Below are 144,179 nucleotides of genomic sequence, written 5' to 3'. Positions count from 1 at the left end.
CTTAGCAAAGATCCCAAGACAACCGCTGTCTTTTCCTCTAAAATATTTATTAGATTTATTGAGGAAAAAGAAAACGGTTGTCTCATATAACCATTTTCTTTTCATTTGCATATAGAACATCTTTTTTACCCGATCTATAAGCTTTACACACCGCTTTGCAGAAGAACGCTTCTGAGGCGTTTTATAAGGCATATTTCAATCGTTCTCTATTCCCTTTTTTGTTGTAGTGCCCCTCCCTAATTTGTTCGGGGTCGGGGTGTTACACTAGTAGTAATTGGCATTAGGTTAGGCCAATTATGAATAGTACATTATTAATACTCCCTCCGTCCCTTAATTAGATGCCTACTTTTTATTATTATGTGAGTAATAAATGCTTGAAATAGGCATCTAACTGTTGGGTTTTGGTAAGTCTAACTCATCGTGGAAATAAAACCCAAGCCCAAGAAATACTCACAACTAATATAACTAAAAGACATAAATAACAAGATAAGGGAAAAGACCAAATTACCCTCGATGTGTGCTTTGCTCACACTACGAAGCTCTTGCTTGAGAATGTCGAGTCTTGCAAGTGCAAAGACCTCCAACGGTATCCACCAGCAACACGACCCGACCGGTCTCTTACTTGGAGTTTAGCCAAGTTGGACCAAAAACAACTACTCGAGTATAAAGTGAACTTAAGGGTTTTCTCTCAAGTGGAGATGCTTTTTTAAGTTCTTACTCAAGTGAACAATCCCAAGGTATGCCTTGGCTATTTATAAAGAGTGCTTCCTTGTGAATTCCTCTTAACTTTCAATGTGGGACTTTTTCTCTGAAATTATTCCACATGGAAAGAATGTTGAATTCAATTCCTAGTTAAATAAACCAAGGAATCACTAAGTAACAAGTGTCACATGGTTAGGTGAGGACCACTTCCCCACTTGCTCCCCAAGGTAACTCACATCCATTGTGAGCTAACCATGTGGCACCCAACCTTGAGCCCCAAGATGGGTTCGGTTGGCCCGCCACCCATTCGACCCGCATCCATGATCACCCGGGTCCGCTGCATATTGTCACATGGCACTACCAACGTGGCGCGCTGCCACTTAGTGGTTGCCAACATGGCGCACTACCACATGGTGTGCTGTCACTTGGTGGCTGCCACATGGCACGCTACCACTTGGTGGTTGCCAACATGGCGCATTGCCACCGTGACGCGCTTCCATTTGGCGCGCTTCCCTAGCCTATCGCGTGGCTAGGCCATTTCGAGGCTAAGGTTTTTACTTATTACTTGAAGCAATTTCCTGTCTCGCCAATTCCCAAATTTTGGCTCGACTTTTGAGATTCATTTTTGACGCTCTAAGCTCGGAATCCGACATCTTTGTTCATAATACTCGAGCGACTCATTAATTCCTTCCGTATTAATTCGTCGTGTCGGATCCTTAGTTGCTTGGGTGTGACTCAAAGGGTTCAGTCAAGATTAAGCTGTATATATTTTATACATTAGTATTACTGATCGGAAGCGGCCTCCAACTAGGCATTCCGATTACTTGACCTCACTGAATAATTAGCTTTCTAATAATTTTGAACCCTTTATCGGAATAATACACTTGTTCTAAGGACACCATTCCTATCAATCTCCCACTTGTCCTCCCGGACAAGTGTGCTTTTAGTGTATAGCCTTTTTCCTATGTCACTTAATGTCTCTTCATGAACTATAAGGTAAGATTATTCATCATCCTTATTAAGTCTAGAAGTGTTTATCGAAATCCGAGTTTGACTGTCAATAAACAGACGATTTCTAAAATCCGCCCGATTACGGCTATACATTTCACAGTCTCGCTCTTTGAGAGGCCTTGTAAACAACAAAGACATGTTCCCTATTGTTAGTAGGGGGACATTCCCAGTCTTGTAATGTCAGCTTCTCTTACTAAGAGGACCTAGCCGCTCGATTGTTGCCGTTATAATCCCCATGTACGGTAGACGTTTGACTAACATCAAAACGAACTAGTACTCAAAGAAGAGAACTCACAATACTCATTGTTGAGGAAAGAGGTTCCGATAGCCATAATGAGAAGTATACTTATGACGATTTTTAAAACTCTTAAAGTATTCTCATAGGTTGGTCCGCTATAATTCTAAACTAATACATGTGCAAATGATTTATGACAAACAAGTCCTTGTAGCAAAAGAAACGGTGCTATAAACTATACTACAAACTAATCTTAAGTGGTCATTGATCGTCCATCATTCAAATGACCTTAATTAGGGATAATTTTCGATTATAATATTCAACGTTCACTTGATAGGTGATTCTTTATCCAAGACATATTCGTTACAATATACACATATATTTGTGAAATAGTAGAGTAATCCGTATCATTTTACAATCGACATAGTAAATCCATATAAAATCGATACGAAAAACATAATAATATTTATTCACCTTTACTCTGCACATTTATCAAATTATGGAAAAGCGTATCGTTTACAATCGCCACTAAAACCCAAAAATCGATACGAAAAGCATTTTTTACACTAGATTTTAAATTTTGTTTGACAAAGAGAACATAAAATATGTCATGGCTTATTAGAAAACCATTTAATATTATAGTTTGAGGTTGCATGTTCGAATCTTGTATAGAGCATATGTAGGGATTTTTTTTTTTTTTTTTTTTTTTTTGTGTAGAAAATGAGTTCAATAACTGTAGGGATTATAATCGCTACAATAATTACCATGATTAAATGTAGTATCTATATCGATTAATGAGGAAAACCCCATTGAAAGCGAAAAACACTTCTAAAGGCTATGGTAATGGCAGATATTGTATCGTATAACCATTCGTTGGGATTTTTTTTATAGCAATTACAATCGATACAAAATGTTAAAATAATCGTAACAAAAAGACATTTTTCTTGTAGTGTGAATATTTTTATTATGACTACCATTATTAATTTTTAGTGTTAAAGATATATTGTGAAATTATACTTATACCCTATAAACATATTTTTCTCCTAGTGCACAAGAGCTGGAACAACCTCTTGAACAAGTGATTGTTTGCCATGGATAAGATGTTCATTGTCTCTCTCTACTTCCTCTAAGCATCGGTGTCCATCCTTTCCTTCTTTCATCTTCTTTACAAACGCCATAAACTTCCTCCAGTTATCATCTTGAAATAAATCTGGATTCATTCTTAAATATGTGAACGCACACATTTCTCTTTCACCTGAATTCTCATCTACTTGTAATGTAGAAGCCTTTAAAATTTGCTCATGTGCTTGCTCATCATATCGTGGTAATGCGTTCTCTCCAGCCAATGGAACTTGAGCTAGTTGAGTAGCTGAAACTACTTGCTTCACTAGCTTCTCTGGAGCACATAAAGCATCTTGTGGCTGCTCATGATCACGCATCTCAATGCACGTAAAGTTAAATATGGTGCCATGGTGTGCAAGCATTTGGGCAATTGGAAGGTAACCATCATGGAATCTTGTGTTGTAATACCCAGCAGTTAGCTCGGGAGCATGGGAGCGTGTCCCATAGTGCCAGTGAATGCCAGCAATTTTAATGGAGATTTTAACACTTGTATATGTAAAGATTTCAGTGGCCAAGGAAAGGATATTCTCTCCATGATCTATGAGCATTTTTGAATACCAAGTAAGGAAAAATTCTCCATAGGGGCTACTCCACCCACCACTTTCCTTGCGAAAAAATTGTGTTTCTTCTGGCCAATTGTTATAATGACCGGCATCTGTTGGACCAGAGTGACCCCATTCTGGTTTACCAACAACTTCTGCAGCATCTCTTAATTTACTACTCATGTACTGTATAAAAGCAAGCTAAGTAATCAATAAAACAATACCAATATATATGAAATTAAAAATATGATTTATCATTAAAAACTTAGAAGAATTAATGAATATAAAACAAGGAGAAAAAGGGCAGAGTATACCTTGTCAAAACATTGGAAGGCTCCGATTCCCGGAAACTTCCAAGTTCCATCTTGCTCTGGGTATGAAGGGTATCGTAGCTCACCGGCTGGACCCATCCCTACTTGTATCTCCTGTTAAGATATTAGTTTTTTCAATTAAATACACAATAATTACCTACATAGTTAGTAGAAGTGGGTGTCATGGAAAAACTTTTTTTGTTAGTGTGATCTAAGTTAATATGGAGAGATGAAATTTTTTGGAGATTATTTGCCAAAAAAAAAATGCACAAAATTAAAGGAATGAGGTTTTGGAGAGTTGTGGTAAGAAGTTTAAAAAAAATTAAAATTAATTTTTTTTTTAAAAAACTTGAGAATTATTATATAGGTATTACTTATATTAGTGAAACAACTAAAATAGTAAGGAATTGTTTAATTCACTTGATTTTCATGTGACCAAGCAAACAAACTAGTTATTTCCATGATACTTTAAAGGAATCTTACCACAATGGTATTTCCAAGGAGGTGTTGAAACTGAATTTTAAAAGCACGCATAAAGTCAGCATAACATTGCAAAGGTGTTCGCCCCTTTAGTACTGGGAGGGTATCACAACCAAGTGATATGTATTCAAAATTTCTCCTACCCCATTGATCCGTATATACAAGATCTAGATCCTTGTGAATTTCTTCAACAACCCATTTTGGCAAAGGAATTCTGTACGAAAAAGGAAAATTGTAGCAACTTATCTATCCTTTGTATCAATTAGTCAAATTTCAAACTTGAAATAATAAGACATACAAGAAATCATGCATCATACTTATAACTTTAGAATAATTCAATCCCTCAATTTTATAAAATTAAGTTCATTAATTTATTATTTCAATGTAGATTTGTGTAAAATAATGCCAGTTAAAGATTTTTGCAATTTACATTTACTTTTTTTAAAGCACTCAAATTGCTATAAAGAAAGAAATCCTTATTTGTTATTATTTATCTTTCAAAACGATTATTAGTAAAATCTTGTACGTCTTCACAACAAATTTTTAAGTTTGTTAAGAGTGAATTAAAAAAATAGTAATAATTGTACAATTTTATACCTAAAATTAAAACTACATCCTAAAATCTAAAGAATCTAATAAGAAATAAAAGAGGTTTTTTTAAGAGAGAAAATGAAGGAATTTAAGGGAGAAAATGTAAATAAGTAACTATTTTAATATTAATCAGATATTTTGTTACAAGTTTTAATACAATTAATGAAAAGATAAATTTAAATCAAGGTATTGAATAATAATTGTGTTTTCAAAAACAAGTTTAGTAATTTTAATTGTCACTCACGAAATATTATCTCCCAAATTCAACCTCTGATAAGTCTTTGTTATTTTGTAATATAGTTGGTAAAACTTATAACATAAGACTTAATATATATTAGCAAAAAATCACTTATGTAGAGCAATTTTCTCATAATAATTACTATGTAGAGATTAGAGAGAATTTAAGAAAAAAAAACTTACGTGATGGAGTCACCAACATTACCACCACATTGATGGAATGACATAACAACCTGAACCTTCAACCCATGATTTTTCGCCATGTCTAACAAATCCATATAACCACCCCAATTATAATCCCCTGGATGTTCTCTCTCTACCAAACCCCACCACACATCCATCATTACTCCTTCTACTCCTGCGCTCTTCAATGCTTGAAAACTTGCATTCATCGCTTTCTTGCGATTTACTGTGTTATCCATCTTAACACTATCCAATGGCATCATCACATAAACTGGAACACCCTTTTCCTTCTTATTATGTGCACTTCCTCCCTCTATTATGTTCTCTTTATGCATTGTTGAATCCGAAACTGGTACTGTCGTAAAAGCCTGGCATGCCGATGTCAAATCAGCCCGGATTGGTGATCGACATGGGCTAATTGGTGGTGACAATGTGTCACTTAAGTCACCGGTTTGGCATGTTGCTTTGCATTTTAGCGACGGTGACGAAGACTTCCACACAGATGATGCATGTATTGTTGTTGCAAAATCTGTAGTGCTGAAGTTTGTTTCTACTAGAAGTGGTGTTCCCGAGAGTGATCTTATATGGTGTGTCTGGCTTAGCGTCATGGTTATAAACTAATTTCTTAATTTGACAATTTAGGATAATTCAAAATTTGAAAGGATATTCACAAAAAAAAATTAGGGAGAATAAAAAAGAAATTTAGAATATTAGTTTAAAAGATATGATTAATGAAGATAAATAATTTGAAATGAGGATAAATAATTGTGTGTAGGTTATAAATAGAATAACAGTATTCTAATCCTTAATAATTCTTAACCAAACTACTTATATTATTCTTAAGGAATAAGATTTGTGAGACAATAATTTAGTTGAAGTTATATCCTAATAAACAAACCCAAGGCAAGAAAAAAATCCCACTAACTTTTTTGTTGAAGAAAATTGTATGAAAAAGAAAGGAAAGTAAAGCAATTAAGTAATGTTCATATGTTTAGTTATAAAAATCATATGAGACTTCATACTATAATAAAAGGAATTAATAGGAAAATAATTTAATAAATTATTATTACCTTATTTTTCCCCAAAACTCAAGGAATTGGAAGGGAAAAAAATCGAAAATTTTCACCCTTTTTTCCCCTTCCCTTCCCTTTTTTTCCTTTCCTTTCTTTTTCTTCTACGAAAAATCTGACAAACAAGTTGTAAGATAAATGGATTAGTACTCATTCCTTTCATCGTTTATAAAAGATAAGAACAACTATTCTTAGTTCGACTTATTCTTAGAATGATAAATGTAGAAAATTTACCTCTAAATATAACAAAAATGTTTAATAAAGGAAATGTAGAAACTAAAATTTATAATTATAACCTTCTTAAAAGATGAATGAATATGTACCTTAGACTATAATGACAAAAATATAAATCCTTAAAATTTTCTACAATCATAACATCTTTTTTTGGGGGAGAGAATTTTAAATATCATGTTTTTGTATCTTTCTAGCCTTTTCTTGTCTTCCTTGATCACCATCATGCACATCTCTTAGATAACATTTTTTATGCGTATGTTTTATTTTCCCATACTTTAATTTTTCATATAACTAGGGGTTCTAATACGAGCAAATTAAAGCGTGTGGTATGGCTAGACCTTCCAAAAAAATTATAGCTACTTGTGGCCTTAATGCCATATGCATGCTTCACCTATATGCAATTATCTGCATATATATAAACGATAAATTTATTGGATATTGTTTGACTAAGCAATGTTTGAAACGTTAGTAGAGCTACTTTGATCTTGTGAGAGTTGTAAGAATATTGGGTTCTAGAAATATAAAAGTCTACTATATTTAAAGGAATAATTGAGACAAATAAATTAAACAAGACATCACCCAATTATATTTTTCCAGTACTCTGTATACACGAAGTAAAAGAAAGTAAGTGAGTATAGGGGTGAGCATAAATATTAGGTACTCGAAACTGGTTAGGAACCAGTGGGTCCTCACCCGGAATTGGACCCGTCGAAACCAATTCCAAATCCAAAAATTGGGACCCGGTTATAACCAGTACCAATTCCAATTCTTAGAATTTGGACCTGGTACGTAGTGGGTACCCGATACGTTGAAAGTTTAGAATGTATTCTAGCCCACCAAGTACAACTTAATACAAGCCATGAAATATATTTGTATACACTTATCAAACTAACCATAAACCTTATACACTAACAACATATCCCATACGTAGTCATCATTTTCATATTTCATTCTTTGCTAACTTTTATCCATCTTCATCCAATACTACCATTAGAATACTTGAGTACTCTGATCTTTGTTTTTTTTTTTTTAATTCATTTCAACCCTTTGCCTTTTTCTTCTTCTACCAATGTTGAACTTTGTATTTAGTTTTTCATTTTCTTAAACTATTAATTAATTATTTGTAGATCTACAATCTTATAAATTGATTTGAAAATTTGATAAATAAGATTTTTCTCTTTTAAATTAATGATTTATTTATGGTGCTAATAGTTGAGTTTCTTTAAGTAATTGTGGAGGTTAACGACCAGCCTGATGGGGTTGGTGAGTGTGGTGAAGTGACATGGTTTGGAGGAGAGTTTTTTTTTTAATACACGTTGATATTTAACCGGGTATCTGGTTGTGGAACCGGTTTACAGTAGTGAAATCAAGGACTTGGTGTCATTGAATCCGGGTTCAGTTCCAATATTCTAGACTCGGTGTTGACCAGTTCTAATTCCCGGTCTTGTGTATTTGAACGGGTACCTGGTCTTGCTTGCCCCTACTTTTATACTTCAAACTTAGGGTCTGTTATGATTTATTGAAAACAGCTGAATTGAACTAAATAGAGCTTAGATGAATTGTTTATGAGAGAAGGAAATTAGGAACTGAATTAAATTAGTTGGAGCTTAGGTGAATTGAACCAAACTAAATTGAACTAAATTGAAGTGAAATTAAGCTGAACAGAACACGCCCTAAATATTGATCCGATTCCACATAGGAAAATCAATAAGAGATGGAGAGAGCAAAACATATAAAGAAAATCTTTGGATGTATTTGAAATAAACACGACTATTTATTTACAAATAATTTAAAAATTTAGCTTAATCGAAGCTATAAGTTTTTTTTAACATGATAATTAAATTTAAAACCTAGACACCACTCTTCCTATCTCCTCGAAAGAAACCTTCTTTTAGGATTGACATGCTCAAGTCGTATTACCTAATCAAAAGTAATTCCTAAAACCACTAACTAATAATAGATAGGGAATTAGGGTCGAATCCACAGGGAAACGAGTCTTTCTATTCATAATTTATTAACATGGTCTAGATTATCAAGTAACCAATTTTGTTGTTGTCAAAGGAATTAATCTAAGGAGAATAAAATAGGGAAGAATAGAATTAGGGAGAAGTCAATTAATAAAAACCTAGGGTATAAGTTCACCAATAAATAATATTCTTGGGTAAAAACACAATAATCAATGATCAATATGTAACACCCTAAAAATTCCTTTCCTTTAAAAATATCTATTTTACTCTTTAAAATACGATTTAGGAATATCTAAGATATTACCGCCACTGTGAGAACAACTAAGACAATTATTAAAGACACACAGCGGAAGACTTAAATCAAAACCATTCAAGACGAGTGAACTAAAAAGTCAACCAAATGGAAGTAAAGTTAAAACCAAAGTCAAATGAAGTCAAATAAAATCAACCTACAACTTGGAACCATTAAAGGCCCTTAATAAAAACCAAACAAATCCAAAACTTTGCGTTAGTCCATATATAAATAATACCATAAATACTCAAAGCATAAAAACACATCATAAACTAATGGAAACTAGCATGAATCACTCTTCACTCATACCCCGTCATGAATATGCTTCAATACCTAAAAAGCTTATATCTACTTGTTTCCACTACTCTCCATTAAAAATGGGTCATCATAGGGCCAAGGTAAAGACAAGGCCAACAAACATACAAGCACACAATCAGCAAAGCTGAGTACATAGGCGTAATTAATACACTAACATGCTTTCACATATCAACACACACTTACCTTAATGCACCTGTTTACAAGCATACAACTGATGGGAGACGAAACGGTAGGTCGTTGGGCTACCTTCCCCACCCAATCAAACAAAATTTGTAAACTCAACTAACCCCTATATGAGTATAGTAGTAAGTCAAGGTCGAACCCAAGGGAATGGTAATTGAAAGTCTATTTCCTAATGCTAAGCTATTCCGAAGTCAAAAGCGGGGTTATAGCTAAAACTAAAGCTAATAATGCAAATGAACTTGTATGAGATCAAAGGTAATAAGCACTAGGGCTAGGATCCACTGCACATGTATTTGTAATAGAGAAGGATAATTGGGGAGGTCAAACTAACCAAGTCAATCGATGTGAGGGAAGATCAAACATGCATCCAAAAGAGCATATCAAGCTATTCTCCTAGAGGTCTAACTAGCGTCAACTACGATAAACTCTAACTAGGAAACATCACAAGATACCTCAATCGTGAAAATGCAAGTCACAAATCAATGGTCCGTATCAATGTGAGCTTACAATGCAATCTAGTGCAACAATCAAAGATGGCCAAACTTCAATCAATCACACACATGCACATGAATCATCAACAAAGTATAATCACATCATCAACTCCATTAATTATCCCCAATTACTCTAATCCATTACTCATACATGCTTCACCATTACCCTAGCAAGTAAACTACTCACTAGCCATAGAAATTAAGATCAAAACAACACTAATCAACAATTTCATCATCAACATATTAGAAATCTAAAGATCAATACAAAAATCAATTAAACTTCAATCAAACTTCAATTAAACATCAAACAATCAACAATCATATGAAAAACAAATGAAATCAACTAAAATCAAACTTATATTGAAATCAAAGATGAGTAATCCTTACAAAACTTGATCAAAGATCAATTACAATGAAGAAATCTTGAATCATCAACAATACACCATGAATTTCTCTCTCTTCAAGCTTGAGTTTCTCTCTCTAAAAATCTAATCAAAAACTAAGCAAATGAAATCTAATGTCAAACTTATCCAAAAATAGAAGGAAATAACTATATATACAAGGGAGAAGTCGGTTATGACGTCCAAAAATAGACCCACGCCGGTGCGGTCGCACGTAGGAGAGAGAAGGGGTGCACGGGCACAAAACCCATGTGGGTACGCCCGCACGCGCCACTTGTGCGGCCGCACATCAGCCCTGTGCGCCCGCACCTATATGGGTATAATCCCCCCTTCTTCATCCTATCTCATCCGGTGTACACGACCTTTGGTGATGGTGATGAACAACGAAGTAGGCAGCAAGTTTATTGCCATTTTGGTGGGCACAAGGCATAAATGGTGTCCACACCGCTTGCGTGCACCGGTCTTGAAACTTGCTCTTCGAGTTCCTCTTGACTTGAAGCTCAATACACTAGCATAAGGCATTTAAAGCAATGATAACCATTGAAGGGAAACTCAGGAATCTTTGAATGATCGATCATAACCTACAAACAAAAGAAAAGAAGCAAGTATTAGAGAAAAACAACAAATAAACGAGAAAATGCACAAAATAAAGAAACTAACTACGAAAAGCACAAAATGAAGAATTAAAGAGCAAAACTAAAGAAAACTAAAGAAAAGAGCTATAAAATGATCAAATGAGTGCCATAAATGTCACTCATCAACAACATACAACAAAATTTCTCAACTAAATAATTTATTTAGTATTGATTACGCATTGAACGGGATTCCAACTTTACCTCCCCCAAATAATTGAGGTTACTGACACGAGAGCTAACCGTGCCAACATCAAAACCACACATAGGTGGCGGAATTCTTGTGCATAATAATAAATAAACGGAATGTACAGCGTCCTGTACTCCAGTAGAAGTTATGGTTAAATATTAAACCCCATAGCACCCCCATGTTCATACTCGAGGTATATACATTCCAAGAGTTTTGATGCGTAATCTCTTTCACTTTACATTATTTACATGTTATTAAACTTGGTGATGACTCTCAAAGCATAATAATTCAATCAACAATAATTATTCAATCAATCAAATACACCAAATTTAGTTCTTAATAATTAGTGACCACATCATATTTAATGTTAAACTCTTTTTAAATCTATCTCAATGTCGAAGACACCTTAAACGCATAAAGCGCCACAAATCCTATCCCTTGGTGTTAAAAACACCTTAAGTGCTCTAAGGCACCAACATACAATTTATTCCTCGTGTACATAGACACTTATATAGCTCTTTTCTCATGCTTAAAGCATAAATAAAAATTATATGAACCATGATTAAATTCCTTTTCAATATTACAAACCAAATTAAACATATAATTTAATTAAACATGTATTCCAACATGTCATAAATAAAAGTATAGTCTACATACAACATGCCAAGCAATAATTTTTCAACCATTAATCCATCATAAATAAATCTTGCTTCCCAATTTAATCACCAATATCAATAATTCACAATTTCCAATCAAAATCTTAGCATGATACTACTTGGGATTAATTTAAAGCAAGTCTAGCATGATACTACATCACCAAAATATGCTAAGTCGCGTACCTACCTTGAATATGATCTTGAAATCACCACGACTAATAAAAATCGCTCACTTCAAAGTCTCCTACAATTTAAAATCATAGAAGTGTAATAAAATCCACTCTACACAAATTTTCAGCAATATATATACTATTATAAAACCCCTCATAATTTAATTAAAATAAGCTGAAATTATATTTAAAACATCATACTTTCACTAGGCGAAAAAAGAAGATAGGCACCGCCTTAAGGCCACCGGTTTTTAAAAACCGGTGGGGAAAAAAGGGGGGAAAATGGGCGGGATTTTGAGGGGAGAGTATTGCCACCGGTTCAAACTGAACCGGTGGGAAAAACATTAATCCCACCGGTTCAAACCGGTGGCCTTCTTAAAAAAAAAAAAAAAACCGGCCTAAACTTTGTTCCTTAGCTCTCTCCTTTATATACCCTAACCCTAAATAATTTACACTCAACTTCTCTCTTAGGCGCCTCTCTCCTCCTTCTCTCTCCTCCTCTCCTCCTTCCCTCTCTTCTCTGCTCTGTCCGACCACTCTCTCCTCTTCTTTCCCCTCTCTTCTTCTTTCCCCTTTCTTCTCCGACCCCTCTTCTCTCTTCTGTATCTGCCCGCCACCGCCACTAACCAGCGCCGCCACCAATCTCTTCTTCTTTCCCCTTTCTTCTCCGACCCCTCTGCTCTCTTCTGTCTTCTGCCCGCCACCGCCACTAACCAGCGCCGCCACCAAGTCCAAGGTTAGTGCATGTTATTGAATTGGGTTCAATTATTCAAGGTTAGGATTTATGGGTTAATTGATTTTCAAATTTTTTTTTTGGGTTTTTTCGAATTGATTTTGGGGTTTTTCGAATTGATTATAGGGTAATTGATTTTGGTTATGTTTCAAATTGATTTTGGGGTTTTCGAATTGATTTTCGAAATCCTTTTGGGGTTTTTTCCGAAATGATTTTGGGTTAATTGATATTGTGGTTGTTGTATTGGTGGGTTTGGCGTCGGGTTGGGTTTAGGTTTGGTTGTGGGTTCGGTCAGGGGTCGTGGTGGGGTTCGGTGATGGGTCCTGGTGGGTTGGATGCGGTTTGGGTGGGTCTGGGTGAGGGTTGGATTGGGGTTTGAGCTGGTGGCCGGTCGTTTGTTTTGGTGGGTTGTGGGTGGTCATGGGTTTGGTTGGTTGTTTTATTTTATTTTTTTGTTAAAAAAAAATATTAGTTTTAGAAATTAGGCCAATTAGCCTAATCCCATACTCATGACATCTTTTATTTTTCAGGAAATGCTGCTAGTAATGCTCAGAGAATCAAGTTTTTTCTGATCTAATGGTATTTACAGAGATTAATGCTCCAAAGAACTAATCCTTGAAGACTAAGCTGATGTTTTAAACATTTGTTTTGTGTAATTTGATAAATTTTGTTCTTGTAAATTGGAATTGTTGTATCATTAATTTATTTGCAGTTATAAATTTAGTTTTTTCACTCTTAAAAAGTGTACAATTACTGGTTATTAATGAATATATATGTGTTTTATGTATATTATGTATGTATATATGTATCCTGTACATTTTAAGTGAAAAAAAAACCAAAATTTTTTTTTTTTTTTTGTTTTTTTAGGGGATTATTGCCACCGGTTAACCGGTGGCAATACTTTTTAATACCCAAAAAAAAAAGCGGGACAGATTATAGCCACCGGTTAGCAATACTTGTTTTTGCCACCGGTTTTGAACCGATGGCTTTTTTAAAAGCTTATTGCCACCCCCCAAATGACCACCGGTTCAAAACCGGTGGCATAAGGGGTTTTGAACCGGTGGCCAAATGCTTTTTTCTACTAGTGTTTAGTCCCAATTAATGGGTTATTGAAATTTCTTAAAGAAACTTAATTTTAAATGCTCTACTAAAAATTCCAGCACTATATTTTAATTAAAACTTGCTGTAATTAAGCCTTAAAACACTTTAATCAAAGATCTAAACCATTATACATCACATTCCTTCAGTTTTTTACAAATAAAGAACCTAGGGTTTCAAAAATTAGGGCTTTTTAATTAAGAACATAATCTGAAAATTAATTAACACACTACTCATAATTAAACATCAAGAATCAAATATCAAAACTCATGATTTATATTTAGATCTAGGATTAAAGCAATAATCAAAACAAAAGACAAGATTTTTTTTTCTTCGAAGAGGAGCAAGCAGCGGCAGCCACCACGCCTGCTGCCAGAGACAGTGGCAGCCGGCGGCCACTGTTTCTGGTGGTCGGCGGTGAAGGGGGGTTGGTGCCGAGAAGGGGAAAGGGGAAAAGGGGAAAGAAAAAGAAAAAGAAAATAAGGAGAAAGGGAGAGAAGTTTACTTTGGGTTTTCTCCACTCTAGGCAAAGTCTAATTTGCCTCAAGTGTTGAATATTTATACCCCTTCTCTAAAAACCCTTCTCCCTAAACTTTCCTCTTTTAATTTTCCTAATCACTTCCCTAATAAAACTTATTAAAATCATACTTTCCTAAAATAAACCCCAACTTTTACAAAATAATAATTAAATAAACTTTCCTTTTTATAAAAAATACTTCCAAACTTATATAAAATAAATAATTAAAATGCCATACTTAAAACATTAAAATTATTTAAATACTTTTACAAAATACATATTTTAAATAAAATACATATAAAAATACGAGGTATTATACAATACATCAATTAATCAGATCATAAAGGGATTTCTCTACGTGTTATAATCACAGAATTAATCTACCGGTATTAAATCGCATCTCTCGAATCTTGACTTAACCATTTAATTATAAGTTAACCTGCCTATAGAACTAAGCCTAAACATCAATTCTCATCTCTCGAATCTCGAATCAATATTGCATAACTCATACAATTAAACCTGGCCAAATCTAATTGCATAGTATTAAATCAATCAATAGGAAATTAATCAAGCATTGACAATCAACAATAATAATTACCCCTTCATATTATTTATGGATCCCCACAAACCCTAAAAATTAACTACTCGTGCATAATTATAACTGAACTAATCAAAGCAATTATATAAAGCAAAAAAAAGCAAAAATTAAGAAAAAGAGAATAATTATATTAAAGTAATAAGAAAACAAAATAATAAATCTTGATGTGAAAAGTAGAAAAGAAAAGAAAACTAAACTACAGTAAAAGAAAAGAAAACTAAAAACTACCTAATCTCCAAGCTTTCCCTCTACGTATCACTAAGACTATGCTTACTATCCGACTAAAGAAAAGCATCATATTGGATTTTAATTCAAAACCCAACAAAACCAAAATTATGAATTAAGCGGTCCCAAATTAAACAACAGCCCAATGTGCTTTCACTTTCATTCCACCGCTAGACTCGTGCTCGCCTCATTTGGAGTTGGGCCATCCGATCAAGCCCGACGGTAAGAGTAGTCTTCAAAACTGATATAATCTTTGGGCTCTTATATTAGGGTCTTCATTCTTTCTACTCATTACTTGATCCATGATAGTTATTACTCACTTAATCGAGCCCTTAATTACCAAACTAAATTTCTCTAATCCCGCCTTGGGGTTAAAATATCCAGTCATAAAATACGATCAAACTCCAATATTTTCATAGTGGCTCAATAAGCTCGGGAATCGTCATAATTCTGCAAATTACTACAAAATTCTACCAACTCTACAAAAACACTAGAAAACTTATATTAGTAATAAATATAGCTCCGCAGAGCTCAAATAAGCACAAATATGACCAACAGAGAATAAATATATATATATATAATAGACTCATTAAGGATTACACTACTCTTGATTCCTAGGTTTGAAGAGCCACTAATACTTGAAAATTATGCAAATTAAAGCATACGGAAATAAGAAATATAATTTGTAGTAAATGACTTTTATAAGACTTGTGCGTAGTTACTTTCTATGGAAAGTTTGAGATAATTATTTGCAGTGAGTCGTCTCAAAAGCGTAGTAATAAGCACTAGTTTGAGCCCATTCCAACAGCGCGCGGTTCAAAACAAATGAGAATTGATAAAATAAATGTGTAGTACCCTAAAAAATAAATTAAATGTCTCACTTTTTTATCATCAATCAATAACCTATTTGACAATTGCTGCTCTATGATTCGCTTATCTTATCATTATTATAATAATAAAAATAGTAATAATAATAATAGTTATAATAATAATAATAATAATAGTAATAGTAATAAAAATAATAGTAATAATAATAATAATAATAATAATAATAATAATAATAATAATACTAATAATAATAATAATAATAGTAACAGTAATAGTAACAGTAATAGTAATAGTAATAATAATAATAATAATAATAATAATAGTAATAATAATGATAATAATAATAATAATAATAATAATAATAATAAAATGCCTTCAATCTAGTTGATCGTACGGTCATGTTACGTGAAGTACGTCGTCGTTGTCAGGGCATTTCGCGATGGGTTGTATTTTGCTATCTTAATCTAGGCAGATTGTATTATGGGGACCACACTATGGTCGTCTTAGGGCCGGGTGTAGTAGGGTGATCCCCTTGGTCCTCTTCTTTTTTCTTTGGTTTTACTACCTGTGATATGTAAAATCAGAGATGCTTTTAAAATATGTCTTTAGGCATGGTATTTAGATGATGACATTAATATTGCGGACACTTTAGTGGTGGGGAAGGTGCAGTTGATTATGGAGGAAGGGCCTCGATTTGGGATGCATCTCAACGTGGAAAAAACTAAAGTTTTCTAGCCTTCAGAAGACCCTCAAAGCCGGCTTGTGGGTGCCTCTCTGCGTAATATTGCTCGATCTTCGCGTGGTATTAAATTGCTTGGTGGTCCAGCTAGTTCTGATTCCGGTTTTAGTGGTGAACTTGTGATGTAGAGGGTGACCAAGACCATTATTGCGCTTATGGATAGGGTTGCTAAGCTTGGTGGTCCTTAGTGCGAGCTATTGTTACTTAGGGCATGTACTGGAGTTTCTAAACTCTACTTTGCTTTGCGTACTTGTCCCTTTAATACTTTTGAGGTAGCTCAGCGCACATTCGACGAGGCTCTTTGATCTTCTTTGGAGCATATCGTCACTACTTCAGGGCCTGGGTTTGGCGATTGCCAATAGTGGTTTGCCACCTTACCTTTTGCGTTAGGAGGACTTGGTGTTTATTTCGCAGGTGATGTTCGTCATTACGCTTTTCTTGCCTCTAGATTACAGTCTATTGGGTTATAAACAAAGCTTCTTTAGCATATTGGCGTTGTTGGCCTTGGTCGAGCCTTTGAGGATGTGTTGAGTCTGTTTAATGGAACGGTTGAGTCTGACATTTTAAGTAATCACTCAACTGACATATTCGGAAGTACTGCTCCATGTCGAAGAGGAAGTTGTCAACTTTCTTCGCATCTCTAGCGCCACTATAGTCGCGAGGTTTGGGCGGCTTGATCTTCGCCGCACCAACACCAAGTGCATTTCTGCCCACAGCGCGCGTAGCACATTTCTCAAGTGCTTCGCCGGCTTGTCCTTGAACAAATTGTAATTGTTCGCGGAGAGCATCTCTGTCTGCTATTAATTTCACTATTTGCTCGGCTTGCTCGTGTACAATGACTTAGAGCTCGGACCATTTGTCCGCCTTCTCCTCGAGCCAAGCGATCCTTTCTTCTACAAATTTCATCTTCGTGTAGCCCTCCTTGGTGCCTACACGGGTTGCTTACGACAAGGTTTTAACCTAGCTCTGATACCAACTGTCACGATTCGGGAGTTTGGGCCCTGAAACGTGCAGCGCGCTTTAGCCTTTTGGCGGCAAGAACGCTATCCTCGTGCGGAAGAGAGGCTTGTGAGCACAAAGCAACACAAGCTGACAATAGAATTTAAGAAGAGCATTCGCGTCTATTTAGGCGACGGAGTGCGGGTGGTCGGGGCTTGTGACGGCCAATACTTTAAAGCAGGCACAAGCGGGTCCGAACCACGAGTCCTTAGTGCATCAAGTTGGGTAGGAGGGAGAGCTAATATGAAAGTAAGACACAATATCTATAAAGGTCTAACAACAAACAAGCATAAAAGCAAGGCAACACTTGGTAGAAGGCTTTAAGATTTCATTAATCATTTTCCCTCTAAAGAGCTAGTAGTACAAGCATAGAATCCCTAGTGAACGCTGCACTGGTAGTAACACAATAATGGAACCTATGACCTAGAAGACATAAACGAAACACTAGGAAAGCATCTAAAAGGCATCTATTACATCAAAAAGGAGTTGGAGTCTAACACTAAGACACCACCTTCCTAAAACAACATGTTCACCTTCATTTTATCAAACTGATCCAGATTTTTCATGTAATTTACCAACGACAAAAAATATGCTGCATAACTAGCTAGTAACCAGTTAACCAACAAGAATTTTCAAAGATGCAAGCTTGCCCCATGAAATTGTCATAAGGCAATGAATTCTTCAGAAATGAAGAAAAAAAAAGAGTTTTCAAAATTAAGGGGAGGCTTAATTTGTTAATGCTAGTGATAATTTTTGAGCTAACTAGTAATGATCAACAATGATGGTTGGTGATGGTTGGATGTAAGGTCGTGATAGCAAGAGAGGGGGAGGGAAGGGTCAACATAGAAGTCGAGGAGAGAGGAGGTAGTAAAGGAGGGATGAGAAAAGAGGCAGAAATCAAGGAGTGAGGCCGTGGAAGTTCAACTGGATGGTGGAAGAGTGAAAGAAATAGGTTTTGTAAAAATGAATAAATTATATTATACTTTTTTTTAGAAATTATAATATATTCATTTAAGAATATGATGTCATGTGATGTTGTGTACTAAAAATGTACATGCTTTCAAGTGAGATTTAGCTATCAATTAATTAATTGCGTTTCTCAACTACATATACTAACATAAAAATTAAAAAAGTAATTATATCCCAAGTTTAATTAGAAGTTGCGCTACAAAAGTAGACAAAACTAAGCATAGTAACATCTTGCTTTAAATGTAATGTAGTATGAGATTCTAGTTTAATTTTCTTTTAGTATTAACTTAATTATGGTTAGATGAGATAATGTCTAACGTCATTTTGGATTAGTTTGGACGAAAATATAGGATTGAGTGTCAAATAACAAGTTAGTACTACTTTTGGGTTGTAATTTGCAATTTTGTTTTAAAGGGTTCCAATTAGCAAATAGCTGCAATTGATAATTTTTTCACTAATTTAATACATTCTATGAAAGATATAATATGTAAAAGTTAATGAGAATCAGGGTCATCCGTATAAAATAGGATGGATGGTGCTAAACGTAATAATGAGGCCCTTAATATTAGAAAAACTCATCTTCTAATATACACTACAACAAAATAAAGCAAAGGTAACAGTGCAAAACCATTGCCTAATATAAAAACGTGTTGCCTTGTAGCTAAGGCAACACATATGAGGCGTAGTATATGCCCCTGTTGTCTATTCATAAGGCAATACATTTTTATTCAATGGCAACAATTTTGAAAGCCAAGGTAAAATGATACATAAGGCAACACTTTTACAAAAACAACAAATAAAAATGTTGCCATCTAAGGAGACATTTAAAAAATGTTGCTACTCCCAAGCATTTAGTAGTTGGTGGAGTTGGTGTGTGTAATTATTATTCTTATTATTATTATTATTATTACTACTACTATTATTATTATTATTATTATTATTATTATTATTATTATTATTAAAGGTAAAATGATACATAAGGGCCCCACCCCTCTAGTTATAGCGAACCCGATCCTGCTGAAAATGTGAGCAGTTGTACGAGCACCAATATCCTGAGTCTTAGCGAACGCTTGAACCCAGTTCAGCAACGCAATAGCATCCTTCTCTTAATTCCCCCAATGAAGAAAAGGAGAAAGGAAGAAAACCATAGCCAATAGCCCTACAACACGCCCCATACATGTCCCGCTTTCGCTGAGCCGTCGCCAACACAACACGACCAGGAAGGAAGTCAGACAACCACGATTGTGTCAAAGGTGAAGACTATGTTAAGTCAACACATAAATTAAGGCGTCTATCCCAAGAATAAAGCAACACGTTTGCTGGTTGTAGAGCCCCATCATTCCCTCCAGTCAACCCAACGTTAACCTCCTTTCGAGCAGAAATCCCAAACCGAAAACAAATATCAACAAGGGTGTCATGAACAACGTTGTGCCGATATTTAATACCCACAATCCCAGCACAAGACACTGCATGATCCCCATAAATATCCCCGTCATAAATATCCCCGTCATAAACCCTTGAGCAAGCAAAACACGGTATTGAAACAGAGAACAAAGGAACACCCAACCGGTAGCAAAGAACACTACGGTAAGTCCTACCATTCATAGTCTGACCCAAACCCGATATGGGACTGTCCGCAACCAGGCCGAAGAGTGATCCCCCTGTTGGGACTTCCATAAGGCAACCTGACGCGGAGATAAGGAGAAAGTGGATTCTGCAGATGGAGTGACCTTCGTGAAATATATATCTGCCAATTTTTTCATGAGTGTAGGTGCAGCAATCTCACTAGGGTTACTGTAGGGAATATTTCAAGCATTATGACCCCAAACTTGAACCCCACTGTGATCATACACTAAAGTACGGTGGCGTTCCAAAGGGATAGAAAAGAGAGCAAAAGAGTCGCCAACAAGTTTTAAGAACTTGTAAACCCAAAAGACAATCCAAAAGGATCATCAACTACTCCATAAGGTCTTGAACCAAATAGGGCTCGGGGATGAGGGTACGAATCTAATCTACAAAAGAAAGGACCCGCCCTATAAAATAGGCCTCTACTTTGTTCTGCTCGTATTCATGTGCGCTTTTCGAATAACATACAAACATTATATTAAACCTACCCTGTTTATCTATGTTGGTTGAATATTAATGCACAAATAATACTATTATTGGCGATCACTTGAGTTAAAATCACATTAGCCTAAACCAAATTAATAATTATCTTATTAAGCGTGATTTCAAGTACAAATTCCCTTTAACAATCATAAAAGGTGTGATCAAGCAATAACAATAAATAAATAAAATATCAAGCAACATAATAAATCATTAAATAATAACAATGATGATAATAGCATGATAAGGCATAATAAACCTTAATAATAATAGCAAGATCCTAGGCATGATACTAACAAGATTAATAACAAATCCTAGCATGTCACTAAGCAATAAAGATCAAAGATTTAAACCTAACATGGTACTAACATGATATTAGAAAGAGTAAAGGCATCCTAAACATGATACTAGAAAGCATAAAATAACATCCTAACATGATACTAGGAATATTAACAATAATAAACATGCTTTCTACATTGTTAATAAAATAGGGAGTAAGCTAATCTACTTACTTTGAAGCCTCGTACCTCTTTCTAATAACAAAATACACAAGTTAGTAAACTTCAATGAAAATCAATAAAGAATAATCAAATAATTAAATTGAAATCAAGTTAAATAAAGTTTAGACTAGTTTTGGACCAAACCCTCAGAAATTATCAAACCTTGCACGTCTAGGGCGAAGGCAACTTCGAACTTGGCTAAGAGACTCTAAGTCTTGTGAATGCGGAATATTGTGTTTTGTAACAAGGTTGGTTTAGAAAGAGAGAGAGAGAGAGAGATTAAGAATTAAGTAATTCTTGATGAGAGAATAGAGAGAATTGATAGTAAGAATTGATGAAAGTTGATAAGAATTGATGAGAGTTGATAAGAATTGATGAGAGTTGATGAATGAAAAAGGGGAGATATGACCTCTATTTATAAGAAAAAAGAGAAGGTCGAAGAATAAGAAAAGAAATCCGAATTCAAATCGAAATAAAACTCATAGACAGCAGTTTTTGCGAATTTTGTTTTTATCATATCTTTTGATCCAGAAGTCCAAATAAGTCATATAATATGTCGTTGGAAAGCTCTTGAAGTTTACTTTCTAATGCAATTAGAATCAGATTAAAATCTTTTGTAGATAAAAAAATATGACCGAAATAGTAGGAAGGTGTCAGTTTTGGATAGAGTTTCGTATATCTTTAATATCTTTTTCGTTATAGCTCGGATTTAATATTATAATATATCATTGGAAAGATAATTTCAAGATCTATCCAACCATATAAAATTTGGATAAAAATTATGAGGCACGAAAATAATATCTGACTATCTTTGGACAAGTTTAATAGGATTAAACCTTTGGACCCTCCACATGATCATTGGGTCGTAGGTAAAATCCGGTTTGGGCCCAGTTTAGTATTTTGGACATAACTTCCTCATTATTCATCGGAATTGGGCTTATAATATATCGTTGGAAAGGTCTTTTCAAACCCCATCCAACTACACCATTATTGGACCCTTATCATGGACCAAACTAAATTGGAATGGACGTTTTTATAAAATAGAATTGGTTTTCGAAAACAGAAAGAAGGATAAAAACTAACCGCAACACTTGACTTCTCACACTTTCACCTTATTCGATTATGGTTCGACGCAAATGGTATTCATCACTGGGTTTGGTTTTGGGGAGACACAAATGGGTGTCTACAGTTACTCATAAGGTCAGTCTCCACAGTCTTGTTAAAAAGATTAAGAGCACCATCGGAGGCCGATCTCGGACCAACAATACCAGATTTGCGAAGAAGCGTAGCCTAATGACCAGAAGACTGGAGGCGCGACGCAAGGAAAGCATAATGCCGAACATCACCCACCGAATAGACACCCAAACCACCATAAGAAAAAGGTAAGGTGGAAAGCAGCCATTGCAAATCACCAAAACCAGGCCCCGAAGCAGTTTTAATGCGCTCCAAAGAAGCCCGAAGGGCCACGTCAAAAGAAATCTATGCCATTTTAAAAAGATGAGGAGGACAAGTGCGCATAGCAAAGTAGAGTTTCAAAATCCCAATACATGCACGAAGAAGCAACAACTCGTATTGGGGACGGATCATCGAGCTTAGCAACAGCATACATTAGCACAATGGTATTCGACACTCTCTACGAAACAAGCTCACTACAGAAAGAGGAATCAGCACTGACAGGACCACCCAGCAACTTAACACCATGCACAGGACGACCAATATCTAGAGGAAAGACACCGACAAGACGGCTATGAGGGTCCTCCGAGGGCCAGAATACCTCCGTTTTCTCAACGTTGACATGGAGTCCGAGACGAGGTCCCTCCGCCAAAATCAACTCCAAAACCTTTCCTACCACTAAGGTATCACCAATAATAGTACCGCCATCTAAACACCAAGCTTGCAACATAAGTCAAAAGAATCCCTAATTTGGCACACTAACGGGTGAAGAACCAAAGCAAAAAGCAAAAGAGCTAAAGGATCACCCTGTTGCACTCCCTGACAAGACCATAAGATATTATCCCCGTAAAACAACCTAGCTGGAGTAGAGTAACAGAATTCAACCCATTGCGAGAGAGAGAAGGAAAACGGAGACGAACCTCACGCAATAACGGCGAATGATCTACAAATAATAATGATAATAATGTAATAATGATAATAATAATGATACTGATAATAATGATATTGATACAGGCTACAAAAATTAGTAGGAAGGCGAGATATAATTAGAGCCCCCACTCCTCTAGCTATAGCAAATCCTACCCTAGTGAAGATATGAGCCACAGCATGGGGCCCAATGTCTTGAGTCTTCAAGAACTTCTAGATTTGCTTCAGTAAAGCAACGCCTCTTTCTCTAATTCCCCAAGTGAAGAGAAAGAGAAAGGAAGGAAGCCATATCCAATTTCCCGACAACTGGAATCGTACTTGACCTGCTTCCGATTAGCCGCATCAGCCACAACCCGTCCAGGAACAAAGTCAGATAACCCAGGCTATGTCAAAGGAGAAGACCCTGTTAAGTCAACACATACATCAAGACCATGATCCCAGGAATAAAGTTACACATCTACAAGTCGTCTAAGGGCCCCGTCGTTCCTTCCAGACAACCTAATATCCACCTCCTTTCTAGGTTTAATCCCAGATCAAACAAACATCAACAAGGGTATCTCTAACAACATTATGCCGATGTTTAGTACCTACTGTACCAGCACAGGACACCTCGTGATCACCGAAAATATCCCCAGTGAAAACGTGTGAACAAGCAGAGCACGACGACGGAACAGAGAACAATGGAACACCCAATCGCTAGCACAACAAACATCGGTAAGTCTTTGCATTCATCGTCTGACCATGCCCTGAAATAGGAACCGCCCAAAGCCCAGAAGAGGTGTGATCTCTCTGCTGCGATATCCATAGTGCTGATTGTCGAGCAGATAAAGAGAAGGTTGATTCTGCAGAAGCAGTAACCTTTGTTAAATATAAATCTGCCAATTTCTTCATGAGTTTAGGGGCAGCGACCACACTAAGCTGTGGTGGCACGCCAAGCACGCAGACACCTATGCAGGAAGGATAAATATTGATACATGGACGAAGTTCAAAGAGGAACTCAAAAATTCTACCCTGTCAACATAGTATTTGTTGCTCGGATGAAGTTGCAAGAGTGCCGCCAAAAGGGTTCTATTTGCGACTATGTTATGGAATACTTGGCGATAATGTTGGACATCACATACATGAATGAGAAAGATTGTGTGTTCCACTATGTCAACGGGTTAAAGGAATGGGTGCAGCGAGAAATTTTGAAGCGAAATATTGATACCTTCGCTGCTGCTATGTGTGCTGCTGAGAGATTGATGGACTACTCAGTCGGGAAGGGTCGTCAATCCGAAAATGATTCAAGTGGGACGTCAACACGCTCAACAGCTTGTCTCCAAGCTCTCCAAAGGGTACAAAGAATGGCTCCTGACTATCATCCAACACCATCAATACATTATCATAGAAGAAGTGGAGGAGGTGATTTCTAGAGATCAACATCAACCCCCTCCCACAACTCTGGGAACTCAAAGGCCGGTACATCCTCGGCAAACACCAGAGCAATAAACTGCATACTTTGTCGAGGTCCACACAAATGGTGGGAGTGCGAGCATAAAGAAGAGCTTGAAAAGATCCCAAAGAGATTGTCATCCATGTCCGTTCAGGAGGACCCAAGAGAGACTAGCAGCGATGACGAACCCACATACAAGATGGGTTCCATACGCCCCATGGGTGCTATGAGAATGATAGCACTCATAGCACCTGAGGAAGAACCGAAAGTCCGATTCCTTTAGGCAATGCGAGCGATGGAGCCAGAATAGAAGGCAACATTGAAGAAACAAGCTCGCACCAGAGACCCAGAGAAGCGGGAGATGAAGCCGAATGAGTCGACAACATCCTAGATACACCCCCGCCAAAACCAGATTTAGACACTCGGTTCGAAGCAAAGAGTGACGAGCCCAGAGACACCAAAGGAGAACCTCGCAAGAGAGAGGGAAAACAGTTGCCGAGCAAACAACGCAGATCACGTGAAAGGGATCACAAAGAAAATGGTCACCCAAGAGGCACCAACCACGACGTGAAGCTCTCCACCTCAGTCTCCAAGAAGCAGCTCCCCAACAGATGATCGAGGAAGCAACTCTCCATCAGATACAACAAGATTCAGCTCCCAGGAGGAAACTCAGAGATGAAGCTCTCAACAATTTGTTCAAGCAGAGCCACCCTAGAGACAAGCTCCTCAGCGGCAACGAAGATCCGGCTACAGAGTCATCAAAGATTCAAGAAGTCAGTCGCATCAACGGCGCACCTGAGACTCAATATAGTTAGGATTTTCTAATTTTGGTTGTAACTCTTGTAATTCGACGAGGTCGTCGACAGCTTAAGTGGGGGAGGATGTTAGAATCCAACTCCTTTTGATGTATTAGATGTTTTTCTAGTGTTTAGTTTATGTCTTCTAGGTCATAGGTCCCATTATTGCGTTACTATTAGTGCAGCGTTCATAGGGATTCTATGCTTGTACTACTTTAAGCCCTTTAGAGGAAGAATGATTAATGAAATCTTAAAGCCTTCTACCGAGTGTTGTCTTGCTTTTATGCTTGTTTGTTGTTAAACCTTTATAGATATTGTGTCTTACATGCATATTAGCTCCCCCTCCTACCCAACTTGATGCGCTAAGGACTCGTGGTTCGAACCCGCTTGTGTTCGCTTTGAAGTATCGGCCACAAGCCCCAACCACCCGCACTCTGTTTCCCAAATAGGCACGAGTGCTCCTAAGATTCTAATGTCCGCTTGCGTTGCTTTGTGCTCACAAGCCCCTCTTCCGCACGAGGCTAGCGTTCTTACCGCCAAAAGGCTAGAGCGCGCCGCACATTTTGGGGCCCAAACTCGCGGACCGTGACACTTAGGGGTGAAAGTGAATCAGTGTAAAACCGAACCGAACCGAAAAACCAAACCGAATAAGGAATGTGGTTCGGTTTTTTGGGAGGGTGGTTCGGTTTCGGTGTCAAAAATAAAAAAATTCGGTTTTCGGTTCGGAAAATTGAAAAACCGAACCAAACCGAATTATAAGCCCAATCCTACAAAACCCCTGGCCCAAAACTAAATACCCTAGGTATATAATGAAAAATAAGAAAACCCTAATCACTCTCAGCCTCCCCCTCTCTCTTTCCACCCTTTCTCTCTCCTTTCCTCTTCTCCTCTTTCCCGGATTCCGCCCAATTGCCCATTCTCTCTCCTCTTCTTCGCTTTCATTGTCTCATTCTCCTCTTTTCTTTTCGTTTTTCTTGTCTCTCCTCGCCACCATTAATGAAAACATCGAGGTTTTGATTAATAAAATTCGAATTCGCTTCACCATTAATGAACACCATCAACTAAATTAAAGGTTTTGATTTCGAACACCATCAACTAAAGGTTTTTCATGTCAAATTCGACTATGAAAACTCTAGATATAGAATTTTCATGGTCGAATTTGACCATTAAAAACCCAAATTCGACGTTTTTTTGGTGGAATGTGAGGTTTGTCCTCTTTTTCTTTCTTTTAATTTGGTTTGTGTTTTTTTTTCCTACTAATTTTTGTCTAATTTTTTATGATATTTCAGTGATTTTTATTCCAATTTTTAGTTCAATGAAATTAGGGTTTTTTCTTAATTTTTTCGAAATTATAGCAATTCGATATGATAATAATTATGTCTAGGAATGTTTGCGGATCTGGGTTAAAACTTGTTTAATTATGTTTGTATAAATGGGTTTGGTTTCATTTTGTTTGGTTCGGTTTTAATTGGTGTGTTTTGGTTTGGATTTTTTTGCAAAATTTGATGTTTATGATGTTTGATATGAAAATTCGGTGCGGTTCGGTTTTTTTTAAGAAAACCGAAATTTAGGCGGTTTGGTTTGGTTCGGTTTCAAAGCTAAAGTGGTGCGGTGTGGTTTGCAAAATCAAGAAACCGATTTATGGTGGTTCGGTTTCGGTTTGGGCAAAAACCAAACCGAAAACCGAACTTTCACCCCTAGTGACACTTAGGTAGTTGTTGGTATTGGTTGTGGGTAGTGCCCTTGGTGGAAGGTTGAAGGGTTTTCTTCGTTTGTATTCAGTGTGGGGTTGTAGTGGTTGTTAGTTACGGGTTGAGGTTTTATGAGACTTGGGTGACTTACAATGGTGGTTTTCAGTATTGATGGTAGTGGTGATTGATGTTATAGTGGGGAAATAGGTTAAAAAGGAAAATGTAGGATTGGAATTAATAAAACTATTGAAATAATTGCTCATCAGGTAATTCTTGAATGCTTACATCTTTGCAAATTCTTGTTGGTTAATTGGTTATTAGTTATGCACCATATTTTTTGTCGTTGGTAAAGTACTTGAAAATTCCTGATTTGTTTGATAAAATGAAGATGTGTTTTATGAAGTTGGTGTTGATTGTGGGTAGTGACCTCGGTAGTAGGTTGGGGGGTTGGCTGCATTTGTATTCAGTGTGGGTTGTTGTAGTGGTTGTTAGTGGCGGGTTGAGGTTTGATGGGACTTGAGTAAATTCAAGTGGTGGTTTTCAGTATTGATGGTAGTGGTGATTGATGTTATAGTGGGGGAAAGAGGTTGAAAAGGAAAAGATAGATTAGATTAATAACATTATTAAATTAACATACTCAACAGTCTTCATACTTTTTAAAAACAAATAGGAATTTAGGTTTGGCTTATTCATATATAATCAAAAGAATAACTTATTTCTGGCAAATTCTTTAAGGTTGGATTATTTTAACCATTTCCTACTTTTTATATATTTATTTACTTATATTCAGGAATATATATGCTGAGAATGACAATGTTAAATTGAGCATGATGCCATATTGCACCAACCTAGTTGTTGTTTTCACAATTGTGGTTGAGGAAATAGTTTACAGAGGTTTGTTTGCTCACTTCACTACGAAATGATTAGTGTCATTAAAAATTTCTCTATTCTATTGTATTTCAAGTTTACCAACTTAGGTTTTTTTATTATTATTAACTTGTGCACCAAAAATGTGAGAATGAGCCCACTTTAATTGTCTTTTTTCAACTTTTTTTCATTATTTGGCATTGAATTATTTAATATGAGAATCATAATATACAAATTTATATAATGTATTAATACACATAATTATATGAGTTAACTATGTGCAATATAATATTTACGTATTTATACCTAATTAATTTTATTTTATATTAATTTCACGTAATTTGTTTACGTAGTGGTGTTTTTTCAACGTCTTTTCTTTGGTATATTTTTCAAACTTAGTTTTGATTATTAATATTTCAAATTATTTCTTTTGCATTTTTTTCATTACTAAATGATCTTGATCTGTAGGTTTGTTTTCGAGAGCTGGTTACCTTTATTCAAGGAATCTGTATGCACCAGCTTTGGTGCACATTGTTTACAATTCAGCAATGTTTGTATACTTTCTGGTAATTTATTTCATATATTTTCTACTTTTCTTTATTTCTAGTATTTTTTTAATAGTAATTTAATATTTTTTTTCTGTTTGCAGTTGGTATTCAAACGAGTGTGCCCAAATGGCTTTGATGAACAAGTTAGTTGGGTTTCTTTTTTTAATAAGCTGGTACACTATTTTTTGGTTAATACTCGAATTAGTAGCTTAAGGAAATGACATTTTTAGTAGTTCTAATTTTTGGAAAATGCTGGTAAAACTAAGAACATCTTCTATGAGGAAGTCCAATAACTAAGCACAACTTTCTCTCTGCGATTTAACTTTAAATGATTTCGAAAGATGAAGGTTAAGTTGCTGGACCAAATTAGATTTTTGAGTAATCATTAATAATCAAAATATAAGTTATACATAAGGTTGCTTATATTTTTTTTCAACATGTATTGCTGCATATCTAGTTTCTTAACTCCATTGTCAGTTTTCCTTTAGCATGTTTTATAAGAATCAATGATTTTGTTTTTACTCATTCTTCATAAGATTGTTCGATAGCAAAAGTGTGACTCACAACTCGACAAACTCTTCTTCGGCAGCTGCTACTTCTGCCCCAAAACCTTATTCTTCTTATAAAGGGAAAAACAAAAACCCTTGAAAGCCCATGAAAAAAAAATCCCTAAAAAAGATGTTGAAGATAATGATTTCGACCAAGATGCAGGTGACAATAACACTAGGTGAAAAAAGAAGATAAACACCGCCCTAAGGCCACCGGTTATTAAAAACCGGTGGGGAAAATAGGAGGAAAAATACGCGGAATTTTGAGGGGAGGTTTTTGCCACCGGTTCGGTTTGAACCGGTGGCAAAAATCATTATTGCCACCGGTTTATCAAACCCGTGCCATTTCATTTAAAAAAAAAAAGATCCCCTATGTAAACCCTAACCCTACTTCATGAATACATATGGCCGCCTCCTTCGTTCTCTCTCCTCTCATCACTCTCATTCTCTCTCCTCTCTCTCCTCTCATTCTCATCAGTCATCACTCTCATTGAGAGTTCTAATCACTCTCGTTCTCTCTCCTCTCTCCTCTCCCTCTCTCATCTGCTCCTTCGTCTCACCACCACCACCACCGTCGTCTCACCACCACCACCACCACCACCGTCTTCTTCTCTAACCTCTCCTCTCTCTCGTCTTTGCTTCTCTCTCCTCTCTCTCGTCTCTCCTTCTCTCTCCTCTCCCTCTACCGCTCCTAACCACCCACACGAAAATCACCACCGCTACTAACCACCCCCGCCACCAAGATCGACAACCCCCTTCGACAACACCACTGTCGCCCTCCAAGTCCAAGGTTAGTGCTTGTTATTGGGTTCAATAATTTGAGGTTAGGGGTTCTGATTTAATTAATTTTCGAATTTTTTGGGGTTTTTTCGAATTGATTTTGGGGTTTCTCGAAATGGGCTAATTGATTTTGGGTTTTTGTTGAATTGATTTTGAGTTTTTTCGAATCGATTTTGGGGTTAATTGACCTTCGAATTGATTTTTCTGGGTACATGGCTACATGCATGTGTTTTTTGGGTTTATTTAATTTTTTTTTTTTTTTTTTGAGTTTAATTAATTGAGTTTTGGGTTTAATTGGATTTTATGGGTTTAATTTTTTGGGTTTATTTAATTTTTTTTTTATTTTCGATTTTTCGTGGTTAATTTTCAATTTAAATTATCGTTTTTTTTTTGTTATTTAATCGAGTTCTATGTTAATTAATCGAGTTATGTATTAATTTTCGATTTTTCTTGGTTAATTATGGCTAGCATTTTGATTTTTCTTGGTTAATTTTCGATTAAATTAATTGTTTATTGGGGTTCATGAATGCGTTTTTTTTTCCAATTTTTTGGGGGATTTCTGGGCTCATACGTTTTATTAATTTTTTTTTTTGTTTTAATTGATGCAGGTTTATTTCAAGAAGCAAGATAAATTGAAGAATAAGATGTTGTATAGGGGTTTTTCATTTTGATGTTGTAATTCTTTTTTTTTTTTATTTATATTGTTATTTTTTTTTTTTATTATACCGTTGTAATTGATTGTTTGATTATCAATTTGTATTGTAATTTTTTTTTATTAAATGTTATTTATCTATTATAATGAATGAAATAGTTTGATTTATATTTCGATGTTGAATTTTTTTAGTTCATTGCTTTTAATTATTTTTATAGTCAAAAAAAAAAAAAAAAAATTTATATACATGTTATTGCCGCCGGTTAACCGGTGGCATTTATGCTAAATTTAAAAAAAAAAAAAAAAATTGGGTAGCATTTGGGCCACCGGTTAACCGGTGGCAATTATCAGTTTTGCCACCGGTTTTGAACCGGTGGCCTTTTGTTCTAAGATTTGCCACCCCCCAACTGACCACCGGTTCAAAACCGGTGGCATAGGGGGGTTTTGAACCGGTGGCCAACTAGTTTTTTCGCCTAGTGTAAGAATGCTGATGGATGTAGTTCTTCTTCTGCCAAAGCTACTATCATCATTAAACACTAGTATAATGTAGTTTTGCTCTTTCGCTTAAATTTCGGTTTTTTGGCGTTTTGTAATTTTGTGGGGTTTTTTTTTTCCTTTTCCTGAGTGTTTGTGTTGTTAATGTGAGTGATTTTCTTTTACATTTTGGTGGGTATGATTGTTGAATGTATGACGTTTTACTTTTTTCTTTTATTGATGATAATGTTATTTTTATTCTTGTTATTTTTCTGTTGTTGAATATTACTTGTTTTGCTTCTAATTCCTTGACGAACTCTCTTTCACTTAGTTTTTCATAACATGGAAAGCTGTTGGTTGTGCAAATGGCTTTACTTGATGTGTTTGAATAGTAATAGTATTAGAATTTCGAGAAATTTTTCCTTCAAACTTTAAGAGGCAATACTTTGTCTTCTTCATTTGGTGCTTCTGTTCGAGTGGGTACTATAACTATTGATGTAATGAGATTCATAATTTATCTTGTTTTGTCTTCCTACACCATAAGGATTCTTTTTGTCGGATATTGGCATATATGTAAATCTCAACTAACTTGCTATATTATAGCATCAATTGCTCAATGCTATGGATTTTAGCTTCAAAAGACGATTCTAGTGTACATATTGTTATATGTCAAGGCAACTCCCCTTTCTTCAAAAAGGAAAAAAAAAAATTGTACCATGGCATATAACAAGAAAAAAAAAGTAACTGGGGAGCACTATTGTAATCAATGTTATAGAGAAATGTGTTGAATTTTTCAATATGTTATCGGTTAATGTTAGTCCTGAACCGCAATATATCTGCATTAGATTGTGAGACAACTCAGGGCTTTTGATACGTGACATATAATAATTTTTTATTAGCTACTACGACAAACGCATAATTATAGATGTTTAAATGCGTACGTGACATGTAAGTGCGATTTCGTTGCTTATGACATAATATATAGAGTTAAGTGATGGAAGATGAAATCACAATTATTTTCTTTAATAATAGCAACTAAGTGGACGCCTTCTAGATATTATCTCCTTCAACATTCTCTCTTTTTTCCTTTTCTAGCAATCAATACAAATCATTCAGGCAAAGGGCTAATGAAGCAAAGGCACTATTCGAGAACAGTGTTCCTGGTATCAATGTCCTAATTAATTCTAATAAGGTTAGTTTAGCAATTACATCTTTCAAATTCATTTGAAGTTTATACTAGAATGTAATCATGTATACACCCTCATATATTATAGCATTACATCAACTTGAATGGCGTAGGTTTTCACATTTGATAAATGGTGTTAACATGTGAGTTTTAATCATATGGTTTCTTACTGACCATATGCTATAAATTTGTTTTTCTTTTGGTATTTTGGTACTTGTGTGGATTTATGTACAGTATTTCATTTGCAGGATTTTTGTTTTTAAAGAGGCTATTTCACAAGCATCTTGTAATGTTGAAAGCAACCATATCTGAATGATATAGATGGATTGAGGTGAACTTACAATATTATGTATAGATTTCCCTCCACTCTATACATTATACAAGGATTGCACCCATCATTTTATCTGTAAAAGAAAATGAGACAGTCACTTAGTAAACTGTTGGGAACTTGATTGTATTTATATTGCAAGGATTTTAATCACTATATCTTTCCCTGAGCTAGAAGATCTAAGTTCCATGTTTATATAGCCTACTAGGAATTATTTTATGTTCATCATGGGATATTCCTGATTTTTCCTGTATTCACTGTGAAAACTTAAAGGGCTTGAATGTCATTATTGTCACTCAATAATTTAGGGATCGACCTCCTATATTTGCCTCTATTATTGTGCATTAATTATAAGCGTTAATGGATTTATATACTTTTTTTTTAATTACTAGTCATGTATAGCTAATTCTTTTAATAAACGCTCTCATTTCAGCTAAGAAAAGGATGTTTTAAGATATAGGTGGAGGATGGGAAGGCTAATGTCAATCTTCAGGTAAGCAATAAGTAAAATCATTATACAGAATCTCATTGTTGTGCTCAAGTATGTCAGTCTTCAGTAATATGGTGCAAGAACAATTGATCTGATATTGTTGTGCTTTAGTGCAGGGGTGTATGCTAATCCTATATATGATTTAACTTTGAAAGATTAGAAAGGTGAAGGCTAAGTTGCTTGCCCAAATTAGTATCATCTAGTAATCATTTATAATTGTTTAGACAGGTTATACTTGAGATTACTTAAATTTCAATATAATGTATTTCAGCATATATAGTTTATTGAGTCCAATGCTTAATTTTTCATGTAACACTGTTGGTTCAGTTGCATATTATTGTTGGATAGTAATTAACGATTTTGTTTTACTCATTCTTCATATGATATGAAAATACCATTCAAACTAATGATGGATCTTGATATGGATGAGGTCGTGGCGATCATCGGTAAGGATATTGGTGGAGAATGATATCGATGTGCTTATGGATCAGGCTTCAATGTTAATAAAAAATATATTTTGCTAGATTATTAGTTATTTGGATCTGTATAAGAAATTCCAGATTTGATGTAACAAGTTAAGGTTGGTGGTGAGCTTACATCTGCTAATCCAAGTCATTTCAAAACTGTGCATATGAGCTAGGAAATAGCGTAGTTGAAGACATTCTCTGTGAGTCGATACTAATTAGGATCTGAATCAAAATATTACCAATGACAGCACATTCAAGATATATCTCCAAATTTTTGCACTGAAAATTAGTTGCGGAACTTTATAAATAAACTTTCGTATCCATTGTTTTGCATGGTGACATCCTTTATCGTTTCAGAAAACATACACAACACGTCAGGCACTATGATGGCCAAAAGGGGGAACACTACCATGGTATATGCATGAAGCCATTGAACATGCATCTTGATTTTACAGAATTAAATTACATTTTACATTTCCCTACCCAATGACTGTAGAGGGAATAGACATCCCAAATAATAAATCAAAGCATAAATCAAAGTGAAGTGGAGTGACTTGCATTCTTTTACCACCATCAACATTCAACCTTGCACCACTATTCTCTTATTTGCGATGTTTGGCTTTGGCTAGTGGTGGTTGTTTTGGTAGTCATAATTTTGGGTTAAATTGACGGACGTATTTGGGTGAACGAAATTTTGATTTGATGGTGGTTGATTGGTTTGCAAATGGTAGTTGTTGTGAGGGTTAGCAGCATGTGATAAGGGTTGACAAAAATTAAAAAATAAAACTCTCTCTCTCTTCTCTGTTCCTAACCCTAAAAAAACCTATAAAACCCTAAAAAGGGCTGCCATGGATGAAATATTCCATGGTAAGCCCCAATTTCCCGTTTAATTGTTGTTTAAATTTTTATGCTTTATTTATTCAATAATTGTCAGTTCCCCTATAGCGGGATTTAGGGTTAGTTACCTTTTGTGGGAATTAGGGTTAATGCCCCTGTGGTGGCTGGAATTTCTAACGCAGGAAGTTCTAATTCGATGATGGCAATTTGTGCGGTGTTGAAACAAACATCAGATCAATGATTATAATTAGTTGAATCAAGTACTATTCAATTCAAGAACTATCAGAGATCGCAAGGCCTCTTTGTAAAAGGTTGTGCAGGACATCGATTCAAGAGACGAGGGTATCCTTCAATGTCAGATCATACACGCAATTATTATAGTTCATTTGAATTAAAATAGTTATTTTTTATTAGGTTCAATATTCATTGTAATTTTTGCTTTTGATTTCTGTTGTACATGTCGTATGTCATGTAATTAATGAAATCATTTCTTTTCCTCAAAAAAAAGAGTTTGATGACAATTTTTTTTTTAATGAAGATAACTAAATTTGTAATAACATCTTATGTGTCATACCTTGTTTCTTTACAGTTTACTCAAAATTTTTGTGCTATTTAGTTCAATGGGATTTAAACCATTTCTATCTTGTTCAATATGTTTTAGACTATATTTCAATCTAATAAAAAATGAACAATGCCAAGTTATGTCTATCAAATTTTGTAATTTATGGTCCACCTAACCCAGCTTAGTCTATTTCGAAAATCGTGTTTGCTTTGACAACAAAAAAATTAGGGAAATTAAGCTGAGGTGCCCCTTAGATTTGGCTAATTTCTCAATATATCCTGTGTTTTGGATACTCCTGACTTGAGGTTTGAGTTTTCAACCTAATATGCACAAACAATTTGGGCTACCATAATTTTCGGAGATTTGCATAATTAGTTAACTCCCCTCGATTGTACTTCCATTTCCGTACTTGTCATTCTCTCACCATAATAAATCACGAGTAAAAAAATCAATAATAACGCATATAAGAAAAATTATCAATTTTTTATAAAACATAAAAATGGAATCATAAAAATCATCATTTTTGTTGTTTAACTTTAGTATAAATAGAGTGGAATAAAGAGACAAGTAAGAGAAACATTTAAAATACAGAATTCATGATAAAAATGCACTTTATTCGCTTTAGCATAGGTTAGGGTATATTGGGTAAAACATCAAGGGTAGCTCAGGCATTTATAGGATTATATTGAGAACTTGGCCAAATTTGAGGGGTACCACATGACATTTTCCAAAAAAAAAAAAAAAAAAAAAAAAAAAACTAAAAACTAAGTTCTAAAATTGACCCGCTTTGACTTGCTGAAACGGATACAAGCCTTCGCTAAGTCTCATAATATTGATGCTCATGCGACTGCTCACATCTTCAATCAACGATTGGATTCGCCAATTGATAAATATGTTAAAATAAAAATATTAAATAATATACAATGTACAACGAATAAATGATAAAATTTGACACATAATACAAAAGTTATTTGGTTTAAAAACAGGAAAAATTGCTCGGAATAATCCCACCTTTGGGACGTCCGCCCAAAATAATCCCACCTTTGGGACGTCCGCCCAAAATAATCCCACCTTTGAGATATTTTTAAATAATCCGACCTTTACACCCAATCCGTTCAAAATGGTCCCAACTGACTTGTAACCGATTGAGTTGGTACTTTTTTTTACTTAGTTTAATGTACACGTGATTGGTAAAAAAAAAAGTTTTAATTCTAATTTTAATTAATTATTATTTATTTTAATTAATTATTTTGAAACAACCACCACCAGCCTGTAACACCCCCAAATCTCCCTTTACCAAAATACTAGTATAATACATATAATTATACCGTAGAGATAGACTTAGGCGTATTACCGCCGCGTGATTACACAAGGCTACTCAACTTACTAAACAAAACAATACTTTGCAGCGGAAACTTCAATACTCTTCATTATTAATAATAACCATAAATAGTTATTAATGTTATGAGTACTAAAAAACAGATACAAAGATCAAAATTCCTAATTTAGTGAAACCAATCCCGGGACTCCAATGCATCAATTATTAACTTCAACCTGAAAATAAGCAACACTGGTTACCATTACGGTAAACAGGGAAAACCAAAACAAAATAAGAAGTACGGGTTAGCAAAATATGCTAACTACGATAAGTGCAAGATAATTAAACTCAATTTATTCGCAAACTTGTTTAAAACCAATTCCGATAATTAATCCAATAATTCCAAACTCATGATTCAAAACCAATTCTCACAATTCCAATCTCAATAATCAATAAAACCAATTCCAATTATTTAAAACCAATTCCTCACATTAAAACCAATTCCTCTCCCAAGTGTGCACACACCCCAAGCTAGCCTTCTTATGTTACAAGGCTATTCTTGAGGAAAGACCCAGTCATGCAAAGTCCAAGGCCTTATCAATAAACCAAATCCGCATAGTGGGATTACCAACATGCTTATAAAGCATAAATAATAATACATCAATGATTAATTAATCCAATAATTCAACCTTTAATAATAATAATCCAAACTCCTTTTTAATAAATTCAACATGCTTTTAAAATCAATCCTTTTAACCATGAATGATAAGTTAATTAATCAAAACATGTTATAAAAATCAATACTCCAATTTGATTATTAAAACCAATCATTTAAACATACTTTTATTTCATAAACCATAATTCAAGTCAATTTAATTCAAGCAACATAAATCATTCAAACATGTTCATTCAAATCGATCACTTTCAAGGTATCTAGCCACCTAACGCATCTTGATCCTTACTTAGCCACAAACACCTCAAAAGAACCCTCAAGTAGCTTGATCAAAAACACCCTACAAATAAATATAACCTTTATCAATATAAGGTTAACAAATAATCACAATAATTAAATTAAAACCTCCCAATTATATATACATGAACCTTAATAATTATTCTCTCAAGAACATAATAAAAATCTATTTTTTATTTAATTAAAACCATTTATTACAATTTTATAAATTTCCCATGATATAAATAATTAATTAAATAAGAGGAAAGGAGAGAACTATAAAAAAAAAGAGAATAGGCAACACTTAAGATTGCAACACTTACAAAAATATTAATCTTAATAATCTAACGCAACAATATTTATTTGTTACCTTGGATTAAAGTAACAGAAAAAAAAAAAGTGTTGCTCTAGACTGTATAAGGCAGTTGCTTAACGTGTTATATTTTTCTTGTTTAAGACAACAAATATAATAACAAAACTATTGTTTGAAAATGTAACATTAATATTTATGTTGCTATCTATGACAACTTAAAAAGACAACATAATTTAATAAATATTGTATTATATATATATAAGCAATTTGCTGGAGTTGGTATATATATATATATTTTATATATATATATATATATATATATATATATATATATATATATATATATATATATATATATTATATTATATTATCTCCTTAGATGGCAACATTTTTCATTTGTTGTCTTTGTAAAAGTGTTGCCTTATGTATCATTTTACCTTGGCTTTCAAAACTGTTGCCTTTGAATAAAAATATGTTGCCTTATGAATACACAACGGGGGCATATATTACGCCTCATATGTGTTGCCTTAGCTACAAGGCAACACTTTTTTTTATATTAGGCAATGGTTTTGCACTGTTACCTTTGCTAAAGAAAATAAAAGCTGAAAAAGAGAAGATCAAGGAGTTGGAAGCAGCAGGTGGTGGTCGGTGGCGGCGGCAGGTGGCGCTGCTCGGTGGTGGCGCAAGGGAGGAGAAAGAAAATAAAGAAACGAAGAAAAGAAAAGAAGAGAAAATGATGAGAGAATTTGAGGGAAAATTATGAGAATTGTGTGAATGTTTGATCATGAAATAGAGGAGTATTTATAGGCTAGCATGTGTATGAATTATGGTAGGAAAATGTAGGAAGAATTATGGTAAGTAGGGTTTAAGGGATTACTTGGAGATGTGAATAAAAGAATTAAGGAAGTTTCAATATTAAGGTGATTGTGTTTAATTGAATATGAAAAGTGTGTATGTCATGAAACTTAATATGGTAAGAGGAATTACTTGAAGAATAATTAAGGAGGACATAAGTAGGAAAATAAGATGGCTATATATTTAAGAGATGAAAAAATAGAATTAAGGAAAATAAGAGATTTTAAGGAGATAATTAAAAATACAAATTACCAAAATATTGGTGGCCGAAATTTTTGAGCTTTCCTAAGCTCATATTTTCGGCCCTCCTCTTTAGCATTTAGGAAATTATTTCGCTAGTTTTAAGGAATTAAAAATAATTGTGTAAATAATATTTATTGTAATAAATAATTATATAATAAAATACCAATTATTCACCAAATAATTTAACTAAATAATAAAATCAGATTTGCACACTAGAAAACCCGAAATTATTAGTCAATCAAATGGGATTTTTGGACCTTATTAAAATAATAATAAAATATAGCTTTTGCCTTAGTCAAAATATCCGAAATATATAAATAAGCTAGTTTTTAAAAAAGGATAAATGGATAATAAATATTATCCAAAATAATGAATTCAAGTATTATTTTGGCTCCAAATAATAAATTTAATAAAATACCCTTTTTATAAAATAATTTCTAATTAATTAATTAGGAAAATACGTATGAAAATACGGGGTGTTACACAGCCCCCAGCCACCTCCCCATCGTCACCACAGCCTAAACGAGACCCTTCGCAGTGCCTAGACCCCAGATTCCTCGTGCTGGTCGCTGCTCCTCCTACTACCCCGTCCGTCGCCTCTAAACCACGACAATGGTGGTGATGGTGGGGTGAATGTGATGGTCAAAAATAATGGCGATTTGCTTTGAATTGATTGAAATTCGTTTTTCTCTATTTAGGGGCACTTTGCTCTGATTTTGGGCGGCAATGATGGCCAAAATATGCGTGGTGTTGTTGTCAATTGGTGGGTGCGGCCGTGAGGGCTGTAGCAGTAGCTCGGAGTGTGGGGTAGAGAAGAGTGGAGATGGCGGCTAATTGGTGGTGTTGTTTGGCGCGGTTTGTGTTGTTGTGGTTGCGCGGAGATAGGTGGTGCGGGCTGCTAGTTGCAATGGAGGTGAGAGTGAGGTTTTGGTGAGCGTGGCTGGTGGTGGTTTCAGGTGTTGTTGGTGTTGTGAGGTGAGGCGATGTTAGAATGAAGGGCTGCTGTTGTTTACAGCTGATGCTTGGTGGTAATTAAGGTGGCAGTGGGGGAGTGGAAGTGTGGAATAGGGGAGAGCTAGGTGGTTGTGAAGGATAATGAGAAGGGCAGGGGTTGCCAGCGCAGCAGCCTCCCAGTGGCGGCGGCAGGGGCTACGGGCTGGGTTTGTTTTTTTATTTGATTTTTTGCAGTTTTTTTTTTAAAAAAAAAATTTTAAAGGTTTTTTTTTTTGTTAATTTTTTTAATATTACTTATTTATTTTTTGACCTATCACAAGCTGCCACGTGTCGGGTAACCTGGTATAACAAGTTATACGACCTGTTGGGACCATTTTGAGCGTATTATGTATAAAGGTCGGATTATTTGAACATAACCCAAAGGTGGGATTATTTTTAGCGGACGCCCCAAGGTGGGATTCATCCAGGCAATTTTTCCTAAAAAATATTAAAAAAAGGTGCATCGCACGAGGTTCAAGTGATGTATAAAGATTGGATTATTGTAGGGGCGGAACAATAATTTTATTATTAGAGGGGCAAACTTAATATATGTCTTTATTTCTTTTTTTGAATGGAAAAATTAGAAATAATTCCAACTTTCATCAATTTTGTTAGAATAATCCCAACTTTGGATTATTCTGGAATAATCTTAACTTTGGGGATTTCTTTTTTTTCATCAATCCCAAAAACCGATGACCGGTTAAATGGGTTTATTATTTTTTATTTTTTAAAGTGACACATGTCACAACTGAATAGGCTAAAACAATTTATAAAAAAATAAAAAAAAAACCCAACCAAACCCCAAAATCCCAGCCACCAGCAACCGCAAAAACCACCGGCCAACCCCAACAACCACTAGGCCAACCCCAAACGGCGGCGCTAATTCCCCTCCCCCTACCCCAATTTCCCCCCCTTCCCCTGCGACGTTTTCCTACTCGCCGCTTTCCCCTTCCCCTCCCCCAGTTTTGCACTCCCCATTTGCTGCTTAAAACCTCCTTTCCCAAACCCGAAAATCCCCAATAAATCCTCCCAACTGTCGAAAACCCTAGCCACTTAGGGTTTCGGGGTGATGGGAAGAACGATTGGGGGGTTTTTGGCAGTAAGGAGGGGTTTCATTGGTGGATTTGGGGTTTCGCGGTGGTGGATTTGGGGTTTTGGTGGTGGTTTTGTGGGGAATGGGGGATGTTTCGGGGAGGAACACGGCGACGCGATGGAGGTTGCTTCACGCGGATGGCCATCGACTAATGTCCGGCAGGCTGGGCAGTGAAGTGGTTGTTAGGGTGGGCCGGTGGAGGAAGATGAGGTTGACTGGTGGTTGGTGATTTTTGGGATTTTTGTTATTTTTTTTTGTTTTAAATGTTTTGGACCAATCAGGGCTTGGCACGTGTTAGTTGAATTGATATAATGGGTCATTGACTTTTGTTGATCGGTTTGGAATTGAAGAAAAAGAGGAGCCCCCAAAGTTCGGATTATTCCAGAATAATCCAAAGTTGGGATTATTGTAGCAAATTTAATGAAAATTGAGATTATTTTTTCTAATTTTTTCTTTAATATATGTCTTTATAAAATGTAGAAACGTGAAAAAACAATAAGATCAAGTATAATTTTTTTTTTTTGACAAGAAGATCAAGTATAGTTAAAAATAATGAAACGAATAAAAAAATACGAGTAATATCTTAAATAAATGTTAGGGACAAGCTTTAAACCTAAGAGCTCCAAATTAAATTATCTACTCTAGTATTACCAACTCCACCATGGTACATTCAACCTAAAACTAGTCTGTAGCCCGGGCGATGCTCCGGGTTATTTTTTGTAACGCTTGTAATGAATAGGTATGTTCATTCTTTATTATTTATTTATTCAATATTTGTTTAAAATTTATAATAGTTTTCCATTAAACCTTTGAATAAATTATTTATGAAACAACTATGGACTAATTATACAAACATGTTCTTGTAAAAAAATTATATAGACATGTCCTTTGTAAATAATTTATAAAATGATGAAAATAAAGACATAATTAATATCAAATAATTAAATAACTAAAATTTACAACGATAGTTAAATTTTCTTGCTTGTATGTATTATCTCGATGATCATAATTAGCAAATAATAGGATCAAATTTTATTATTTTTTTTAAGAATGGCAGTGATTAAATGTTCTGATCCCATCCAATCCATATACTCATACATTTATGAGTCGAGTATTAAAAACATGATTAATACATAGATGAGATGGTAAGATATCTAATGCATGTTTTTGTGGTTGTGAGTTCGAATCCCATGATAGACATTTTTATTAGAATATGCTCATAGTTGAAAGATGACATGGCGAGGGTGCCACGTGGCACATAAACGTTTTTAGGAACACTTTTTAATACTCCCTCCGTTTCATAATGTTAGTCCCATATGAAATCAATCACATAATATAAGAAAAGAAACATATTTGGAATCTAACATTAAAGTACAACATAATTCATAATTAGTTTGCCTTATTTAACTTTTTAAATTTTTTATTAGGAAATCACAAGTCATAATTGCATAATTTAAGATAAATATTTCTTTACTTAGAGTCATGTCATTAATCCACTACTTATTAATTCCAAAAAAAAATCAAGTTATAAATGAAATATATTCAATATGGGTATATCATTTTGAAACGCCCAAAATAGTATATGAGACTAACATAATGAAACGGAGGAAGTAAATAAGTTAGATATAGATATTGCTACATTTAATACTTATGAGTAAACAAAATCAAGGGGGAGGCCATGGCCCACGCCAACCCCCCTTGGTTCCACCACTAAATTATTGCTGAATAGTCAAATGGTTGGCTTATTAAAATAAGATCAAGCAAAGATTGAATTATATATTGGTCGGTTCCATGGCTAACAGTCTTCGAAGCCGTATCAGGGTGTATATATATATATTTGGTGTTCCACCCGGTTCACCCTTTGGGCTAATTTGGATTCGGGATCAATTTTTGGTGATAAGGTTTCAGTCCCCTCCCAATTGTTGCATGGATCGCGTATATAGAGAACGTAAAACGATATTAGACGTAATTAAAGGGGAGGGTACTAGATCTTTCCAACTCCACCGGGCACCGGATCCAAAACCGAGCCTAGCGAGCATGCTGGCAGCACCATCATCTCTCATTCTCCTCTCGGACATTCAACTTACAATTACGTCTACGACACCACCACTTTTTGGCGCAAATAACACCTCACTCTTATTTTTTGACCGTTACGCTAATCAATTTTGTGGCTCTCACTCTCGCACCTCCATTGTCAGCCATGACTGCTGCTTCCTTACACCTCCGTTTCCTTCACTATCCATTTTCTCTCTCCTTCAAACTCCAACGCAATCGATCGATCACAGCTTCTAAACTTACTCGATTTCAACTTCAACCTCTCTTTCCTTCCACTAAAATTAGGGTTTTTGGCTCCGAATTTGGGAATTTTAGAGCGCGAAATTGCACTCTGTATTGTTCTTGCAAATCGAATTTGCACGTTGATAAGGTGGAGATTGTGGAGGAAATTGAGCGTCCTGCGTTTGATATTAATCTTGCGGTCATATTAGCTGGTTTCGCTTTCGAAGCTTATACTTCTCCTCCTGTAATTTTCTTCCATTTATTTCATTATATTAGTTTGTTACATTATTTTTTATTAGAAACTTTGCAGTTGTACAAAATATAACATTTGTTAATTTTTTGCTAAGTGGAGAATGTTTGATTGTGTAGTTTTGGATAAGATGGATTTGAAATTCTAATTTTGAAGAGAATGTTTAAATTGATTGAAAATTTTTTATGTTGTGTAGGATAATGTTGGACGACGAGAAACCGATGGTGCTGGTTGTACGACGGTTTATCTTTCCGAGTGCGTGATCATTTTCTCGAGTTTATTATTGTGTGATGGTTTTATAAGAGATTAATTGCTTGAATGATTGCTCATACTAGTCAATTGTCAACTATATCCTCAAGAAGATGTTCAAGTTGTTTTAATGTTAATTTAGGGCCTTTTTTTGTCTTCACCTTATTTTTTTGCCAAAGTCAAATATTTTTTGTTGAATTGAAATTAATTTTAATGATTCTCTGTTTTATTTGATCTTTACAGTTACTGTCTTTTTTGATTAAATTTTTTTTATTATTTTTACTACTAAAATTATTTTTATTGAATAATATTAATTTAAATTGAAGAGAACAAGGCCTTAGACTAGTCCGCTGCTCTCTTCTTTTTTATTTTTTTTTTTATTTTTATTTTATTTTATTTTATTTTACTTATGGTGTTATTGTCAGTGTCATTCATATTGTTATTGTTGCTATTGTTACCTTTCTTGGTCTCTCTTGTAACTTTAGCATAGGTTTCATTCATTTATTGTGCTAGTACCTATCTCACTAATTCACGATTGTTGCACAGTGGTTTCATTCTCAACTTTTGTAGGATTTCTTGTTGTTTTAACAAGGTTTTGGTGTTAGAAAACTAATATAGTACTCCGTAATGTTTTTTATTGAAGCACCATTGCGTTGAGAATGGCTTAAATAATATAAATTGAAGGCATAAATAGACTTGTTGAGTGAGGAAGTATATTGGTGAATTAAAGTATTACAGAAAAGGTAATTGAAGAAGCGGATTGGGATGGAGAGGTGGATCCGGACATGACCTGGTTACGAATGAAGAACTGTTTCCTAAGAGTGGCCAAAGAGGTCTTAGGGGAAGTAAGGGGAAGAACTTCGGTACAGAGAGATACTTCGTGGTGGAATGAAGAGGTGAAAGCAGTAATTAAGCAAAAAAGGGAATGCTATCAAGCCTTAGGAAAATGTAGGAGTGATGAAACCTTTGCAGCGTATAAGGAGGCTAAGAGTAAGGCAAAGGCAGCTGTTCGCCAAGCAAAAGAAAAGGCATATCAGGAGGTTTATGAAAAGCTTGATTCCAAGGAGGGAGAAAGGATCATTTATAAGATGGCAAAGAGAAGACAAGAGGCAAGGAAGGATATTGGCATGGTGAAGTGTGTCAAAGATAAGAACCAAATGGTCCTAGTGCAAGAGGAGGGCATCAAGGACAGGTGGAAGGGGTACTTCGATGAATTATTTAATGGAAGTAATGGAGTTGTGATAGGAGATACCTCTATGAGTGATGAAGAAATCAACATGGAGTATGTGCGAAGGATTAGGAGAGTAGAGGTGGAGATTGCACTGAGGAAGATGAAACCTAAGAAGGCGGTTGGCCCTGATGGGGTACCGATAGAGGTGTGGAGGTGTTTGGGTAAGATTGGTATTGATTGGTTAACAAACCTTTTCAACAAGATATGGACGGCTACAAGGATCCCACAAGATTGGAGGAAGAGCACCTTGGTCCCGGTTTATAAAAACAAAGGAGACGCTCAAGATTGTTCTAACTATCGAGGAATTAAGCTTATGAGCCATACTATGAAGTTGTGGGAAAGGGTGATTGAACAAAGGTTGAGGGCATGCACAAGCATTTCAGATAACCAATTTGGTTTTATGCCTGGGAGATCTACTATGGAGGCAATCCATTTGATAAGACAAATGATGGAGTTTTATAGGGTAAAGAAGAAAGATCTTCATATGGTCTTTATTGATTTAGAGAAGGCATATGACAAGGTGCCAAGAGAGATACTTTGGTGGGCAATGTTGAAGAAAGGTATCCCACGAAAGTATGTAGACCTAGTTAAGGATATGTATCGGGATGTGTCAACAAATGTGAGGACATGCGGAGGGTTGACAAAAGATTTCCCTATTACAATCGGATTGCATCAAGGGTCTGCATTAAGCCCTTTTCTTTTTGCAACGGTTCTAGACGAATTAACTAGACCAATTCAAGATGAGGTTCCATGGTGTATGCTGTTCGCAGATGATATCGTTTTGGTGGATGAGACTAAGGATGGGGTTAATGTCAAGTTGGAGCAATGGAGGCAAAGGTTGGAATCTAGAGGGTTTAAGCTAAGTCGGAGTAAGACTGAATATTTGGTATGTCGTTTTGGCACTCAGAGGGGGACAAGCAATGAAGTGGTGAGTTTGGATGGAAAGGATTTGACCATGAGTGAATGTTTTAAGTACCTAGGGTCGATCATCCAGAAGAATGGTGACATTGATCAAGACGTGACCCACAGGATTAAGTCAGGGTGGCTTAAATGGAGAGCGGCCACGGGAGTGCTATGCGACCGCAGCATTCCCTTAAAGTTGAAGGGAAAATTCTACAGGACTGCCATAAGACCAGTGTTGCTCTATGGTACAGAATGTTGGGCTTCTAAGAAAGAGCATATTAAAAAGATGGAGGTTACGGAAATGCGCATGTTAAGGTGGATGTGTGGAAACACTTTAAGAGATAGAATCAGAAATGAGGTTATTCGCAAGAAAGTAGGTGTGGCGGGCATTGTAGATAAATTAAGGGAAAATCGTCTGCGTTGGTTTGGACATGTAAGACGGAGACCCGAGGGTGCACCGGTGCGAAGAGTGGAAGAGTGGGACCATGGAGGGATTAAACGAGGAAGAGGGAGACCAAAGATGACTTGGTTGGAAGGAGTGAGGAAGGATATGAAGTGCATGGATTTACGTGAGGATGAAGTTTTGGATCGTAAGGGATGGAGGAGAAAGATTTATGTTGATGACTACACGGAATAATCAAATTTGGTTCATGTTAGCCGACCCCACTTTTGGGATTAAGGCTTTGATTGATTGATTGATTGATTAAAGTATTTTGCTGATTACTTAAAAGCAGTTTTCTCCATGTTACCAATTTAATTTGTGGTGTAGTATTGTAATATGGGTTCAAACTGCATATGAAAGAGCCAATTATCTTAACTTTTATTAGGATAATACCCTTGCAACAATTTATGTATTATAAATGAACAAACCACGAGAAATAGGAAAAAAGATTTATTTTGATCAAATAACTGAAAAGTAAGAAATTTCATAATTGCAGATCATTTGTTCGGGAAATATATGATGGACAGTTGTTCATAAAGTTGAAGAAAGGCTGCAATCTACCAGCCATGGATCCATGGGTTTGTAATCTTCTGATCACTTCTGCTTTAATTTGTGACTTTGGCTTATATGTGGATTATAAATATGTATTACAAATTCCATGTTTATTTTTTTAATGTACTATGTGCCTTTTCCTTTAGCTTTATGTTTCTTTTTCGGTTTTCGGATAATATTTTCTTCATACTTCATTCCCCGCCTCTTTCAACACATTTGTTTTATGCCAGGGAACTAGCGATCCATATGTTGTCATTGAGTTTGACGGTCAAGTGCTCAAGAGCAAAACAAAATGGGGGTAGGTCAATTCCTTTCCAAATGATCTCTTTTATTCTGCAGCGCAAATTTCTAATAGCCTCATCTTTTCAGATATGGGAGTTGGTGAACTGTTGCAATTGATTTTATGTTTCTTTTAGAATGCAACACCTGGATTGATATGTATGAAAGAACATATACCACTAATACTACAAATATTAATGATTAATGGCCTTTATATATGATTACTTGTTTGAGAATTTTATTCTATTCTGCTTTTTGATGTTTTCAGCACAAAAGATCCAACATGGAACGAGGAATTTGTTGTAAATATCAAGCTTTCACCCAATGCATTTCTTCAGGTAAAATTACACTGAAGACCAATTTACTGTGTTTCTGCCTTCTGGCATTGAATTAAATGTAATTTTATTATTGAAAGATACTTGAAGCTGCCTTAATAAAAAATATGTAGGGATAATGCTGAACAACTTTGCTGGAATCATTGCAATCTGGCTAAATAATTGATATTGACTACTGTTTTAAGATGTTTGTAGATAATTATTATCTACTTGAGTGTCCAGCATCAGGTTTTCTCAAACTTATATAAAGTTATAATTTAGGTGACTTCTTTTGCTGCTAGCACCTCTTACTCCAGCAGAATGCATCAAACTTTTGATAGCCGTGTAAAGTATATAAATTTGTCTAAGTTTGATGCTTATCGCGGTGATATACTGATATACTGAAGCCAATTAAACAGAAATTGCGATTACTACGACAACCCATGTGGGTCAATCCTTTAGCTTCTTCTCTTATAGCATTACATCTTATCAACTTTATTCTCTTCTCATGGAGATGAATAAGCTCTATGATGATCAATGGATGTTACCTGGTTGTTTGCCAGTGAAGTATCGGAGGAGTTGTATGAGGGACTAGTTTAGTTCATAAGCTGGTAGATCGTATAAGTGGCTGCATGCGTCTCTTAGAAACATATATCTATTATCTATAAATTCCCCAATACACCAAACAAGGGATTGAATCCCCATCCAAATTTTTATGAATTCCAAATTTAATCCCCATCCCACTCTCTAACCCCAAACTCCCATTCCCACATTCCAAATGTGATTTTGCATTCTGAGCAGTGATCACCAAAAAGTGGATAAATAAAACAATAAGTAAGATTTAGAAAGCTGTGTAAGTTTAAGGAAAGCTTAGTATAATTCACTTATTTTCCTGTAACATTTGTTGTGAACTCTCTAGGTGGCAGCTTGGGATGCTAATCTTGTCACTCCACACAAGCGTATGGGAAATGCAGGCGTTGATCTAGGAGCCTTATGTGATGGTAAGAATATAACTCTAATTTGTTCTTCTTTCCACAAGTTGGCTTTTATAATGCATTCATTTAAACTGTAGTCTTGTCTGGCTCCGCTTAAACTATACATTGATTAGCATCATAGATTTTGATGTTTTTTCGAAAAGAAAATGTTTTCTGGCCGTAATATGCTATGTTTTGTTTGTTTGGAATTGCTTTTGTTTAATTTAAGAATATAATGTTTGGGATTAGGCTTTGTTGTTGAAAAAATCTGTCCAATCAGATTTGTCCCCATTACTAATGAACATTTAAGCATTAAAGGAATAACTCTCTCTTCTTTTCAACTACCAGTATGAAGTATCTGGGTGATTTTAAAGTGGTGTTGGAGGCAAATCTTTTTAATAGAAGAGACAATTTAAGAGTAAAGGATTGAGATTTACTTCATTTAGTGATGAGATGATAATAGTATATTTTGATAGGACATTCACATGAGTTGCTGTTGGAATTGGAAGGCATAGGAGGTGGTGGAAAGATACAATTAGAGGTAAGTTATAATTTTAGGAAGCAATTAAACAATGTGGTTGTAGAAAAAAAATTACAGTAACGACTAATTTTTGGCCACTGATATGAAAAGATTTACGCCCTTTATTCAGTGTTTTAGTCATCATATCTATGTTCAACAATTCAATCTTTTATATTACCATTGTTTCTGTTAAATTATATATCAGGTTTAAATAATTCTGTACTGATGTAGAGAAATTCTTTACTTTATTGAATAGGAAAATGTCATATAGAAAAAGCCATAAAAATTGGACCTGATATAAAGAGCTTCTTTATTGCACTTGTGTGTACTATGTTTTGTGTCATTTACAAATTCAATGCTGGCCATTGTAGGTGCCCTCTTTTATGAGATATTTAATTGTATACGCTGGTGGTAGGATACCCGTGCCTTAGATTGGAAAGCAATGAAGCTGGTGGCTTTGGTGAAAACAAATACGCTTTCTCTGTGTTTCTTAGTTGTAATCTTGTCACATAGCTTTACTTGCTGATACAAAAGACTTCCACACTGAAATCATTTCATGCCTAGGATTTCCTGATTTCTATTGCTTCAATTTTGATGCTCATTGTTGTATGGATCACTTTAGTATAATCTTACTATGTCTGGTTTCCATGAACTATTTTGTCTGTTAGAGTAACTCTTGTAGAGTTTTAGTAGTTAATCAAGTAAGAAGAAATGATATCTAAAGGGGGAAGAACAGACATACTATGGGAAGAAGAAATAAAAATTTTATACGTAGCATTGAAAATATTTTAGAATGAAAGATTATCATTTCTGAAGCTTTTGTTTTTGGGTGTAATTAATTTTATGAAGGGATTACCTTTGGCTACTGTTTTACCTGACTGTATAAATTTTTTCACCAACACTTTGCATAAGAGTCATATATGGACAAGATTTGAGTAGGATCAGTCCATTCAAGAACTTATTTTCACATGTCATTCTTTCAGGTCAAATATAGGAGTTTTGGTGAAATTGATGAAGATAAAAAGTGGTGGCAGATACCTTTTGTTTCTGAATTTCTTAGTCAAAAGGGTGTTGATTCAGCTATAAAAATGCTTGCTGGATCTGAAAGTGTGCCAGTACGCCAGTTTGTGCAATTTGCTTTTGGTCAGTTAAAATCTTTGAATGATTCATACTTGCATAAAGATTGGTTTTCAAGTATTGTTAAGCATGAGGAAGCTGAAGGGTCAAGTGAATCTTCTGGTGAGTCTGATGCACCATCATCATCAAACAACCTCTCTGAAGGATCCTTGGAAAGTCCAAATTTCAGTGATGCAAACTATGCAGAGGATTTCTCATCATATGATACTAGTGACACTACACAATCAAACATAGATTTTTGGAGAAGTTTTGCTGATGTTATCAATCAAAATGTGATTCAGAAAGTAGGGATCCCTGTTCCTGATAAAATGAAATGGGATGCTTTTGACTTAATAAAAAGTATGGGCTTTCAGTCACAGCAAGTGGCAGAAGCGGGCTATATTGAATCAGGGCTTGCAACTCCAGAAAAGGACTCTAGTAATGATTCTGGTGCGGATTCGAGCCCACTTAACATTGGCAAGATCCAGTCTTCACTTCCTGATATTAGGAAGGCAACTGAGGACATATTGAAGCAAACTGATTCTATTTTCAGTGCACTCATGCTTTTGTCTGCTGCTAGCCCTCAATTAGAGAAGGAATCACTGAATGGGGAGCATTCTGAAGATAAAAAAGACAGTTTACCCAAACAGAATGATGATGTCTCAGCTTCTTTGAAGAATGAAGGGCTTGCAGGTTTGGATGAAAAGAGAGCTGAAGAGACAAGGGCGCTTTTTTCAACTGCTGAAACTGCCATGGAAGCTTGGGCTATGCTCGCCACTGCATTAGGAAAGCCAAGTTTAATTAAATCAGATTTTGAGAAGCTCTGTTTTTTGGATAATTCAACTACAGATACACAGGTAATTTTCTGGCTCAAGCTTGCCAAGTAAATAGATTAGAACTCAGTATTGTATGATTTCCTGTGGATTTATAAAGTTAAGAGGCTGCAGGTAGCAATTTGGCGTGATTGTACGAGGAAAAGATTAGTTGTTGCATTCAGGGGTACTGAACAAGTAGGTTGTTTACTAATAATTGCTCATGTTGAAGTGCATTGTATTTCTTGATTGAAATAATCTAACTGCTGAACTTTTAGGCAAGATGGAAGGACTTGCGGACTGATCTAATGCTAGCTCCTGCTGGGTAAAGTTTTTGATTAACATATTAGTGCCATTCTTCGAAGCGGTGCGGTGAAGTGGGGTTTTGTGTGTGTATCTGTGTATATTTAGCTGTTCGTGTCCTCTCATCTTATGAATTGATGGTGTTTTGTCATGGAGGGTTTGTGACTTTCAGTATGAATGCATTTGAGATGATTAATATCAAAATGCTGTTCTTACAGGTTAAATCCTGAAAGAATTGGTGGAGATTTTAAGGAAGAAGTTCAAGTATGACTCATATTTAATTTCTTGCTGTTAGATGGTTGCCTGATCTTCTGATCATTCCATATTTTGCTAATGTTGGATGGTCAATTCAGGTTCATAGCGGATTTCTGAGTGCATATGATTCAGTTAGAACCAGAATTATGGCTTTAATCAAGAAAGCTGTTGGTATCATGTAAGTCATTCAAAAACGTCTTCTTCTTATGTCTATTTGCTAAAAGGGGAATTAAAATTATTTATTCATCTTCTTAGTCAGTTGCTTGTTTTTGTCTGTATTACACACATGCAACTCATAGCTATGTAAGCAAGATTGCAGTGATGTTCCTCAGGTTTATACGATTATTCAATGTGATGCAGGGATGATGAAAAACAACCACAAAATAAATGGCATATCTATTGCACTGGTCATAGTCTTGGTGGTGCTTTAGCAACTTTACTTTCTCTCGAGCTTTCATCAACTCAATTGGCAAAGTGAGTTCACTCTTTTTATGCTATATGCTTTGTGAAGGTCATGTATCCATGGTATCATAGATGCCGGTATTTCACAAGATGGCATGCTTGAAGATCTTTATTGAAGTTGATGATAAATCATACGGTGTTTGAGTGGTTTGTTAATACATTATGGCAATTCTGATCACCGGATATTAACTACTAGTAACTTGTCTCTATTTTCATAAAAATAATGTGGACACATTCTTCTTACTTTGGATAGTGCTTCTAACTGAACAACTAATTTAGAGGATGACTATCTCATTTGGATGCTAGCTTGTATTATTTAAAGGATGTTGAAGTGCTCTTGGTGATGTTACTTAAAATCTTGAGTAATTAGTAATAACTCCTTTCAACTAATTGCCATAGAGAACTAGCATTTTACCTGTTGAATATCTTCATAATCTAGTATGTTAAAATTTCACTATTATTTTTTTGCTCTAGAAATGGGGCTATATCTGTTACTATGTACAACTTTGGATCTCCTAGAGTCGGAAATAAAAGATTTGCAGAAGCTTACAATGAGGTATACTTTTTTGTTTCTTTCCTTTGCTCACTATAATATTCATATATTATTCCGCTGTATACTTTAATTACTTTCATGTTTGGTTGTTCCAATATGATTTTTTTTTTTTTTTTTTAAAAAAAATAAATTTATTACCTTTTTAGTGTTATTTACAGTTCTATATTATCTCTTCTCCTTTAACAATGTAGTAGATTGTTGCTATATGGTGTAATCAGATTTTATTTTTTTCTTCTTTGTTAACTTGTTATGTTCATTAGCTCTCTCTTGCAAGGTTGGTTTTTTTTTTTTTTTTTTTTTTTTTTTTTTTTTTTTTTTTTGTTGTGTGTGTGAAAGGTAGAACTTTTAAGAAGAGGTTTGCTAGTAATGGTAATGGGAAAGAGAACAAGGGTAAGTCTACCACCAAACCCTAATCGTATAAGACTTGTAATTTAGTCGCATCAAGGACTACTTTAAATCAGAGTGTTAGAAGTGGCAAAATAAACAATTGGGAGATGGTGTTAGTAAACACTTAAAGGGGAAGGAACCTCAAACTACCATTGGATCTACTTTTATTGACACGAATAATGATAGTGGTGCATTGGTTGCCAACTTGCCACTCATGGGAAAGTCAAGGGTAAAGATGAATGGATTTTGGATTCAGGTTGCTCCAACAAGTGTCTTTATAGTTCCTAGAGGAGTACAATGATGTAATGTCACCATGGGAATTTATGATTAATGAGCTTGTAAATCGATCCTTGGACAATTAAACACTGTCAAAGACTTGTACTACTAAACTAGAAGTATTTGGAAAAGATCATATCCGTAGGGAATGACAACACAAATTTGCAAAACAATTACAAGCTAACTCGATCATAAGATTGGCTCTACAAGACAACTAAATCAAACTAAGGGAATTACTATGGGAAAACAAACACTAGGGATGTATTGGATATGAATTTACCAGGCCAACGAAATAACAAATTAGGTAAAACATAAATACAAATGGGTGATCAGATGGGAAACTCAATAATGCCTTCTTACAAAGCTACAAATTAAGCAATTCCTAAACCAAGTAACAAGGTTAGGTAGCAAGGTCCAAACAATTAGGAGTGAGTTTCTAATTCGATTTTATCATAAAGCATGATTCACAAATAAGGCCCTATTCACTTCACCTTAGTTTTGTTGAATTATTTTTATTTTTACAAAATTGAAATTATTTATACTGATCGAAAATTAAACGAAAATTATTTTACCTGTATTGAAATTAAAATTATTTATGCTGAACGAAAATTGAATTATTTTACTAAACTGAAATTATTTATGCTAAAATGAATGAAAAAAATGAAAAATCTTTTTAGAGGAGGTAAAAAGAGAAACCCAATTCTCAACCATCCCCAACTCCTTCACAACAAGACAATCCTAACCTAGCACCACCCATAAGAATCCATGACCGAAATAAAAAAGCACATAATAACCATTTTAAGAGAAAAATTCTTCCAACCCATATCTATCACAAAGAATTATGAAGCTACTAGGGATCGACTAAGGAATAAAAAGAGTGGCCAACTTGGTTGGCTAAACTTCTTAAATCTTAAGAAAGAAATGTATGCTTCCTTAACTTATGAATTCCTTTCACCGGTCACTATGAAGTGCATAAATATTGAGCGTGAGCCATTAGAATGTGAAATAAAGTTTAGGATGTTAAATACCGAGAAGGTCCTAACTTTTACTAGATTGAATGAAATCTTCACATGGCCATCCTCAAACCTAGTGTATGACTTCAATGGTACTTATTTTTCTAGCTACGAGGAGCAAGTGTGGTGGAACACCAATGCGGGTTATCCCAGTTTCACGACCCAGTCCCTTGTGCTTCGAATCTTCATGAGAATCATGGGCTATGCTTGTTTCTCTAAGCAAGACTTAGGGAAACTAAAAAAAGAGGAGATCCAATGCCTCTTCATTGCCTCAAGATTCGAAGACAAAGTGGAAGGAAACGTGAGCATAGGATACATGCTCGTTTAGAGATGTATAGACATGAGGTTGAATGAAGAGATAAATGGCGAGATTAAATGTGGGGGAATGATTTCAATTATAGTAGGGAACTTAGGATTAAGTACTTTTAGACCAAATGGTCTTGGTCCATGGCTCCAACTTGACATCAAGGGACTTTATGATATGAAGTTCCTTGTTGAATTCCCGGGTTAGGTCCCTCGCTTTAGTTGGAAGGTCAATGAGAGGGATTATTGCACACTCCCAAATGCCGCAATCATTGACTCCGTGCCATAAGGGATGGCCGACCTTGACGAGGATGTGCCCATACCTCGTCGTATTCGTATATCCTCCATTCCCCAATCTAGGGGAGATGGTTCATCCTCCTCTTCCACGTGTCTCCCACGAAGTTCAATTGCTCGCGACGCGCAACTCGGTCCTCCAATAAATTCACAATTTGTTCGACTGCTCTTCCACTTCCACGTGTCCTTGAGTAAAGTTCAATTGCTTGCGACGCGCAACTCGGTCCTCCATCAAATTCACAATTTGTTCGGCTCCTCGAGCATAATTTCTTCAAGTTGGGACCATCGATTTGCCTTGAGCCAAGCAAGTCATTCTTCTAAATCCATCTTGGTGTAGCCCTCCTTTTGTGCCTACACTTTTGTCTAACGACGAGGTTTGGACCTCTGATACCAACGTCCGGGAAAAGGCAAGGACGCAAGCCTTGTGTGGAAATGGGGCTTATGAGCACAAAGAAACACAAGTGAGCAATTAAATCTCAAGGGCGCTAGCGTCCATTAGCGACGGAGTATGGGTGATCAGGGCTTGTGACAGTTAATAACTCAAAGCACGCACAAGCGAGTCCGAACCATGATTTCGTTAGTGGGGAGGGAAGCTAATAAGCAAGTAAGACACAATATCTATAAAATTCTAACATCAGAATGCTTTTTTATTTCATTCAATCATTCACTTTCTAAAGAGCTTTATTTAGCATTTACAAAGAATCCCTAGTAATCACTACAACGACAGTAATACAATAAATGCATCTAAAGCCTAGAAAACTTAAAGTAAAACTCTAAAAAAGCATTAAAAGGGAACCTAATACATAGAAAGAAAGGTTGGATCCTAACACTTTGGCGTGTATTGCAGATATGAAGAAGGCAAAAAGTTGCAAATGGGGGGTAACAATGCAATACTAAACAACATTCTTATATACAACAATTAAAACCAACTCCTACAAAGATAAAATGAAAATTTTCCTCAAATCACTGTTAGAACAAACAATGCAAGTTCTGATGTAGATGGCTTTGACGAGAAATAATAAACCACACATGAATTGAATAAACCACACATGAATTGTGCAGAAGCCTCAATCAGTAAACGTTAGCACATCACTAGAGAAAGCTACACCATCCTATCCCAATCCTCCAACCCAAAATTACGAATTTTCTAAGAGGTTTTCTTTTACTAGCTACAATAAATTGGCTTCTAAGATCAACCAAAGACACCCATCCATTCTTTAACTTTCATAGTTAAGTAATAAAATTAAATCTAATCATCCATTCATTAATATCATCATAGGGGAGAAATTAAAACAAAGAACTACACCAACAAAAACTACATGAAAAGGTAAATCTGTTTAGATTTTATTATTTGTATAGGGCTTTAGATTTTGAAGGAAGCAATTTAAATTTTTGGGGTTTGGATTAAAAGGGAGCATAATTCATCAAATCATCAACCAATCAAACTCATCAATATCATCAAATCAAACGATCAACCAGATCAAATTGACTCACACAAGGCAACTAAATTAACCAAAGCATCTTAATTAACCATGCCATGCGGAAAAATTATCTCTAATGCACATGTATAAGGGTGAGAAGTGAGGTTATTTGCATCATAATGCAATAGTTTTAGGCTAAGTAGGCCATAAAATCAGGTTAAAGACCAAACACCAACCTAAAGTAGGCAAACTTTAACTAGAACAAACGTCAAATCATCAAATCATCAACCAATCAAACTCATCAATATCATCAAATCAAACGATCAACCAGATCAAATTGACTCACACAAGGCAACTAAATTAACCAAAGCATCTTAATTAACCATGCCATGCGGAAAAATTATCTCTAATGCACATGTATAAGGGTGAGAAGTGAGGTTATTTGCATCATAATGCAATAGTTTTAGGCTAAGTAGGCCATAAAATCAGGTTAAAGACCAAACACCAACCCAAAGTAGGCAAACTTTAACTAGAACAAACGTCAAATCAAAACCAACCACTTCAATAGAAAAGACTCATCAAAGCCTTCATACCCAACATTCCACATTCAATCATAACAAAACTCATGAAAAACTTGCAAAAGGAGTAAAACAATGAACCACAAATGTATTACGAGGCACACATAATAATGTACTACCTTTGTTACATGTTATTTGCAACGATTTGACATATAGTAGAGAGGAAAAATGTCTAATCGTTGCAAATAATATGTAATGGAGGTAGTATAAAAACTGAAGTTATTCGAGGTAAGAGAATGATAGTGAGACTGAAATGAGCTAGTCACTTTGTGTGACTTGTGGAACCATCCTTTTGTTATTTGTAAGATAACTAACAAAAAATAAGAAAAATTCTATGACCATTGACTAAGTACCCCAATTCTAACATGTAATGCAATCTGGGAAATAGATCTCTAAATTAGTTACAAAGATGACAAAAATTATAATTTCAATAAGTATAACATATGAGCAAAAGGTGCAAGGAAAAACCTACCATGTGTTACTATGTTTCCTCACAAAAGCAGGAAAATCAAATTACTATTTTATTGTTTAGTTATTTTTTTCATATTCTCAAAGTCAATCATTAAAGATGTCCAACCTTTCTGTATTATTTGCTAATGCATGTTTATAACATTTCAAAACTCAACATTATCAAGGGACACTAAGCTGCTCGGAGGTCATTATATCACTATGGAATAAAAGCAAGCTCCACAACAAGAGGATAAAAGCAAGCTTCATAACATAAACTTTATAATCAATATCTGTTTTAAGCAAAAATTTAACCTTCTGTTCCACTTTTATACGCCACAGGTTTTAGAGTATTATAAATGATGATTTGATTCTTAGTATCTTAACTAGGGGCTTGTTGTCAACATTTGTATAAATTATAAAGGATGATTATTAATATTCTTATTTTTTTAGCGAAGTGCTTAAATAGACTACTAACTTGATGTGGCCTATAACGAGGACATTAAATATGTTTTTAACGGGATCATTTTGGCTGGATAGAAGTTCAGACTGTAAATATCTCTATCTTGCACTATAAAAGCATTGTATGGTACGCATAACTAGCCTATTAACTAATTCAAGCAGTCTGATGTATCTTATTATTACTTGCTGATGATGAATTCATGGTGATTATTAGTTAGCAGCATCCTCTCATTTTCTAGTCTGTTCCTTTTCTCTACTCTGAAACTCCTGGTGTTTGCTAACAAAACATTGACTTGAGCTGGACATAATTTCTCTCCCTCAAATTAAAAAAAGAAAAAAGTGAATACAATTCATACAAGTTTTTTCAATACTATAAATAATATATGTTTAGAGTTTTACATTTTAAATTGTTAGTCTGCTGCCATCTGAATTCTCCTGATGTTTTCTTGTAAATTGTTGACATTATCTTTGTAGAGAGTGAAAGATAGCTGGAGGGTGGTGAACCACAGAGACATTATACCAACTGTCCCTCGCTTGATGGGTTATTGTCATGTGGCTCAGCCTATATATTTGACTGCTGGAAATCAGGAGGATGCTCCAGTACGTTCATATACTGTTTAAGTTCTACAGATTTTTTTTTGTAGGCAGGAGATGCTTTCCTTTTACATACTTAACACCATTTTATGTGTAAAATATGACTACTAGCATTCAGGCATCATTATTGGTTATATGATTGTTCATATGTATGCAACATTTCAGGAACATGTCAAGCTTTCTGGAGATGGCTATCAAGGGGATGTGATTGGGGAAGCAACACCTGATGTTTTAGTCAGTGAATTTGTATGTTCTGTTTTATCTCTCGCCTTTACTTATGTTTTACTTTTTCAAATTTTGTTTGTTTATTTGTATTTACTAGATTAATAAAAAGTTCAATGCATGGGGTTATACTGTAATAAATTGTAGAATAATCATACTTAACTTAAGAATTAGGCTTAAGTGTGAAACCGAAGGTATTTTTTGTTCATTTGCCCAATTTTAGCTCATTTGGAGATCTAACATGAGGGTAAAAAAGGCCTGATGAGTAAAAGTTATCAAATTAGTAAGGGGGAAAAAAAAAAAAACCTCAGGTGCACCTAAATTTTTCATTATATAATTATCCTCTTCTTAATCCCCTAAAATTCTGTAGATTGCATAAGTATATGAATAATGAATCTTATTTTTAATTTGAGCTATCAATGGTATGAATATTGTAAATCTTCAACATATGTAGAAAAATTTATACTTGGACACTGTGATAATTCATTAATGGAAAACTTTTGGGTTTATCTTGATATACTATACTCCATGTTATTCATCTGTGGAAAAGCTTTTTAAACTCTTTATCTATTTATATAAAATTAATATCTACAACATTTTATTTCCCAAAAACTCTACATGTCCTATATTTTCCTGATGCTCTTTAAAAGCGTTTAGGATGGTTCAAAGATAAGGTTTATGTAGCAATCGCAGTGCTGCAGGAAAGGAAGTGATGTGTCAATCACAGAACATGCCATGATGCAAATTTGATTTTAATAAAGTCATTTAGGATGTATAGTAATTATATGCTATTAGAGTAGACTATAAGAGGCTTAGGTCGTGTATCTCTGTTTAGAAATTAACTTTAAAGTGAAATACGGAATGTAATATTCAATCGAGGGCATTTTGGGGTTGGAATGTTTGACTTTGATGAGGTCTATTTTTATTTTTAATACACATGAGCCAGATTATTTTTGGTTTGTCGATTTAAAATACTTTACAAAACAACCCATTTGTAACAAGGTGGTCACATTTTGGCATGTGAGTGGTGAGTCTTAGTCTTATGTGACACTCTCAATGTTCCTTTTACCACCATTCCTAAATTTTCTTGACATTTTCCCCATTAGTCTGTTCCTTAAAGCTCTTTACGCTTTTGCTTTATCTGTTTTTTGCAAACCCATTTACTACCTTACTTCCCTTTGCACTTTTTCATTCACTCTCTCTTTTCATCCACCACCTTTTTTTTTTCCCATCCATTCACCACGTCAACTACATTCTCTCCAGGCCAATTGCCTAAATTCTTGTGGGAGTAGAAAATGTCGAAAACAAATAGGAATGGAGGTAGTACATATTCGAATATTTGGTGTTAAATATAAAATATGTTGAAATATATATGGTAATATTTTTCATAAGAATGATGATAAATGCAGAAATCTTGCTACTCAATTTCTGATTTCTGCATTTATTATATATATATATATATATATATATATATATATATATATATATATATATATATATATATATAAAATAAATAATAAAATAATAAAAAGAAATTTGAAGTTGAAGGATAAAAGAGGAAAGTTGTAGACGCCTATTAAAGTGTAGGATGCATCCCCCTTCCTTTCTTTGCAAATATATGGTGAATATGAAGTTTTATAGAACCTAAACTGCTTCCTTTAATAATTCATTAGATGCTGGATCTGGATTGATTCCCAGGTCTGCAGTGCTACTCTCATTTCCCCCCTTTGAAGCATCAGGTTACAGGTGGAAACTAACAAAAATTGTCATCTTGCGATAGTCATAAAAGTTAAGGTGTAACCCAACAACTGACAGATTAAGGTGGGGTCTTGGTTGGATATTGGATGCAAAGCTTGGTCTATTTCCTAGTTTCATGTTAGTAATATCTCAGGGATGAAACAAACACATGGCAAGATCAGATCAGACTTCAGGTAGCCCTTTAGCCTACTCTACAATATTAATGCGATAACAACTTGCTATTAGCCCTTTAGCCTACATATGACAAGGTTGTATTATGGGTACAATCTCCATTTCCTCTGGCAATCTGGCATGGAATTGAAATAAGCTGGAGTTATTACACAAGAGGAATCAAATTCTTTGGTTCCAGCTCATCTAGGGTACAGAATTGAACTTCTTAGTGACTAGAATCAGAAGCAAGCCCATTGGGCTACTTTTTTATTTTTATTTTTTTATTTTTTTTTAACTGATCTATCTTTTCGTCCATTCTCCAGCACCCAAATGGTTCTCGGTTCTTGAGAATGGTTGGGAGATGAAGCAATAATTTAAAAAGCTTCTTGAAACTTTTTAAGCATCCTATAAAGGCAATGAGAAGGAATTTGGAGGACAGGGAGAGGAAAATCAGGGAGAATTAGGGGTCTATTGTATTTCCTGTTTGGCTATGGAATGGGGAGAGATTAGGGAAGAAATCTGAAGGATCAATATTCCTTTTGTGTTTTTAATTAAGCATATCCTTCTATTATTGTAAAGGTTTGTAAGTAAAAATGCAAATTCTCCCCTTCCCCTCCCCTCCCCTTTCCACCATAACTGCTATCCAAACATGGCATTAGTTGATACATGGGAGATCTTAGTATATGATTATGTTTATGCAGTTCAATATTTCTGAAAAATACATACCTAAACAATTAATGTTTTTTTTCTGAAAAAAATGCGTCTAACATAACATGACAATGAATGCCAGTGATTGCTCCAGACGCTTGCTTAGGTCATTCCACAGGTTCTGTACCAGTCTTGTGGCATCCTTTGTTTCTAGTAATTATAATCAGAACACTTGTAACTAGAGTAGGAAACTACAAAAGTTAGAATCAGCTGTTTTGGTTCTGCAAACTATTATTTACTGCACTCAATTTTTTGCATTGCTTCTGTGTATGCCAGTATATGCCCAGTACCCTTTACAACTGGATTCTATGTGTATTAACTTTAAAAACATTCTTCATTGTTGACTTTAGATTGTAAACATTTGTCCAGTATTTTAGGTACCTCTCAGATAGTTGGTATGATTTATGTGGATCAGCACAAGCAGATTGCCAACTTGCCAAGTACCATTTATGTTAGCAACATGGAATCTGAACTTATATTTAATTTACTAGTATTCTGCTTCAGCAATTTAGTAAACATATCTCTGATTTGTATAGCATTTAATTCATTTATTTTTAATTTTTTACAGTATATATTGATTGCTGTTATTGTGTGTGTGGTGAAAGTGGTACTATTAGCTTATATGCACACACTTTAATGGAACTAATAAAACCTGCTAGAGAAAACAAAATTACAAAATCCATCTTAACCCAATATTCTTTTGTTTGTATATTGATCAATTTCTTTTATTCCCTTTATTTATTTTTTTGCATATTATGTAGATGAAAGGTGAGAGAGAATTAGTGGACAGGATACTGCAGACGGAGATAAATATTTTCCGGGCCATAAGAGATGGAAGCGCATTGATGCAACATATGGAGGATTTCTACTATATCTCATTGCTGGAGGTAGTCTCTTTGCTGAGCACTTTAATTGTTGTAGATTAGTCTACTATGGATCTATACTTAAGTTGTGTCACTTGTGTGAGTTCAATTGAAAGCGAGGTTATGTTTGGTGTGTGTAATGTGTGTTAATTGCTTAAAGGTTTTGATTGTTCATAGCGGAAGAGCTAGACTAAAGATAAAACCTTAGCTGAAAGCTAAAACATGTATAGCTTTAAAGGTAAAGGTTGATATTGTTGTTTTTTTTCCCCTTTGGAAGAGTAAAGGTTTATACTTGATAGATATTAACCTAGCTAATTCTATTTATAGGGAATGATATAATCAGGAGTTGACCTAGGTGAAACCTGTTACATGATAATAAAGGATGTCTTTCATTATGTTTTATATATATATAAGAATCATTCTGAATTGTTAAATGCAAGTAACCTGTAATATTCATAAAAAATATAGTTTAAGCAGTCAGTAATTTTAAGATATAAGTTCTTTTTCTCGTAATCAGATTGAAAGATGAAAGGCAGTACTTGGATGTAAGTAAGTACAACCATGCATCAGATATTTTTATTCTTTTGGCCCTACCTTAGATAAATCTTAATTTGCATGATAGAAATACATGTATTCGTGTTTGTAACTATGTAGAATACAATTGGTCCTTAATTTGTGTGTTCATAAGCCAAAATTAAAATATTTTCTGAAAATATATGCAATTATCAAGCCAAATTATGTAAGCCTGAATTTTTTGTTATGGATATGGTTAAGTGTTGATTGTCTTTCTTGTTAAAATTATTTAGGGCTTATTTGGCATCGTTTTTTGTTTTTCAGTTTCCAGTTTCCTTGGAAACAAAAAACCAAAAATAGGAAACAACAAAAAGGTGTTTTTACATATAATAATCGTGATTTTAATGTGTTTGACTAATTTTTGATTCATTATATGATATATATCATATGTTTTTTTTAAAAAAAAAAATAAATAAAAAAAAAAAAACGAAAACCACAATGATTCCAGAAAACAGAAAACCACAATTATTTTACCTTCATGATTAAAATAATGTGCAAAATCAGAAGTAGAAACAAATTTAAGACATTGCTTGATCGTAATTCATATTGTTCATAGACAGGGCCATGAAACAAGTTGTCCATAAAGAGAAAATTCTGGATAAACATAAAGTTGGAACACACAAAGCTCCCCCCCCCCCCCCCCCAATGCACACACTTTTGAGTCACTCCCTTTTATCTTTATCATTATCCAATCCAGCTAGATTACTCGAGTACTAAATTATGTATCCTTGTCAATTGTGGCTTCCACCCATGTTTTATACTTTTATGTGAACTGGCTTTTAACAGTCCTAATTGTATGACTATAGACTACTACTTTCCTGTCACAGTTATGACAATGATTAACATTGCTTGTATTGCATTGGCAAAAAGCTAAAGGAATTCCCTAAATCCTATGACTGTAAGAGGTATGTCCATAAGAAGGCTAAAATTTGGCTAGAAACCAACTTTTTTTAGGAAATCGCCAACAAATGGGTGGCACAAGGCCAGCGAAAATGTTTATATACTACTACAAAAGGCTCAATTCAATATTGTACCTAACAAATTCCCTTCAGGTGTAGCCAATGAACTTTCACTTAAGTGGAATGAAAAGATTAAATTTATTGATTGAAAGGTAATTCGTGTGAACCAAAGATGAGGAAATTGTCAATAGATGGGCTTTGGTAGCACAAACCCATTAATACTAGAGGCTATCCATGGTTCGAAATTACCATCAGCTAAAATCTTACTTAGAGATATGGTGCACTTATAGTGGTACTAGGGACTTTCTTTTCCTGTAAAACCTTTCTTTCAAATAAAAAAACAAAAAAAATGTAAAAACTTGAAGTCGTAAAAACCTTGAAGTCGTAAAGCACGTCTTCTTCTTCTTCTTAAATGCCTTAATCCATGCCTTAATTCCATAAGTGGGGTTGTCTACATAAACCAACATGAGAACTTCCCATGAGGTCACGTCCTAGTACTACTCTCAATCATTGTGGCGTAAGTCAAGCGATGTAACAAAGTTTTACACTGGCTATCACTGGCCTATCATAACCCCCCTCCTTTATCTAGGCTTGGGATTGGCGGACTGGCGGAGTCAGTAAAAATCTTGAAATGGAGGTAAGAAATTCACATATGAATGAGCACTGTAATGCATCAACTTTCCCCACCAAACCGTAGTTTGAGGATGGCCTATGCTCGATATAGTTATGTAGGAAGAGTATTTGGGGAATGTAGCTTAAATGTGTCAATAAGGTTTGTATGAAGTGAAATTCGGGCTTATAAGAGGAATTTGTTAGAATTAGAAAGCTTAAAAGGGAGGCAATTATTCCGTTATTCCATTTCTTTCTATCTAATCCATCATTGATGATTTAATAGCATGAAGTTATACAACTATTATCGTTCTTGATCTTATTTTTGCATGTTTGAATAATCAAATACAAGTAAAATCCCTCCACCTATTACTATTTTGTTCTACTCGCTTTCATTTTTGTCCCTTTCTTTTTCTACTCACATTGGTTTATACTTTGTACTATTTTAGGCATGCCTCATTTTCCATCTTTTTCCTCTTATTACACAATACTTAAACCTTTCCACACAATCTTTTATTCATTTTTTCTTACAACCACCCATCTTTTCTTACATTTACATGCAATCACTTTTTATATGAATATTTTTTCATTGAGATACCTACAATTGTGTTAAACATAAAAGAATAGATTGAGTACAATACTATTCTATTTTAATATTGGTACCCGGATGATTTTATGGTATCTATTAGATAGTTTAGATTTTAGGGTTTAATAAACCCATGCGAGCTATTTTTACCTGTGTTCCTTTTAGTCCTCAGATATGTACTATTGTGATGCTCTTTTGTCAAATTTTATTCTTTGAGAAATATCCTCCCTGACTGCTCCCAATCATTGCTTATTAGACCAGGGTTTTTTTTGAGTTATTAAAAGCCTCCCAGGATCATGGCCAATAGTGGGATCCATTTTGGATCATTATTTTTTGGTCTTTTGATCATTTTTGCTGTGATGGTAACGGTTGTGAAATATAATGCTGCTGTTTAATTCCTTATATGTGACAGAGTGTGAAGTCAAATTATCAGACTGCTACTGTGCCTGTGAAGAAGAAAGGAGATGATTTATCTGTCAGCTGAAACAGCACATTGTTTGATGGTTGGTAACTGTCAAGTTTCAAATTAGCCTACTTTCATGAATCATTGTATCAAATACTCCAAAACTATGGTGTCTGCAGGAACCTCATAAATTGACATTGGTTTTTCCTCTTTGCTATCTAGAATATTGGTATTTAGAATTTATTCTAAAATACACCAGAGCAGCAAGAGCAAGAGGGGTCATATCTATGCAATTATATAGAACAACAAATAGAAGTTCTGTATATGTGCTGTTCGGCTGTACATGGTTCTTGGCTATCCAACTATCAGAATATGGTCCTGTTCAGTGGCTACCCAGTAAATGATTTTTCACTTGAACTGTTTTCTTACGATTTGAGTGTGGATGTTGTTCCGCCTTTGTCTTGCATCTCAACTTTCTGGAGCATTTGACATTTAGTATCATCCTCCTCATGTCTGCTCTGTAAATATACTACTTGATGTATATTTATTTAACTTAAGATATTTGTATATATCAATTGCAAGTAGTAAATATCATGTATCTTTAAGAAATACAAGTGACTTCTTTTGTTGTGAAATAATTATGCAACAGTCTATGTCTCTGCTCTCGACTCTTTGAGCGAACTTCTTTCGAGGTGTCTGTCCTTGTATATTTCTTACTATGACGTATTTTATCCTTCCTGCTGTTGGTCTATGTTCTGAATGTAAAATTGCTGCTCAGATGATATGCAACACTTGAAAGAAAAATAGTTTAAGCAACTGCTTTTAGAAGGAATGTGGCTACTATTCTTTGAAGTTTGAATACTACTTTCAGTAATCCTCTTTTCTTGATGTATACTAATTCAGTAATCTAACCAAACCATTCTATTTCACTCATCTCAAAAATATGTTACTCGAACTCTTCATTACCTTAAATACCTGTGTGGATCCATGACATTGGACATGGATAGGACATTTGACCGTTCATTTTTTTTTCACCCACATTACAAAAGAGCCGAGTTGGACACTTGAACACATATCCCAACACTGTCAGAGTGTCAAATATGGATAACTGACCAATTCCGAGCAACAAAGTCTAAAAGTGAATACCACCTTGACATTAAGTTGTTTGTCATTTAGTAATCTCCCTCCAATAATAGTAGTAACAAAAAAAGTAAGCGACACAAATAGATTAATAAATAAATTTAAACAGCATAATATAGGGTAAGATAGATCAGAGTTGCTTTCGGCACTGCATTGCTTCAGTGGTTTTCTGAGCTGCACAACCTTGTGTTCATATAACCTGAGTGAATGTCCATCTGGCAATGGTTAAGCCCAAAACAGGTGTTCTCATATTAATCTCTTTTTTTAAGGCCTTGTACTTTATTTCTGTCTTGTCACATTATTTTATTTTTGAGTTCTGATTAAGCAAATCTATCACCCTGTTCCTTCCCACTTATATTTTCATTTTCTTAGAATTTCTCTCTTGGAAATGAGGGAATGCAAATTATTCATTGGTGTCACTCGACTCTTCAATTTATCTTAAGTACCCGTGTATATATTCATCGATAACCTAACATGGCAGCACAAGTATGGATACTTGAAATTTCAAGTACTTTGTTTAGAAATAGTTGCACCATTTTGACTTTCGTATTACACCACTCTGACCATTAATTTTCTAGATACTGTACTTTTTATTTGAATTCAGGAGTTTGAAAGGTAGCTAAGCAAACGGCAACAAAGATTTACAGATGAAAAAACCGAAAAATGAGTAAAGTTTAGTATTAACAGAAACATTATCGCTTTGATTGGATACAATCTAAGACATTCCATTCCAAAATTCATATAATGTTCTAGTTTACAAATGCAAGCTTAGCAAAGCGAATTGAGGGCTTAGAGAGGTTGACATGAGCAGAAGAATTTGCTACCTTATTATTACTATTAATGCTCATTATTCTCAAGCTTTGTCTTAGAATGTCCACTTCCCTTTTCCTCTTATATTCTTCATCTTCCATTGAAGCTAATTGTGCTTTTAACACTTGAATCGTTTCGTCCCTCGCCTTTAACTCCCGTTGAAGATCTTCCATCAACTCTTCTTCGTCTGCTCTCCAGTTTAGTGTCCCTGCTTCACAATTTAAGAACTGTTAATTTACTAGTCTGATAAAACCAAAATAAATTGTAACAGGTAAAATTGTAACTTCTGATTTTCAAAATATAAATTTTAACAGGTTAAATTGAAGTTTAGAGTTGGACATGATCTTCACATTCATCATATAAACAGAACAATTAATTGAAACAATTATCAATTTTATCATTGCAGTGGATGTTATTGGTAAAGTCTTGCAAGTTGGTACTCAAAACCCGAAATCAAATCTCATAATAATCAGGCTAATTTATAATAAATATCTAATGATTGAGAGGGCTCATACTTTTGTCACAAATCGGGCTAATGTATTAATTTATTACTACTAATTTTGTTTTCGTGAACCCAACATTAATTAGGCTTCTGAATTTCACAGAATATGGTAAGAAAGAATGCTTAATTAAGACACAAAAAGTGTACCTTCATGTGTCCTTTGAATCAGATCATCAAGTTCATGCTTAATAGCAAGATACAACATCTTCCATTTTTCAACAGCTTCATCTCTTCTTGCTCTTTCTTCCCTCATCTGTTCCATCAGCGACAAGCTCGTAGCAGCAGCCGCAGCAGCAATATCACTACTATTACGACAATCTGTTGACACTCCGTCAGATGAAATTTCGCTGCTTCTTACAAGACCAATACTTCCCTTGGCCTCCTCTTCCATCTGTCTGATCCTCTCTTCGCGCTCTTCTAAGCTTTTCTTTAGCCCCTTTACCTCTTCCTTGAGCTTCTTTCGCTCTTTCTTCCACTCTGCTTCCCTGAACGCAAACACCATCAGCTCCTTCTCGTAAACCTCGGTCTCTTCCTCCCTCTGCTTCAATATGGCATTGATCTCCTGCTGCAGTAGCCTCATTTTCTGTATAAACATTCTTGGATCATTCTCCCATGCATAGTTCCCTCTTTTCGGCCTGCTCGAACACACCCCCATCTACTGTTAGTATGGTATCCTTGTTTTCGGGTTTTGCAGGGTTTTCGGATCAGTGTCTGTCTGACAACTGCGCGCTGCGCGCTCTGAGTCTACCAAGAAGGCCTCTAGCACATAAGTATTGTTAACATGTGCACCCCATGGTGGAGGATGGAGAGAGTAAGAGTGGGATATGTGGTTGAGTTATAGTTGTGTTTTGGATGAGCAAAGACAAAGGGCGGTTTAAATGACATAAATTCTTAGCAGGAGAAAGGGGGGCTTCTGTCACTGAATGAAAACAGTCTCCATATACTTTGTCCGGTTCGTTTTTGGGTTTTTTTTCGGATTCATGTGAGATTTTGTTAAATTCACTTAGGGCCTATTCACATTTACTGAACAGATTTGATTGGAGCTAATTTGAACTGAATTGAACTGATTGGAGCTAATTTGAACTGAACTGAATTGAATTGAGCTGAAATGATTATTTTATGAGAGAATGAAATTAAGAGCTGAATTAAAATGAACTGATTGGAGCTGAACTGAACTGAAATGAACTGATTAGAGCTGAACTGAACTGAAATTAAGTAAATGTGAGCAGACTCTTAAGTTTACATTTCTTTTTTTATGTATGTGTATAATAAAATTTAAAATAAACATGATTTTTAAATTGCCTATAACATTAACAACTAATATGGTTTAAACATTAAAATTTTAACCTCTTTCAGATTAAAAATACACAAGATGTATATAAAATAAAAGCGATTTCAGCCTGTTTTGTGTACGGCTAGCCACACCATGTGGCCGGTATAAAAGAACAAAGTAATCCTTATAACATTGTCCGAATAACTCCTGTAATATTGACTGAGTATCCCTACAACACTCACTGAGTAAACCCCTATAACACTGATTAAGTAACCCCTACAACACTAACCGAGTAATCCTTATAACACTAACAAAGTAACCCCTAATATGATTGGACACAATGTGTAGCCAGCCACATATACACTTACAGCAATTAAGAGTATTGCTCAAGTCCAAAACCTTAAAAATGAATAGTGATATAGTACGAACCCCTAATTGTGAGATTTCGTTGTGTTAAAAATAAGATGGATATCAACAGTGTTATTTGGTAGTTAGTGAGTTAAATTAATGGGTGTGCAATTATTACATAATAGAAGGCCCGTGAAAGAGGAGTGTCCCATGTTTAGAGAATTTTGTCAAATAATATTGGATGGAAGGATTTGTCACATGCATTTCAACATGTACACTTATTGATATTATGTACTGTAGTTCGTCGTGTATTTGATGCCAAATGTTTCATTTTTTTTCCATTATAATTTTTTATTTTCATCATTGAATTAGACTATTATGCATTTGACTAACACTAGAGTAGGCTAATTAATAAATAAATATGAAGAAGGGAGTGATGAGTGGAGGCGTGGAGCTACAACATAATTCCTAAGAGATTTCACTAAGTTTAGGTATAATTTATATATACGTTTTTGGAGTATTATGTGTCCGGTTATTTTCGTATTATTCTTATTTAAGTTAAACTAAGAATTTGAATTTGTGACCTTGAAATCACAACTTCTCTCGGACATATTTTTAGGGATAGGATCCCTACTCTCTTCTCCCTCTCGCCAAACTTTATGTCTCTATAATTTTGCATGTCTCCGATCCAACCATCTTACCCTAAAATCTTTAAACCTAATAAAACATGTTTAACATCAAGACAATCCTCTCTTGCCCTTCAAATAGTTGAATATCGCATATTTTTTGGTGAAGGAAAAGACAATGGAATAGAAACCAAGGGAAGGAAAGAAAAAAAGTAATTATGTATCTCTACTATTTTTTTTTTTTTTTTGGACAAGATGTATCTCTACTATTTGGTTCAACTGTTTAAGGAGAGGGATTGAATACAATCCAATGTTTAGTTAATTATTTTTTAAAAAAAATGAAAAAAAAATAAATAAATAAAGTAAAGGAACAAATAAAGAGAATGAAGACTACAACGACAACAACTAAAAAAGTCAGAAAGAGGCTGACAACTTATTCAATTTTCTTTGTTTGTGAAAAATACTCCAATTTTGTAAGGAATTTAAGCATTTTATTAGTTTATTTTTTTCATATTATATACTTAGGGACTGTTCACATTTACTGAACTGAGCTGAATTGAACTGATTAGAGCTGAATAGAACTGAAATGATTGGAGCTGAACTGAACTGAACTGAACTGAGCTGAAATGAATATTTTATGAGAGAAGGAAATTGGGAGCTGAACTGAACTGATTGGAGCTGAACTGAACTAAACTGAACTGGACTGAAATTAAGTAATTAAATATGAACATGCCCTTACTCCGTTATAAAATAGATAACACATTTTGACTTTAACACTGTTTATAAACTTTGTTTTGAGTATGTAGCATAATAACATTTGTGAGTTATAGATATGAAAATACATAGTAATGTGGGACCTTGTTACATTTGTTTCAATGTGTACTTAAAATTCAATTTTTAACATTTTTTACAGTAGTATTATTTAAGATATTTTCAATTAAATTTTTGCACTGACAAACTGATGAAATAACGTGCCATCTAATTTGGAATGGACAACGTATATTAATTGAAAATACGAAAAAAGTAATTTTTCAAATTTCAAATACGAAGTGTCTCCAATATACTTCCCTTGTTTTCTTTTAAATGCAATACTTAAACTTTTACACTATTCATATATACCACTTTGTCTAGCTTTGATGATTTATAATTAAGGAATGATTTAAGTCATTAGTGTCGTCTCGATTTATACTTTATTAATATCAAGTTTTTGTAACTTTTACATGTTATTAATATAAGATATTAATGATTGAAATCACGAATCGGCAAGTGTGTAATGAGAAGTATTGCATGAGAAAACAAAAATTTTCAAAGTATTATCTATACTATATAGTCAAACGGCACTTACATATAATTCCTAAGAAATCAAAAATTCCAACACAAATACTTTAACCGTTTTTAAATACTTGCTCCACTTTCCTTTTCTGACCATTTTTAAATAATTGCTTCATTTCCTTTTTTGGAAAGCTTTTACAATATTTAATTCATTTCTCACACTTGGTGGACCCAATACAATATTCTCTCTCCTCCTATTCTTCTACTATTTTTGCTTTTTACAATTTTTTATTTTCTCAACTACCCCACTCTATATTTTTTACTTTCTCCAATTTCTCCTAAAACTCCGCGCATAGAGAAATGGAGCAAGTATTTAAAAACGGAGGGAGTACATAACACCTTAAACTAAGTACATTGTAGATTTGATCAACAATTGCATTAATAAAAAACTTCATCCGAAGCAATACAATCTGTGAGTTCGCACTGATTCGACTTGAAATCCACTGATGCATAGCCGTTTGAGTGAAATACTCATGTGGTCCTCCAGATTCTTATAGTGATTATGAAACCCTAAATCTTCAATCCTCGCTATACAAACATTAAAATAAATAAATAAATAAATTCAAGAAAAATCATGATCACAAGGATGAGATCTATTTATTAAAAGTAATTAAAAGGTTTTTGGGGCTTATTACCAGTAAGAACACCAGTGAAAGCCCCTACGAAGATTCACAACTGAGAGCAAGAAGAAAAGAGATGGTATATATGGAGAGCAGAGGGAGAAAAGAGTAGCAAACCTTACAAAAATGAAAAAACCTAGTAATGGAGACTAGGAAAACCCTCCTAAGGAAGAAACCCTAGAGGGAACTAAAAAACCTTCCCAAGGAGAAAACCTAGAGGGAACGAAGACTGAAGTGCTATATTATTAGTATGAATTTTAAGAGTAGAATAATAAAGTATATACATTTACATATGCTACTTAAAGAGCAAGCCCCAGTTTATAAACCTAAATAAACCAATTATGTTTATCAAATGACATTTTCGTACGTAAATAAGTTGCATTGAAAAATTGTGTTTTTTGATTAAAAAATACTTCCTCTGTTTTTTTTTACTTGATATGTTTCTTTTATCACGCTTGCCAATGCACAATTTTAACGATATATCTTTAAATCTACATAAGTAAAAATTAAAAAAGTTATATATTAGGATAGTACTTATTAAGATGAATTCAAAAACATGCTACATGAATATGTTTTTCCTTACATATAATTCACAAAACATAATCAAAGGACGAATGGTGAATAGTGTAAAAGTCAAAGTGGGTAAAGTAAAAAAGAACAAAGGAAGTATATATTTGTACTGTTTGTGGTACACTATGACAAGTTGAACAGATTTTCATAGTTAACACTGTTAACTCTCCGTTAGCTACTATATATTCATCATCTTTTCCTCCCACCTTCTTCTTCTTCATGTTCATTTTATTCCTCTAATTCAAATTTTTTTCTTCCCACCCACCTTAATTGTAATACCCCGTATTTATATAAAATATTTAAGTATTATTAAAATATATTGTTAAGGGCTCAAGTATTTTAATTAAATATTTTAAAGGGTTAAACTATTTTAAATATAAGGCTTTATAAAAGTAATATATATTTTGGGCCAAACGTTAATTAATTATTGGGCAATGTAAATTACCCCTCCATACTCTTATTGGAATAACCCATTCCAAAACCCATAACTTAAGCCATATCCCATAACTTAAGCCCACATTTTTATAAGCCCAAATTTAACCCTACTCTCTCTACTCTATAAAAACCCCATGAATCCCCAAAATTTTCCACACAAAAGGTTAGTCTTATTTTCTTTCTCCTTTGTTTTATTAATTTGTGTAATTATAATTATTGATTTATGGGTTTTGATTTTATTGTTTGAAATTAATTTGATTAGTATCAAATTGTATTTTTTATGATTAAACTTTATAATTTCAGATTTAATAAATGTCATAATTTTCAGATTTTGTAAATTTTATAACCTAGGGTTTTTAATTATTGAAAATCATGATTTTAGGGTTTTTATGAACAAATGATTTAGGGTTTTTATAGTAATGATGTTTTGAAATTTTGGTGATTATAACTACTGATTAATTTAACTTAATTCCAGATTATTTTGAACACGTAAATTCGTGTTTTCATTTTTAGATTTCCGTTCGTTAATATTAATCCCATTTTAATCCCGACCAGGTTTTGAACTCATCCAATTTTGATTAAAAAAAAAATTGTGTTTTCCATGTGGAAACAACGTTTTAAGAAAGACTCATTACTTTGGTAGTGAGCACCACCCTTTCGTGGCCAAATTCAGCCTCTAAATATGATTTTCGGGCATTTTTTTTATTTTTAACGAAGTTTTTTTATGCTTTAACTTTTATCCTTGAGTTTAAAGGGTAAGAGATAATTTAATGTTTCTATGGATAATTTAAGTATAAAGATGTATTTTGATGAAGTTTTAAAGGGTCTTTGATTAGTTTAAAATACTGGAATTTTATTTAAAGTAGTATAATTTTGATTTTAATAAAAGGGTGTGATTACCCATTAAAAAGAAGTTTAATCAGGGGTTTTTAAATTATTTTCAGATTATTTTAAGTAGATTAAAGTGAGTTTAAGTTGCTGGAAATTGTGTATACAAGGGTAATTAATTTAGTATTATTGTCCCTTTATGTAAGAGACTTCGTTCGGGAATTGTTGTAGAGTACTCAGTTATTTTAATGGCTTAATTGAGGTACGTTCGCATACTTAGCATATTTTAATGATGTAGTATCATGCTAGGCTTGATTTAAATCAATTACAAGTAGTATCATGCTAAGGTATAAGTTTGGAATTGTGGATATTGATGTTGGTGATTGAATTGTGAAGCATGATTTATTTGTGATGGTTTACGAAAGTTATATTTTGGCATGATTATATGGACTACACTTTTATTTATGGCATGTTAGAATGCATGTTTAATTAAACTACATGTTTAATTTGGCTTGGAATATTGAAATTTTTTTTATTATGGTTCATATAATTTTTATTGATGTTATAAGCATGGGAAAGGAACTATAAAAGTGTCTATGTACACGAGGAATAAATTGTATGTTGGTGCCTTAGTGTACTTAAGGTGTTTTTAACACCGAGGGATAGGATTTGTGGCGCTTTATGCGTTTAAAGCGTCTTTGACACTGAGGTAGATTTAAAAAGGGTTCAACATTAAATATTATGTTGTCACTAATTATTCAAGAATTAAATTGGTATGTTTGTTTGATTGAATTATTATTGTTGATAGAATTATTATGCTTTGAGAGTCATCACCAAGTCTAATAATATGTAAATAACGTAAAGTGAAAGAGATTACGCACCAAAACTCTTGGAACGTATATACCATGAGTATGAACATATGGGGGGAGTTATGTGACTTTGTATTTGATCATAACTTCTAACGGAGTACAGGACGCTGTACATTCCTTTTTATTATTATTATGCGATGGAATTCCGCCACCTATGTGTGGTTTTGTCGCTGGCACGGTTAGCTCCTGTGTTAGTTAACCTCAATTTATTTGGGGGAGGTAGAGTTGGAAACCCGTTCGATGCGTAATGAACGCTAAATGAATTATTCAGTGTCTAGTTAAAGAGTCTTGCTGAATGTTGTGCGTGCTTGTATACAGGTGCATTGAGGTAAGTGTGTGTTGATTAGGTGAAAGCATGTTAGTGTGTTTAATTACGCTTATGTACCCATCTTTGCTGATTGTGTGTTTTTGTGTGTTTTAGCCATGTCTTTACCTTGGCCCTATGATGACCCATTTTTAATGGAGAGTAATGGAAACAAGTAGAGATAAGCTTTTCAGGTATTGAAGCATATTTATGACGGGGCATGAGTGAAGAGCGAATGATGCTAGTTTCCATTAGTTTATGATGTGTTTATTGCTTTGATTATTTATGATATTATTATTATGTGTGAAACTATCGCAAAGTTTTGGATTTGGTTTGGTTTTAATAAGGGCCTAACGGTTCCAAGTTGTAGGTTGATTTTATTTGACTTCGTTTGACTTTAGTTTTAACTTTAGTTTCATTTGGTTGGCTTTTGAGTTGACTTGTTTTGGATGGTTTTGAAGTTAGTCTTCCGCTGTGTGTCTTTGATATTTTCCTTAGCCGTTTTCACGGTGGCGGTAATATCTTAGAATTTCCTATTTTTAGTTTCTAAAAGAGCAAAACATGTATTTTAAAGGAAAGGAATTTCTAGGGTGTTACATTAATCTTCTCCCTCCAATATCTGCCCACTTTCACCTTCTCTTTCAAGTCCGTTCGACTCCATTTCCGCTGGTGAAATTAAATGAAAACCCTAATAACAAAAGGAGAAGTTAATGGCATGATTAACCCTAAATGATAGTTGAGTTTTCCTTCCTCCATTAAATTCGACTTCGCTCCACTGTTTCCGGCGGCGAACGAAAACCCAAACAATAAAGCGAAAATAACGGGCATGGTTAACCCTAAAGGATAGATAAGCTTTTTCCCTTCCATTGATTTCGCCTTGTTCAACATTATATACTCCCTCTGTGTTTCTTTAAGTGTTACAGTTTGACCGGCACATAGTTTTAGGCAATTTAATTGACTTAAATAAAATAAGAGGTAACTGGGTAGTTGTAGAATTAAAAAATTGTAAAATAAAGATAGTGGGGTTAATAGTTTATTGAAAAGTAATAAATGTAAGAGGAAAGATAAAATAAAATAAATAAAATAAATAAGTAATAGTGGGTTTGGATGGGAACTATGAGAGAAGAGAGATATAATATTTTAATATAGCTTTTTGACAAAGAAAGGAAGTGTAACACTTATTAAAACACGGTCAGATTTGGTATGTGTAACACTAATTGAAACACGGAGGGAGTAGTGAAAAGGTGTACTTTTCACCATTGAAATTGAAGGTTATAGGAGAAGAGAAAAAACAACAAAAGGTTGAAGGGTGAGAGAGAAAACCACAAATACCAAAAGGTTGAAATAGGAGAGAGAAAAAAAAAATTTAACCAAAGTAGAGATTTTTTTTTTTTTTTTGTGTTGATGGAAAGTTAGATGTAATTTACATATGCACCTCTTGATAAAGTATTCTTGTTTTTCAGGGTTATAAACTTATATTTTCTCCTACTTAAATTATTTCATGTTTTAATTGAAATATGCTATATTGTCAAATTAATGAAGCTGCAGAAAAAAAAAAAATTATTATTGATAATCTAATATCATATAACTAATATATAAACCTAAACTTTTAGCCAGGCCACGAGACAACGACATTTGACGTCTCAACTTTTCGCCAAGTGTCGTGCCACGTAAGCAACATATAATATTTAACTAGTGAGTGACCCCGGGCGTTGCCCCGAGTTGCTACTGTTATAGACGTACAATCAATAATTTTTTTAAAAGGCTTTTCAAAACTGCAATTGTCATTGTCAAATCAAAATTGAGTTATTCTTTAAATATAGTTTTTTATATTTTAGTTAAACATTGTGGTTTGCACTTATATGAATTTTTTTTCTATATAATTAACATAGTTGATATTGGCTTCGATGGTTAAATAGTAATGTGTGTTATAAGAGGTTTAAGAACGCTTTTTAATATGTGGAGTACGAAGTAGGGAATAAAGAGTGAAGTAAGAAATAAATATGTGTTTTTTTGTAATAATTAAACCATATGGTGTAAAGTTATATACTACCTCTAGTCCAATTTACTTGCAATAAAGGAATATTTTATGTCTCACAAATAATACCCCTTTGTTGCGAGTAAATTGGACCGGAGGTAATATATTTCTTTTTCAGAGTTATAACATGTTTGATAATTAGCTTAGATGGCTAAAGAGTCAATATTGTTGTAAGTGGTTTGGGGTTCAAATCCTCTTATCATCATATTCCTTTATTTAGTGATGGTGTGGTATGTGGAGATGTTGGGTAGGTGACATGGCGCCGTCAAATGTTGGTGAAGTAATGTGGCGTCATAAATTGTTGGTGAAGTGACGTGGCGTAATTTGGAAGAGGCTAAGTGGCGCATAGACATTTTAATAAACGCCTTTTAATATATTAGTATAGATATGATATCTCTGACGTTAGATAAGAAAATTTAAGATATATTTTAAGGATAAAAAAGTTGAATTTTAGATAGAAAAGTTGATCTAGAGTTTTATTTCTTAATGGTATTCGACGTAAAATATCCTTAATTAAAAGGGATATACAACTTTTACATAACACTATCTATATCAAAATTGGCATATATATAGATAAAATGTTTATCTTATAAGTAAATAACCCGGACATCGTCCGAGGTACAAAACTATATACAAATAAAGTAGGCATTTTTAGAGAGTATTCGGCGCTCCACATAAGCAAAGGTATTATTTCAACCAATTAAAAATTAGATTTGTATTTTATTTTAGAATTAAAAAAATCACTCGCCACCTAAGCAAAATTGACGAATGAGATTTAAGAATTTTGCCACGTGGCTAAAAAACAACGAATGGTGATTTATTAGGATTTAAATTATTCAAAAAAACAAAATACTATCTTTATAAAAAAAATTAAAAAAATAATAAAAAAAAGAGACAAAACATCATCTTTAGATATTAGGATTTAAATTATACGAAAACAATTGTGTAAATTATATTTTGATATTAGAATTCAAATTATTAAAAAATAAAAATTATCTTTTGATATTTATATATATATGGTTTTATTTAAACATCCTATGAATGAGTTGATAATTAAATGTTAGATTAAAATCATATCACAAATAATATTATATTTAAATGATAAACGAATACAATAAAGTTAGATACTAACCATTATAAGACAAAGTTTGATAGTGTTTAGGATAAAATAAATAAATTTTTTTACTTAATTATAATTAAACTAAAATTTGTGATACCTACCATTATTATAAATTGACATATTATACGACACCAACTTAATTTCAAATGAATACAAAATCAAATCAAACGAATTTTGTATTAGTAATTTTATGTCAGTTTTAGGTCATTAACGGTGGGTAATTCTTAGCTTAATTTTCAAATTCATACTTAAATTTTTATTTGCCATTTGCCATTACTACTTATATTGTATTTATTTACGTATTTAATGATAATATGTTTATGGTTTGTTTATTAAATTTGTTTTTACATACAAATCTAATTTGATTAAAGAATTAAATTTGAGCAAAAGTGATTAGAAAATCAAAGTACGAGTTTCTAACCTATTTGACGCACTTCCTCAAACAATATAGCTTAATAAGATTGGATATGGTCTTATTGGACGAAGAGGTATTATTTTTTGATAAATTGTTTGTGTTCATTAAATTTGTTTATAAACCTTTGTAGTTTTTTTATTAATTAAATTCATGGACAAAAAACAAACACTTTGTGATTTGTGTGCTTAATTAAGTTATTAAATAAACTTAATTTCTTATTTTTAATTACAGTGTGATTAGCTTCATGCCTCAATTAAAGACAACTTTGTTCAACACTTTCGCAGTTTCGTCCAATTGATTGAGGAAAAATTTACTCCATTAGATACTTTTCCGTGAATCTATCTAAATAATAAATAATATCGCGTTGTCGACAAAATTATAATTCAATTTTTTTCCAAAATAGTTTTTTGGGTGACTGGGGATGATAGGAAAAAATTCCAATGCATGGATTTGATTTTGTACAATTATAATTTTTCGATCAATTTCGTAATGATTTTTCTCTTCCTGGTAAACATATTAATTTATTTTATATCAACTTTGCTTTTGCTAACATATTTGTGCTCTATTTATCCACTTTTGTTAGATGTAGTAGGTATGGTTGTGAACGAAGTTGACGATTCCATGGTTAAATAGTATACACATTTTTTTATTATTATATTTTAAAAATACTACTTACCTATATTTAAAGCAGACATTTTTTTTTTAAAACATTTAGCGCGCCACATAAGCAAAGGTATTAATAATATAATTTTGATCAATTAAAAATTAGAATAAAAAAATCACCTACCATCCAAGCAAAAGTGACATATGAGATAGATTTAAGAATTTGGCCACATAGATAGTTAAAAACATCAAATATATTTAAAAATTAAAAAATGTCTATTTTTCGGAAGAACTAAAATATATCTTTAAAAATTAAAATTTTAAATTTTTAAAAACTAAAATTATACAAAGTTATATTTGAAAAAAATAATTATAGAATGAGATTTGTTCTATCTAATTTTACACGCCACTTAGACTAAAATAAATCTATAAATGGTGATTTAGAATTTAAATTATTTTTAAAATTAAAAAAAAAAAAATCATCTATTCACATTAAATTTTTTATCCTATTAATCATCCTGTTAATCACCACATGAGCTAAGACTTGGGAGTTTTAAATTATTTAAAAATTAAAAAAAAATCACACAAGCATAATAAATTATCTAAAATTAATAGAACTTATCTTTAACAAATAATAATAAATTAATCAAAATTTATACAAAAATTTTCTATTTGTGAGATTTTATTTTAAAAAATCGTGCATCGCACAGATTTACATCTAGTACTATAATAATCTTGGATAAAATATTATTCTAATATAGTGCGTGAAATATGTTAGTATTATTTTTTTGAAAAAAATAATTACCTATTATAGTACATAAAAAATGTGAAAATATTCTAATTTGTTTTAATATGAAAAATATTCTAGTAAAGTGTATATAAATAAAATATGATTTTCAAAATAGTAATTAGAAAGAAAATATTGTAGTTTATAATGGCATGAAATTTTGACCAAAAAAAAAATGAAAAAAGACAAAAAAATTTAATATGGATATAACACGTGTTTAAGTTAAAGATATGGCATAATAATATATCTAATACACGAAATGTGAGGTAATAGATATGAAAAATATGTTATATAATGAAAATGGAAAATACGTCAATCAAAATTACTCCCTTCGTGTTTTAATAAGTGTGACACTTACCAATTCCGGTCGTGTTTTAATAAGTGTTACACTTCCTTTATTGGCAAAAATCTACATTAAAATATTATATCTCTCTTCTCTCATGGTCCCCATCCAAACCCACTACTATTTTTTTATAATATTTTTCCTCTCATATTTATTACTTTTTAATAAACTATTAACCCCACCATCTTTCTTTTACAATTTTTTAATACTCCAATTACCCCACTTACCTCTTATTTTATTTAAGTCAATTAAATTTCCTAAAATTATGTGCCGGTCAAACTGTAACACTTAAAAAAACACGGAGGGAGTATCACAATTATATGATTTGGTAGATAAATATATTGTGTATAGTTTACAATAAGTATTTAATAGCATTAGTGAAAAAAACAAAAGGTTCTGGAGAGATGAAACATGACCAAAAAGTGACTGGTGTCTGTTTTAGTATTATACTCCCTACATATTTTATTATTTGCTTCATTTCTCCAAAAAGTACTAAAATTTGAAAGTAGTGGGATTAGTAGAAGAATAAAGTATTATAGTTTGGAGGAAAGAGAATATAAGTTTGATAGTTGGAGTTCCACTAAAAAAGAATAAATTAGTAAAATATTGTATAAGGTTTCCAGGCCAAAAATAGGAAATGTAGCAATTAAATAGATACAACCGCAAAAGGAAAGTGGAGCAAGTAATAAAATACGGAGGGATTATATAGATAGGTATTTTCTCCCATTGTATTTGTGTGATGAAATGGAAATAGATAGTTAAAATAAATATACCGCACGCATCGCAACATAAAGGGCTAGTAATTAGTTATTAATTAATCCTTTTATATATCAAAAAGCGCTTATTAACATAAAGGGCTATGTATAACATTACCATAAAAAAAATAAAAAATAAAAAAAAGTATTCCTAAAAACGTTTATGTGCCTCATAAATATGCACTAGTATTGCATGTGCCACGTCACCACTGACATTGCAACAATTATTTTATTGTGCCAGGTCACATCACCACTGACATTGCAACACTAAGAAAAACATCCCGCAAGTTTCGAACATTGAAACTTATGGATTTAAGATCACACTTACTACCATCTTAGCCAATAGTAATTAATGTTCTAAATATACACATAAATAAATACGGAGTATATCTTTATGAAAGCTCAAAAAAAAGGGTTAAATAATTATGTTCACTTCCAAGACAACATAGTCTATTAAATCCTCTTCTCCTTTCTTTTTTTTTTTTTCTTTTTTTTTTAAATGTTTTTTTACATATCATGTTCACTTCACCTTAAAAAAATTATTAAGTAAAAATATTTTCAATTCACTAAAAATAAGTTCAGTTCACTGAAATTAATTTCAATCCAATAAAATATTGAAATAAGTTTTAGTTTAGGAAAAATTAGTCGCTTCAATAAAAAATAAAGAGTCAGTAAAAATTATTTTAGTTTAGTAAAAATTTTAGTTCAGCAAAATGAATTTCAGTCAATAAAAATAGTTTAAGCTCAACAAAAAATAAGGTGAAGTGAACAAGCCTAACATACATTATAATTTAAAGTAACAACCCGATGCAACGTTCGAGCCACACACTAGTTTAATAATTATATAAAAGCAAGAAACTTTTTTTCCTTTTTTTTTTTTTTTTTTGAAAGGCAGCAAGAAACTTTATTTCATGATACATTATTTGCCATTTTAATTAATCAAATTTAATACCACAATATAAATGTGTTCAATCTATGATAACATGCCTTGGGCAGAATTACTTGACAATCATCTGGATTTCTGTCGAACTATTAGTTTCTTTTTTATTTAAATCAAATTTAAACCATGTTCTTTACACCAAAACTATATTAATAATTTTTTCTTGCTATCTAAAAAAGACAATCCTTTTGAACAGAAGAATTTCCAAAATCTCTTATATATGAATAATTAAAGATTCTTTTTTATCAGAAATTCATGTGAAATTTCATTTCTTGTCTTTCCTATTTCATACCCTACTCCCTTTCACTTCGAGGTGACTGAGAAAATACGACTTATTAGAGAAAGAAAACAATTCAGAACTAAAATTATTGGTTGTATTATTTAATGTATTATTGTTTAGCTTGTAGACTATATTATCAAGTCTTTTTCTTCACGATGTCCTTTTGTTCAATATATATACCATAGAATTATTGCTTGGACACTAGATTATCATGTATGGAGCGTTTTAGTCGGATTTAATTTTCAAGGTTTTGTCATTTATACATGTAATTAGTTTCCCAAATGAATACGTAATTCTAATTAGACTAAGGGTCTATCCTAGTATGTTAAGTAAAGGTCTAGCCGTCTAGGCTTTCTCGGGAATGACATTCAATAATTTATTAAATAAGTATAGTCATGTGAGATATCTTATATAATCCATCCTACTCATTACATTAAATAAGTCAAAAAGTTAATTTAATAATGAGAGACGGCGTAAGATGAGAGTGGGCTGGTGTATTAATTAACTACAAATGAGCTAACTTTCCACACTCGCCCACTTTCCATAAATAAAAGCCCTTAGGATTCCTTCACGAAAATGACTTGTATGTTATTATTGGACGTTGCCAAGAAAAATATGACTTCTCTGAATTTAATGCTTCCTTGTTTAATAATTGCTACCAAAATAAGAGGATATATCTATATTTCCACAGTTAGATGAGAATAAAGCTGGCCCATACTAACAAAACAAAAAATAAACCCAAAAAAGTTTGAGATATGAAAGAAAATAGACAGAGTTTCTAACACAGCTTTATATACTGTAATTGTGGACTACTGTCAAATTTATCACCAATTACATTGATATAAAACCTACTTATTTTGTTTTCTTTCACTTACAACATGGTATTGTGACATGCATTTTGAATGATATTTGATACCCTCTTTGTTTCAAATAATTATCGGATTTTAGTTAGGCATATATGTCAATATAAACTTTGACAAATAAAATCTTTAATTAAAATGTCTTCAAGTACTACAAAGCAAATGTAAAAGTATTCCAACATTATCATATACCACCTTGATACAAAAATTTTTATTGTCTGACGAAGTTTCTCTTTATAATGTAACCCTTTCGAAGTATTTTAGTAATCGGTGACCATAATACCATTGAAAGAACTTGCCCTAAAAAATCAATGCACAATGATAATCAATAAAAGTTAAAGTCGCCCCAAAAGTAGTAAATTAACCTATAATCTATAATATAATTTAAGAATTTTTTTGGCCAACTTTCATTCACAGCACTCCAAATTCCCATCCTTGCAATTCTAGCCCTTCTATTTTTTAAGCACGGGTACACTCTAGTATAAAGAAATTGCCCAGAAAAATTTATTGTACATTCAGAGCAGAAAAGAGTTTGCTCTAAACATAAATGTGCAATTCCTTGAAAATACAGGCTATACAGCTACATGGAAAAAGCATCTTCTTAGGCTATATTCCAAAATTCAACCACAAACAAGCACTTAAGTAGCTAGACTAGCTACAAACACTTTTGAAACAGATTAAAATGATGATTAATAATGGAAGTTTAACTGGAGATGTTACGGTGTTACCTGATTCAAATTTCTGCAACTATTCAATCCAATATCAAAATTGATAAATTGAAATCTGACAAACACAACTCCACAAATTCTATAACCAAAAAATTTTATAATTTACCACCTGAGTGCCAACAAATTTTGAAACTACTACCCAAATACCTGCTTCTATCTGAAAATAATTACCATTCAGAACTATCGTTGCCTCATTTGAAACGATATAAGGTTAGGTATATAAGCATCATTGTACAGCTACATCAAATCGAATTCCAAACAGCAATTACTTATCCATGTCAACAGACATTCTCACCAACTTCTCGTACAGTATACGGTCATCCCGTCCTGTATTGCTTTCCAATAAAGCACTTTGCACAAGTTCCTACAAAATAAGACAAACAGCAGACATGATCCTCAATTACAAATTACAGAGAAACATCGGGAGAGAGGACAAAATAATGTCTGCATATTCCTTTTTTTTTTTTTTTTTGACAGAATGTCTGCATATTCTAACCTTCACATCCCGGTGAGAGAAAAATTTTCCAAGATTATGGATTAGCACCCTCAGATCTTCCACCTGAACAAAGGTTCACATTTCCAAGTCAATGGTTAAGTTAACCTTACACTTCTATGATAGACAGACAATAAGTTTGCATGCTTACCCTGAGGTAGCCAACTCTATTTCGATCAAAGAACCTAAACGCCTGATAATATGAGCCACCACTATCAGCAAAAATGATGTGAACAAAAGAGAACTCAAATCTAAGTTGTTGTAAAGTTACCTGTAATAGTTCTTTGTCCACTGGTGCTTTATCAGCTGAAGCTTTCTTTGAAATCTCAGCTCTGGCTTCCTTTTGTTTACTGGCCTCTGCATCACTGCCAGCTTTTTTCTCACCGGATGAGGCATTATCTTCTGCAACTTGCTTTTTTGCATCTTGTCCATCATCCTGTTTCTGATCCTGCTCAGCATCAATATTTCCCAACTCAATATTCTACGTCAGAAAACACGACAAGTCAATGGCGAAAGCAAGTGAGCAAATAGTTGTACAAAGCTCCTAAATTAAACTTCAGATTAAATTCTAAAACATTATATGTAAAAGTATTATAAACATTTACCTCCTTGGAGGAGTCTTTCTGAAGGCTTGCATCATGCATATCTTCATCATCTTCATCATCTTCTTCTGGATCTTCCTCTGGATCCTCCTCTTCAATCATTTCTTCATCATCTTCTACTATATCCTTTTCAGCATCATCAGTTTTTTCTAATTCATCACCCTTTACAACCTTGTCATCCTCCTCAGGCATCAGCTTCTCATCACTAGAAATAGTTTCATCTTTCTGCTTGGGTTTACTAGACTTCTCTTCAGTAGGAATATCTTCAGTTTTCAAACGCTTTGTTGATGCCTTCTCCTTTCTCTTTCTCTCATCATTTTGCTCCCTCTCTCTTTTCCGTCTATTTCTTTTAGTGACAAATTTAACGCGCAATTTCTGTAAAAGTAGCCATGTAAGCATAATGTACAAACTAGAAAGACAAATTCCAGTAGAAACTACACATCCATACCTGTAGAAATGTTAATACACGACAACTCATCTGATATTGAAGCATTTCATAGAAAGACTCCGCGAATACTGAGAGCTGTGAGCATGAAAAAACCATCATAAAAAAACTAGTAGATTAGGCTGATACAACATACACAGGTTAAAGACAGCACGGCAAGGATTGTTTGAAGGAGAGGGACAGGGTCAGGAGAATTAAACAGACCTCAAATGTCTCTTCTTCAACATCATTGTCAGAATAATCCAGCAATGAGTCCAGAGAAAGTGACAATGATCGCAGCTGCAGTAATTTTCCATAATCAGGCAATGGCATATTAGGTACCCAATATTAATATAATACAGAAATGAAAAAACAAACACGAACTTTGGTCTCCTTGCCACTTTTTGTTTGCAAAATGAGCCCAGGATGCCGAGGAGGTTCATCTGATTTTTTTCGATCCGAATCTTTGTTTGATTTGCTTCTCAATTCATCTTTTTTATCCTTCTCCTTCCTCTCCTTCCCATCTGCTACCTTTGCCTTAACCTTTGATGTTCCCTTGCAGTCAGTTTGGATGTCTTTCACAGGATCATTTTTAGTCTCAGAAACTTTCTTCTCATCAGGAATATCTTCTTCCTTTACTTTGACCTGGTCAGCACTCTTCCCAACTTTACTAGATGACACCCCATCATCATGCTTTTGAGAGCTCTCTACTCCAGGTTGTGTTGTAGAAGCACATTTTACCAAGTTTCCACCCTCACTTGTCTTGTCTCCATCTACCTTAGCATCACCTACATTACCACCTAATTTTCCAGCATCCTGGCTAGTCACAGTCTTGGCTACTACACCGGTGGCCTTCTTTTTTGGCACCCTCTTGATGATTTTCCTTTTCACTACTCTTTTTACAGGACCATCCCGCACCACAGTGATACCAGTAGCATCTATCTTCTCCTCTGATTTATTTAAAGAAGAATCTGGTGATATTTCACTTTTTAAACCAGATTCTTTGTCCACTTCTTTCACGGCAGCATCAGCTTCTGATAGCTTCTTTGCTACTTTCTTTCTTGTAAAAGTTTTAACACCAGTGGCATTTGCAGGAGATGTGTCCTGCTGACCAGTTTCTGAGTTAATACCCATAGGTTCAACAAGCTTATCCTCCAACTTACTATTATCATTACCTCCATTTTCACCAGTGACTACTTTGTCAGTAACCTTCTGCTTGACAATTTTCCTAACAATTTTTTTCTTAGCAGGCTTCACACCCTTCTGAGCACTAGCGTTAGCCCCTGTCCCTTTCTTTTCTACATTGTTAGCTTCTTCTTCAGTCAGTTCATCCACTTTTTTCTTCTCAGCACTTTTGACACTTTTCTCTCCATCTTTATCAGTCGTGCTAGCCTTCTTCAAGTCTCCATCTTTTTCTTTATGAGCATTGGATGCCTGTTCTGTGTTCACAACTTCCTTCTTTTTCTCAGCTTTTTTAGAATCCCGTGGAGAGCTGCTTCCTGCTACAAAATGAAAATATATTTACTGCATGTGATAAGAAAATAACTACTGTGCATCACATTACAAAGACCAGTACCTTTAGGGGGATCTCTTTTGTCCTTTGGTTTCTGCATCGAATAATGCAAAGAGCATCAATAAACAGAAAGCTTTTGGGAATTAATATAATTTAAGTAATACAACCATAACCTTGACAATCATATGTTTAAAGATTTCCTTATAGCTTGCAGTGTAATAAGCAACATATAATAATGTCCAGAACACACCATGATCAATTGGAAAACCAAAGGGATACTTTTTGAGCTGGGGGGAGGGGGGGGGGGCAATTCCTTCTATATTATTATTTTGCTTTCTACAGTAAACTTTTAGACACAAGTTACTCCTATCAATTTTATAGTGTAAAATCAATAGATCTAAAAAATTAAATACGAGTAATAAATATACAACATTAAAAATTGAATACAAGATAACATATTAAAAAGATTTTTAATAGATAATACCTAAGGCTCTGTGTCCGTTAAATATATTTAAACTTGTTACCTAGGTCCCTGAGTCTTCATATTAAAAAAAAATCCCATGTCTGAATCTTGTATCCTATGTTACCTGGACACGGCATTTTGGCCGGCATACCCGGGTCGATACGACGCGACACCGATCCGGGTATGAAATCCGTTCCGGATACTCCATTTTGTTCTCGGGTACGGCGGCCATTGAAGGAGTTGAAGCTTTGAAGAAGATGAAGACGGTTCTCAAGAAAAGTGTGTGGGCAGTTGAAGACGGTTCTCAAGAAAAGTGTGTGGGCAGTTGTTGCTTCCCAAGAAAAGTGGGCAGTATATTTATTTATTTATTTATTGAATTTAATTTTAAAACTTTTTAAAAAAACTGTGTGGGCAGTTGTTGCTTCCCAAGAAAAGTGGTACAAATTACTAGTATTAGATTATTACTAGTTTGTTGGCACTACTTTGGCTTCCCAAGCAAGGTTTCGAGTGTTTTTCTTTTGAGTGTTTGTATATACAGTACTATTTTTGATATATTATGGACAAAATTATTGCCGTATCCGTACCCGAGTCCAATGTTAAGACGGTGTCCCCGTGTCCTAAATTTTTTAGAATGGCGTATCCGACACTCGGATACGTACCAATATCGGATACCCATACCCGTGTCAATGTAACATAGCTTGTATCCATACCCGGGTCAAGCACTCACCCATAAATCCAAGCATTATAGTATAAAATGCGTTTTTGAAGCTTAAAAAAATGACATACAAAAAATAAAGAATTGAGACAATGTAAATAATTTTGCTCACAAGACAAACCTCTTTTCCTAAAGAGAGTTGCTTCTCACGCTCCGCAACAGCTTTCTTGTGTGCCAACCACTGCTCTCGCCATACATTTAGTGAAGGAAGACAGTCTGAAAGATCTGGAACAAAAAGTACAGTAATCTCGCTATGACTAAACAGGCCATCCTTGCCAAGTCTGTCATAGTGTATCTGCAGACCAGAGGAGCATTGAAGACTTTAGCGAATAAGTGAAAGATTACCTAATGTCATTGGTACAATTTACAAAGACCTTACTAGCTAAGCTAAGTTGACATATTGCTTAAGTGCTAACTAAGTCAGTTAAGGTACTACTACATCCATTCCTTTCTGTTCGTTAATAAGCTTCCCAATAACTCTGTTCTTTTTATTTCTATACACTTCTACTTTATCTATATTTGGCAATGATGTATATCACTTTTACCCCCCTTACCCCACACAAAAAGATATATATTTGCCCATTTATTTACTTTTTCCACTAGCAAGTTCCTATCCCGCTTTTTAACTCCTGTTTCATTTGATCTTGTGCAATTAATAAGCATCAAGAACATTAAAGGACGGGGGTTGTATTAGCTAAGTTGTTAAGAGAGCCCAAAACCAGATATAGTAAGATCAGATGTCAGCAAAAGGCCAAAGGTATTTAAAGATAGTACAAAAGTCATTACTCGCAAATGAATAACAGATTAACAGGATGCATCCTCAATATAATACAGGTAGGCAAACAGAAGAATTCATAACAAGGATGCTAATCCAGTAAGGTTTTGATTGATATAATTCACTACCTACAAACAATATGAAATGGAGCTTTTGTTTTTATAACAAACAAGACATGCAATCAACCTTAAGTCCTTAAGAATGATGTAAAAACATCTCATGTTTCTGTACTCAATTATTCAGCAAATCAGATCATTCTTTTACCTTATAATTACTTGTCTGATAACCAAAGAGGGTGTTCTATAATATAATCAACATACTACTTACTAGTAGGGCATCCATATCTATTTATCCATACAATATATATATATATATATATATATATATATATATATATATATATATATATATAGGGGGAGGCTCACGTGAGAATTTTTCTTATGTGAGAACACTCTTTATGTTCTAAATTTTAACTCTTATGTTCTAAATTTTAAATCTGATGTTCTAAACTTTTCCTTAGGTGTTCTAAATTGAATCAAATGCTCTAATTTAGTATTCACATGTTCTAAACCATAAATTAGTTAAGTTTGATATTATAAATTTTAAAAAACTTGTTCCAAAATTTTAACTTGTATGTTCTAAATTTTAAAACATGTGTTCTAAGATTTTTAATTATATGTTCCAGATTTTAAAGCGTATGTTCTATTTTTACCCGTATATTCTAAAGTTTTTACTCACATGTTCTATATTCTATATCAATTTATTCTAAATTTTTATTCACATGTTCATAATCTTAAATCAGATGATCTAAATTTTACTCATGTTTAAAATTTCATAAAGCAAATTTACTAAATATTTAGTCACTTGTTCTAATTATTAAATAAGATATTCTAAACATATTACTCACACTGATGTTCTAAATTTTAATTTGAGTCACATGTTCTAAATTTGTACTCTTATGTTCTAAATTTGTACTCACATGTTCTAAATTTAAGAGCACTTCTCATATAAATACATATTCTCACATATGGACCTATTCTCATCGGATCCCTCCCCTATATATATATATATATATATATATATATATATATATATATATATATATATATATATATATATATATATATATATATATATCATCAGCCTAACTTGAATAGTCAAACAATCGAAAATTTAATATTATGATTTCTTCAATAATGGATTACAAAATATCATCCTAAATTCTTGCTTAATGTAACCACTGCACCATAGTACATAGATATATCGAAATTAATAATAGTTAAAGAAATTAATTAGTAAGCCAGCGCACACACCCATAAATTATCATGAACCATAGTTACAACTGACTGCATTCATTAAAAAAATTAGCGAGTTGGGGGTGAAAGGGTGACATAACAAATGTGAATAATAGGTTAAATTGACCAAAGTACTTTTCAGTCATAATGCATAGTAAAAAGATTATAGATATTCGTGTAGAAACCAACTAAATCCAACTATAACCCCAGTTCACACAGTAATGGTACATAGCAATACCAAGGTCAAAAATTCCCCATTTACTATATTCAAAACAATCTACCTAGAAACTGTAGACAACATTCCACAGGCTTTTTACCTCAAGGAAACGATTCCAATGCTGACAATTCTGCAGATCAAGATGGCTCAAATCTTTTGCATATCTACAAGAAATAAAAGGTCATATCCTTCACATTATGTGAACATCACACACAATATTCCACCAACAGGTCAAATACATACAGACACAAAACTCACAAACCTGAGGATTGTATGAACTAATGAAGATTCATCAAGTGATGGATCTCCACCATCAACAGCATCCCAAGGGCCTCCAATCGCCATCAAGGAACGATCTTTTTTCAACACAGCAAACCTAAGTAAATTGCATAAATGTGGTATGCGATCATCTGAAAGCTTTTCAGAGCAGAGGTCTTCTGTAGCACCCCTGCTAAGCCCACTCATCAAAATCATCTGTAACAGAGTTCAATAAATAAATCTATTAAACTTCATCCTGCATCTGTATCTTGTCATAAATAGAGCAAAAAAATTATACGCCAAATAGATTAACCTAGCTTCAAAAGTTAACAAGTTAAAACATTCACTGGTTGCATTGCCTCTTGCTATTTCACCATACAATGTAATTAAAGGCATTAAGTTACAACTCGTCTCGACACTCCAGTACTATATAAGTGAAACTATAACAATCCAATACTGTAATCACAACCACCTCACTAACAGGCAGCATTGTGGCCCATACAGTAACATTTTTAGAATTTCTAACAGGCAGCATTATCTTAGTCCAAGATGCAACTCCTACCACTCCTAAAGAAAAATGAAGCAAACTTTAAGGAATTGATGAGACTCCTCAGAGCCCAAATTATTTTGGGACTAAAGCTTTGTTTTTGAAGAGACTCCTCAAAGGCAGCATACAGCCAGAATACAAGACAACATGGAGCAAAAGATGGTTTGGTTTCAAACTGAAAATTCTATGTACTACCTCCGTTAACGATTATGTGCAACTTTGGGGAGAGGAACGGACTCCAATGCAAAACTTCTTAAAGGTGCTTAACAAAAAGTAAGGGTATGTCATTAATAGTTAATCAATCCAAATCTTAAAAAAAAAATAAAAATTAAAAAAAAATAAAAATAAAAAAAAAATATTGAAAGAACCATCCAGCATCCCAGCCACCGAAACCCACCGACGGAACCACCACCTCCACAAACACACACCAAAACCCACATCGATGACCACCCTCCAAAACCCACCAACGGAACCACCAAAACCCACCCACCAGAACCCAGATTTTAAATCCACGATCACCCACCAAACCCACACACCAAAAACGACCACCTACAAAAACCACCCACCGAGAACGACCACCAACCGAAACGACCAACCCACCAGAAACTAAACCCCCAACTCGAACCCAGAATCACGACCCACCCCAATTCAAACCCAAAACCACCTAAGAAACCGACACACCCACCGGATACCCATCCAACCCACTAACAACAGCCTAAGTCGTCTTCTTCTTCGTCATACCAGATCTGGAATGAGTTTGAAGGAGGAGGGAGAAAGGTAATGGGGAAGATGAAGAAGGTGAAAAACAAGGGTATGAATGTGGAGAAATTGGATGATTTTGAACTAGTTTGGTTGATTTCAACGAGTTATTGGGGAAGATGAATAAATTTGATAGGAGCACTTCGATTAATTAGGTTAGATTAGTAATTAGTTAATCATGTTTTTAAGAATATAATTGATGTTATAAAGTTTTAAGTAAGGGCATTTTTGTAATTTTGTTAATTTTTTTTACTGGATATGGAAAGGTTTGGAAATGTTGCACATAATCTTTAGCGTCCATTTTTTGTAAAAGTTGCAAATAATTGTTAACAGAGGTAGTATAAAAATAGATTCAGCAAGTTGCTCAAAACACACACTACAGAGCCTCATGGTCTGAATAATATCAGCCAAGTAGCACAAAAGCTATAACAAGAGCCAGAAAGATGAGGCTATATTCTCAAAAGTTAAGAGAACTTAGAAACGTTGAAGATAAAAATATTATAATAAAGCTAATTACTTATTAGACATTTTTCAAATATTTAAAATTTTGATACTCCCTCCTTTCATAAAGTACTCATTGTAGACACAAATTTTTGAAAGAGAGAATAGCATGTGGAAAATTGGGCCACACATTTTTTTTCTAGTGCAATAGTATTTATAAAAAGATATTTAAGGAAAAGAGAGAACACGGGGGAGAGAGAAAGAGAGAGTGGCCAAGTACAAGTTATATTGTACTTCACATATTATATGCCAAATAAGAATAAAGATATAAGTTGTTTAGGAAATGAATGAAAATGGAAAGTGAGTGGTTCTTTGTGAAATAGAGGGCATATGTCAAAAAGTGTGTGTGTGCGTGTGTGGGCATGGACATATGTTTATTTTATAGGTAACAGATATTTTCTTAAGCAACCAAGGTTTTACTGCCTATAGCCTCTTCAAAAGTGCTAGGTCAATTTCTCCAATAACTTATACAGTCGCCTTTACAGTCTCACTTATCCAGTTCAGCTGCTAATCTGATTTCTCCTTTCAATAAGTTTTAAAAAGCCTTCACTCTTTAAATATAAGTAAAAAAACATTCTAAATACAATGTTCTTAATGGTTCTACGCCTCTACTCCAAAGCCCTCACACAGAGAACAATACAAGTCATGAGGATGGCAGGCACAAACATCTAAATAATCATGAAAAGTCTACTTTTAATCAAAAAAGGGCATAAATTTGCAAGTGCCTAATAACCCAGCAACATGCCATCCTTTGATATCCTACATGGTCAGTCAATTATGCCAGACAACTAATACTCCTACACGAAGTTTTTAAAATTAATTTAAATTTCTCTATATTTTCCATCAGCTATGGAGTAAGGACCGCTTTCAACCACACTCTGTTTGAGAGAAGATTTCAAATTACGGACTTGTAAGGAAAACTCCACACGTATATCCTTTATACTTAGGACATTTTATTAGTTGGAAGAGGGAAAGGGGGTAAATGATTCACCTTTGCATTCCATACTGTGCCCCTACGCTCTGGATTAGCAGTATTTGTATCTGAATGCTTTGTAGAGAGCTCTTTCTGAACTGCACCACTCGCATCATCCGCAAAATCATGCTCAAAACTGTTTCCAAAATTATTTGGGAAACAAAATATAAAATTTACTTCAAATTTAAGTTACGAAGGGATATACAAAACAAAGCAAAAACATAGTGCAATATAAAAACACCAGATTTATCCATCTAAATAGCTCTCACCAAAAACTGCTGTATTATATACCTTAGCTATAATAAATAGACAAACTCTACAAAATTGATAGATCTAGGTACTACGCTGCACATCAAACAGTGGAAAACTGCATAGATGACATTCATTGTTTGTACTCGACTTAATGCATGCATGGCATGATTTAGCAATACAAACTCTCAGTAATTTGGCCTATTTCTAATAATTACTTGTTACGAAGTATAAGGTATTGTTTCATATTCATAAATCCTAGAGGTATGCAATAGAAGGGGGGAGATAGAGGAGGGAGTGGAGAAAAGATGCTAAGTAGACAGATACCTGACAGGAGTGTGCATCGGAAGTTTCAAATTCACCCTTGGCCAATTAACCACCACCTTGAGATTGAAATTCAATCAAATTAAGGAATAAGAATTTCAATAAGCAGCCCTGGAATAAACCAAGTTTATTTTATTTGCACATCATGACAAACCTTTGAGAAATCAGGTGATATATAAAGCCTTGGGTAACGCTTATCTAGTGATAGATAATCCCTCTCCACATCTACCAAAGAAGAAGTGTAAACCTGATGACAAAAGATAATTATAAAGCAGAGTCAGGCATAAGCTAATTAGTAGTACCCAACCAGCTATGGTGTGAGCTACGTAGATGTTACAATACATTCGAGGCATGCCCAATCAAAAAGAACACCAGTGGCAGATCATTTCATTCCTCATATACAAGCCAACTATAAAGACCAAATTGCTACAAATAAATGATAATCTGAGATATCAACTCCTACAGATAATTCATGCTAGTCATGTATGGATACATGTTCTTAATACTCTTGGGGGTATTTCATACATCCAAAGGCACTCAAAAACCACAAATACTCAAAAACTAGAATATATATTAATGCATAGACATAGGAAAAGAGTTGTGAAATTTGCGGATGAGGGAAAGAAGAAGAGCAAGCCAGGTGACTAGGTAAGGTAAAGAAGGTACATGATTATAGAAGGAAAGAAAATAAAATGATGAGCATAATCTGTCAGGCTCAAAAGGAAGTATCCAGACTGTAAGATCTCATTCGAGAAAGTACCAAGAAGATGATCAAGAAAAAAGTTGGTGAAGGCAAGAGTCAAGAAGATTTGCCAGAATAAGTAAACAGCTCTCTAGAAGGAGTGGAAGGAGCCATGTGATAAAAAACTAAGCAGCATCCAATTTCATATACCCATAGAGAGAGGCCAGATGATACAATTATAATACAGAGAGGGTAGGCTCTTTTGATATATCTTTACCTTGCAAGTATATTCCCTCCTTTTTTCTCTAACAGGTGAATGAATCCTTCAGCGTAATAGAACAACAAGTTAGTAAAGAAGCTTCAGGATATGCGAGAAACGATATATAGAGAACTACAGCATGATAAATTCAAACTATCATCATCCACCTATGAAGAGCTTCACGGCGAGGAGAGTCCCGTCTTGAGGGTTTTCCATCCTTCGTCAATGAGGAACCGCGGCGATCCTTAGATGATTTTGGTGGAGTTCGATCACGTCTGCTTTCAAGTGCTCGTTTGCGCTCACGATCACGATCACGTTCACGTTCACGTTCACGCTCCCTTTCTCGAAGCTCTAAAAGGCGCTTTCTTTCACGCTCCTTTTCTCGATCACGTTCGCGTTCCCGTTCTCGATCCCTATCTCTTTCTCGTTCTTTATCACGCAATTGCTCCCTCCGACGCTCATCTTCTCTCACATCAAGTACCCGAGGATATCTATCGTCTTTTAAATCATCCACTCTTGAAAGTCCGCTACGTGATGAAAGGCTACCGGGAAAGTCAGAATCAAGAGCAGTTCCATGTAGCCCTTTCCCCATGCCATAGTCCCTACCCGGAGGAAGGCTTACTCCATAACCAGGATTTGATGAAGTTTGAGCATACACAAGATCATCTACATTCCTCTGAGGAGCAGCTCCCAAGATAGAAGGAGCTGGTTGTCCACCATATGGTGAATTCCCAACAGCTGATACACGAGGATCAGCCTCGAGTCTTCCTCCATAAGACACAAGCTCTTGGGCTGGATGACGAAATGTACCACTTCTTACAGCAAGATAATCAGCTTGTCTGCCAGAAACGTGTTGCTATTTAGTGTAAAGAGGAATAATAAATAGTGATTGGTAATGCTGCATACAAGCACCACAATATCATAATCATGGAGGTGGTTGGCAACCGGAGCAATATTTATTGATGATTAGATAGTACTATTCATGCAGAAAAATCTCAGGGCAACAGCTTATAGGATGCTATCCACAAAACAAAACTTCAAGGAGTCTGTGTACTCAGTAAAGTTGACATCAATGAAAAGTACCTGGAAGCCTCATGAGAAGCAGATTGCAGTGACTGAGATTTCAACATATGCTCTTGTCGAAGAATTGAAGCCTGATCCAGACGATCATACATCTCAGACTGTTGAAGAAACAAAATTAATTTTAAAACCGGGTTGCCAGACATGGACCACAAAAGTTGGACAACAGGAACCACAACAAGCACCTCAATCAAGCAAATTCTATAATCTAGAGAGAGAACAGTATAATACTTAGCCTGTCAATGTAGATAGCAACCTCCGACAGGGGTACTAAAGAAAGTTAATCTGAGGAAATAACATAGTAACAGCTGGTCTATATCATTAGTCATTACAGACATGAAGCTGAAATGACTTGTGACAATATCACTGAAAGTCGACATCAATTTTAATACTCCCTCATTTTTATTGAAAGTGTTACACTTTGAACGGCACATAGTTTTAGGCAATCAAATTGACTTTAATATCATAAGAGGTAAGTGGGGTAGTTGAAATTTAGAAAAGATAGTGGAGTTCATATTTTATTGAAAAGTATAGGATGTGAGATTGTGAGGGGAAAAAATATTTTTAAAAAAAAGGAAAAATTGATTCTAATAATCCCACCTTTAGCCGGTTCGCTATTAATAATCCCACCTTTAAATTATTAATTAATAATCCCACCTTTATAGAGGATTTTCTTCTATTGGTCCCTTATGACCGGTAACCTGAAGAGGTAAACTTTTTTTTTTTAAATTTGAGTGACACATGTCACTAAATAATTAGTTAAAAATGGTAAAAAAAAAAATTTAAAAAAAAACAGAAAACCTAATTTTTTTAAACTAAGCCAGCCCCAAACAAACACCCTAGGTCCCTAACCCCAACCTCCAGCAGCCCCTCCTCCACCGCCGAACCCCCATTCCCACACCCGGAACCCCATTCCCACCTTTACCCAACAAAATCCGGCCAATTCCAACCCTCACACCCACGAAAACCATCGAAGCCCTTAATTTCAATGAATTTAAAAAAAAAAAATTCAATGAATCAATTTCAAGGGATGGCTTGAGGTTGAATTTGGGTAAGAGATTCAGGCATTTTCGGCAGTTTTTGGCGGTTAGAGGGAATATTCAGCGATTAGAAGGGGGTTTCGGCGGTTGGGTGGGGTTTTTAGGGTGGTGGTTGTGGTGGTTTCGGGGATGGGATTCGGGTTGGGGATGATTTCGAGGGTTGATTTTGGTTGGTGGGGTGGTTTTCACTTTTCAGTAATGGTGGGTTCCGGCCGGCCATTTACAGGGATGTAGGGTGGCGGCCGGCCGGTTTTTATGGGGCTAAGGTAAGGTTAGGTTCCAGTGGTGGAGGTGGTTGGTGGGTTTTGCTTTTTTTCAGTTTTGTTTTTTATTTTTTTATTTTTCAGTTTTATTTTTTTTATTTTTTCAATTTTTTTATTAGGTTTTATTTTTCAACCAATTAAAACACGACACATGGCATATTAACCTATGAAAACCGGTTACCAACAAGTTAGGGACCAATAGAAGAAGATCCCTTATAAAGGTGGGAATATTAGAATCAACTTTTCCTAAAAAAAAAAACAGTAGTAGTGAGTTTGAGTGGGGACAATGGGAGGAGAGATATAACATTAAAATGAAGTTATTTAATTGCCGCTTTGGCAGGTATAACTTTAAAATAACAATGAAGGGAGTACCTGAAAGGAAAAAAAAAATCAACAAACCACGAACACACAACATACAAAAATGACAACAACCATCTGCAATGAACTTAACATACAAGTAAGAAGGTAGAATCAGATCACTTTTGGTTCAACACGCACTTAAATTGACATATATCTCCCTACCAGTGACTGCAATAGCACTCAACTTACCAACTCTTAAATCAACTCAATGGTATTAATGAATAAGGAGGAGATCAATACAGATAACATGCTTGGCTTGTGTGTGAAAAAAATATTTACAATTACAGACTACTTAATAAATGAAATGCCAATTAAGTGAACCTCAAATTGCTTAGATGGATTTTTAAGTATGCTAAAATGACAATCTACCAACAGAGGACACATTAAACGAATATTGTAAAACTTTACTTTTTTTTAAGAAAAAAAAAAGGTGAAACGCTAAACGACACCCTTATTTTACCGAGTAACGCCCACATTTTAAAATAAATGGACGAATTTACCGTTTTCATATACTTTATGGACATTATGGTTTTCACCCCTCTAGATCGAGAACATATGCTATCCTCCTAACAAATTAAACCACCACCGAACACCACCAATTAAGGGACATTTGCCAGAGAAAATGTGGTGATATTTTTTTGTATGTTCTGACAAAGCCGTAAACATTTAATTTTAAAACCAAGGTTGAATACACAAAAATTCGTAAAATCGCATAGTTATACGAAATTTATGGGTTGTTTTACCATATAACCGCGCGGGTTTATAATTTTTCCCTATAAATTTCAAGGCTGTTGTACAAAATTTCTGGGTTTTTTTTACCATACGAAGATTCTTTAAAAACGCCTAACAATGTCATATAACTGTGCGGTGTTATGAAAAAATTGGGCGTTTCTGCCATGGTAGTCCAAAAAAACAAACCCAAACGCCTAAACATTTAGAGCTACCAGGCAGAAACGCCCAAATTTTTCGTGAACCCACACGGTTATACAAAATATCTGAGCTTTTTCACATACGCGGGTTTATGATTTTTACCTGGGCGTTCACCCATGATTTTCAAAAGAAGTAGGCAAGTGAATTGAGGGCGTTGTTTAACAAAAATGGTATTATAAGTAAGCAAAAGCTCAAATGAGCAAAAAGTAAGAATCACAAAAGTAAACCAGCAGATACAGAACAACAAATCCAAAACGCTCTGCCCACCTCTCTATCCAACTCCAAATCAAAAGGAAAAAATAAAGATAACAAAAGATCAAGCATAAAAATTCAAAGAAAGAGGGAGGCAAAAAAATATACCTTATGAGCATAGCCAACAGAATCAGCATATCTTCCACCAGCCTCAACTGGCAGATCTCTTCCCATATAACCCCCCTGCCTTTCAGCAAATTGCCTTCTCTCAAGTGATACATAATCAGCCATCTTATCAGGAATTAAGAGCTCAGATTTGTGGCCATATCCATGGCTAGCAGCAGCCACATAGTCCTTAGCGGTATACTTTGGGGAATCTGCTATCCCTGAACCATAACCAGTACGTCCTTCCATAGTAGATGGCCCAGATCCCTTGACACTTGCAGAAGTGCCCTTCAAAAACAAAAAGACTTGTCATAATTAACGAGCAAAAACTACTAAATATACTAACATGGGTAAGCAATTTTAAAACTAGACAAGTAATGGAAATGACAATTAATGATTGATAAGGTTTAAAATACGAGGCTTAATAGCAATCATAATTCAGAGGAAAACAATTGGGTTGGCATTAGTCAAATGAAGTAATGCTGCAAAAAATTCATAACTTCCCAATAAAAAATAAAAAAATATAAAAGGATTACGTTGTGATTAAAGAGAATGAAAAAGTAGTTCACAAGAGTAAAAACTGATATCCCCATTTTCCAAAAGCTGGTTGTTCAGAAATCTCAGCAGATAATAGAACAGGGAAAGAAACAAATAAAAATAACCCTCAGTCCCCCCCTCCCTCCCAAGCACACTAACTTATATATTCTTTCTCTCCATGAAATCATCAACCACCAAATCAATTCTGCCATCATTTTCAACTAGCTGGGTGAGCTAGACCAGGTTTTTAGATAAAATCATTAAAAGTGGTTTAAATAACTGAAATGGACAAGAAATTAAAGAGGAAAGGAAAACAAGAATATCGATGATGAGGAAGGACCAGCCACACAGAAGGGTCTAGAATGAGAGGAAGTAGCGAAAGAGATAGCACGGGTACAACGGAAGGGCGAAAAGCCAAAGATCAAAAGAAAGAGGAATGCTAAATGGCTGTGAGGGAAATTGATAAGACAACATTGCTCAGCAATAAGCTTCTTATAATGCTTCCCATTTTATGAAATAATCAAATTAAAGCCCCACAGCATGGTTTGATCCAGCCTCCAAGGTAAACCAACCCTGAACTCTAGGTCCCGGCGATTTGGGTGTGGTTTGTTTGCCCATGAAGCACATTAGTGACTCGAAACCTTATCCTGGATGAAAGGCATATCATGCCACCTCATCAATTATTCCAACATCTTTAATACCAGTTTTTCACTGACCTGCTGACCAGCACTCAGTGAAGATTGGCCATATAAGGATCCATATTGTCCTCCATACTGTGCTGCTGCAGGATGAGCTCTAAATCCACCAAGTTCTGATTCAAGAGGACCACCCAAAATCGAAGGATGTCGAGACCCCATGGTCAACTGAGAACTGCTAGTCGGTCCACCAGCAGAACTCCCAGGATATGCGGATGAAGGCTGCATAAAAAACGAGAGGGAGATATGAGCTTCGGATTCAAAACCCCATTAAAAGGACATATAATGCCTTAAACATGGATAAGCAAAAAGAGAAATATCTGAGTGAAGGCTCAATAATATTTACATTTTGCCCATAAGATGATTGCGCAGTGTAGGACTGCTGCCCATATGAATCACTTCCTCTGGAGGAATACATCCCTGCAAAGTTAATGACAAATAAATCAGGTCCATGTTCATATATATATACACATACGAGATAAACAATGCGCGTCTAGCAAGTTAGCATTAAATGGTGGCATGAACATTACAATTCCAGGCAAATCCCTGAGCCAGGGCTAAAGGGGCGGCTGCCCAAGGCAGGTGTAGCGGCCGCCCTGAGCCGGGGGAAGAGGGGCAGCCGCCCTGAACCCAGGGAGAAAAGTTCCACTATTATACTTTCATCCTAACATTGAAGGGTTATAAACAAAACCCTGCAAAAAATTAGCAACCAAATTTTTTTCAATTATAAAATTAGGCTCCAAAAACCACATAAAATTCTTCTCGCTTAAGATTATCAATTCATAGAGCACATAACAGAAATCTAACAACAAATTCAATCGTTATAATCTTTCCTAACATCAAAAATTATAACCAATAGGTTAATAATCTATATAAGAAGAACCCTAAAAACAACTACTGAAAATTACATTAGCGGTAGTGTGAAAATAAACCCTAGATTGTGAAATTGATATTCGATTAATACAGAAAAAGAAAAAATAAATTACCTCAAAAGGAGCTGCAATGGAGGAGTGATGACCCCGTTCCAATGGAGAAATCAGAGTTCGCTTCAATGGAGGAAAGGGATGCAGCGTATAAGTTAAAGCTTCGGAGAAAAAAAACATGAAAACATTAGTAAAAAGGAAGATTAAATCGACATATGTAATTTTCCTTCAAAAAAAAATCGACATATGTAATTACTCCCTCCGTGTTTTTTTTAAGTGATATACTTTGACCGACCCTTAGTTTTAGGCAATTTAATTGACTTAAATAAAATAAGAGGTAAGTGGGGTAGTGGAGTATTAATAAATGAGGAAATTCAAGTTTATAACAGGGATTAACTTGAGTTGTTTATCCCAAGGTATAAAAGTTATTTTCTTCCACTAAGGGGTATTGTGGGGCATTCTCTGAAATAGTTGGCATAAGTTTAGAAACGTCTTGTTAATGTATATAGTTGTGAGGACCAGTAAACTAACCATGGTTAAGCCAACAGAATCAATTACGAATTGATTTAATTGAATTCAATTGCTCAACACTTAAATTAATTTAGGCGAACGCATTGAATGAGCTTCGAAATTGATTTATATCGATCAGTTCCTCTGTGCTGTTATTAATTGACGTCTGGCTTGTTCAACCCCTGATTGAATCCGTCCGCTGCGTTGTGCATTCACCTGAGTACCGGCTAGGGTTGTACACAGTTTGGTCTGGACCGTAACCAAACCAGACCAAACCGTATTTTAGCGGTTTGGTTTGGTTTACGGTTATTACGATTTGGTCTCGATTTTTTTGTAAATATGGTTTATGGTTTGGTTTGGTTTTGCAAAAATTATAAACCAAACCAAACCGTAAACCAATAAATGTATTTTAATATTTATATAGTTTTTAAATAAAAAAATTATTTATTATATATTTATAAAAAACTAAAGAATAAATAAAAAAACCATGAAAAAAAGATAAAAACTATACGGTCATTACTCTATAATTAACTAAGTTAGACCCCGTGTCATGCATGGAAATTTTTAATAACTAATTTTAAATTAACATTCTATAAGTATATTTGCAAATGTGAATTTTATGATGGATTATAAAATAGCCTATTTGTCAAGCAGATCTTTCAAATTATGCATTTGATTGTGGAAGGATACATGCATACATCAAATATTTTATTTATGTAAATAAGAAATTTGTTTTATACTTAAGTTTATAATTGGCATTAAATATTAGGACGGATCAAATCTTTTATTTATGTATTAGTTTTTTAAATGGAATTTTTTTAAAAAAAAATTTAAAAATATAATCGACACACCAGGAAATGACACGTGTCATTGCTGGTGTGTCTTTTAGTATATAGTATTGATGACTATAATGTTGTAGTCCATATGAATATTTTTTTATTGTTATGTATTATTTTTATTATGTATTAGCACTTGATTAGTTGATTGTTATTTTTATTGTAACTTTGTAGTACAATTTAATCCGTTTGGGCTACTTATTTAAACTTTATTATAAATTAATAAAATATTATATATGACAATTTTTGAGAAAAAATTATCATCTCATCATATACCGCAAACCAAACCGCACCAAACTGTATTATTACGGTTTGGTTTGGTTTGGTTTAATACTAATATGGTTTGGTTTGGTTTGAAAAATTTACCAAATCGCATTTTGCGGTTTGGTTTGGTTTGGACTCAAACCGTACCAAATCAAACCATGTTCACCCCTAGTACCGGCGGCATACGTTGTCATTCATGGGGAACTCTGGTGAACAGGTTTGCAATTCTTTACTTAGTTGTTAGTTGGATTCTATAACTATTAATTGGAAGTTATTGATTGCGAATTCGAAGCTTGAAGTTGTTGGATGCTGATTGGAAGTTCTTTAATATATTTATTTAGTTTATTTCGTTAATTTATTTGAAGGTTTGAAATATAATTTCAAATTGTCTGGTTTTGTGGTTGAAATTTAATTGCGATTTGTCTTGTTTTTGGGTGAGATTCAATTTCCTCTTTTCTGGAAAGGTTGAAATTTATTTACGTTTTTTATTTTGAACAACGCTCGATCTGATCATAGGTTGTGTTGGATGTTCTGATGTATGAACTCTTTCAAGATGCATCCACTTTCTTGAAGAATAGACGTCTTTGTTTTGTAGGCCCAGGGTGCTAAGGTCTTAGGCAATGACCATCGTTATCGAAAAGACCAATTAGTTCCGGGATTATTCCAGGTATTTGTCGTTCTAATGTGATTATTTATGAAGATTATGTGCTATGAATTATTTCATTAAGACAGTGGTGTGTTCCATTGTAGGATAATGACTTGTCTGTGGGTGGTAGTGTGAAAAAAAAAAATCAGGCTGTGCTTTCTGAACGTAGGAGAAGGTGTAGTCGGGTAATGTTAGTTTTGGTGTTGTTTATTGTTGAATGTGTTGTTGTTCTTGTGGCTGAAGTTAATTATTTGGTTATTTTTCCAGCCCCCTAACCTTACATGTCGAATTGAGACCTTTGGGAGAATACTTCAGAGATTTGATCATAGGCGGTGTCGTTGGGTTAAAGAGATGGGGTTTAGTGGATTGTTGAGTATTCCTGGTGACCTGCAACTTCCTAGGCAGATTTGTTATTGGTTGATGTCGCGCATTGATCCTATCTCTAGGAAACTAATTGGATGTGATGGGAAAGAGTTCTTTTTTTCGAAGAATCAGGTGCAATGGGTCCTTGGTATACCGAATGGTGGTCTCCCTATTCCTAGCTACAAAACTATGAATTTTGATGAGAGGGCTAAAGTTGATGAAATACTTTGCAAGTATGGTAAGTCGTTGCAAAGCAAATCTTCGAGGGATTGTGATCGTGTCTATTACTCTAAGAGTATCACTGTTGATTCTAAGATTATGGATTTGGTAGAGGGTGTTTGGCTAGATGATCAAGAAGAAAAATTTAAGACTCTTTTCCTGTTAGTATCTCTTGATTTGGTGTTGTGTCCCACACAGTCCCCTCGACTAGCAGTAGACCTGATTCCTGCCCTTACTTGTGCCATGAAATGTGCAAGCTATGACTGGTGTGGTCTTGTGATTGATTTTTTGACGGAATCGGTTTCCAGCTTTGCATGCCGCTTTTATGGTTTAGGTTATGCGGTTGGATGCGGTGGATGTTCTATATTTGTTGTGGTATGTACTACTTGCATTACATGTCTCAAGGTTGTGTTTGACTATTATCAATAACACCTTATGTCCTTACGTAACCATATTTTTGTGTGTAGCTATTCTATTTGGATAGGTTGAACAGGGACCTTGTAGATTAGGGAGTGTTTCCTCGTATTAAGGTTTGGACTATGAAGCTAATCCGCAGTACTTGTAGAGCTGATCGAACTACCCTGAACGATGATTATGGGAAAATGGGGGTAAAGTGCTACATGTTTGTTACTATCCGGTATTCTAAATTTAGCACCTGTATTTAGTTGTTATTGTTGGTACGTCTTGGCAGATGTTAGATGTCGCGTATGGTGAGCATCACCCTAGGTGTGCCAGACATTGAAGCCCCAGGACCAAATGAGCAGGGTGCTTGTCTGTCATTCGTTAGTGTACGAAAGAGAAGGCGAGCAACGATTGATAAAACTCCCTTCATGCGGAAGTGTGAGAAGAAAAACTCTGCGGTATGGGCAGACCTTATTTAATTGTTTAATTGAATATTTTGTCTATCTGTAACTGAAAAGATTAAATGCCTATATGTGTGCATGCAGGGTCAGGTTGGTGAAAGTGTCTTATGCGTAGGTCCGTTTTTATGCCCTCGATTCAAATCAATCGTAGGGCGTTTGCGCGATATTCATTCCATCATTGATCGTTGTGAAATCACAGTGTTCTTTCCGAACCGTTTAAAGAGGGTTGTTTTCATAACATCGTCCGAAAGTATGTCCTTTAGACCGTCAGCTGTTTTCATTTCACTGAGTCAGTGCAAGGCAATGATTTTGCAGTCGGGGATGCATTCCATTACATTAGCATTCCTCTTGAATGAGGTATTCATTGTGCTCTATTCCTTGTTCTGTTTGTATTTTATTGGCAAATTTCAATACACTTGAATGAGGTGATGATTGATAAATTGTTGTTTGTTGTAGCTTGGACAGGTCCCCTCTCTGGTTGAATTTATGGGCTACATATGGGCCTACTCATGTTAGGCTATTGAATTTATTTATCCCAGTTTTATGTTCCTTTATGTAGTATTTTGTTACTTCGTCAATACTTCGTCAATAGGATGAGTGTATTCAAATGGGCCTAGTCAATTAGGCTACATATGGGCCTACTCATATGGGCTACATATACTAAATTAGCTTTGCCATTAGTATTAGTACAAGTCTCAACACATTAGATTTAATACAAGCCCTTTTTACATAATAAGGCCACAACTATTACCCCACAAATACTAGCCCACAACTACAAGGCCACAACTACTAGCCCAGAACTATTACTACACAACTACTAGCCCGCAACTCCATAGTTGCTAATCCACCCTTTCTAGCCCACTATCATTATTTGCATTCGCATTTTGATGAGTTACTTACTAATCCACCCTCTTCAGCACACCATGAAACCCGGCTAGTGATATTTAGGCACACACTTTCCATGTTGTTGTATTTTGACTGTCACTAATTCTTTCGAAGCGGAAGGTTTTGTTGAATGTTATTATCACAAAACCACCTTGGACACCAATTCTTGATTTGCCACATATCCTTTTAGTGTTAACCTTTTGACTAAAAACTCGAGCCATGTGTAGTGAAACACGGGTTTCTGCCAACACAATCACATTTGGCAGTTGCATCTCCAACAATAGGACTAGACTTGGCAAGAAACTATCACGAGCCATATCCCTACAATTCCATACAACAAATGTTGCTTTAGCATTAGATGGTTCCTCACTTGTCTCTGCTACGTTTAACTCCAAACATATTTTTCTACCATCCAATGGATTCCTAGAAAGCCACGTAGACTTCATCCCCATGAGTGTTAGCTGTGTACCACAGTCAATTGCAAACATCTTTAATGTGCTACTATAACTGTTTGTAACTAAAGAATGTTTACCTGGCTTCATCAACAACTTTCAATTACATTTGGAATTTCTGAGGGTGGGTCTACCAATTCCTTGATACACCTTGGGATTAAGTTCTGCACACAAATGCCTTCCGCACACCCCTGTTCCAGAATAATTTTCCGGATAAGAGTCTTTAAGGATTCGACGTCCAAGGAATGTCCATACTCCATTAGCCTCGATATTTTGTGGCTGATCAACTATTCGCAACCATGAGCCAAATCTGAAAAAATAAAAAAAATCAGTTTGCGACTTTTTACACGAACAGGTGGCACGCGCATCATAAGAAGTTGCGCGCAGCAGAGAAGATTGCGCTGGTCATACCAGCGCAACTTCACGGCTTGCGCTAAAAAAACGACGAGAAAAAAACCTTACGTGTAATAGGAGTGGACTTCCCGTGAAACCATTTTCATTAGGGTCTCCTCTAAGGCGATTCAAGCATAGAATGGTTTCTGCCAAAGCCAAAGGAGCGGGTGAATGACATCCCTTTATTTGCTCTACTACGGACACCATGGAATAATCTCCATATTCTTTGCCCGTCCTAAGTAAACAATTGAGCAACTAAATCACATGCGCGCGACAGCCGTGCGCAACTCATCCAGTTGCGCGCGTCTTCTCGATCGCAACATGTGGTTTAGGATTATTTCCGTATTTTGACTTACATAATGACGGAATCTTGACGAAATCTTAAGACTAATCATACGCTTTCCTTTTGCTAACTCTTGTGTCCCTTTTCTTTCCTTTTTATTTTGTTTACTTTTTTTATTATTATTTTCTTTTTCTTACTTTCTTTTTTCATTTTTCCTTTTCCTCCTTTTTAGTCCTTTTTCCTATTTTCTTTTGTTTTTGTTATTTTTTCGAGGGGGGTAAGTCGGGAACCCTTTCCCTCCCTCGAAATTTTTTTGCTTTTTATATATATATATGTGAACACATGGAAACAAAAAAAATAATAATATAAATGACATATACAAAAAGTGTCATATGTACAACAAAAACAAAATAATATGTACATTTGTTTCCTAAAAAAAAATAATAACAAAATGTGTACAAAAGGACTTGGGGTGCTCTGCGACTGCTAGACGGTTGTTGTACATCCTGCAGAATCCGAAATCGAAGATTAATACATGAAATGTAATAACTTCGTCAAAAAAATAAATAAATAAAACTAACTGCAATCATCCGATGATCACGGCATGACAAAGTCACAAGGGCTCTCCGATAAGCAGCTCGGAAAGCACGTATGGTCCTCACCATGCCGTTCACGGTCTCCTGTGGAACCTGTTCCAAAAATACAAGGACAGTTAGTAAAGAAATGTATATGAAGCAAAAAATATAAATATTTCAAGTAAATATACAAAAATACATACCGACTCAACCGTCTCAGGAACGAACGGTATCCCCTCATCATCCTCCGCTGCTGGAAGGACCTCACGAATTACCTTCCCGACAACATCGGTATACGTTATCTCCGCTGAAGGAGGCACCCAACCGCCTAGCCTGACCCGCTAAAAAAATAAAAAATAATAATAATAAGGGGTCAAAGTTCCAAAAAAATAAATAGAAACAAAAAATAAGAGAGAGAAAAAGAATTGAGATACAAACCGGAACAAAAGCTAGGAAAGGAGTCAGCCTGGATGCAATGAAGGCCGGATCAGAAGCATCCGGTAGCACCAGCTGATCCGCTGGGTAACCAAGGATTGCCCGAGCTCGATCCTTGGTCGACAGCAAATCCAGACGTAGCATCCGAATCGGAGGATCCACGGGGACCATAGGCTCCTCTGACGAATGCTGCCAGAGAATGCGCTTGCCTAAAACCAAGCGTCCACCCTCTAAAGCACCGGGAGTCCCGAGTAGAGAGCCTGAAACTGGCAACGAACCATGCCAGACCGGATATCCTCATGGACTCCGACGATCAAACTCCAAGGACGGAGATCGATCTAATACAATCACATGAAAATCATCAAAACAAAATAATAACATGTAAAGAAAGATACACATGTGTTGTCAAAATACTCACCGACGCACAGGTCGCCGAAAGAATCCTCTGGCAAAAGTCGCTGGCTGAAGTAGCTCACCTTTTCTTAATCGTAGCCAGTTGATGGCCGATAGGAAACTGAGCATCCCAGAGCATCCTGGGGGCTAGGAAAGGCAAGTACGAGTATCCCCAAGCCTAAACAAAAAATAATGGCTTAAAAAGAGAAAAATAAAGAGGTAAAAATAATAAAAGAAAGTTTAAAGTGAAGGAGTTATGTCTTCGATAAGTGCAATTACTAGATATATCATAGGATCACAGTTATGGAGATAATAAGTTCATACTATAAGGTTGCCAATGTCTGTTGCTAGATATGACAATTGGACTTTGGGCTTGTCAAATGGTCCAAAGCCTTATAGGATGGATCCTACAAGGTCACACACTAGAGTATTGGGTTAAACAAGTTAGAAGCCCATTATTGGGCCTCATGAGTATATGACACATCTTATGTTTGGGCTTGGATTGTAAGTAGAGTTCAATTAGGATTTGGACATGGTTTTATTTCTAGATATGATCTATAAATATAAACCATACCTAGGGTTGCTATACAGAACAATTTACACACTGTGAATTGTCAGACAAGCAACCAAGAAATCCCAAACCCTAATTCTCTCTCTCTCACTTTCGGCCCTCCCTCTCTCCTCCCCTATTCCGTGCGTCTCCCCTCCATTGGTGGTGCGTGTGGTGGTGCGTGGGTGGTGTTGTGGTGTGCTCGTGACTCTAATCTCCGTAGAAGGTTGATTGAAGCGTTCGGTCACAACTAACTAGTATTAGTGGAGGTTTAATCCGTGCTCGTGGACTAAGTAGAGGAATCACACGTGGGGTTCTTTGTCTCCCTTTTCTTGCTCGATCACTAGTGGAATCACGCTTCAAAGGTATAATTCTTACTTCTTTATGTGTTATGCATGAGATCCTTGGTTTGGTGCTATGTGAATATGATTCATGTTAATTCCGCATTTAGTACCTATAATCTCCTACATAAAGTACGTACCTCAAGGATACGACCATGCCATGTAAGGGAGATCCGAGGCACCTCAGTAGTTGCTGCAGGATCCACTACCCGGGTCGCCTTGCCCATAGCTCTAAGCATACTTGCGTACGACACCTCCGCCCAGTTCAGATTACTTATCTGCCCCAACTCTATGAGGCAAGTAAGTAACCTGATGGGGAAACGCTCTCCCCGATCACTCAAGAGAGTGACGGAAAGAATGTGGGCAATGTATATCCTAGCCAGCTGCTCAGGTGTACACTGCCGATCAACCTCGTCAGCCGACAACTCGTCGGCAAGAATCGAGTACGGACAAGTCTAAGTATATACATGAAGGATCGCCGCCAGACGATCCCCACGAGATCCCTCAGCCTCAAGTCCTGCCCCGTTACAACCTCTATAACTATGGGCTCACCTACAAAAGGAAAACTTGTAATCATAGAAAAGTCGTAAGGGGTGACCGTCATCTCTCCCCACGGAAAGTAAAAAGTGTTGGTGGAATCCCACCAAAACTCCAGCAATCTGCGGAGGAAAGCTGACGAAGAAGACTGACTCGACAAATCCCGAAGAGCCGTCAGTGCGCGGCCGATCCTTAAAAGCTCCATAATTCCTTTACCACATCGGGTAAGCTCCTAAAATGGGTCCGCAAGTCACCAGAGCCATATAGACGCATGCTAGACTCACTCTAAAAAGAGAGAACCAAAATAATAAAAAACGGTTATTAAAAGAAAAGAGGGAAAGAAAAAGAAAGAAGGCGTAAGAAACTCACGATGCCGCGCCACCCTTGAATCGAGACGTGATGGTCTGGGTCCCACTTAAGGACCCTAGAGTCCCAGTTGGGAGGAGCCTCCCAGATCACATCCTCCTGGCGACGTCGATCGGTAGCGGCGCGTCGCTTTCGAGCCTCCTCACAAGGCCGGGTCACCCTCTTTGAGGGCAAACTACCTCGTCAGGTTCGACTAAAATCTCCTCAGCGTCAACAAATGGAGGTGAATCCATGCTCTGATAGACGAAATTTCTCTATTACTTCATTTTTTCCTCAAACTAATAATCGTGTTCTAGATCCATTTCGGTAGCATAACGGCTTCCGATAAGACAAAACACAAAAATCCAATGCCACCCATACTTAGGGGCTACGATCCCGCTGTTAAACTCAGTAAATGGGGGCTTTTTTAAGGGATTATGTTCAAAAATCTCAAAGAATCAATCATTCTCAGGCGAATAACAGTAACACCGACACAATTATCGTCTACCAAACAATCTTGAAGTTCGAATATGGCAAAAACAAGTTAGGTATACACTTCGCGCCATTTTTTCAATTTCAAAATTTACAAAATGTGAATTATGAAAGTAATACTAGTTCTAATACTATAATCGACCTCATAATCAACAAGTATAACCAAAATGAGCAAGAAAAGCAACAAATTCGAGCAGATTTCGAACAAAAAGCAAGAACGAACTTAAACAAAGAAATGCTCATACGAGGTTCAATACTTAACCATTTTTACGAAATTTGTTGCAAAACATTCCTTAAACATAGCATAACAACATAGAGCAAACAATTTCAAGAATAATGAACCGAATTAAAAACCCCCAAATTCAAAATTTGGGGTTTATGGTTCGAAAATCGCTACAATGCCAGCCAAAAATGAATGAATTTAAGCAAAAAACTTACATAGGATTATGGCAAATGTGAATTTAGAGCGAGATTTGCTTCCTTCAGCTTCGAAAATTGCAAAAAATGGAGTTCTTTAGAGTGAGAAAGAGTTGAAAATGGAGGAAGGAAGGAAAGAGAGAGAGCAAAATGAAAAACCGCTTCTGCGATTTTCTTTTTGTTGAACTGAATGTCGCGCGCAACTCCAGATGTTGCGCGTGACATAGCAACGCAACTCAGAAAGATGCGCGCGCTTCTTGAATGGAAGCAAATACGGTAGTTAGTGAGCTTACTAACTTACCTGACAGTTAGGTTGTCCGTCCACCCCCTGTATAAAAAGCAACGAAACATTGTCGTACCCATGTAGTCACGTGCCCCCAGTCCTGAGGCACGTGTACTCATCTTGTGGACAAAACTGCTGAGATAGTTGCTGTCTTTCTTCTCTCTCACTTGATTTGGATATATGCCTCAAGCCCAGAGACATGTATTTCTATCTTGTGGACATCCGGTTCGAATACCGGACTCGGCTCGAATGCCGGACCCCCTTTCGGTTCGAATATCGAAAACCCTTTTTTATTCTTTTTACTTTGTTAAAGTCAGGCTAAAGTTTCAATGACATATCGAGGGACTTTAGACCAACGATGACATGATTGAGGGGAAACCATCTGTAGGGAATATTTCAAGCATTATGATAACCCCAAACTTGAACCCCACTGTGATCATACACTAAAGTACGGTGGCGTTCCAAAGGGAAAGACAAAGATCAAAAAGAGTCGCCAACAAGTTTTAGGAACTTGTAAACCCAAAAGACAATCCAAAAGTACTATCAACTACTCCATAAGGTCTTGAACCAAACAGGGTCCGAGGATGAGGGTACGAATCCAATCTACAAAAGAAAGGACCCGCCCTATAAAATAGGCCTCTACTTTGTTCTGCTCGTATTCATGCGCGCTTTTCGAATAACATACAAACATTATATTTAACCTACCCTGTTTATCTATGTTGGTTGAAATTAATGCACAAATAATCTACTATTGGCGATCACTTGAATTAAAATCACATTAGCCTAAACCAAATTATTAATTATCTTATTAAGCGTGATTTCAAGTACAAATTCCCGTTAAACCTGCATAAAAGGTGTGATCAAGCAATAACAATATAATATATCAAGCAACATAATAATAAACAATAAATAATAACAATAATAGCATGATAAGGCATAATAAGGCTTGATAACAATAGCAAGATCCTAGGCATGATACTAACAAGATTAATAACAAATCCTAGCATATCACTAAACGATAAAGATCAAAGCTTTAAACCTAACATGGTACTAACATGATATTAGAAAAGAGTAAAGGCACCCTAAACATGACACTAAAAAGCATTAAATAACATCCTAACATGATACTAGAAAGCATTAAAAGCATCCTAACATGATACTAGGAATTATAAACAATAATAAACATGCAATTTACATTGTGAAAGAAATAGGGAGTAAGCTAATCTACTTACTTTGAAGCCTCGTACCTCTTTCTAATAACAAAATACACAAGTTAGTAAACTTCAATGAAAATAATAAAGAACAATTAAAGAATTAAATTGAAATCAAATTCAATAAAGTTTTGACTAGTTTTGGACCAAACCCTCAGAAATATCGAACCTTGCACGTCTAGGGCGAAGGCAACTTCGAACTTGGCTAGATGACTCTAAGTCTAATGTATGCGGAATATTGTATGTGAAAACTAACTTAGAAAAAGGGAGAAAGAAAGCATATATTGCTCAAGAGAGAAAAGAGAGAATTGAATGAGAATTGATAATTGATGATTCTGAAAACAGGAGTTCGGACTCTATTTATAAGAAAAATAATCCGGAAAATCATAGAATTTGATAAGGAATAAAACTCCAAGCTGTCGCCAGGAATTAACTCTGTCGCGACGCGACAATGTCTGTCGCGAGGCGACAGGGTCTGTCGCGCGGCGACAGCCTGTATTAGCGCGTTTTTCTTCACGCGGAATCCGATCTTTAATCAAATTGATCTACGGAATCCGTACAAAAGATAAAATACGTATTTTTAAGATAACAAAACAATATTTTATTCCAAATAAAAATCTTTAAAAGATAATTAATTATTAATTCTAACAATATTAGAATTAAAAGGAACTTTCTAGAAACTTCTAGAAAACTATAATTAATCCTAATAATTTTAGGAATAATAATTAATATTGGGCCCTCCTCTAGATCATTGGGCCGTATTAAAATAAATAACCGGGCCCAGTTTAGTATTTTGGCCATAACTTCCTCATTATTCATCGGAATTGGGCTTATAATATATCGTTGGAAAGGTCTCTTCGAGCCCCATCCATCTACACCATTATTGGACCCTTATCATGGACCAAAATAAACTGAAATGGACGTTTTCAAATAAATAAAGTCATTTTCAAAAACAGAGAGAAAAGAAATTAATTAAAACTAAACCGCAACATTTGGCTTTCGAATCACTTTCACCTAATTCGATAATAACACAACGCGCAAGGCATTCATCACTGGGTTTGGTTTTGGGGAGACACAAATGGGTGTCTACAGAAGCCCCCACTTTGACTGAGTTTGAAGAAACTTATGTTTCGAAAAACGAGAGTCAAAGTATCGATAGGGACGGAGAATGATTCAAAACGTTCTGCAATTCCAAATCATTCTTATAACGCCAATACGTGCAAAACTAATCATGAGTTAAACAGATAAAAGAGTTAAGAAACGCGTATCTTGCACCGTCGAGCACACGTCTCTGAAAGTAACCATTTTGTTGTTACTTCATACGTTGTTTGTGACAACCTCCACAGTGCCTTGTGAACGCCATCGTTGAAGATAACCATATGTCGTCGCCTTCAATATTCTTGGTGATAATCCTCCACAGTATTTCGGGAATATCGTCGAAAATAACTGTATGTCGTCATCTCCTGGGTGTGGCCATACGTCGCCACAGCAGTATGTCGCCGCTATAGACAATCTCTTCTTTACCTTGAGGGACCGCCGAAGGTGGCCTTGCTTCGCCATCTCCACCATTTGTGACACTACCTCGTCACGACCGTACTTCGCCGCTAAACAATTTCCCTTTATGTTGAGACATTGCCAAAGAATCACTTTACCTATTGACCCTTAATATCATTATTTATCATTGTTTTTATATTTGTGCCGGTACTTTGGTGCTTTTGCCTTTGTGAACCATTATTTTGGTGCGTTTATTGAACCAATATTTCGGTGCCTTGAACCATTATTTCGGTGCCTTGAACCATTATTTCGGTGCCTTATTATGAGCCAATACTTAGGCGTTTTAAGCTAAAGTGAGACGATCTTTCATCAAGTCGATCACTCAGTGCATTTCGATCAAGCTGACTAAATCATGTCAATTGCTTAAAGGGGCTAACTGGCGTACCAAGGAACCCAAATTACTAAAATGGACCCACAAAACCATAAGGTAAAGTCCAGCACTCTGTCGCCGCTCCAGCGCTGACCAGAAGTGCCTGTCGCGAGCTTTTGCATCTGTCGCCGTGCGACAGAGTCTGTCGCCTCGCGACAATTCTGTCGTTTGGCGACAGAATCGGGGTTTTAAACCCGTCTTCTTCTTCTTTCTCATTTCGCTGCTCTGCTTCACCAATTTCGCGAAAAAACTTCTAACTACTCGTTCTTGCTCATTTCTCAACCAAATTCGCTCAAACTTGTTGCAAATCGAAGCTTTTCTTATCTATTTTCCCGATCTATGTAAGTTTTGCTCAAACTCTACTCGGTTTTTGATGAATTATGCGTTCTTGTTTGCGTTTTTTCCGAAAATTCGAAACTCATTTTACTTAATTTGCTTTGCTCGTTGAATTTTATGCCTTGAATTTGTTTAATTATGCTTGTATATTACCTTGGGAGTATTTTGAGACTTGCTTGACTCAATTTGGTGAAAAAATAAACAATTCACCATTGTAGGACCTCTTAAGGTCGTGAAGAACAATGTGGGTCGTTCTTTGCATTTTGACTGCTTTACTTGTACAATTTGTCACAAATATTCATCATATGTTTGCAAGAAATTGTTTATTTTCTCAAAGAACACTTCCATGCTTGTTTGAGATTTTTGCTCTGTTTTAGTACTACGTACTCTGTTTTTTTTTTTAACATAGTATCATGCGGCTTAGGCGAACTTTAGATACTGTAGAAACTTAAGTTTAATTACTTTTACATACTTTAGCATGGCTAGACGACGTGGTTCCGGTTCTCGGTCGAGGGACACACGTCGAGAGGACGAGCCCACCAGTGAGGGCGAGGACGTACCTTCTACTTCCGGGCTGGGTGTCATGCCTGATTGGGACGAGCGCACTCTATTTCACGCGCCGATTCATCATCTGTCGGAGAGAATCCGACGAGGTCTTGCGAGTGGGAGGACCCGTAGCCATGGCTCGGGTAATTCCACCATCATCTCCCTGTACGACAACTTCATCTGCCGCGATGAGGGGCTTCGTCGTCTTTGGGAGTCATGTGGGTTGACTCCTCTGCTGCAGGCCACTCGGGCCATGTTTTCATACGATGGGGGTAACCTCGTCGTCCGGGCTTTGGTGGAGTTCTTTTGGGACACCACCAACACTTTTCACTTTCCCTAGGGTGAGATGACAGTCACTCCAGCTGACTTTAGTCTCATCACGGGGCTAGAGTTCCAGTCTACTCCTCTACCTTTCGATGCTGGCGTTACTGTTTACTCGCCAGAGGTTTTGGAGTTATTGGGGCCGATCGTTATTCGGGCCCAGGCTGAGGCTCAGTCGGGACAGCTGAGTTCCCGATGTATCCGTCGCTGCACGTTGGCTGCAGCTTTCGAGGATGATGCGACCACCCGAGAGCAGTGGGTGCGCATCTTTGTGCTGATTCTGCTATCAGGGACATTTTCCCCTGATCGAGGTAGTAGAGTACTTTTATACTACCTGTCCGCCGTTCGCGACCTCCAGTTGGTCGGGACATATGACTGGGCCAGTATGGCCTAGGCGGATTTTTTACTGGGCTTGCGACGTTCCTATCGTCACAAGGCGCTGTCTGGGGAGATTGCCCTTTCCAGTTTCTGGAGGGTTGTAGAGGTATACCTCCTTTTCCCTATTCAGATTTTAACTCTAGATTTTAGGAACACAATTTTTACTGATTTTCACTTTTTGTATAGATTTGGTTCTACGAGTACTTCCCTTCTCTTGCGCCTGCGAGGCCTTCTCCTCGCGTGCTCCCCATTGCTGCTAGTTGGGGAGGCCGCAGAAGTCCGCCGGAGGTGCTACGCCTTCGAGAGATGATCCTCACGGTGGGTTTTTCTTTAACTCTTACTTTCTCTTTTATCACCTTTCAGCGTTAGTATCTTACTTAGTGATGTTTCAGGAGCCAAGCCCAGTATATCGACCTTGGGCTGCTTTCCCTATCTCTGCGCTGGCGGCGCAGTATACAGCTGAGCGTCGTTACTTTCTGGGGACGTATGACGCGGTGGTCTACCTAGGGGAGAGGGTGGCCATCCAGCACTCCTCAGATACCTTCGTTGTTCCTGCTCCTCCACCCCGGCATATGTTCCACGATGCCTTGCAGCGGGATCGTGCTGGTGGGCCTTCGCGAGGTACTCCCTGGAGGTCATACGTTCTCCTTGAGCAGAGCTATGAGGAGGACCTGCTACCGTTGCTAGCGCCGGCTCCTGTCCCTTCTGAGGAGGCAGCGGTATGCTTTTATTCGTTTAGTTTATCTTTCTTAGGTAGCCCCCAAGTATCTTTCTAACTTTTACTTTTAGCAGGCTGGTCCTAGGGAGTTCATCCCTCCGAGGATGTCTATACGCTACCAGGGTACGTATGGACCGATCGAGGAGCTTATTCCGCCAGCTCCAGAGGGAGAGCAGTTTGTGGAGCGGTCTATTCCTCGTCACCAGACTCGAGTAAGTAGTTTTTTTTTATACCATCCTTATGTTGGCTTTATAATTGTTATTGACTTTGGCTATTTTGGCAGTTCTCTCGTGAGGTGGTGACGGCTATGGCCAGGTGCATTGACGCCTTTCGCAGCCAGCTTGTGAGGTTGCGGAACCGTGCTACCTGTCGTAGCAACGACGCTGAGGAGGTGTTACTTTTACTTTTACTGCTTTTGGCTTTATTTTCGTTGCATTTGCTAACTTTGATTTACTTTTGCACGGGCAGCCTATTCCTTCTCCACGCACTCGATCGAGGCCCGAGCCTAGGAGGGAGACTACTAGGTCCGACTCGAGGCGTCGCCGGACTACTTCTAGTGGTCGAGGTGGTCGTTCTGAGGCCGCCGCTGTAGAGGATTCGGCGTCATCACCTGAGGACATTCCGACCGGGCCGACCGTTCGAGGTGGGATGGGTGGTGGGACATACGAGTTTGGCTCGTCGTCGCAGCAGCCTTTGCAGCCCCAGCCTCTTTCCGTCGGGTTTCAGGGTGAGGTTAGGTGGCCTGGTCCTGAGCTACAGTTTGCGTCGTCTGGTGGTCCAGGGGACGATGATGGACATACTCCGCGGAGTAGGGCGTTTTTCGATACATTTGGCATTCCTCGCGACTTGCGACCTCCAGCGCCATAGTTGTACCTGTGTTTGTTTTATGTTTGACTTTTGTAGGACTTTGCCTATTGTATTTATGTGACTCATGTACCAGACACTTGTATATATATATGCATTTTATTATTGATTGAACATTTTATTTACTTAGTTTGTTACTTTATAATGCATGCATTGTGTATGTAAGTGTGTGAGAAAGTGTAATTTTTGCGCAAAATTTTTTCGTCATTTTAATATTAATGGAGGGTACCGACTCTCTCCCCCAAAAAAAGAAAAAAGAAAATGAGGGCAAGCTTAAAATTAATTAAGCTTTAATATAATAATAATAATAATAAAAATAATAATGATAAATAATAATAATAATAATAATAATAATAATAATAATAATAATAATAGGAGTAATAATAATAGTAATAATAATAAAAATAATAAAAATTATAATTGAGGGTATGAGAAGAGGAATAGAACAGTAAGTCAATTCAAAGTCGAAATCAAATACGTAAAAACACGGTTTGCTACGCGCAATAGGTGACGCTGCTAAGGAATAAACTGGCGCCGCGTAAACCATCCTGTCGCCACGCGACAGGGTCTGTCGCCACGCGACAGCATCTGTCGCCACGCGACAATTTTGTCGCCTGGCGACAGACGCGTTTTCCTGTTTCCTACAGGAATTGAAGTCTATCGTGCAAAAAAGTTATAAATAGCCCCCGAATCATCCGCTTACTGCATAATTTAACCAGCTTATTAAATAGTTAATTAATTAGTAATCATGCCTTTAGCTAAAAGAACCTTTTGTGGGTACATGGATGAATGGTGTCGTCACCTAACTGCTAAAGATAAAAAAGCATTAGATCTTTCTCATATGGGGGGTATGTTTGGAGTCAAGGGGATGAGTCTTGATATTGATTTTATTTATTCTGCCATAGACTATTGGAATATTAATACTCATTGTTTTAGATTTTTTCATGATGAAATATGTCCTTTACCGGAAGAATTTGGGGCCATCATAGGTTATTATTCCACAGACCTTACGGTAATGCCTAGAATCAATGAATATTATTATAAGGATTTCGAACACTTTTTTGATTTGAGGGGGACGGCTTTAAAACACATAGTGCATGGTAACATAGTTAATTTGACAGAATTTGCACATTATTTCTATGATAATCCCAATCCCGATTTCCGTGTCTATAAAAGAAGGGCTTTCCTTTATTGTTTATTTAACCAATTGCTCTTAGTGAGTGGTAAAGATAATGAAGGGCAATCGATAATTATATCTGTTATAGAACAAGTTGAATCTGGGAGAAATCCAATGCCATTAATTGTTGGAGAGACTATGCTGTGGTTAGATGCACTAAGAAAGAATTCAAGAGCACCTTTAAGAGGTTCTCCAATTTTATTACAGGTATAAAATAATGTTATTATTAATTTATCAAGAACTAAAGCATATTATTTTTACACTGTAATATTAATTTAAATACATATTTTGCAGATATGGCTCATGGAGAGGCTGAAGCTTATTAATCCTCCTGATGATATTCATACATATGTTCCAAATTGCATAGTCCGCCGAAAAAAACGATTTTTGAAAATCAGTCGCCATGAGTGGAGCAAGGTGTTCGCTGCCGGTGACTTTACCATAAACTGGATTGTTCCTTGGTGGAAGATTGAGGCGATGATTGGTTGTAGTAACCAAGCATATTGTCGTCTCCCGAGCTTGTCGAGACTAACCTTTTATTTTCCTCGTAGAGTCATGAGACAATATGGTCTCGCACAAACCATCCCTATAGGAGATCTTCGCCGTCCTTATGAATTTCCTGTGTCACAAGAGGTTGAGCGCTTTGATGGATACTGGAGTGGTAGGCCCTTATGGGAGGTGATTACCCATAAGGAACCACCTTGCTTGTCAAATAAAGTGAAGCAATGGCTTGATGGAAGATTCCAAAAACCTCAAGTTGCAATTGAAAAGACCAATGTGAAGGATCGCCTAGGTGACAAGAAGGTCCCTGCTAAAGAACGCCTAGGGGAAAGAATTGAATTTAAGACTCCTATTATGCCTAGAAAGAAGAGTGCTAAGAAAAATCAAGGAAAAAGAAAAGTCGACTCTACTAAGAAGGAAGCTTGGGTAGAGAAGAAACATGGAGTCCTAGCGGAAGGAGAAACTATCTATACTAAAATAGAGTGTAGATCTTCTAACGGTTGTCTCCTAGCGAAGGTTATGGATCAAGAGGAAGAGAATGAAGACACAAATTGGAAAAGAATGAAGAAGGAGAAAAAAGATTAGAACATTGCTTTTCTTTTGATTTATTAGACAAAGTTAATTTGTTTTAGTTAATTTTTCAGCTTTCATTTTATCAATAATGTACTTTCTTTATTAATCAATAAAATTTCAGCTTTTATTTTAATTAACTTTCAATTAGAGCAATGAAAACAATTACAACATTTATTTTTCGGAGAATTAATTCGAGTACGAGAGTCGAACAAATTTCCAGAATACGTGAAGCTTGTCTAGACACTTGCAGAAGACTGGCGCTGCTATCTGATGCAATGTCGCTGACGATTTGGCTCTGTCGCCTGGCGACAAAATTGTCGTCTGGCGACAGAGTCTATTTTCTGGCGCCAGTCTTGAAATTTTGCGGACGTGCATTTTTTACTTCGGGGATACAGAATTTGAAGGAATTAAAGTGGCTGCACCCTGTACGGGTTGCCTACGTATCCTTTATTTAAGGAATCAGGCCAAACGTAGCTCTCTTGAGTGTTTCACTCAAGTACTTATGGGTAGTATTTCTTAAGTTGGTCCAAGTTTGTCATGTTTGAAAATTCATTGCCATCCATATCAGTTAATTTAGCCGCGCCTCCTGACAAGATTGTTTTGACAATATATGGTCCAGACCAATTAGGCCGGAATTTGCCTCTTGGATCTAAGACATTTTTCCTTAATGCTTTTAATACCAAGTCCCCAACCTTGATATTTCTAGTCTTGACCTTTTTGTTAAAATGTCTAGCCATGCGGGTTTGATAACATTGGGTATGATGCAGAGCTTCTAGTCGTTTTTCATCGAGTAGGATTAGCTCTTCATATCGTGCTCTAGTCCACTCAACTTCATCGAGTTTACTTTCTAACGCAATGCGTAAAGAAAGTATTTCTAACTCTACAGGTTGTACGGCATCCATCCCATATACTAAATTAAATGGCGTATTTCCTGTTGACGTTCGGATTGACGTGCGATAACCCCACAGTGCGAAATGAAGTTTGTCAGGCCAATCTTTATAATTTTCAGTCATCTTCTCAATGATCGTTTTCAAATTCTTATTAGCGGCCTCAACTGCTCCATTTGCTTGAGGTCTATACGGGGAAGAATGGTGATGTTGAATACCATACTTTTGCAGCAATTCTTCACATTCTGCTTGAAAGTGAGTTCCATTGTCACTTATCATTTCATGTGGGACTCCGTATCGACAAATTATGTTTCTTTCGATAAAGAGTGCTACATGCTTGGCGGTGAGTTTAGCATACGATTGTGCTTCCACCCACTTTGTGAAGTAATCTATTGCAACCAAGATGTATTCATGACCTCCTGTTCCGGGAGGTGTAATCTTTCCAATTATGTCTATTCCCCATGTAGAGAAAGGCAATGGTGAAGTGTAGGTGTAGAGAAGAGATGGTGGGATATGTTGCAAATTTGCGTAAATTTGACATTTTGGGCATCTTTTTACATATTGATGACAATCTTTATTCATGGTAGTCCAGTAATATCCTTCTCGCATTATCTTTTGGACTAGCATTTTGCCGTTAACATGTGTTCCGCATATACCCTCATGGATTACTCTCATAGCCCTTTGAGCATCTTTTTTGCCTACACATAATAGAGCTCGTCCCTTAGGTACCCTTTTGTGTAGTTCATTTCCTATGAGTACAAACTGGGAAGCTAAGAGTCTTAATGCTCTTTTCGCTCTTTTGTCAGCATGAGGAGGATATTCTCCTTTGGTGACATAATTCAATATATCTACGAACCATGGTTCCTCCTCTGGTTCTTCTTCTTGAATTACTTCGTCGTCTTCTATGGCCTGAATGTATGCTGGTTTATGCCTTTTTTCTATGGTTAAAGGCATTTGCTCAATTTCCTTAGGTATTCTAACCATTGAGGCTAGCCTTGCCAAGGCGTCGGCGAATTGGTTTTCCTCTCTAGGTAGGTAAGTGTATTCCACTTTTTCCAATTGATCGGTGAGAGTTTCCAAATATGTTTGGTAAGGGGCTAAACTTTCACTCCTAACCTTCCATCTTTTGGAGATTTGATTAATAATTAGGGATAAATCTCCAAATATCCGGAGTTTCTTTACGCCTATGGCTAAAGCGGTTTCGAGGCCTACCACGCATGCTTCATATTCAGTTGCGTTGTTGGTGACGTCGAAATCTAATTTGATAGATATAGGGACATGTTCTTCCTTAGGTGATACTAATAAGACTCCTACGCCACACCCCTTTTGGTTTGAGGCTCCGTCAAAATATAGAGTCCATGTATCATCCTCTGTCATCATTAAATTTTCGTTCGGGAATTCATTCTCTTCTAAGGGTGTTGAATCTTCTATTGGGAAATCTGCTAGAAAATCCGAGACCACTGATCCTTTAATTGCTTTTTGAGCCATAAACCTTATGTCGAATTGGGCCAAATTTACTATCCATCTTGAGATTCGTCCATTAAGTGTAGATCTTTCGAATAGGTATTTTAGGGGATCCATTCGTGAGACTACGTAAACGGTATGCACGAGCATGTAATGCCTCAATTTAGTTGTGGCCCACACCAACACGAGGCACAACTTTTCCAATGGTGTGTAGCGTGTCTCATACTCGAGCATTTTCTTACTTAGGTAGTAAATAGCATTTTCTTTGCTTTCTACCTCTTGTGCGAGCATAGCTCCCATTGTTTCCTTTGTGACGGTTAAGTATAGTCTTAAGGGTATTCCGGGGAGTGCTGGGGCTAATACGGGAGGATTCGAAAGATAGGCTTTGATCTTCTCAAAGGCTTTTTGACACTCATCGTCCCATATGATTGGTACATTTTTCTTAAGCTTTTTGAATATTGGTCCGCATATCATGGTTAACTTGGATATGAACCTACTTATGTATTGCAACCGGCCAATAAATCCTCGAATTTGCTTTTCGGTTTTGGGCGGTGGCATGGACATGATTGCTTTAATTTTGGTGGGATCTATCTCTATTCCTCTAGAGCTTATGACATAACCCAAGAGTTTCCCTGAGGTAACTCCAAAAGCACATTTAGAGGGGTTTAACCTCATGTTATATTTTCTTAATCTTTCAAAGAATTTCTTTAAAGCTATTGGGTGTCCTTGGCGGTCTTTTGATTTTACAATCATGTCATCCACATAGACCTCCACTTCTTTATGCATCATATCATGGAGTAGGGCAGTTGCTGCTCGTTGGTAAGTGGCACCCGCGTTTTTTAACCCGAATGGCATTACCGTATAGCAATAAGTACCCCAAGGTGTTATGAATGTTGTTTTCTCCATATCTTCTTCGGCCATGAGGATTTGATTGTATCCTGCGTATCCATCCATAAACGAGAGAAGTGCATGGTTTGCTGTGTTATCTACTAAAATATCGATGTGTGGCAAAGGGAAGTCGTCCTTTGGACTTGCCTTATTTAAATCTCGATAGTCGACACACATTCGAACTCTACCATCTTTTTTCGGAACTGGGACAACATTGGCGACCCATTCGGGGTATTTGGATACCCGGATAAAACCTGCAGTTATTTGTTTTTGTACTTCTTTTATTTTAAGGGCCAAGTCGGGTTTCATTCGACGTAACTTTTGTTTTACAGGTTTCATTCCTGGAATTAATGGTATAGTGTGTTGAGCTATTTCTCTATTAATGCCTGGCATATCTTCGTATGACCAAGCAAATACATCGATAAATTCTTTAAGTAGATTAATTAAATCGGTTCTTTCTTCTTTGTTTAGCGTCAGTCCGATTTTAACTTCTCTTTTAATGGTTGGATCTTTTGAGATATCAACCGTTTCTGTATCCTCAATTATTGGTGTCTTATTTTCAAGTGTTTCCATTGCTTTAATTATTTCTTTGTCATTTTCATCATTAGTTAAGCAATGCTCGTCATCTTTAGATAAAGAGAAACAAGAGGAATAAGGGGAAGAAGACATATTATTAAACTCGGAAATCATTACATCAAATAAAGAAATGTCCGTCGGGACTTGATTGCTAACTATCCTAGGAGTAGAAAAAGAAGGTGAGGATGCTACAACTAAAGACTTAGAAGACTCGATGGGGGAAGACTCTAACTCAGATTCTGACTCAGACGACTCTTCGAATATTGGTCCTTGCCCTGTAGTTATTGAAATCTTCTTTCCATTTGTAGTAACTATCTTCACTGTCTTGCGCCATCCACGCTCTTGATCTTCTATTGGAGTGATAAGTTCGGAGGGATCAAAATTTTCGCTTTGGAGAACTGCTTGGATGAGTGAAGAATCATCTTCCACATATCTTGATTCGTTCTTTTCCCTTCCAAAGAGGAGTCCCATGACATTAAAGTCGAAACAAGGGGGTGCCTTTTCCTTATATGTTGGAGCTGGGATCTCGTCTAGGAAGTACCAATCCAAAAAGATTTCGAATCCAGGCTGCCTTATACCATTCACAACAAAAGGTTCAGGAAATTCATGACAAGGGTAATCCTCTCCTTCTCTTATAAATTGCCCATTTAAAGTAAGAGGATATTGCTCCATGGGTATTTCCTTTTTTTGTATGCGAGCATTTCTTCGTGATTTTGATTTTTCCTGGGCTCGTTTAAGGTCTTCGCGGGTTGGTTCAAAACCAAGTCCGAAAGTATCCAATTTAGGGAGGCCAGGTAAGCCCATGTGTTTAGCTACTCCTTTCTTCTTTCCTAGAGTCATTCCAGGAAAGTGTCCTTGTTTTCTTAGGATAGCATTTGTTATCATGTTTGAGTGGAGGTCATAATGAAGAGGGGTCCTTTCATCTTCCTCTATTAAGGAGACCTCTTCGCTAAAGCCCCATAAATCTTCATCGTTTTCATCGTGTTCCACATTGATTAGTGGATTTTCTACTGTTTTAATCCTCATAGATGAAGCATCAATGGTTATTGGAATGCCTCCAACTATAGCCTTTACTTGTTGATGGAGAGACGAAGGGACGGCCTTTAAATCATGAAGCCAAGGGCGTCCTAATAGCAAGTTAAAAGACGCTTTGATATCTACTACTTGAAATGTAGTAGCATGTTCAATTGCGTCTGCCGTTACATTCATAGTGATCGTCCCTAATGCTTGACGACGTGAATTATCATAGGCTCTTATTCCTTGGGTTGACGGGGATAAATCCTCATCTCTTATCCCCAACATTCTTGCGGTTCTAAGTGGGCACACGTTAATTGCTGAACCGTTATCCACAAGAGTCATAGGGACATTCATTCTTTTGCATATGACTGTGAGGTTTAGAGCTTTATTGTGTTTGTCACCTTCCGGTGGTAGATCTTTATCCGAAAAAGTGACCAAATTAATTGGACTTGGGAGATCGCTCGTGAGGAAGTTTGCAAGTCCCTCAGGAGTGGTGTCCGAATCTATGCCTACCTTAGCCAGTGCATCCATGACTGCAACTCTATGTTCTCGAGATGTGGCTAAAAGTTTTCATACATTCATTTCTACTTTAGTCTTTTTTAGCTGTTTGACAACATCGTTGTCTTCTATAATAGGCACGGGAATTTGCTGAATAGAAGGTATGGGTTGTGTTGAAATGGGAGGTTGTATTCTCCCGGATCTAGTGAGGACATCTATGGGTGAATCCTCCTCATCCCAAATGTCACTTACTGGGTATATTGTTGATAGAGGAGTTTTTTCAATGTCTTTAAGGTAAACATCCTCATCGTCGCTGTCCCATACTCCATTAATCATGGCATCTTGTGGAAGTTGAACTAACTTTTCCTCATCAATCAAACGTTGGACCAAATCTTTAAACTTGAAGCATTGCTCTATTGTATGTCCTCCTGATTGATGATATGCACAATAATATTTGTCTGTCCTTTTCAGCGATTCAAATGGTCTTGGCTCGAGAGGTTGGATTTTTCCATTCTCGAAGAGCATTTTGAATATATTTGTGTATGATATCCCAATTGGAGTATATTCCCTATTGTTCTTTTTGGGAGTGTCAATTACTTGGAAAGAAAATGGTTTCTTTTGCTTAAGTGGAGGTTTATTTTTAAGCAACTCATTTTTCTCTTTTATGGCCTCGAAGGTTTGTGAGATTAATTCTTTCAATTCCGAAAGTATTAATGTCAATGCCAATACTTCTTGCTTAGTTGCGGGTTCCTGACCGGAGAATTCGAGAGCATCTTCGAAGATTTCTTCTTCAATGGTCTCGATAGGCTCTATGAGACTAGATGGATCCTCTTGGTTTTCTTCGTCGGAAATAGCCAAAGAATCCGATAGCGGTGCAGTATTGATACTTGGCTTCTTACTTGCAGGAGGTAATGGGAGCTTGTTACTATCAATCAAATCTTGAATGGCTTCCTTTAATCTCCAACAATTCTCTGTAGGATGACCCCTACCTTGGTGATATTTGCAATGTGCATTTGGGTTCCAGCTAGCCGTTCTCTTTTCGATAGGTGGGTCCCCAAATGGTCCAATAGGAGTTATAAGACCTTTTGCATGTAAACGATCAAATGCGGTGTCATAACTCATACCAATAGGAGTATAATTCTTCCTAAATGGTTTCTTTTGTCCTTGATTATTATTCATTGCCAATACTTCATTAAGAGGAAAAGTGCTAGCATTATTTGAGTGGGTAGATTTGGATGAAGAAGGATTGTCGTTCTTCTAATTTTTCCAGCTACTACTTGAGTTGTTATTAGCAATTTTCTGTTTAGCAAGGTCATCTTCAATGTTAATTCCAATATCATATACCGCTTTGAAAGTATTTAAGTTACTTTGGTATTTGAGATGCTTAGAATATTTTTCTTGGAGATTTTTAATGAACATCCTGACGGATTCCTTTTCACTAGGCACTTCAACCATTTTTGCAGTGGTTTCCCTCCATTTATTGAAGAAGGAGGTGAAACCCTCGCTTTCTTTTTGTTTCAGCATTTCTAATTCTCTATGATCGGTTTCAACTTGTATGTTGCATTTATACCTTTCAATGAAAGCGCTCACAATAGATTCCCAACTAGAGGTCTTTTCTTTATCAAGTGAAAAGTACCACTGTTGACATACAGCTTCTAAGGATAATGAAAATACAGAATGAAATGCTTTTCTATCTATCCCCTTAATACTCATTACAGTTTCAAAAGCTCTTAAATGAAAATAGGGATTATCCATAGCCTTGAACTTAGGGATGTCGTTGGGATTGAACTTTTGTGGAAGAAGGTCTTTATCCACTGAGACCCCTTGGGAGCTAATCTCTTGAAATCTGAAATCGTTGGACAGTTTGCCCAAGCTTTCCTGGATTAGGTCCATTTGTTTTTGTTTTTCAAGGTTACTTATTTGCAGCGATAAGTTTTGCAACATCTCAGCCAAGTTGGCTACCTGTCCCTTGACTTCATTAAGTTCTTCTTGACTAGCCATTGCCTTCTTAGCTTTCCTTTTCCTACCGATTGGTTTGTCGAAAAGTAAAACTTGAACAAAAGTGTTGTCTTTGATTAAGCGCCCTTCCTTTCTTGACCACGCGCTGTAATTTAAACCATATTTGTTTTAATATTTGACTCTAATTGACTTGACTTTATGTTTAAAAGGAAAGAATAAGAAGAAAAAATAAAGATGGGGTATATATTTTAAGGGAAGTTAAAAATTGGAGGATTAATATCCGACTTACCCCCCCCCCCCAAAAAAAATGACGGAAAACACGCATTCAAGACTCTATAGACATGGTTATAACGTGACAAACATGTTATGTGTGTGCTTTATGTGTATGTGAGTGACATGCCTTGACTACTAGTGTGTGACCATGGGACTTTTAAATGCCTAAACTCAATTAAAGACTTAAACATGGTTTGAAATATTAACAAACTGATTAATCCGATTAGTAGACTGTTAATTAGACTCGTCGTGGTGACTCAAGCAAGAAAACTGGACTGTCGCTAAAACAACAGGACTGTCGCCACCGTTTAGATCCTGTCGCCAGACGACAAAATTGTCGCCAGGTGACAAACACTAGACTGCGGCGTCACAGTCCAAATTCCTGTGCCATTGCTGGAACATTAATCTGGACTGTTTCCAGTAATTTTACTCTAAATGGACATGCCTAAAGTCGTACTAAGTCGAATTGATTAAATTATTAGCCTTTAATTAATTCAAAATTAATTAATTAATTGATTAGACAAAGTCCTTTTAGTCATTGATCAATTTAATTAGTCTTTAACACAAGTCAAACAAACGGTTAACACACATATAATATATACAAACAAAGGCACAAGTAGTTCACATAGTCACAACATGATGAGTTTGCAACCTAACCATGGCTCTAGTTCTCTAAAGTTCGAGGATATGGTTAAGTAAAAAAGGTCCATGGTTAAGAATCCATATGCATTGCACACAAGCCTACCGGGAGGGTTGGAGCGAATGGACAGGATTCCGCGAGTTCGTGATGAAATCGAACTCGACGCCACGGTTTGGTGGATTCACAAACATTACACGTACCCAAATCTGAACTTTGCACATGATAGTGGAATATTCCATTGGGCAGGTGAAGCAGGAACCCCCAGAGGGTTATATCCATATGTAGAACACATATGGGTTCAGAAAAGTGAGAAAATGACTCAATCAATAAGCAAAATCGAGCCAACAACACTAGAAATGGTCAAAGCAAGAAGACAGACCCCTGGCTCGGTATTGGAAGAACTTGGGGCTAGACTACAGGGACTGTCGCCGCAAAAAAGCTCCTGTCGCCAAGCGACAGAACTGTCGCCAGGCGACAGAAACTTTTTACGGGCGACAAGCCCTGTTTTCTAGACGCTAGTTCCTACATGCCTTGGCAAGTTTCTGTGTTCTTCGAATTTTCCAGATTTCGTATTATCTTTTCGATTCTAGTCATGAAAGATATTTCCTAAATTTCCTACGTGTAAAATTCCTATGGATTGACTCATGGGGTACTCCCATGAGGACCTTTTAATGCATATGACAATAATGTTAATCAAATCACGCACATGAAATACTTAGAATTTTTCGAGTCTCATCCGCTCATTCTAAATAATTGCCAAAATTTAATAAATTTCAGGAATATAAATAGAAATCCTCCCCAGCGGAGTCGCCAAAAACTGTAGGGAATATTTCAAGCATTATGATAACCCCAAACTTGAACCCCACTGTGATCATACACTAAAGTACGGTGGCGTTCCAAAGGGAAAGACAAAGAGCAAAAAGAGTCGCCAACAAGTTTTAGGAACTTGTAAACCCAAAAGACAATCCAAAAGGACTATCAACTACTCCATAAGGTCTTGAACCAAACAGGGTCCGGAGATGAGGGTACGAATCCAATCTACAAAAGAAAGGACCCGCCCTATAAAATAGGCCTCTACTTTGTTCTGCTCGTATTCATGCGCGCTTTTCGAATAACATACAAACATTATATTTAACCTACCCTGTTTATCTATGTTGGTTGAAATTAATGCACAAATAATCTACTATTGGCGATCACTTGAATTAAAATCACATTAGCCTAAACCAAATTATTAATTATCTTATTAAGCGTGATTTCAAGTACAAATTCCCTTTAAACCTGCATAAAAGGTGTGATCAAGCAATAACAATATAATATATCAAGCAACATAATAATAAACAATAAATAATAACAATAATAGCATGATAAGGCATAATAAGGCTTGATAACAATAGCAAGATCCTAGACATGATACTAACAAGATTAATAACAAATCCTAGCATATCACTAAACGATAAAGATCAAAGCTTTAAACCTAACATGGTACTAACATGATATTAGAAAAGAGTAAAGGCACCCTAAACATGACACTAAAAAGCATTAAATAACATCCTAACATGATACTAGAAAGCATTAAAAGCATCCTAACATGATACTAGGAATTATAAACAATAATAAACATGCAATCTACATTGTGAAAGAAATAGGGAGTAAGCTAATCTACTTACTTTGAAGCCTCGTACCTCTTTTTAATAACAAAATACACAAGTTAGTAAACTTCAATGAAAATAATAAAGAACAATTAAAGAATTAAATTGAAATCAAATTCAATAAAGTTTTGACTAGTTTTGGACCAAACCCTCAGAAATATCGAACCTTGCACGTCTAGGGCGAAGGCAACTTCGAACTTGGCTAGATGACTCTAAGTCTAATGTATGCGGAATATTGTATGTGAAAACTAACTTAGAAAAAGGGAGAAAGAAAGCATATATTGCTCAAGAGAGAATTGAATGAGAATTGATAATTGATGATTCTGAAAACAGGAGTTCGGACGCTATTTATAAGAAAAATAATCCGGAAAATCATAGAATTTGATAAGGAATAAAACTCCACGCTGTCGCCAGGAATTAACTCTGTCGCGACGCGACAATGTCTGTCGCGAGGCGACAGGGTCTGTCGCGTGGCGACAGACTTGTCGTTTGGCGACAGCCTGTATTAGCGCGTTTTTCTTCACGCGGAATCCGATCTTTAATCAACTTGATCTACGGAATCCGTACAGAAGATAAAATACGTATTTTTAAGATAACAAAACAATATTTTATTCCAAATAAAAATCTTTAAAAGATAATTAATTATTAATTCTAACAATATTAGAATTAAAAGGAACTTTCTAGAAACTTCTAGAAAACTATAATTAATCCTAATAATTTTAGGAATAATAATTAATATTGGGCCCTCCTCTAGATCATTGGGCCGTATTAAAATAAATAACCGGGCCCAGTTTAGTATTTTGGCCATAACTTCCTCATTATTCATCGGAATTGGGCTTATAATATATCGTTGGAAAGGTCTCTTCGAGCCCCATCCATCTACACCATTATTGGACCCTTATCATGGACCAAAATAAACTGAAATGGACGTTTTCAAATAAATAAAGTCATTTTCAAAAACAGAGAGAAAAGAAATTAATTAAAACTAAACCGCAACATTTGGCTTTCGAATCACTTTCACCTAATTCGATAATAACACAACGCGCAAGGCATTCATCACTGGGTTTGGTTTTGGGGAGACACAAATGGGTGTCTACACCATCCCCTTTTATTCTTTTTTAAAACCGATCTCTTCTCATGACTTGACATCACCTAGAATACAATTACTTGTAAAAGTATTCTACAATTGCAAAGGATCAATCTAGATTCTTTAGCGCGTTAAGACTAGGGAAAACTTTCTCTACCCTTAATAGCTACTTGTTTCAAACACTTAGCAAACCGAGGACTGTTTCAACATCCTTAAGCATTACTGAAAGATTTTCTAACTTTAGAGAACTTCACAGAGTGAGTCTCGGATTTTTCCTTGACTACTTTGATCATCGTCTATCCTAGACTCGATCAAAGTGGGGGCTAACTGTAAACATCTACTTTTGGCCTCCTGTCTCGACAGGAAGTGCAATGACGATAAATAAAGCCATCTTCATGTTGGATCAAAGTGAAGAATACTTATGGATAACTGGTTAACCACAAAACACAAAAGACTAGCCCGAATAAAAGAACAAGGCCAATACGAGGTCCAATTAACTAAACCCGACCATAATTAGGCTTAAGCCCGTGCTTAAAACCCAATAATGACGGATTTAGGAGCGTCTAGGTAAAAATTTAAGCTGCCGCGGAAAATGTCGCACGCATCTCACAAAGTCGCGCTCAGCAGTCGCGCGCAACTTATTCAGTTGCGCGCAGCACCACCAGCAACTTTTGGAGATGCGCTCGCGAAAGATTCAGAATATCAGAATATTGGAAAATCGAATCTTCCCATAGAGCAGTGCGCAAGACAAATAGTTGCGCCAAGTATACCGCGCACGACTTATTCACTTGCGCGCGACACCTGCTGCGGCAGAATGCTCTAAACCCTAAACCTAATCATTTCCTATAAATAAGACCCTAATTCGAGGCTTAAAACACACTAAAAATAACTTAAAATTCTGGCAGAATACTTGTGAACTTGTGCTTCCTAACCCTCTTGTCCTAAACACTCACCCGTTTCGATACTTTGTTACTACGGTGGAGGTTCCCCAACAAGAAGGAATCCATAAGTGTTCTAAACGGAGATCTAGCAAAGAGAAGTGGTAAATTCCCGAGCACTTAGTTAAATCACCTTTATTTTCTTGTTTAAAAGAACTTTAATTAATCAATTAGTGTTGTTTGATCACCTTTAAAATAATTAGTTAATCAATTCCACATACTTTCATTAAATAAAGATTAGTATCAAATCAAATAATTATTGGTTGATCACTTAAGTCAAGGCAAATATTGTTTATTTTCTTGTTGTTTTCACGAATTTGATTAAATAAGAATAACGACCTCACGATGTAATTCCTATGTGAATTGATGTGTGTAAATAAAACCAACTTACATAGTTTAAGGTATCACGTTTAATATATTGTTTGGTAATGAAATTGTGCAAAGGAAGAGCTAGTAGAGGCCGCACTAGGGCTAGGATCGCGATGCCCCTCTAAAGGGAACGTTATCTTAGTTCCCTCGCTTCCGAACTTATTTCTGGTTTCTAGACCAATTTGGGCATGGGTAAACTTATCGTTCATGCTAAATATCCCTTGAACTCTACTTGGGAGAAAGGCATGAACGAGGTTTATGGGTTTTCCTAAAACTCATTGGCGACTCCTACTTGTTCCTTACAAAAAAGCGTGTATGATAGAATCATCTCTAATTCAAGGTCTCCCAAAAAGTCAGGAATTCAAATCCTAATACAACCTAACAAGTGTAAAGTCATAGGCTTTAAAGGGTCGTGGGCATCTAAGGAGAAGGATCCCCTACGATGAGAACACCCTCCTTACACTATGTCAAATGAAATGCTAGATGAGGGCAACATGAACATTGGTAGTAATGCAATGATGGCTTCAGCAATGAACTCAAGTGCAGATATGACTTACATACATGCACAGCCAACAGGAGTATCTCAAGCTTTGAAAATTCCAAGTGTTTCAGACAAACAAGAAGCACTTGCTAAGAGATTTAATGAAGCTATTGCAACAAGAGGAGCACGTAAAAAGTGTTTGATTGACACTTTGGTTACAGGCGCCGAATCATCCCAGCCAGAAAAGAAAAGGAAATGCAGGAGCTAAACTTGATAGTTTAGTCAATACAAATGCTGATGGTTCTGCACTTCAATAGAACACTATTCAGACAACCTTCCTTTAGGAATGCCTTCAGTGAAGATATTATTCACTGAAAAAAAAGGTGTTGGGAAAAGAAATATCTACCTTATGAAATGTCTTTTGCTTTCGAACAATTAATCAGTCTTACTACTATGCTTCTACAATTTGGATGGTCTGTAATGTATATATGCACTTCCTTTTGGTGGTATTAGTACTTTTTGCAAGTAAGTTCTTTTAGGGAAATATTTAAAGCTACTGTGAAGTACTTGCTGTTGTTTTGTTGAACATGTATAAGTAGTGTGCTTAAAGTGCTTCACGTACATGTGATGTATGAATTATATGTAATATTTTGTAGATGGATTATGGGAATGAAAACGCAAAAAAATATATAAACCTTTTGTTGTAATGAAATTAAGCAATATTCCTAAATTTTTAGTGAGTATCTCCACTTTCTGTTTGCTAGAATCTAAACTTAAATATGCATAAAATTTAATTGTAACAATAATAAGTAATGTCTTGATCATATATGCCTCTGCCATTCTTAAAGATATGTACCTTTAGTAAATAGTCTTGTTGGCTGTATAGTTCTATTACATGTCAAAGCCACAAGTCAACAAGTTAACAGTAACAAGTATTGATATTTGTACTACTTTACTATTGAAATAAATTAATATATGGTGGACACTTACCCTTGCCTAACTTTCAAATCTCTTACCCCTATGTAAATCTCCTTTAATTACATACTGATAATACCAAAACTTATAAGCAAAGCAATGTTTAGTCAGACTATGAGGTTTAGTTTTGCTTATAAGTTTTGTTATTGTCAGTATGTAATTAGAGAAGACTTATATACCATAGGACAAAGTTTTTTGCCCATCTTATCAGAATTTTTCTAAATAAGGCTTCAAAAATATTAAACCACGCTACTTAACGTAGGAATTTGCCTTTAATATATACTCCAAGTAAAATACGGAGTAACACATTTAACGAGCATCATAGTTAGACACTTTAAGCTTATTTAGTTATTTATTACTATTAGATGATTGAAATAGCTACCTAGAGGTTCATTTTCATAAAAACATGAAATGATCTATTTATTTATATTGTCACCTTTTGTTTTTGGGAAATAGGTTATAATAAGAATTATATTATAAATAAGGGGAAAGGGAGAATAAGAGAGAGAGATGTAGAGAGGTAATAGTGTTATGTCTATATTCATCCATTTCATGAGTCACCTATATATACATGATAGAACATTGTAACCTATATGGACAATGAAGAGTCCATTCATGAGAGGGTTAATGTGACCTAATGACAAAGGAGGATTATAAGGGTGCTATTACAACCATACTTAAGATAGTCATAAAAGTGATATTTACAAGCTATAATGACCATCCATAATAACATATTTTATAACGCTCCCCCTTGGATGGTTATTATCTAAAATAGATGTAATGCGCATATATGCTGCCTCATTAAAAACCTTTCCAGGAAAAACCTTGTGGGAAAAAACCATGGATAAGGGAAAAAGAGTGCAGCGCACAATTACTCCCCCTCATTATTATATCACTGAAGATCTTTGAGACGACGCAATCCAATACGATAAACTAACTTTTTAAATGTTGCGGTCGGAAGAGCCTTAGTAAATAAGTCTGCTAAATTCTCACATGAACGAATCTGCAATACTTTTATATCTCCATTTTTCTGAAGATCATGAATGAAGAAAAATTTGGGTACGATGTGCTTTGTTCTGTCGCCTTTGATGTATCCTTCCTTAAGTTGAGCAATACAAGCTGAATTATCCTCATATAAAGTTGTGAGTGCCTCCTTCCCAGATGATAAACCACAAACTTCTTTTATGTGTTGAATTACCGACCTTAACCATACACATTCACGGCTAGCCTTGTGAATTGCTAAAATCTCAGAATGATTGGAAGAAGTAGCTGCAATGGTTTGTTTCATGGAACGCCAAGAAATGGCAGTACCACCATATGTGAACACATATCCAGTTTGTGATCGACCATTATGAGGATCAGATAAATAACCTACATCTGCAAAACCAATCAAATTTTCTTTGGACAATTTGGGAAAAATAAACCCATATCCTTCGTACCTTGAAGATAACGAAATAAATGTTTAATTCCATTCCAATGCCTCCGAGTTGGACATGAACTAAACCTTGCTGATAAATTAACCAAAAATGATATGTCAGGTCGTTTATGACTTGCAAGGTACATTAGCGCTCCAATTGCACTAAGATATGGTACTTCAGGACCAAGAATTTTTTCATTATTTTTCCGAGGTCGGAATGGATCTTTCTCTACTTCAAGTGATCTTACAACCATAGGGCTACTCAATGGATGTGCTGTATCCATAGAGAATCTTTTAAGAACCTTTTCTATGTATGTTGATTGATGCACAAGGATTCCATTCTCTAGGTGCTCTATTTGTAACCCCAAGCAGAATTTTGTCTTTCCAAGATCTTTCATTTCGAACTCTTTCTTTAAATAATTGACAGTCATTGAAATCTCTTCAGGAGTTCCAATGATATTCAAATCATCAACATACACCACAATTATAACAAATCCTGATCCAAATTTCTTTATAAAAATACATGGGCTGATAGGATCATTCTTATAACCTTCTTTTAACAAATACTCACTTAGACGGTTATACCACATACGCCCAGATTGTTTCAATACATAAAGAGATTTGTTCAATTTAATGCAGAAATGTTCTCGAGAACTAGATTTTGCCGCTTCTGGAAGTTTGAATCCTTCTGGGAGCTTCACGTAAATGTCATTATCTAGTGGGCCATTAAATAAGATGTGACTACATCCATCAAACGTAAGTCAAGTCCTTCTCTTATTGCCAGACTAATCAAAAATCTAAAAGTAGTTGCATCCACCACAGGAGAATATGTCTCCTCATAATCAATACCAGGTCTTTATGAGAATCCTTGTGCAACTAAGCGTGCCTTATATCTTACAACTTCACCCTTTTCATTTCTCTTTCGCACAAAGACCCATTTATATCCCACTGGCTTTACACCTTCAGGTGTACGGACTATAGGTCCGAATACTTCTCTTTTTCCAAGAGATTTTAATTCTGCTTCAATTGCTTCTTTCCATTTTGGCCAATCATTTCTTTGTCTACATTCTTCAATGGATTTTGGTTCATGATCCTCATTATTATCCATAACATCTAATGCTACATTGCATGCAAAAACATCATCGACGTCGATTTGATTTCGGTTCCATGTAATTCCAGACATGATATAATTTGTTGAAATTTCTTCATTATTAGGTACCTGGATTCCTTCCGGTATCATGTCTAAATTCTCTTTTGGAGATCCTTCGAAATTTGTTTCTTCAATTTGACCATCATCAATCAATGCTCCTTTTCTTTTCCGAGGATTCTTATCTTTGGAACCTATTGGTCTTCCACGTTTCTGACGTGGCTTAGACTCATTAGCAAATTTATTTTGTCCTTCCAGGAGATCTATTTTAAATGGAGCATTTAAAGCTGGAATATGTGACTTCACTCTTTTTGGGTTAGCAAACGAGTCTGGCAATTGATTCGCTAAACTTTGTAAATGAATTATCTTTTGAACTTCCAGTTCACATTGTTTAGTGCGAGGATCAAGATAGGATAATGATAATTCATTCCATTTAATTTCCTTTTCCAGCTCTCTCTTTTCTCCCCCTAATGTTGGGAAAAGTGACTCGTTAAAATGACAATCTGCAAAACGAGCCGTAAATAAATCCCCTGTTGTAGGCTCAAGATATTTAATTATTGACGGGGATTCAAACCCAACATATATTCCCAACCTCCTTTGAGGACCCATCTTAGAGCGTTGTGGTGGAGCTATTGGAACATAAACCGCACATCCAAAAATTCTTAGATGGGAAATATTTGGTTCCTGACCATAAACCAATTGTAATGGGGAGAACTTATGATAACTTGTTGGCCTAATGCGAATTAGTGCTGCTGCATATAGCATGTCCCCAAGCAGAAATTGGGAGATTGGATTTCATAAGCAATGGTCTAGCAATTAACTGAAGACGTTAAATTAATGACTCAGCCAGACCATTTTGTGTATGAACATGTGCTACAGGATGTTCAACATTTATCCCAATGGACATGCAATAATCATTGAAAGCTTGAGATGTAAATTCACCAGCATTATCAAGCCGAATAGTCTTAATAGGAGTATCTGGAAAATGTGCACGTAGCTTAATTAATTGGGCAAGTAATCTCGCAAACGCCAGGTTACGAGTTGATGACAGGGACACATGTGACCATCTAGTTGATGCATCGATTAAAACCATAAAGTATCTAAATGGTCCACATGGTGGGTGTATAGGCCCACAAATATCTCCTTGTATACGTTCCAGAAAACTAATTGATTCAAAATTAATTTTAGCTGGTGATGGGCGAATTATTAACTTGCCTACTGAGCAAGCAGCACATGAAAAATTATTATGAAGAATCTGCTGGCTCTTCAAAGAATGTCCACATGAATTCGTAATTATTTTGCGCATCATTATTGAACCGGGATGGCCTAACCGGTCATGCCAAACAACAAAATTATCAGTAAACTTCTGGTTTACTATAACATGAGTTTCAATAGTATTGATTTTTGTGTAGTACAAACCACTGGAGAATGTAGGGAGTTTCTCCAAAACATGTTTTGTGCCTTGAGTTATATTTGTGATTTGAAGGAATTCGCTATTTTCTTCATTGATTGTCTCAATATGATAGCCATTGTTGCGAATATTCTTAAAACTTAATAAATTTCTTTGAGACAATGGGGAGTATAAAGCATCAATTATTTTAATTTCAGTTCCCCAAGGCAATTTTATAGTGGCTCTTCCGGAGCCCTCAATGACATTTGTACTACCCGATATGGTACTCACATTAATCCTTTTCATCATTAATGTAGAGAAGTATTTTTTTATTTCTAAGTATTGTATGAGTAGTTGCACTGTCAGCAAGACATAATTCTTCACCATTCATAGCAAACTGAACTTGAGTAATATCCATGTTCTTCATGAAATAAAATATATGTCAAAATATTAAGCATAAAAATAAAGATGATAAAATAAATAATTCAATAAAAACACCCAAATATAAATTCATAAAGCATATAAAGTCCTTATTACAACCGTAGAAAATAACATAAGTAAATAACTAGATAAAGTCTAATACTTAAAGTTGACATAAAATAATATAAACTTAATTATTCCCTTCCGGGGCATTGAAGAAATCACCAACTTCTAAATGAGTTGTACTACCGAAATCAAAATTATTCCCTTCCGGGAAAGTAAGGAAATTAGCAACATCGAAATAATTTGCATTGCCAAAATCAAAATCACCTTCACCATCTTCAAGAACAAGGTTTGCCTCAACTTTCTTTCCTTTCGTCAATGATTCTTGATAAAGTTCAACAAGATGCTTTGGAGTTCTACAAACCCGAGACCAATGGCCTTTTCCTCCACAACGGTAACATATATTGGTCTCATTTTTCTCTTTATCATCCCTACGTTCCCACTTCTGGTGGGAATGATAATTTGTGTAATGACCTCCACGACCTCTACCATATCCACTAAAACCACGCCCACGACCGCGACCATGACCTCTACCTCGACCACTACTACTGGAATGGTCTCTGTTTTTAGTTTCTTTCCCGTTATGGGTTGTCACATTCGCTTCAGGGAATGGAGTAGAGCTAGTAGGACATGATTCATGATTTTTCATTAACAACTCGTTATTTTGCTCTCCCACAAGAAGACAAGATATTAATTCAGAATATTTTTGAAACCTTTTTCTCTATATTGTGTCTGCAGGACAATATTATTAACATGGAAAGTGGAGTATGTCTTTTCAAGCATTTTTACATCAGTAATATTTTCTCCCCATAATTTCAATTGAGAAGTTATTTTAAACATAGCTGAGTTATATTCACTAACATATTTAAAATCTTGTAATCTCAAATTCAACCATTAATAACGAGCTCTAGGGAGTATTACTATTTTTTGGTGGTCATACCTTTCCTTTAGATTACTCCAAAGGATTTGTGGATCTTTCACAGTTAAATATTCATTTTTGAGTCCTTCATGGAGGTGATGGCGAAGGAATATCATGGCTTTAGCCTGGGCCTTTAGCATCTAGGTGTATTTCAGCATCTAACACCCATGATAGATAATTCTTTCCGGTAATATCAAGGGCCACAAATTCAAGCTTGGTAAGATTCGACATTTTCACTATACAAAAATAACAATACAAGATTAAATAGCATACAATAAACATATACTATATAAAAACAATAATACTATTTGTAGACACCCATTTGTGTCTCCCCAAAACCAAACCCAGTGATGAATATATTTCACGTCGAAACATAATCGAATGAGGTAAAAGTGTGAAAAGTCAAGTGTTGCGGTTAGTTTTTATTAAAATCCTTCTTTCTGTTTTCGAAAACCATTTCTATTTTATGAAAACTTCCATTTCAGTTTATTTTGGTCCATGATAAGGGTCCAATAATGGTGTAGTTGGATGGGGCTTGAAAAGACCTTTCCAACGATATATTATAAGCCCAATTCCGATGAATAATGAGGGAGTTATGGCCAAAATACTAAACTGGGCCCAAACCGGATTTTACCTACGACCCAATGATCATGAGGAGGGTCCAAAGGTTTAATCCTATTCCTAAACTAATTAGGATTGATTAGAATCTTTTATAAGTTTCTAAAATATCTTAATTATCCTTTTTTTAAAAAGATAAGATCATAGAATTTGATTTGAATATAAACTTTCCTTTTTTAAAACTTTCCTAATTCTATTCGGATTCAAACATGTTCAAAGATAGTCAGATATTATTTACGTTCCTCATATTTTTTATCCAAATTTTATATGGTTGGATAGATCTTGAAATTATCTTTCCAATGATATATTATAATATTAAATCCGAGCTATAACGAAAAAAATATTAAAGATATATGAAACTCTATCCAAAACTGACACCTGTCCTACTATTTCGGCCATATCTTTTTATCTACAAAAGATTTTAATCTGATTCCAATTGCATTAAAAAGTAGACTTCAAGAGCTTTCCAACGACATATTATATGACTTATTTGAACTTCTATATCAAAAGATATGATAAAAACAAAATCCGCAAAAAACTGTCTTGTCGCGAAACGACAGGCTTGTCGCCTCGCGACAGACTCTGTCGCCTGGCGACAGGATAAATCTTTGGCGACAAGGTCGGTTTGATTAGCGACAGAGTGGAGTTTTATTCCTTATCAAATTCTAAGATTTTTCGGACTGTTTTCTTATAAATAGGGTCCCGAACCTCTGTTTTTATTCATCAATTATCATCAATCAACTATCAATTACTATCATTCACTATCAATTCTCTCTTTTCTCTCTTGAGCAATATATGCTTTCTTTCTCCCTCTCTTTCAAAACTAGCTTTTTACATACAATATTCCGCATTCACAAGACTTAGAGTCTCTTAGCCAAGTTCGAAGTTGCCTTCGCCCTAGACGTGCAGGGTTGATATTTTCTTTGGGTTTGGTCCAAAACTAGTCAAAACTTTATTTAATTTGATTTCAATTTGATTCTTTGATTATTCTTTGTTATTTTCATTGAAGTTTACTAACTTGTGTATTTTGTTATTAGAAAGAGGTACGAGGCTTCAAAGTAAGTAGATTAGCTTACTCTCTATTTCTTTCACAATGTAGATTGCATGATTATTATTGTTTATAATTCCTAGTATCATGTTAGGATGCTTTTAATGCTTTCTAGTATCATGTTAGGATGTTATTTTATCCTTTCTAATATCATGTTAGTACCATGTTAGGTTTAAAGCTTTGATCTTTATTGCTTAGTGACATGCTAGGATTTGTTATTAATCTTATTAGTATCATGTTTAGAATCTTGCTATTATTATTAAGCTTTATTATGCCTTATCATGATTATTATCATGATTATTATCATGATTATTATTATTTGTTATTATTTATGTTGCTTGATTATATTTTATTGTTATTGCTTGATCACACCTTTTATGATTTTTAAAGGGAATTTGTACTTGAAATCACGCTTAATAAGATAATTTAATAATTTTGTTTAGGCTAATGTGATTTTAACTCAAGTGATCGCCAATAATAGTATTATTTGTGCATTAATATTCAACCAACATAGATAAACAGGGTAGGTTTAGTGTAATGGTTGTATGTTATTCGAAAAGCGCACATGAATACGAGCAGAACAAAGTAGAGGCCTATTTTATAGGGCGGGTCCTTTCTTTTGTAGATTGGATTCGTACCCTCATCCCCGGACCCTGTTTGGTTCAAGACCTTATGGAGTAGTTGATGGTCCTTTTGGATTGTCTTTTGGGTTTACAAGTTCCTAAAACTTGTTGGCGACTCTTTTTGCTCTTTGTCTTTCCCTTTGGAACGCCACCGTACTTTAGTGTATGATCACAGTGGGGTTCAAGTTTGGGGTTATCATAATGCTTGAAATATTCCCCACAGTTTTTGGCGACTCCACTGGGGAGGATTTCTATTTATATTCCTGAAATTTATTTAATTTTGGCAATTATTTAGAATGAGCGGATGAGACTCGAAAAATTCTAAGTATTTCATGTGCGTGATTTGATTAACATTATTGTCATATGCATTAAAAGGTCCTCATGGGATCACCCCATGAGTCAATCCATAGGAATTTTACACGTAGAAAATTTGAGAAATATCTTTCATGACTAGAATCGAAAAGATGATGCGAAATCTGGAAAATTCGAAGAACACAGAAACTTGCCAAGGCATGTAGGAACTAGCGTCTAGAAAACAGGGCTTGTCGCCCGTAAAAAGTTTCTGTCGCCTGGCGACAATTCTGTCGCTTGGCGACAGGAGCTTTTTTGCGGCGACAGTCCCTATAGTCTGGCGCCAAGTTCTTCCAATACCGAGCCAGGGGTCTGCCTTCTTGTTTTGACCATTTCTAGCATTTTTGGCTTGATTTTGCTTATTGATTGAGTCATTTTCTCACTTTTCTGAACCCCATATGTGTTCTACATATGGATATAACCCTCTGGGGGTTCCTGCTTCACCTGCCCAATGGAATATTCCACTATCATGTGCAAAGTTCAGATTTGGGTACGTGTAATGTTTGTGAATCCACCAAACCATGGCGTCGAGTTCGATTTCATCACGAACTCGCGGAATCCTGTCCATTCGCTCTAACCCTCCCGGTAGGCTTGTGTGCAATGCATATGGATTCTTAACCATGGACCTTTTTGACTTAACCCATATCCTCGAACTTTAGAGAACTAGAGCCATGGTTAGGTTGTAAACTCATCATATTGTGACTATGTGAACTACTTGTGCACCCTTGCTTGTATATATTATATATGTGTTAACCGTTTGTTTGACTTGTGTTAAAGACTAAATAAACTAACCAATGACTAAAGGACTTTGTTTAATTAATTAATTAATTAATTTGAACTAATGAATAAGCCTAAAATCGAGTCATAGTTCCTTTTAGTCAACCCGGATTTTTATTCCCGCATACTGCACATGCGTCAACTTGTTTTGGTCATAGCCGGAGTTCTAGGAAGAACCACGAGCCGTACAACCTATGGATCTGTAGCCCCGAGTTTTATCTTTAATTTGGCGTTGGTTTCATCCCAATCAGAGTCACAGATTAAAAGTTATGACTAAAATACGACAGCCTGTCCAGTTTAATGCACATACGTGAAGTCTTAATTTAGTCTTTACTTGAGTCTAGTCACATAGTCTAGCCACATGGTCATGACACAAGTCTTAACATGTCACCTACACTCATTAGTCTTAGCACACACTTTGGATATGTCACCATAACCATGTCTTAGGTTCATGCATGAGTCGTCTTTCCGTCATTTGAATTGGGGGGTTCATTCTATTCCTAATTCTTCAATATTTCTCCATCTCCATCATCTTCCCACTCACTACATTCTTTCCCATGCATATTATTTCCTTCATTCTTTCATGATCTTTTCCCATCTATGCATGTTGAGTCGAGTTTGAGTCTTGTGATTGACAATAAAAAAAAAAAAGTAATGATGAGATAAAATACAAGGCATGCTTCTCACCAAGATTTCATGCTTTCTTCTTCTTTTTTTTTTCAAACCTTTCCCCCATAAGTCTAGCATAGGCACCTTTTGTCTTCCTTAGATTTATTACATAGGTTTTTTATTTTGTTCCCCTTTAATATAATGAGCATTTCTTCCCTCACATATGATCATTGCATTGCATTGTCACACAAAAAATAAAATAAAAAATCAAGGTCGAATTAAGCACAAGGTATACCAATGATTTGAGGCACCTCTTGTAGCCATATCATATCTCTCACCCTTTAAATATATAATCCTTTTCTTGATAAACAACTTTGAGCCTCGTCTAACGATAGACCTTTCATTTTTCAACCCACATCTACTTAACCTTGGGATGGGATGGTGTGTAACTTATGCAAGTTTCAAATATGAAAAGCTTGAGTGATCTCAAAATAAAAAAATGATACAAAAAATAATAATAAATAAAAGTGTACAAAAGGGCAAGTGTTCCAATGTCTTTGATATAAAAATATCTTTGATAAGAACATGTCTCAGATTGCGTTTCTTATCGAGTGCTCGGTACCGTGCCTGAGAAACATGAATGCCAAGTGAGTGATAGACCGCATGATCGAGATTGCCCACACTTATAAAAATAAAAAAAATGCAAAAGCAAAAAAAAGAAGAGCAATCAATCAATCAATCAATCAATCAAAGCCTTAATCCCAAAAGTGGGGTCGGCTAACATGAACCAAATTTGATTATTCCGTGTAGTCATCAACGTAAATCTTTCTCCTCCATCCCTTACGATCCAAAACTTCATCCTCACGTAAATCCATGCACTTCATATCCTTCCTCACTCCTTCCAACCAAGTCATCTTTGGTCTCCCTCTTCCTCGTTTAATCCCTCCATGGTCCCACTCTTCCACTCTTCGCACCGGTGCACCCTCGGGTCTCCGTCTTACATGTCCAAACCAACGCAGACGATTTTCCCTTAATTTATCTACAATGCCCGCCACACCTACTTTCTTGCGAATAACCTCATTTCTGATTCTATCTCTTAAAGTGTTTCCACACATCCACCTTAACATGCGCATTTCCGTAACCTCCATCTTTTTAATATGCTCTTTCTTAGAAGCCCAACATTCTGTACCATAGAGCAACACTGGTCTTATGGCAGTCCTGTAGAATTTTCCCTTCAACTTTAAGGGAATGTTGCGGTCGCATAACACTCCCGTGGCCGCTCTCCATTTAAGCCACCCTGACTTAATCCTGTGGGTCACGTCTTGATCAATGTCACCATTCTTCTGGATGATCGACCCTAGGTACTTAAAACATTCACTCATGGTCAAATCTTTTCCATCCAAACTCACCACTTCATTGCTTGTCCCCCTCTGAGTGCCAAAACGACATACCAAATATTCAGTCTTACTCCGACTTAGCTTAAACCCTCTAGATTCCAACCTTTGCCTCCATTGCTCCAACTTGACATTAACCCCATCCTTAGTCTCATCCACCAAAACGATATCATCTGCGAACAGCATACACCATGGAACCTCATCTTGAATTGGTCTAGTTAATTCATCTAGAACCGTTGCAAAAAGAAAAGGGCTTAATGCAGACCCTTGATGCAATCCGATTGTAATAGGGAAATCTTTTGTCAACCCTCCGCATGTCCTCACATTTGTTGACACATCCCGATACATATCCTTAACTAG

General features: G+C 35.5%; 4 protein-coding genes across 7 annotated transcripts; 1 reads left to right on the top strand and 3 right to left on the bottom strand.

Moving 5' to 3' along the window:
• Positions 1-2,991: 2,991 nt before the first annotated feature.
• On the bottom strand, positions 2,992-6,022 carry LOC145609343 (beta-amylase 1, chloroplastic-like). The gene is made up of 4 exons (XM_081664847.1): positions 5,415-6,022; positions 4,407-4,617; positions 3,927-4,037; positions 2,992-3,798 (listed from the first exon to the last, which is right to left on the bottom strand). Exons 1-4 carry the CDS (start codon positions 6,020-6,022, stop codon positions 2,992-2,994), a joined length of 1,737 nt encoding a protein of 578 aa, XP_081520973.1.
• A 36,847-nt stretch (positions 6,023-42,869) lies between these two features.
• Positions 42,870-65,540, top strand: LOC145606840 (uncharacterized). The gene is made up of 19 exons (XM_081662683.1): positions 42,870-43,374; positions 43,577-43,635; positions 46,702-46,783; positions 46,988-47,055; positions 47,305-47,374; positions 48,270-48,351; positions 48,801-48,865; positions 49,828-50,817; positions 50,908-50,970; positions 51,051-51,097; positions 51,294-51,339; positions 51,429-51,508; positions 51,691-51,804; positions 52,267-52,348; positions 58,001-58,126; positions 58,286-58,366; positions 61,720-61,845; positions 64,961-65,051; positions 65,174-65,540. The coding sequence occupies exons 1-18, from the start codon at positions 43,054-43,056 to the stop codon at positions 65,030-65,032; spliced, it is 2,574 nt and encodes an 857-aa protein (XP_081518809.1). The 5' UTR covers positions 42,870-43,053; the 3' UTR covers positions 65,033-65,051; positions 65,174-65,540.
• A 1,199-nt stretch (positions 65,541-66,739) lies between these two features.
• Positions 66,740-68,313, bottom strand: LOC145608580 (uncharacterized). Its single transcript, XM_081664194.1, has 2 exons — positions 67,551-68,313; positions 66,740-67,109 (listed from the first exon to the last, which is right to left on the bottom strand). Exons 1-2 carry the CDS (start codon positions 68,056-68,058, stop codon positions 66,841-66,843), a joined length of 777 nt encoding a protein of 258 aa, XP_081520320.1. The 5' UTR covers positions 68,059-68,313; the 3' UTR covers positions 66,740-66,840.
• A 15,186-nt stretch (positions 68,314-83,499) lies between these two features.
• On the bottom strand, positions 83,500-100,928 carry LOC145606685 (protein SHORT ROOT IN SALT MEDIUM 1-like). 4 transcript variants are annotated; one of them, XM_081662504.1, is made up of 23 exons: positions 100,775-100,928; positions 100,319-100,480; positions 100,135-100,208; positions 99,810-100,010; positions 98,560-98,844; positions 95,610-95,707; positions 94,694-95,365; positions 94,545-94,590; positions 93,740-93,832; positions 93,589-93,644; positions 93,031-93,148; positions 90,237-90,448; positions 90,075-90,138; positions 87,809-87,982; positions 86,573-86,603; positions 85,381-86,498; positions 85,222-85,296; positions 85,021-85,095; positions 84,576-84,947; positions 84,242-84,451; positions 84,122-84,163; positions 83,974-84,036; positions 83,500-83,841 (listed from the first exon to the last, which is right to left on the bottom strand). In XM_081662504.1, the coding sequence occupies exons 3-23, from the start codon at positions 100,204-100,206 to the stop codon at positions 83,743-83,745; spliced, it is 4,176 nt and encodes a 1,391-aa protein (XP_081518630.1). In that variant the 5' UTR covers positions 100,207-100,208; positions 100,319-100,480; positions 100,775-100,928; the 3' UTR covers positions 83,500-83,742. The 4 variants fall into 4 exon arrangements, with proteins under 4 accessions (XP_081518630.1, XP_081518629.1, XP_081518632.1 ...); XM_081662503.1 differs by lacking the exon at positions 100,319-100,480; XM_081662506.1 differs by lacking the exon at positions 100,319-100,480 and having other exon boundaries at positions 84,242-84,418.
• Between the last annotated feature and the right edge of the window lie 43,251 nt (positions 100,929-144,179).

The sequence above is a fragment of the Chenopodium album genome, chromosome 23, assembly GCF_948465745.1.
Source record: "Chenopodium album chromosome 23, dcCheAlbu1.1, whole genome shotgun sequence".
NCBI lineage: Eukaryota > Viridiplantae > Streptophyta > Magnoliopsida > Caryophyllales > Amaranthaceae > Chenopodium > Chenopodium album.
Note: the sequence above shows the minus strand (reverse complement) of the source record. Positions and strands in the feature narration are given on the sequence as shown.

What these genes read in the sequence shown, in the direction of transcription:
- LOC145609343 (XM_081664847.1), bottom strand. Translation starts at nt 6,022, where the DNA reads ATGACGCTAAGCCAGACACACCATATAAGATCACTCTCGGGAACACCA. An exon ending in TCCTTGGAAATACCATTGTG is followed by an intron (nt 4,038 to 4,406) that starts GTAAGATTCCTT and finishes ATATCTTAACAG; the next exon opens with GAGATACAAGTAGGGATGGG. An exon ending in CCTTCCAATGTTTTGACAAG is followed by an intron (nt 3,799 to 3,926) that starts GTATACTCTGCC and finishes GCTTTTATACAG; the next exon opens with TACATGAGTAGTAAATTAAG.
- LOC145606840 (XM_081662683.1), top strand. Translation starts at nt 43,054, where the DNA reads ATGACTGCTGCTTCCTTACACCTCCGTTTCCTTCACTATCCATTTTCT. An exon ending in ATTCAACTACAGATACACAG is followed by an intron (nt 50,818 to 50,907) that starts GTAATTTTCTGG and finishes AAGAGGCTGCAG; the next exon opens with GTAGCAATTTGGCGTGATTG. An exon ending in ACTATATCTCATTGCTGGAG is followed by an intron (nt 61,846 to 64,960) that starts GTAGTCTCTTTG and finishes TATATGTGACAG; the next exon opens with AGTGTGAAGTCAAATTATCA.
- LOC145608580 (XM_081664194.1), bottom strand. Translation starts at nt 68,058, where the DNA reads ATGGGGGTGTGTTCGAGCAGGCCGAAAAGAGGGAACTATGCATGGGAG. An exon ending in GATTCAAAGGACACATGAAG is followed by an intron (nt 67,110 to 67,550) that starts GTACACTTTTTG and finishes ATTGTGAAGCAG; the next exon opens with GGACACTAAACTGGAGAGCA.
- LOC145606685 (XM_081662504.1), bottom strand. Translation starts at nt 100,206, where the DNA reads ATGTATTCCTCCAGAGGAAGTGATTCATATGGGCAGCAGTCCTACACT. An exon ending in CGCCGTGAAGCTCTTCATAG is followed by an intron (nt 94,591 to 94,693) that starts GTGGATGATGAT and finishes ATTACGCTGAAG; the next exon opens with GATTCATTCACCTGTTAGAG. An exon ending in ATTGGAATCGTTTCCTTGAG is followed by an intron (nt 87,983 to 90,074) that starts GTAAAAAGCCTG and finishes TCTGGTCTGCAG; the next exon opens with ATACACTATGACAGACTTGG.